Source organism: Dermacentor silvarum, chromosome 5, assembly GCF_013339745.2.
Source record: "Dermacentor silvarum isolate Dsil-2018 chromosome 5, BIME_Dsil_1.4, whole genome shotgun sequence".
NCBI classification, from domain to species: Eukaryota; Metazoa; Arthropoda; class Arachnida; order Ixodida; family Ixodidae; genus Dermacentor; species Dermacentor silvarum.
In genome coordinates, this window is record NC_051158.1 from 73,757,693 (window position 1) to 73,901,871 (window position 144,179).

At 48.0% G+C, this 144,179-nt stretch overlaps 1 protein-coding gene across 1 annotated transcript; it reads left to right on the plus strand.

Moving 5' to 3' along the window:
* Window positions 1-4,103: 4,103 nt before the first annotated feature.
* Window positions 4,104-55,827, plus strand: LOC119454178 (uncharacterized). Its single transcript, XM_049667965.1, has 7 exons — window positions 4,104-4,220; window positions 11,719-11,744; window positions 16,016-16,159; window positions 18,846-18,910; window positions 21,779-21,912; window positions 48,276-48,374; window positions 55,660-55,827. Exons 1-7 carry the CDS (start codon window positions 4,163-4,165, stop codon window positions 55,809-55,811), a joined length of 678 nt encoding a protein of 225 aa, XP_049523922.1. The 5' UTR covers window positions 4,104-4,162; the 3' UTR covers window positions 55,812-55,827.
* The last annotated feature ends 88,352 nt before the right edge of the window (window positions 55,828-144,179 follow it).

Here is a 144,179-nt window from a genome sequence, read left to right on the forward strand (position 1 = left end):
GCGTAGCACAGCCACTACCTACTCCCCGCGACACCAAACGAAAGTGAAAGTCACAGACCTCGTGCGCTGTGTGGTGAGGGAAGAACTCCAAACGTTGCGAGCTAGCGGGACCCCAACCAAGTGTCACGAAAAAAAAATGTGGTTCATGAAGATTCGGCAGGTAATGCAAACTTCCACGCACCCCTAGACCACTTATATGGAAGAAGTGCATGCACCACCGCCATCTACATCCCGTTTCTCGTTTCTATTAGAACAAACTAGACGGTGGCTTTCGAAAGGTGCTATACTGCGTATGGCTACATCAAGCGACAACACGCCCGTTCAGCCCCCCTTGGAAATTACATAAAGCGAACCTCAACAAAATAGTGGAAGACACATGTGAGGCGGACGGCTGAAAGCCGTACCTTTCGTTATTACTGCGGTGCAGCCGGTCACGTTTAGCGTGACTAGGTACCGCCAAATGGGTCACAGGGGCTGTCACTGGGAAGAGCGCTGCCCGCGCTGCAGCGAGTGCTCTCAGGAAATTCCTCTATCACAAAATTTCATACATCGACAAAACGTATGACAGATAAGCAGGCAACCAGGAACCCAGTCATTCCCGACTTCTCATGCTGTGCGACTGTTTCCGCGGACATCACCTTTCCTGTCGATGGTCGTCGTGTACCGGCTGTCGTCGATACAGGTCTGGATTACCGTGTTTTAAGCGGCACACTCGCAGCTGCATTGCGGAAGCTGCCTCGTAATGTCCCCAGCTGTGCACAGCCAGCAATCATCGTGTCACATTCAAAGAATGGTGTACGGGGTGATTTAAAATCTGAAATTCTACTTTTATTGGCTCTTTCAACGAACAGCATCATTGTTCAATATTCTTGTTGATAGCTGAGATGAAGTACCACCATGTAGGTTGGTAGCTTGGTCTGGTGGGTATAACATTGGGTATAAAGAGCGAAACCGCAAAAAGACAGGATGAAATGAAGCATGGCGACTGTGAGACGCATGCCACATCATGCTTACAGCGTTTCCTAAAAATAACAAGATGACATTAGTAACCAAGTCAAAGAATTGCTCGAAGACAACGATATATATACTACATTCCACTAGTCCATCGGCATCTGGTTGTATTGTAGAATAAGAAAGACGGCAACCTACGGTTCTGTGCAAATAACAACAAACATGCCCATGTCATAAAACAATGTTTAACTATTGCCCCGATACAATGATTCCTTAGACCGTATCCGGTACAACCTGCTCTTATTCGTCCATGGGCTAGCACAGAGGCTACATATGAGGCTAAGTTATAGATTGTAGTTATAGTTAAGTTCGAGGCTTTCTCAATTTCTTTCCAACTACCGCAACTTCGCAGATAATTTTTCCCACCTTACTGAACCACTAACACTGATTACGAAGGACGATAACTCCTTTGTTTTGGGGGCAAGACTAGAAAGACGCCTTCCGCTAGCTCTAGACTCGTTAGCAGTTTCTACTTCTGCGCCGCTTTACCGCTAATGGCTATGCAGAAATACGCACAGATGCGAGCAATGTTGGCATTGGTGCTCTTCTTGTGGAGGTACAAGGTGAAGTGTTTTTTAGGTATAGTTGGTGAGGCATCTTCGAGGGTGTACAGCGAAACGGTAACAGGGGACGAGAAAATACGACACAGACGAGCTCTGACTTCTACCTGAACTTTATTATCGAAAACAATGACATATGTACAAAGCAAAAACGAGGCTTTTTCTTACTATGAACAAACAAGGCGAAGGAACAAAAAGCAAGCATTACAAATGGAAAATCACCAAAAGAATCACATCGTCGGCCCATTATCGGACTGGCAGCACATAGAAGACGGCGACAGCGACGTTGGTTTTCTTGCCGATAAGAAGTTCACAACAGATAAGAATTTCAGAAGAAAGGTCAAATAAAGAGCTTAGCGGCATCAACCGCTTCTCGTCGATTCATAATGTCATCGAGTGCGTGGAGAGGCGGAACGTCGATGTGCTTGTGAACGTCAATGCACTCCATCTTAGCTAGAGGACAACGGTTCGTGCGTCAGCGTTTTACACGAATCCAAATCCGCCGGTGTGGATGGTCGAAAATTTTCCTATATATGCAGATATTTGTCACTGTGTTCCCGTTTGCACCATCGCACTGGTACTACTTTCTGTTGTAAGTACCACTGCGCATTCCGCAGCCGTGCACTTGGATTTAGATTCAGTCATGTCGCGATGTCGAAATAGTTTTTCTGCTTCACAACTTTCTACACACTCACTATAACAAAGTTATTAACAATCGCGGATACTTTTAGACATTGCTGTAAAAATTCACCATGTGAGCGTGAAACATGATAAAGTTCTAACTGAGGCAATTTACTTCTGCACTTATAACGTTTTAGGTCATATGACAAAAGTGCTCTGCAGACATATCGTGTGAATTTATGCATTTTTTAAGGTGCCATTATGAACAACGACAACGTCACAGCTAAGGAAGAGAAGAAATAACACGCCAGAGCGCATGGGCTTGCAGAAATGGCGTGCCCATACGAGTATTGATTTTCTGCTACAGAATAGTTTTTCGCGAAGTCAAGTTTACTGTGCAGTGGGCTTATTGAGGGTCCGCTAACAAAGGTGAGACCAATTTCTAGGCTGTAAGATCCTCAACATTTTCTCTAGTTATTCTCTGCCGGTGATGAAAACGGCGTCAGTGACCTGCAAGAAGCGGTTCACATCAGCATTCGTGACACTGAAGAACAAAGTGCGAACAGGATGCCTCCTTGTCTGAGCTGTGTTGCCTCCTGTAAATTTAATAGTGACCACGTGACGAAGGAATGTGTCAGAGAACGCCGTAATTATAAGAAAATCTCAGCATGCGTCTTGCGGAACCTTGTTCCTGTTTTCGCATACTTTACGCCCTTAGGCGCCCGTGCATGGCTTGAAAAAAAAATGGCACGGCTTATTCTTTGGCGGAAAGATGTGTCAGCTTAGAAGCAGTAGGCCACTTTCTTTTGTTGACGCAGTGTCCCATGAATGTTGCGTATTACCTTGAGCGCTTTTCTTTCCAACATCTCTTAGTTCTGCACCACATCCGCTTCTGGTTTAGAGTCTTTGGCACGCCTCATCCTGGCTAGAGTTATCATGGCGTCCGGATAACTACTCTCATGGCGTTTCTGAACCAGAGCATGAAAACATACTTTCATGATGCGCTGCCATGATTGAGTCACAAAATCGGACGCCGGAAAAGGCGACAGCATTCTTCATGGGTAGGCAATTTTCGTTACTCCTAAAGCGTATGAAGTATGTCGTCCGTTTCCTTACGCTAAAATGAGCCGATATCGTCGCTGTTCACGCCGCACAGTTTATCACAACAAAAGTGGCACACTTCCATGCAAAAATGCCGATATTCTTCATTGCACAATCCATCGCAGACCACCACCAAGAGGTTCTAGTTCGCAAGTAAAAAAGGCCAGTGTCGCCACATTTTCATCGCGCAGTTAACCACACGCCGATGTTTCCTGACACATATTAATGCTAATCTGGCTGGCAAGAGAATTGTCGAGGTTCACGTAAAAATAAAAAAAAGAAATAAAAGCAATAAAAACACGCGTCCACGTGGCGCCCACCCACACCAACTAAAGCTCGACTGCACTACGCAGAAAGCCGGCGGCGGCTGTTTTTTGCCAACCAGAGTCAACGCACGTGCGCCAGTGACGTCACGCTGTGACGTCGCCAGTGCGGTGTGACGTACCCCAGGAGAGGTCTATTAGTTGCAGCTTTGTCATGATACTTTTTTAACCGTGCCTTATATACTCAATGACTTGGTGAACTTTATTTGCCTGCCAAATGTTAATTGATATATTTTTTCGGAACGATGCATATCATAGGACACTTAGATGTGGTAGAGAGGTGAATATATCTTCCGATACCCACTCATACGCGGCCTTTACCTTCTGCGTCTAATTCCCCTAAACCTTACTTTCGAAATATGCTGCTGACCTCTAAACATAAAAAAAAAAACGACAATGACGAAGTGACGATGTAGTTTCCGGCTAAAAAAAAGACGTTTTCTTACAATTTGCAGCTGCAGCAGAATTCGTATAAATGGACGCGATACAAGCCCTTCATTATTAACTTTCAGTCATAGAGAGAAACAGCGCCAGTTTCGGAAACAAATGAGGTCCCCTAACCCCTGTCTTCTCGCTTTATATGCATCCGTGGTCATCATCAACTGTAAGTTTTTCACACCCAGTTTAAGATGCGACTTATATGACAATTGATTTTTAATAATAACATTGTTGCTGAAGTATCAGACGAATTCTGCATTCCATTTGCACCTTCAAAGGCAACTTGATGTTATAAAGCCATGCATCCTAGGTTCGCGCGCATTGATAGAAAAACTGAATGCTTTGTTTAAGGAAACATACATGCTGGATGCTGCGATAATTGATGACCTTGTGTGCGCTCCGACTATGTCCTTGATAAAGGGATGATGACGAAAAAGGCGGTTTGCCCATTTGGTGCTGTTCGGGATGTTTGGTTTTCGAACACACAACCTGGAAGAATCCATAGAAGGCACTCTGGCATGAAATAGCGCGGTTGGGTTGTGGAGTCGACGTACGCTACTGGTAAAGTGCAAACACGTCGCCGAAAATGCACATTAGGACCACATAAAGGTTGACGCGGAGGACCTGCTTCCACTTGGGATTTCAGATCGCTACAGAAGCTTTAACTTGGGGGCAGCGTTCTTAGGAAAACATTTTAATTGTACAAGACGTGAGCACGTTATGTAATCTTTTCCGTGACGTCGCTGCCGCTCTTTTAACGTTCTCAACGTCAGGCACTTTCGTGCGGCAAAACGCGTAGAAGCGACAAGACTAGAAGTTTAGACGGGACAATTCAGTGAATATCAGGGCGAAAATACACGAACAAGAGACATGTCATGTTTTCAAACTGATTTTGATACGTGTGCGCCAATTTGTAGAGACATTTGTGAAAAAGACGGAAAAGAAAAAAAAAGCGTCCGAGGACACTTAACGTATTCTTATGAGTTTTGAATGCGAAACAATTATCATCCGCTGAGCAATTCTTAACCCGCCGGGGTGGCTCAGTAAGCTAAGGCGTTGCGCTGCTGAGCACGAGGTCGCGGGATCGAATCCCGGCCCCGGGGGCCGCATTTCGATGGAGGCGAAATGCAAAACCCCCCGTGTGCTTGCGTTGTAGTGCACGTTAAAGAACCCCAGGTGGTCAAAATTAATCCGGAGCCCTCCTCTATGGCGCGCCTCATAATCACAACTGGTTTTGGCAGGTAAAAGCCCAGAAAGAAGAAGAAGAAGCTGAGCAATCTCTCCAGACATGAACTCGTCGTGGGCAAGCGAGTGCATTTAGAAGCTTGGCGAACGCCTCCTAGGTAGCACAAGGCCGGTGTACTTCGACCCGTAATTCATGCTACCTTGACCGACTGCAATAGAATCTAATGGGGACGCTCCCGACTAAGCCGCTGTGATTTTGACGTCATCGCGTTTGTCACGCCGGGCTTTAAAACGGAAGTTTCGATCCACGTAACAGGTTGTCATTTAGCAGTGTGCATAGGCTAGCTATCTAGGAGGCGCTGGTATAGCCCAGTGGGCAAGACACACGGCTTTTGACGGCGGGATCGTAGGTTCAAAACTCACTACCGTTAATGTTTTTTCTTTCGAATTTACTCTTTTCTTTTATAGATGGATTTCTTCATAGGGATTACCGGGGCGGAGGTATACCGCTTGCGCGAGCTTGCGCGGGCAAGGAATGCACAGATAACACAGGCTTCATGGCGGTGACGTGGCGTCATGGCGATACCCTCACTCCTCACGCAACCCTTTTCCTTGAGATTCTCTGTGGAGGTGCACGCATTACGTGGTATCGCAGCGAATGGGAATTCAGGTGCTGTTTCACGCTCAATGGGCCATTGATGCTTTCGCATCAAGAGAGAAGGAGTCATAATACTACACTAAGATTTCACATGAAATAAAAAGCAAAAGCTAGCAAGCAGAGAAGTATTTCGGATAGCCAGACATCACTTGGTGCCATAGGTGTATGGGAACAAGTAAACCAGGATACTTGGATGTGTGACCAAAAGAAAAAAATGTGGTTGATCCCTCTTATATAGGAATCGGTATAGAACACGAAAGTGAAACGTGTCTTCACAGAAGTAGTGTAATGTTTATTGCACATTGATATATAATGTCTATTGGTGTTTTGTGGCTAAAGCGCCCTTAGGCGTTGATGCACCCACGCTGACGCCTGGTGGCACGTCTCCTCCATCACGACTACCAACGTCGATGACCATGAGCAACCGTCGTGCATATGGAAGCTGCACTACGCTGCACACGCTAGCACAACGCGAAAGACGAAGCACGTAACTGACACACTAATACAACGCGCAAGACAAAGCACGTAACTGAATCGTCACCGAGTCAAATCAGCGCGTACAGCGCGTCGTAATTGCAGCCTCCGCGATCAACTTCAGAAACATTTTCAGAGCTAATTGCGGAGGCCACGCTCCGCTGTGCTGAGTACGGTGAACGCCACCTAGGTGGCGTTGGTAGTGCTTCTTGATGCCAGCGTCCCTTCGAATGCTGGCATCGAGGCGTCGTAGTGCTGAGACCACCGAAGCGTTCACTGTCGGTGCGCGTTAGTGTCATAATGCAGTACTTCTCTTTTCTGCTCGTAGGCGGCGGCATCGCCCCGAGCAAGAGCGCGGGTACACGGAGGAGTGTTATATAAGGCGCGTCTGTGTAGCTCTCTGCAAATGCGTTTGTGACGCAATAGGTTAAACGCTCGGCGATCTATCGTCGTGGACCGAGAGGTCGTGGGTTCGATTTCCAAATTTTGCATGTTTGTGGAACTTTTTCGTCTGGTTTCTTTCTTTGTATTATGTTCTATGACGTATTTGCGTGACGGAAATACGTCAGTGAAGTCTTGGTGGACCCCGGCATAAAACACTTTCGTGTTAAAAAAAACGCTTAACCTTGCACTCAGCCACGCAACGCTTGAAACAGTGAAGCTGCGCGATCGTAGCCCAGCATTTTCCGGAAGTGCTCGCGAACTTTTTATTTTATTACTCATGATGATGATACCTTTCGCGCGTCTCGGAATTACGGCCGTCACTGCGCGTTGCATAGCGCAGCTTGGAAGGACCAGAAATGCTCCCTTGAGGAACACCCGAAGTGAGCGGTTTTACTGAAAATTATTCCTATCGCAAAAATCAGCGTCTTCCAGCGCCTTCCAGTGTAAAACCAGCGCGTTTATGACACTGGGTCGCACTGGGGACGCTGGCGCACGCTGAGGGTCACTGGGAGTCACCGGGACACTGTTCAGATCACTGAATACGAGCAGGGTCACACTGGACGAGACGCTGGTATCACTGCTATGACGCTGGGGCACGCTGGTGTGCTCTGTACACGCGCTGCTTGTCTCTTGAGTTCGCTGGCTCGTACTGGAAGGTGCGCTGGTTTCGTCTGCACCGCACTGCTTGAGTATAGGATTTGTTGAATATTAAATGCTTCATGCAATTTTATGGGCAGGTATAGTCTCCTGTCGAAGTAGCGTTGTAATTTGGGTTCATAAATGTCTTTTTCGCGTCGGCGGCGTTACAGCTTGGAATAAAGGTGCGTGAGGGTCCCATGCATATGTAACACAGATGATCACTTTCGTTTTATTGCGATAGCGATTATATGGACACTTCAAAGCAGATTTCTGCCGTTGGCGGCGCCGTCGCCGTGAGGTTCCGCATGACGTCAATGGAGGTGAAATCGTCGCTGCGCGCCGAACGCTGTATGTGCGACTGAAAGGGCGCGAGGGACCCGTGCTTTCACGGGGAGCGAAGGCACGGTAGAGAACAAACGCGCGTTCTGCGCCGCGCTCCCTTAAGGGCTGCAGAAGTAGACGTCTCTTTCCTCCTTTACAATCACCATATATGTAAAGAAAACGCGCCTTCTCCCGACGCGCGAAAGGCCTTGGGGGGGGGGGGGGGGGGGGCAGGGGGATGGGAGGGAGGCGACGTTATAACAGAGGCTCCGGCAACAGTCACCAACGCCGCACGCATTTTCTGCGAATGCGGGCAAAACGCCGACGGCGTCGACAAGAGTTCTACGTGTTGCCGGTGCTGCTGCATGTTGAAGTTTATACACCTGATAAAGCTACTATCATTACTCCGTATAGCTCTCTACAAATTTGCTATCGCAATTGATGCTTCGCCTTTCAGGTGAAACTGCGACGACTTTTTTTACATATTCCGTTTGAGTGTGCGGATAGCTGTATTCGTGAACGAAATTACGCAAAAGCAGATAGCGCCTCATTTTCTAGTAGTTTGTTGGCAACCGATGACTGCGAGTTGTCGCACTATTGTGCAGTCGACACGAAACCCAGCAGCAGTTCAGACACGTTCGAATGGACCTCAGGAAACCTGCCGCTGATTGATATTATCGCACCGATATTAAATATGAGGCGATTTGCGCGCTTCCACCTTCCCTAGTGCACTGAAAACAATAGTTAAAAGGGTCTGATGCTCAAATACAAACATTTTAGCATTCATCAGGTACCCGCGCCGACATCGTTCGCTTCCACAGATGGTTAGGCATACCGTAACCGCTGACTCCGTCTACACTCTATCGGTCCTTCAGGGCTCAGGAATGAACAATTGTAACGAGGATAAATCACTCTGTATCTTAGCTTTGCCATCCGTGTTTTAAAGAGACCATTCTTTCGTGTCTACAGTGTCAGCACAACAAGCGATGAGCGCCGATATGACGCGTTATAAAGATACGTTTATGTACTGTCGCCGAAGGCTGCCAGCGGCACAAATCGACAGCTTCTCTGACAGAGATATGTCACTACACAGACGTGTCGATTGAAATGCATTGTCGAACTAAGGAAATGTTGCATTTCCCTTGTGCGAAGAACAAGAAACGGCTGTCAGAATAGGCAGTAACAGTCCGTACAGAGGCCCGGGTCGGAGGTTCATTTGTTATTTTTGTCCAAGTTAAAATACCAATCGCAAAAGCAAATCAGTGTTGGAGCACTTCGAGGCATACGATTCAATACGGACAACTTTTTCTTTGTGATAGTGGCGTAAGTTTTATTTGTGGGGCGATAGAGGATCTATCATGTCTGGGCGAGAGAAAACTGAAACTGCGTCTGCGTGCGCCTGATTGCTAATGTCAATAATGTTGACACTGACTTTTAGATCGGCTCTGCCCGAACTTATCTATGCCATTAGCAATCCAGCGTACGTACTTCTTAGACTTCGATGGGCTGCTGCTCTCTGCTATCTAGCACCGGAAACTTCGTTCGGCATACCAAAGCATAGTCGTCGTTGTTTTTGGTGGCCAGCGTGACTTAACTCGCTGCAGCTGGAAGGTTGTGTTCTGTAAACGTTTTTTGTGGCGTGAAAATGCGTCGAGCTCGAAGAACAGACCCTTATATGTACAATTCGTGTACAATTTATGAGCCTCGGAATTACCACTACGGATTGTACGTGAAGTTATTTTCTACAATAGGGCATGTCTCTACTTTGCTTAAATGCCTATACCATAATTTGTAACAGTCATCGCGCTATACATTATGACGTAATTTTTCGTTGACTGTATATTTTGAGTTGCATGTCAAATTTCCGCTGACGCACAGAAGCCCTGCGCACCTGCCTACGAAAGGATAAGTGGCTTTTTTCAAGAGACGAGCATGCAGCCGACCCGTAGTTGAATCTTCTACGTACGCTGCTTGGTAAACTGCAGTTTGGTTGCATTGCGTGATCCGCAGTACTTATTCCAATAATATTAGCACACGGTCCAATGTACCACTCAAATCATACGGTCGGCTGCAGTTGCGCAAATATAACATGGTTGTTTATGCTTATAAGTTCCCATAAGGAATATTAAACATGGGCTGTACGTACACTTCATTACTAATGAGATGCTGCTGAGAGAACACAAGAAAACAAGACATCATTGCGCGGTTTAGCTCCATGTGAAGGGCGTGGTATACAATGTCAATGCACACAGATGTGTCCTGTAAGAGAACACATCTGTGAACAAGAATAAAACGGTGACTTGGTGACTTCTAATGAATTTTTAGGGTGTTATTGTCTGCTGTATTTATATAGATATTTATTTAGGTACGAGTTATGCTCTTCTGTTTTGTTACGTTGACGCATTTTCTCAGTTGTAATTTGACGCGTTCTAAATATTAGAGCTCTGTATTCAAGTCATACATTTGTGCCCCCAGAAAAAAACATCAATTCTACGCTTCGCATATGATCCGGCCGTCCCCCGTGGTTTCTTGTCGGTTGGTTAGGTGACCAGTCATTTTTTAGGTAACCTATAAAATGAAGTAATAAACGGGCCGGATATGCAGATGCAGCATATATAACTGCGTGAATTCCAATGACAGGATGATGAGGAAAATGGGCCGGTGGCCGAAAAGCTCTACAGAAAACTAGTTTATTACCTCCGTCAGTCTAAGTGGGCCGATCCCACAGAAGCTCTAATGAGAACGTAATTGAACACGGGGACTCAATTTTAAACATAATGAAATGGCTGGGCGATCTATATACCAATGTGTGATGTGTCCCATTGAACATATCTTGCGTTGTAACGCGAGCCGATCTGCCAGGTACTGAAACCGTAATATTACTTACAACGCTACAATTTATACAGCTAAAATGCCCGTATGTTGTTTATTACGCTGCAACTGTTAAACTATGTTAAGGTGACGCATTTTATGTACCACTGCTTCGAAATGCATGACTATATTTGCGTAGAACATTTGCAACATTTTTCGAAAATTTTGTTGCAATATATGTAGGCGATAGACTTATTTAACAAATCTCTATCTGTCTCGTCCAGATGTTCCACGAGATGCAGTTAACAAAAATGCGATATCTATTTTTATTTCAATTATGGATAGTCAGCTTTATGCTTGAGTTCTTGTGAAGATTGCCAATTTGAAGCATTTCTTAAACACTATAAGGCCTACATGGACGCCATTAGAATGTATTAGAATGTCTGTTGCTTGACTGAATACAAAAAATCTCATTGACATTGGTTCAGTGTTTGTCTAAAACAGCATTATTGCGTGTTATATGCATTCATTTGCCCATGCATATTTGAGATGTGTCTAAACTACGTGCTGCTCTTTAGGTAAAATACCACGACTACAAAAACAGGTGATGCATGTTAGAGTAAAATAAACTATCTGTGTAGGGTAGGGGATAGGGAAGCCCGTGAGTGCAACCTAAACCTTTATTTAAGGGCAAGTTTTCGTAAATACTGTGTTAAATTTTGATGTAGTGTGTCGACGTGTGTACTTGAAAAAAATTTAACAAATTGTAATTTTTCCTACCTAAATTGCCGATGATAATTCCCTGATTGTTGCTTATTGTCAGGAGTCAAATGTAGTCTGGTGGTGAAACATGAAAATAACTAAACCTTACGCTTCTTGACTAGAACCTGCTAACAGCATTGTAATAAACTACATTTTGACATTTATGTGAAAGTGCCATTTATAATATGTGACCAATTTCACCATTCTTACGTTTCGGGCACTAAATTTTGATTGAGTTTTCTTGAACTAAACAGTTGATAACATACTATGACCATTTAAGTGCATGCAGAGCTTCGTGGTATTTAATTTTCGTTAAATAACAGACTGTTTTTTCTGCCGTCTTTTTTTCGACTCGGCGATGGAATCACAGCCGTGACGACCGGAATTATCGTAATGGTAAGCATTCTTCGAAGTGTCTTAAAAACAAAAGTAAGAATTTATTGCGTCCGTGAAGGAAAAACATAACGGACAAAATACAGCGTGGAAGGCAAGCCCATATAGAGGGTGTTGAATGCCACGAAGTAAATATACACATACATACATCCATTCTAGAAATCAAGAATAAATTTCGACCCTTCTTCAGGCAGGTGTCAGGGAAACAATATTTTTGGAATGTAACCACAAAAATAAAGCTACATATGACCATGCCGGGAGGAACACTAATGAATTTATGCAAATAATAGGACATGCGTGCTACTATGGAACAATAGGATCAAAGTAGCATCAAAACAAGAATATACACAAAAACTAATCAATTCACAGAGGCTGCCATTTAAAAGCAGTCCTTGTATAAAAATACAACAAACACTATGCCTAAATTTTTCAGACCATGCAGATTACGCCCAATAGTTTGAACCTATAAATTATTCAACACGCAGAAAGACGGAACCTACCAAATGTAAAATGTTCCACACTGAAGTTGTACCAACTAAAAAATGATGAACAAAATTAGGAGTGAGAATATCGGCTGTCGTAGGAAAATTTATAAGGGAAATAGAAGACAACTAAGCCTTGTATGCATTCATGGGCGAATCACTCCGAGCACGACAGCGACAGCATGGCAGCCAATCACTACGAGGATGCTCCGTGCGCGGAGCGTGGCATGGTAATGTAGCATCATGGCGGGCGATCACAAAGAGCTGGTAATGTGGCAGTGGAACTGCGCTAGTTTACAAAAGCGCAAGGCTCCGCTACGGTAGTTTTTGGCGCATATCAGGTGGAAAAGCCACAGATTTTATTATTACAGGAGACACTATGCGAAGTCCCTACGTTTCGTTTAAGAAAGCCTCCAAGGACGAAGAGTGATGTCTTGCTGGGACCGTGCCGTTATGTTTCGCTGAATGAGTGGGGAGTTGTTGCATCCAGTTGGGATGTGCGTTGTAGAGGTTACCTTGGGTTGTCTAATGTTTAACGTAGAGTTCGCTGTTCTACTTCATCCTACGTATGACACAATCCTGGGCTTTGATTTTTTGAAACTGTGTCGTGTCGACTTCAGAACGGGAGAAATTATTGTAGGTACGAGCATTTCTTCTGCGTGTATGGAAGGCCCGCCATTTCATGAAAGTGTGCTGTGTGTATCCAGAAATACAGCTCTGCCTCGTCATCTACAACGTGTTTTTGTCGCCTGTTTCCCTACCACTGACGGAGCGTTTGACGCTACCGTGTAGCCCGTTCATCTGAGCTGCGTCAAGGCAAATGTGCTGATATCGCATTGCACGTTATCAATTGTTCACGGACGCACTAGCTCATGGACCGTAAACTTTTGCAGTGAACCTGCAATACTACTACAGTGTCTGAACCTTGTCGCCTACCATGAACATCAAGTGCTGTCACTTGCCATTCTTAGAGAAGCCCCTCATACATCGGATGAAGCCCATTTCTAAATGCATGTCCTGCTGAGGACGCCTCCATTATAACTATGACGAACAAGTCCCTCAGCAGTAACAAACGTCATGAAGTAACGAATCGTCTGATAAAGCATGCTGGGCTGTTTGACTTGTCGCAGCAAAAGGGGCCCCATCTGTGAAGGAATACTTCGGCACGTATGTCTGTGTGCAGTCAGGCGGCAATGAACGTCAGAGACGCACGAGGATGTAAACGAACATTTATCTAACATGATAGAACTGAAACAAGACAAGCACTAAACACGGAATACAGAGCAAAGGTCCCTAAAACAAACACGTCTACATGAAGTCCTACGCGCAGCGTTCAAGGAAAAAGCAAGTGTCTCACAGCTTAAGTCCTGATGGTCTAGTCGATCGGTGGTAGATCGTTTGAGCTGTCGTGACGATTCCCGTTGGAGACGAACCAAGGCACAATGACCCTCGTGGGAGGCGAGTTAAGGCAGGATAATGGCACTGGTCATCAGATGAGGCAGGCGACGGCCCACGACTGCATTCCGTGGCCAGAGCACTCGAACGGGTGTCAGGCGGGTGGCTTCCACCGCCACAACTCCACGGGCCACCTCGAGCAAGAGGCGGCCTCCTAGTAAAGGCCTCAGTTAGGCCTCGAGCAAAGGCCCCAGTTAGGCCTCGAGCAAAGGCCTCGGTTAGGCCTTGCCCTGGACACAGCCTGAAGCTGCTCCAACAGGCGGTTACGAGCAGAAAACAGCCAGGCCTGCTCCAAACGGCGTCACACCAGGCGCCACTCACGGCTGCACCGGCAGGCAGGCGCGTTGTCCTCAGGACCGCCTCAGGTACCGTGGCAGAAGCTTCTCGAATAGCGCACTGGTCCTGCGTATTCCAAATCATGTGCCCCCTCTGCCCGTTCTAGTGGAGAGGGCTTCGATGGGACCGATCCAGCGCAGTGAAAATAGACAAGCACGTGAAGAGGGTGGTGCCGGCTTCTCCGATTGGTCCGCTTTGTCTTACTTAGCTTGCGGTGGCTGGTCGAAAATTGCGGCGGCGTGCAACGGAAGGGATAAGAATGCCGCTAAAACTGATCCTCAGCAAGGAAGAGTTGGCAGAGCAATGTCGTATGCATGCCGAAAGGGCTCGATTATGTTTTAATGCCACTCAACAAGGTTTATCACGCGCAAATGAATACACGCTGACAGACAAGAAGAAAACTGACCAGACAGACTTTTTGAATTTAACTTGATCGCGTTTGGGGTCTGTAATGCGCCTGAAACCTTCGAGTGTTTCATGGACAATATCCTGCGTGGGTTGAAGTGAGAAGTGTGTATTTGCTATGCAGACGATGAGCGATTTTCCGGCTCACGTTTAGCTAGCACAACGCACGTCTCGATCTTGTGTTAAACGGCTTGGACAAAGGGGAGTTTGGTGCTCAACTCGAAAAAATTCCGTTTTGGACAGCGCCATACACTGGTTCTGGGTGATCTAATGGATAAGGACGATATCCAACCCAATCCAGCGAAGACTGCCTGCTGTGGAAGCCTTCAAACAACCTTGCTCTGTAAAAGAGCTATGAAGTTTCCTGTGACATTGCTCATTGTCACGGCTGTCACCCGTTCGTCGTCGGCACGAAGTCGATCGACGGGGTATACAAGCCGGTTGGTCGTCCCGTACTCGAGCGAACACAGGGAAAGAGTCAGAGTCGGGAGTAAACAAAAAAGAAGATATTTATCGGCTGATAAGTATGCACGAACTATTAAAATAAAATAATAAAAAAGACACAAGACAAGCACACCTGACCATATTACAACACAATGATGAAGACAAATATGACGAGCAATTAACAGTGGATATAAGCATGAAACCGGGCGTGGATCAAATATACCAAAATACACTTAACAGTAGTTCACTAAAATAAAATTCAAAAGAAAACAAATTCAAAAGAAAACCAACGATGTGATACGCGTCACCGGGCAGCAGGAGCAATTCCATAAACCGCGAAGTCGGCGCGCAGAGCTTTACCGAAGAAAGCTGGTGAGCCAATCTTGTTGAGGTGGATGCGATTGCTGAGCTCGGTTTCTAGGGAGTCTAGATCTGACGACTTCCCTCAAGCAGGTTGAGCTAACTTGAGGCGAACTACCGTGAGTTTCGTTGCAGACGTTGATTTGTCGTCTCGTACGTCAACTAGTTCCTCGGATTTCCGACGCGGCTAGGCGGCCCAGGAAATATTGGCCGGCATAAGCCTCCTGACGGCTTCGCAGTTCCGACGTGGCTAGGCGGCCCAGGCGATACTGGGGGGCGAACTGCGAAAACACCCGTGTACTTAGATTTAGGTGCACGTTAAAGAACCCCAGGTGGTCCAAATTTCCGGAGTCCCCCACTACGGCGTGCTTCATAATCAAATCGTGGTTTTGGCACATAAAACCCCATTACTTTCCGGGGCTACTGGACCGCAGTGCCCTCCCCCCTACCCCCGACGGCTTCTCAGCAACTCATCAGGTTCAGCTTCTAGACTCCTTAGCAAGGCCTAAAACCTGCGCTTAAATAGCCTCTCATTTCCCTAGTTCCCTATGTCGGGGAACTGCAGGTATGCAGAGTTCAACTAATTATTTCATGACTCCTCCCAATAGTCTTGGACGCGCCCCTTTTAATCACGGGCGAGGGGACGGTTTATTCTCCGCTCGCTGTCCGACATCGCGCCCCCGCACTGCACCACATATTTTCTGTCTGCACACACAAAATCTTTTCTGTCTCGAATTTGTATTGTTTAAATGTTTGAGTCCATATAAAAAAACCTATCACATCTTTTTCCAGCCTGTCAACACCACGGCTGATGTTTACCTTGTTGGATACTCATCTAACCTTACGAGCAGGACTATAAACTGCGTAAGCTCAGGCTACGTTGGCTGGGAAGGCGAATGGCTGAGACGAACGTTGAACGTGACGACGTATAACGATGTGAGCAATCTCTTTTATATTTATTGCTATGTAACTTCTTTCATCGTTGCATTGCACCTTTCCTGGTTCTGTTACCAGTTCTTCCAGCGCCTAATGCCACAGAACTGAGCTTGTGTACCTCTTTCAAAATGTCGAATAACAGTACTTTTCTATTGTTATATACTGTGAATTCCAAGGCAAATATTGGCTGTCACACAATGCACTTTGTCACAAATTATATTTTGGATCAAAGTGTTCATTTTACAGGGAATCTGTTAGCCTCTCGGTGGTCGGCATTTTTTGTGTACGCGTCCGTTAATAGAAATGTGGGCCGGTGCCGCTGGCAGCGCAGCGAAGTAGCAGTGGCTCGTATCCTCCTAAGGCAGAGGTTGCAACCACTCAGCAAAGTGAATCGAAAAATTCATAGATTCTTTGTAATCGCTCATACACCATGCAGAACACCATTCGGTTCGATAAAGAACAAGCACAAAACTGCCGCGGCTACGGCAGCTTAGCAACCAGCCTAGCAACTGATTTCACTGTTGTAGCACCGTTATGGGTACGCAGCGCATAGGTAGGACTCCCAAGGGGCAGCGTGAATACGAGGAGCGCCTAAGGGAAAAAGGAACGGCCGTACGACCAGCGACGGCGTGCTGCCAAAATTACCACTGCTCTCATTACTACCATTACTCTAAATTACCATTCCTACCACTACTCTAAAGCAATAAAGCATTGAATACCCCGTCAGCAGTTTCTAGTGCTTGTTTTCAACAGTTTCGCTGGACATACAGTTTCGCAAGGTCGGGGTTTTTTCATTGCAATATTGAAGATAGGTATAAAATAGCACGATACATGTATAGCATATTGTAGCATTTCACGTACTGATTGGGCAAAAAGGCTGTAATGTCACCCGCCTCGTCGCATGGCATTTCACTTTCAGACATATGACCATACAAATTATTACAGCAGCGATGCGCAGCATTGAACTTTGCTTGAATGTCACTTTTGAACCCCAGGTGGTCCAAATTTCCGGAGTCCCCCACTACGGCGTGCCTCATAATCAGAACTGGTTTTGGCACGTAAAATCCCATAATTTTTTTTTTGATTGCTCACAAACTTCGGCCATTCATGACTCTGTAAGCATGCAAATTTAGTTATGAAATACGCGATCGGGTCATTGCTGACAAGGTGAAAATTTGAGCGCTCCAGAAAGATGTCCAATAAAGACATACTGATTGACCCGACGATCCACTTATTCCCGGTTGTTAACGTCAGAAGTGGACCCGCCGGGGCTGTTGGGCCCCCAGTGGTCCAACAGTCTCGGTATGTCTTCACATACCGGGCAATGTCGGCGGTCAGGCGAGGCCAGTTGTACTTCTCATGTATCCTTGAGAGCGTGCGGGAAAACGTGAGTTTCCTGGCTTTCTGATCATCATGCAGGGCGTGCAAGAATTCTGGCGGGACTGCTCTGAGCACAACGGGAAAATAAATTGTGCGGGCTGGGGAGAAGTTGTGCTTTACAGGGACGTTGTTATGTGGTGAAAATGAAGACAATCCACGCTTAAACACCCTCGGGACAAAGTCGGCCTTGCCTTCCAAGTAAGCAGCAAGGCGTCTTAGTTCCGGGTGTGCTCGCTACTGTTTGGCGAAGTTGTCGGTGCGTATTCTCGCTACCCAGGTGTCCTTGTGTTGGTCGTCTTGCGGTGGCGAGTCGATGGGGGTTGGAGACAGTCAATCAGCATCAGTGTTTCCGTCCATACTTGCAGAAAATGGTGACGTCAAATTCTTGCATTCTAAGGCTCCACCGTGCTAGGCGCCTTGAACGGTTCTTTAAATTTGGCAGAAAGCATAATGCGTGATGGTCACTCATGAGTTTGAAGGGCCTACCATATAGGTAAGGCCGAAACATTGCGGTTACCCCATTGATGGCAAGGCATTCTTTTTCAGTCATAGAATAATTGGCTTTCGCTTTCGATAGTGAACACCTAGCGTAAGCTATTATACTCTCAAACCTACCTTTTCTTTGGACTAGCACGACACCGAGGCCTACGCTGATTGCGTCAGTATGAATTTCCATATCGGCGCTTTTGTCGAAGTGGGTGTCTACAGGTGTCGTTTAATCTCTGGGGATGCTTCGGTTTGCGGCGCTTGCCACTTGAACTCGACGTCTGATTTCGTCATATTTGTCAGTGACTCGGCGATGCGAGAAACGTCCTTAACAAAGCACCTATAGTAGCCACAGAGGCCAAGGAATGTGCGCAATGCTTTCTTGTAAACGGGCAGCGCGAAATTGGCTATCGCAATTGTTTTCTGTGGAGGAGGATGAACTCCAAACTTGCTAATGACGTGGCCCAGGATAAAGAGCTCTTCGTGCGCGAAGCGCTATTTTTCCGGCTTCAAGGTGAGCCCGCATCACTTGATTGCGTCGAGAATGGTTCCGATCCGCCTCAGCTGATCGTTGAAGTTCCTTGTGAAGACGACAGCATCGTCCAAGTAGACGAGAAACGTATGCCGTTTTAGACCTGCCCGGGCCTATGAACCACGCGCTGGAATGTTGCAGATGCCGAGCAAAGGCCAAAAGACATGAGCTTGAATTGAAGAGGCCGTCCGGTGTAATAAGGGCTGTCTTTTCTCTGTCCTTCTCGTTGGCTTTGATTTGCCAGCAGCCACTCTCAATAACCATCGACAAAAATATTTTGCATTGCAGAGTCAATCTAGTACGTTGTCAATCCGTGGGACGGGGTATAGGTCCTTCGTGGAGACCTTCTTCAGGCGAGACGATAATCGATGCAAGAAAATCACCGATGATTACGACACTCCCTGACTGCGAAATTTGAGCGCAGCTCTATACCGGTTTTATTGCGATAGAAATTATATGGACACTTCAAGCGGATTTGTATCGTCGCCGTGAGGTTCCGTATGAAGTACAAGGCCGATAAAATCGTCGCCGCGCGTCGTATGTGCGAATGACACGGAGAGCGAACGCAGTGTGGAGAGCAAACGGGACTTCCTCCGTCGCGCGAAAGGCGGTGAAGGTATTGGAGGGGGGGGAGGAAGGCAGGGAAGGAGCGACACTGTGCTGCGGCACCAAATGCGCATCTTGCAACCGGGAGCAAGGGGAACTGGCGACGCAATCTCCCACGCGAACGGTCGAAAACGGGAAGGCAGCGCGGGAGGGAGGGGGGGGGGGGGCAGGTTTCTACTCTGCCAACAAATGCGTTCTTGTAGTTTGCGCCGGTATGGGTTGCCGGTGTTTACGCGCACACCGTATCTTGCAAGCGATCTCCACGCTGCTCTAACCTTTGTGCAGCTCATTCGCCGCTCAGTTTCCGTTGAAACGATAGACCGGAGGAACCTTCGCTCGCTGCCATCGTTTTGACAGTGGTTGTCTGCGGTCATCGAGTGTGATCTATTCCTATTTGCTTGTGCGCGCTGACAATACGCTTGTTAATTCAGTTAGTAAACGAATGTGTCCAAGTTTATGCACCTTCTACTATCCCTACTCCGAATGGCTCTCTGCTAATTTGCTATCGCAATTGATACTTTGCCTTTAGGGCGAAACTGCGACATTCTTCATTTCGATTTATTAGGCATCGCACCGATCACAGAACGGACTGGCAGAACCACAACGCGCGGCGCTAAATAAAGACCGGTTACACATTTGCCGCTTTCCGGTAACTGCAAATTATGCAACCGTAATCTATACCGGGAAACGCTGGTGGCGCACTCTATGCGTGAAGGCGAGCTTTCGGGTTCTTTTGTTTCTTTGACGGCAGCTGTTTAAAATTTTGTATTCGCATTATGTTTAGGCAAATAAATTGAATCTGAACGATAGGGTGCTCTCGGCGAAGGCGCTGAGCACTGCTCGTGCAGCTTGTTTAGCAGCAGCGGCAGACGAACCACTTCCACCGGGTGCTAACCGAAGGCTTTCTTTCTAATTTTCAATAAAGTTTTTATCATAACAACAGGTTGCATCACTCATTGGTGAGTAAAACAGAACGAGGGTGCGCGCGGCTCGCGCGGACCGCATTCTCTAGCGGAGGCGGCGCTCGTTGCCTCGGTTGTGAGAGACGCCAGGGGACGCCGACGCTCAACGCAGGAACGGGCGCTTAACAGCTGCGCTCTAAAGCCCGGCCCACATTCAGCGCTCTATTGCGATAGCAATTATATCGACACATCAAGCGGATTTCTACCATCGACGTCGTCATCGTCACCGCGAGGTTCCGTATAAAGTCCAAGGGCGATAAAATCGTCGCCGCGCGCCGTATGTACGAGTTACACGTTGAGAGAACGCACGGCGAAGAGCAAACGCCACTTCCTCCGTCGCGCGAAAGGCCATGGGGGTAGGGGAAGGAGGGGGGGGGGGGGCGACGCTGTGCTGCGGCACCAAATGTCTATCTTGCAACTGGAACTGGCGTATCTTGGAACAGGCGCCGCAATCTCCCACGCGAAAGGAGGAAAGCGGAAAGGCAGCGCAGGAGAGGGCTGGGGGCGACTTCTACTCTTCTAATAACTGCGTAGTTTGCGCCGGTGCAGGCTGTCGCGCGCTCCGTATCTTCAAAGCGATCTCCAGACGGCTCTGACCTTTGTATGCTCTGTGCTTTCGCCGCTCAGAGGGAGAGAGAATAAACTTTTATTCACAAAGGCAAGGTAATTCTTCCTCGTTGGGTGGGGCCCTCAGTCCAGGGCTCTATTGCCTTGCACGACCCTGCGAGCCCGCTGGACCAGTTGTTGCTGTTCCTGCCGGCCTAAGCTGAGCAGTGCAGACTCCCAATAGGAAGGGGTGGGGTTGGGGATAGGAGGAACGCCCCGTGCACTAGAGTATTGCCACGTGGAATGATAGACTGTTGGTTTGGATCCACAGTAGGGGCAGTAGGAAGGGTACAGAGTGGGATGATAGAGATGAAGCATATAAAGGCAAGGGAATGAATTATTCTGCAGTTGCCGCCAAGCCACGGCATCTGCTCTGTTGAGTGAAGGATGAGGTGGAGGATACGTATAATGGCTCTGTCGGTAGTACTCCAGCATTGCGTTGTAGTTTAGTGGTTCTGTCGGTGCGTCATCTGAATTGGACAGCTCTTCCGATAGATCCCGGCCGGTCAGATCTCGGGCAACCGCATGAACGCATTCATTTCAATGGAGAGAGGCGTGTCCAAGAGTCCAGACGATGCGCACCGTACGTAAAGTGGACGGCGAGACAGAAGACAGAATATTGTGAGTATGCGCAGCTACAAGTCCCTGGGCGAAGGCACAGCAAGCAGCCTGTGAGTCTGTCACTATGGTGACAGGGGCGTCCTGTGACGGTAATGTCGAGGCGTGGACAATGGCCAGAGCAATAGCTCCCTCCTCTGCCGAACCACTGTCCGTAGTGCGAAGTGTGGCAGACGCCACGAGCGCGTCTGTGTTGTCGATCACCGTTAGACACAAGGCGGGCTTCTCTGCGTAGCGTGCCGCATCAGTGTAAAGAACTTGTAAGTCTGTAGTGCCATCGCCAAAGACGCGTGTCATGGCCTGATCTCGGGCACGTCGACGGCCGGCATGGCAGTGGGGATTCATGTTGCGTGGAATCGGAGCCACATTAATGAGAGCGCGAATATTAGGAGCGAGTTTATGTTGCGGTACCTGTGTGGGTTTTTTCAGGAATAAGGTATCCAAGACGAGAGAGGATGGCGCAACCCTGACGGGTTTGCCTAAGACGCTGGAGCTGACTGTTGTGCTGGGCCTCGAGCAGTACGGTTATGGTGTTGTGGACACCAAGCTGAAGAAGGCGTCGTGTAGAAGCGTGAGGAGGCAAGCCGAGAGCCGCCTTCACCGCCGTCGCTAGAAGGACGTCCATCTTTTCGGTTTGAGTAAGCGTGAGATTATGATAGGGAAGGTGATAGGTGAGCCGACTAACTATGAGAGCTTGTACTATGCGGAGGGCATCCTTCTCGCGAAGGCCTCTCCTGCGATTGGTGATGCGGTGGATCATGTGTGTAATTTGTGTTATCTGCTCAGTCAGAAGGCGCGTAGTGTGTGAGGCCTTGTCATCAGCCTGAATGTGGGGGCCTAAAATGTGCAGTCGAGGTACCTGAGGGATAGGACGGCCATCAAGGAACAGTGAAATATCAGAAGAATCGTCGGTTCTGCGGCGCCGCTTGTGTACCACTATCAACTCTGACTTTTCGACTGAGCATGTAAGGCTCCCGGTGGCAGCTTAGTCTTGTACAACACATGCAGCTTTCTGGAGAGCATCCTCAATGGTTCCGTCTGATCCTTTGGTTGCCCAGATTGTAATGTCATCAGCGTAAAAGGCATGCTGGATGTTGGGAATCTTGTGTAATAATGGGGAGAGTTTCGGAGTTTAGCCATAGCCAGATAAAACAGGGTGGGAGAGAGGACCGAGCCCGGTGGCGTTACTCTGCCTGCGAGACTTATAACTTCCGACCGGAGGTCTCCAATCACAACAGTGGCCGTGCGGTCAGAAAGAAAGGCCCTGGCGTAATTGTATAAACGTGCGCCGCACTGCGAGGAAGCGAGATTGTCGAGAATTAAGTCGTGGGAGACGTTGTCAAATACTCCCTTGAGATCCAGGGCCAGGATTGCCCTTACCTGATTTGAAGTGGGGCTATCCAACAAGTCCTCCTTAAGTTGTATCAGAACGTCTTGTGTAGAAATACCGGGACGGTACCCGAAGAGTGTATCCGGAAAAAAGTGAGTGTCTTCGAGAAATGGCTGGAGTCGGGAGAGTACAATGTGTTCGAAGAGTTTAGCTACACATGCAGTCAAAGATATAGGTCGGAGATTCTGGAGGGATAGCGGCTTGCCAGGCTTAGGAATAAGGATGATATCCGCGTGTCGCCAGTCCTGCGGTGGCCTGCCGTCGTTATTCCAGTGTTCCTTGTAAAAAGCAGTTAAATGCTGGATGGCCTGGTCATCTAAATTACGTAGAAGTGTGTATGTAATCCCATCAGCCCCGGGTGCTGTGTTATGCTTAATGTTCTGCAAGGCCGCCCTAACCTCTGATTCTGTAATTTTGACTTGGGTTTGGATTAATTTTGAATTTTGGGTTAAGTCGGGGTTCATGTCTCCGGTTACACTTGTGCCAAGCCTCGTGCTACTCCTCGTATCGTTGACGAGTGTGAGGTCCATGTCCTCAATAACTTTGTGAAGCAGGTTTCCCCTGGGGTTGGTGTGCTTATAACCCCAGAGGGGGTGGGCTGCATTGAGGTCGCCCTCTATTAGAAGCGGATGATTGCCTGCTGCGTGCGTGGCTTGTTCCAAAACCTGTTTGAGGACCGATGGCGTGCTTTTCGGCCGACAGTAGGCGTTTAGAACGAACACGGAACCCTCCTTCTTTGTTGCCTGCGGGATAATTTCGAGCAGAATGGCAAGCGGTTCGGATTGTTGGAGATGGTGTTGAACGGCCACTAGCTTCTTACTAACCAGGGTGTGAAGGCTGTCACGGTGAAGGGTGTGAAGGCAGTGTGTCTTCGTCTCTTGCAGTGCGATGATTTCAGGTGGTCTTGTTAATGTGGCGATGTATTGTATCAGCGATCCATGCATGTTCTTGTAGCCCCGGCAATTGCACTGCCACACCCTGGTTTCGCCTGGGGAGCCCCCGCGTTTACTGCATATATGTTGAGGAGGAGCCATCTTGGTTATTAAGGGGTGGTGATGCGTGCACCAGGTGGGGTTCTGCATTGCTTTTGCGGGGGGTTACGAATAATTACAGCCGTCAAGACCGTATTGTGGAGATGTCCAGGGAGCCCCAGATGGCATTGTGCACATTTGACACGGTGCGAAGGTGTAAACGCGTTTCTCGCGTTCCTTTACCTCTGTGCCATGCACTTGCAATGTATATGCATGCTCTGAATCACCTCCCGACGAGGCGTGCAAGGCAGTAGCGGCGGCGGCGGCGTTGGCGGCAGCAGCAGCCAAGAATTCGAAGGAAGAAACAGAGAAACCTTCACTTTAAAACTGTCCTAATGGTTCTGCATCTCCCCTATGGCTATTGAGTTCTGCGGAATTGGACAGGTGAGGTTTTCATTACAACGCAAAAAAATTGCGTCCCCTCGACTATAGCACTATCCTACAAAGGAAGCCGATTATCAATTAGAAAGCTAAATTGACGAATGATTTGGCATCGCAGTGTTAGTCCATTTGCATGCCATTTATAAAACTTCTTTACCTTGTATATTCCCGCTAAACTTAATTTCAAGGAACTGATTAATGGACGCATCTTTCTTATTTGTCGTTGTGCGCACATTATCACATTGTCGTTTGAGGCTTTACACAATTTATCAAGGTCTACACATCCTGTCTGGCCACTGTAAGTTTTTGGCAGATAATGATTCTCGACTACAGAAAAGCTACTGCAGAAAAACGTTAACCGTTTATTAATGAATGTTGTCTACAGGCAAAATACAAGAGCAAAATTTCTTGCAGAGTTTCTGTATTGAGTATAAAGTTCTTGGCTAAATCTCAGCGGCCAGCACTAAGTGACAGGTAGCAAGCGTTATTAGTTGGTAATTAGTATTAGTCAGCGTTATTAGTAAGGGTGAGGGAGCAGAGGTTGAGCATGTGACAGGCTTTTTTTAAACCACGTGCATAGAAGACAGACTGATGCAAGATCTTCCGGCTACAGTGGTGTCACACAAGTGACACAAATGCATGACACCACATGTCATGGAAATTAAACGTGCACCTATGGATTACTTATGATGAAACGTGTGACTGAAATTTTCAGAAAAACCATAGGTGCCTTCACCCTGCTACATGTATTGCTAATACAAAAGCACATTCTCTTTCGGTGACGGTCCTGCTGTTGAGTGGTTTAAGATCTACCTCACTCAAAAGATCACAGTTTGTTCAAATTAATAATGGAACTTCTAGATTAGCCCTTGTGACTCATGGCGTATTTCCGGGTAGTGTCACGTAACCTCTTTCATTTCTCATTTAAATAAATTACTTGCCTGCTACGTGTCATGTAAATATCCCTATTTTTGTGGATTATTCCATCTTGTACAGTGTAATTCATTTTTATGATGGTCATGAAATTCAAAATAATGCTCTAGGGTCTCTTTTTATTTGGTGCCAGGAGTGGGGGCAGACCACTCTACATGCAGAAAAATAGTCGGCATTAACAATATATAGAAAGAAAGAAATATCTGTGATCACTATTAATCTTAATGACACACCTCTGACTTGGGTTTAGAGCACAAATACTTGGGGTAACATTATCTCATTATATCCGAAGGAATACGCTTGTTGAAAACGTTACATCGAATGCACTATAGTGACTCATCCTGAGAATGCGCCTTCGCCTGGAACCACGCGACACAAAGCTCTTGGCTTATCGCACGTTTGTTCGAAAAATATTTGAGTATGCTCACAATGTTTCGTGTCCTTTTATTTACCAACTTATTGACAGATAAGAGGGATGACAGAGAAAAGCGTAAAGGTTTATTGTTAATTATTACAATGTATAACCCTCACCAGCTACTTCACTAAAGCAAGTTGGTATGATAGCCTTACAATATCGAGCTAAACTAGCCCGACCGAAGTTTTTGTGTCAATTATTCTATGGTGAAATAAACAATGACACAGCTAAAGTTATCTCTTTATCACGTATGAGCTATATACGTCAACACCCTCCTACCATTGTTGAACACCGGCGCAACTCGAACTGTTTTAAATACTCCTATGTTATACGTGCAATAAGAGAGTGGAACCAACTGTTGTCGAGGAAATGATCCGTGCACAACTGCACAAATATGGCGCGGGCGTCGTACCTTGATAGCGATCTGCGACCTGGGCAAAGTTCACGCCCGCGCGGGCTTCATCTGCAAAACGATCTGCGATGTGGACAAAGTACGCGCAGAGCCGGTAGCTTCGTATGCACTGTGCTTACGAAGTTTAGTTCGCGTTGAAGCGAGACACGCCGCCAAGGCCAATTCGCTCGCGGCTGCTGCCGCGCTTCATGACTGCGCCATTTTCACAGCGAGCTTCCACCTTCATCGAGCGAGATGTGTTTATGTTTACCTGCGCGCGCCTGACATCATGCATGTTAATTTAATTATTACGCGAATGTTTGCAAGTTTACATGGCTGATAAAGCTACTATCCTTATTTCGTATAGCTGTCAACTCAATTGCTATCGGAATTGATGCTTTGCCTTTGGGGCGAAATGGCGACCTTTTTTGAGCTCTATTGATTTCTCTGTATTGTGACTTCGCAATTCTGTCTCAAAAATGGTGCTACCTTTCTTTCTGTTGACTTTGTTTTGTTTTGCTTACTTTTGATGCTGTTCTCGATGTACTTACGTTCTTTATATTTCTCTCAGTTGAGTTGAGATGATAATTATTGTAACACTTTTTTGCATTGTGTTTCACGTGCCCGTATTATATCTTCATCACATTGTACTCATATATGTGCCATCCCTGCTATGATCTCGTATGAGACTAGTAGTATTGTTAAGTAAATAAAATAAGTTACGCTTATTGGTCTTCTTTATGTTGCGTTTTGCATATTTCACGAAAAAAAAAACACTTTTCCATGTATTTATATGTGCTGTCTTTTATCTATTACCATGCGTGCCTTCCCAATATGATAATACTCACTCTTTTTTGTAGACTTGGGACGCTAGGACACGAACGTATGTATTTTATGCTTTCCTTTTAAACTGTATTAATAGGTGCTGAATTTAAAGAGAGAAAGTTTACGACTTTGTTGTATTGCCACGAAAAGGTTGTACATTTGTTAGCTTGTACGAGTGCCACATGTTCCTTTTGGATTTTAGGAATCAACGTTAACGTGAAAACAGAACCTATAGGACACTGTGAGATTCTGACAGTGACAATGTCATCAGCAACCTTCTGTTTTCAGATGAAATTGTCCATTAACCAACTATGCGGACGAATTGCAGCAAATAATTCAGGACCTTAACCGAGAAAGAGTAACAGCAGGGTTGAAGATTAATATGCAAAAGACAAACGTAGTAGTAGTAGTAGTAGTAGTAGTAGTAGTAGTAGTAGTACACATTTATTCAGCCAAAAATTGCAAGCCGAGCATATCAACCGCCTGCGCGGCAAGTCTACGCTGTTCTTCCCCTTCAGCGCCAAGTCAGTCGAGCCAGGCGGTGATGAAAAAGGAAGGGGGATGACATGAATGCGATTGCTGAGCAGCGGGGAAGTAGAAAAGGCAATGAGATATGTCTGCATATGTAGAGGGGCAGTTGGCAGTTGGGACAGCTGGGGTCGAATCGATAGCGAAGAGAAACAGACGGGAGGGGTTAACCAGTGAATTCATTTGGACATGCCGCAGAAGGCGAGCCTCCGGCACAGTGAGTGATGGATGAGGGGGAGGGTAGAGGCGCTTGTCGAGACGGAGCTGGAGGTAGACTTCCTTGATGGTGCGGCGCAGGGTGAGTCTCCCACCGTCCTCCGAGGGCTTGGGCCAGGGGATCAACGGTGCCCGGTTAGAAAAGTCACGGGCGAGCTTATGGGCCAGCTCATTGCCGTCAATCCCTGAACGCCCAGGGACCCAGCGAAGGAAAACGGTGGAATGCTGCAGTGCAGAGACCACTCGTTCGACCTCCTTCTGGAGTGAATGGGGTAGTGTGCGGTTCTGTATGTGGTAGATGGCGGCTTGGGAATCGGAGTATATTGTATACTCTGGGAGAGAGAGAGGAGAGATGGAAATGATTGTACGGCATGGGCAATGGCAAGGACCTCGAGAGAGAGTGCATCCGGAGGGTGTAGGAACAACCCGCTGGTGTGGGTTTCAGGTGCTGATAGGAGGAGATGGTATATAGCGTAGCCGCATTAACCTCGGGGAGCCACGAAAGAGGCATCCGTGTAGGCTACTGCTTGGGTAGTAAAAGGGGGGAGGATATGGTACTGCGCTGCAGCGTGATGACGGCTGGCATGCAAGACGGGGAACATATTGGGCAGGAGCGGGAGGATACGAAGGTTGGGAGCCAGGCTGGATACAGGAGAGTTAAATGTGAAAACGAGAATGGGGGATATACCCGCCTGGGCCAGTAAGCACTGACCCTGACGACAGAGCCATTGCACTGACCCAGATGAGGACAGAGCCATTCGCGCAAGGGTCTTGCCAATGCACGACGTCAGGGAGATAGGGCGAAGCTACGTCTTCTTGTTCTTTCTAAGATTTTACGTGCCAAAACCTGTTCTGATTATGAGACATGCCGTAGCTGAGGGCTCCGGACTAATTTTGACCACCTCGGGTTTTTTAACATGCTCTACAACGCAAGCACACGGCCGTTTTCGCCTTTCATCTCCACCGAAATCCCGCGACCTCGTGCTCTGCAGAAGCAACGCGTTAGCTGACTGAGCCATCCCGGCGGGTTTACAAGGAAGCTAAAAAAGGCGTAAAAAGTGCATTGAAATGATGTATAGCTTTTATTCTCGTTATGTATCTGTGTTTAATTTGCGATAAAGTTCGCAATAGATAGTTTTCATATCACGTCACGGAGAAACCGCTCACTGTGGTGGTACCCAAACACGGCGAGTACGCTGACACCAGTGCACCGTATTATCACGCGCACAGTTTTCCTTTTTGACGGCGACTGTTTTTCACCGGTTTACCACTGTTATTGCTGTGAAGTTCGATGCAAGAAGCGTCTGGCAGGCTATTATGTTTCTTGATGACGCCGCTTCTCGACCTTCTAGTACCGAAATATGGCGTCCATGATGACGTCGGTGCAAACTATCTATATTTAAACATTTACGTAGATCCATTGTGGCACGGGAGTTGCTATGAATGTAGTGATAGTGAGCCGGCAAGATGACATGACTGAACGGAATAAGAGACACGCAATGCTCTTATTGAGCAGTTAGATATAACCGCTGATTTCAGCGCATTTCAGCGACGAGGGTTAATCCCTCCAACGAGGATTTAGACAACAGTATTGAGACACTCAAATATGAACTTGGCAACGTTCCACACGTGCACCCTATCAAATGAGGCTAGCTTAGCAGGCCTATTTGTGTAATTATCAAGCATTACCTGGGATATTATTGGCCTTAGTGAGCCTAGAAGAACTGGTGAGGCTTATACAGTGCTGACTAACGGCCACGTACTCTGCTACAGAAGTCTTGCAGATAAGGGAGAATTCGGGATAGGAATTATAGTCCATAAGGACATAGCGGATTGATGAATTCTATGGTATTAAGAGAGGGTAGCAGTCGTCGTAATAAAGCTGAATAGGTGGTATAGAATGAGGGTAGTACAAGCCTACGCCCCAACCTCCAGTCACCATGATGAAGAAAGAACAGTTTTCTGAATATGTTGAATTGCCGTTTAGAATGGCGCCACCTCAGTATACTGTTGTCGCGGGTGACTTCATTGCACAAGTTGGGAAAAAGGAGGCTGGTGAGCAAGTAATTGGCAACTATGGCAAATGATTCTACGAACACTAGAGGAGAGATGTTGGTAGAATTCGCGGAAAGGAATAGGCTCCGAGTAATGAATACCTTCTTGAGGAAGCGCAGCAACAGGAAGTGGACCTGGAAAAGCCCGAATGGAGAAACAAGGAATGAAATAGATTTCATACTCTCTGCCAATCCCAACATAGTGCAGGATGTAGAATTGTTAGGTAGGGTAAAGTGCAGTGATCATAGGTTAGTGAGGTCTTGGATTTCTCTCAATTTCAAGACAGAAGGAATAAAACTAGTCAAGAACGAACACGTCAACCTGGACGCAGTAAGGGTAAAAGCAGGCAAATTCAGGCTGGTGCTCGAAAACAAATATGCAGCTTTAGAACAGGAGGATGACGACAACATGAAGGTTATGAATGAAACAGTACTAAGATGATCTTAGAAACAGCAATTGAAGTGGGAGGTAAGGCACCAGTTCAACCAGTAATTAAGCTCTCCCAAGTAACAAAGGACCTAATAAAGAAAGGACAAAACGTGAAAGTGTCAAACTCGACACCAGATAGAAGTCGCTGAACTGTCAAAACTGATCAACAAGAAGAAATTAAGGAATATTCGAATATATAACGTGGAAATTATTGAGGAAGCAATAAAATGTGGACGCAGCATGAAATTAGTGAGACGAAAACTTCACATAGGACAAGGCAAGCTGTATGCACTGGAATATATGCAGGGTAATATCATCAACAATTTCGATGACATAGTAAGGGTAGCGGAAGAATTCTATACGGACCTATACAGTGCCCAGAGCAGCGAAACTACCTTCATTCGAAGTAGTGATGAACAGGAGACAGAGGCTCCTTCTATAACATGCGATCAAGTTAGAAGGGCCTTGCAGGGCGTGACCAGAGGAAAAGCTGCTGGAGAAGATGGAATAACAGTCGATTTAATTAAAGATGGAGGAGATATCATGCTTGTAAAGCTTGCGGCCGTTTATGCACAATGTCTCATGATTTCAAGTCTACCAGAGAGCTGGAAGAGTGCCAACATTATACTAATACATAAGAAGTTGGACGTTAAAGGATTGAAAAATTATAGACCCATTAGCTTGCGTTCAGTATTGAATAAAATATTCACCAAGATAATTTCCAACAGAATCAGGGCAACACTTGATTTCAGTCAACCAAGAGAACAGGCTGGGTTCAGGAAGGAAATCTGCAGAGTACAATGAACCTGTCTATATGGATTTCGTAGATTGCGAAAAGGCATTTCGAAGCAATTTCTAAAGGTATGTACAAGCTGAAGGAGTTCGGAGTGTTCGGCAAGGGTTACTGTCGTGGCGATGGAAATAGAGAACATGTCACTCGATGACTGTTCAAGCATTGAAAGGGCGAGGAGTTCATTGAAGCCAAGATGGAAAGACCCGTCTGGCACGGTAACAAAGAGCGAAGAGTCAAGCTATTCCATGCGGCCGAGACATTCGCCGACAAGCAACGTTACGGCGCAGAAAGTGAATTGTACACAAAAATATTGCTGATGCCGGCGGCAATTTCAAGCATTACAAAAGGCAATGGAACGGCTTTGCGACTCAGAAAGATGTCGGATGGTGTAAAGAAGGACTGTAGCATCGGTGACGGCACCACAGACTGGGACAAGGGCAAAAGAGCCAGGCGGAATGTCGGTGTCCTCACGCACGACTTGTTAAGGCTGCTGATCAAGAGCGTCGTGGTATGGTGCGTCACACAGCGGCGAAAATTCAAATTCAGCTCGTGCGCAGTCGACGACAACATTATGAAGGGACAAGAATTTCCACCCAAGAATGACGTCATGTGAGCAGGCAGGAAGAAGGATAAACTCGACAATGTACCAAACGCAGTGTAAAAGCACACAGACAGTACAGGCTCCGAGAGGTGTAACGTGCTGCGCGCTTGCCGTATGAAGCGAAAGTCCACACAGCGGCTTGGCCCCCTTGAGCAACGAACGGCAGAGTTTGGCGGCTATAGCAGAAACGGCGGCGCCAGAGTCCTACAAGCGCAGAAGTCTAAATACCTTCGACAGATTTTTCGACCATGTTAGCGTGCGAAGAGCGAGGACTTCGGCAGATCGAAGATGGCGCAGTTCTTGCCTCGTGAACTGCGGCACTTAGTTTTCCTGGTCGGAGGGTCGGAAACGCATTGGGGATAGCGATCGTCGACGAGGAGTAGGGAGTGGTGCGACGGAAATTTGGGGAGGTCAGAAGAAACATACCGCTGGGAGGAACTCAGGGCTGATTGGCGCTTGGGCTGACTGCCATATTCGAACGGCCGGGCAGCGTCGGCGGAAGTTTGAAGGCGACGGTGGGAATAGTGAGCGACGTTTCCTGGCGTGTGACAGGCGTAAGAAATTGGAAGATTGTCAGGCGGCCGCCATGGATTGCTGACTGTCGGCTAGGCCCAAGAAGCATTAGGAGCGCGGGGTGGTGCAGACTGTTGAAGGATTGAGAAAGGCGGCTGGAGAGGACTAGACACTATCTCTGCATAGGTAGGAGGCACGGCAACAGGCTGCGCTGCCCGCACATACGTAAGAGGCGCGGCTACAGGCTGCATTGTCTGCGCATAGAGAAGAGGTGCGGCCACAGGTGGCTGGTGGTGAGCGACGGGAACAGCTTGAGTGACCTCTTCGGCAATGACAGTGCGGATCGTTGTAGGAAGACGATAGAATGGCTCCTGAGTGAAGAAGACCAAGGAAAATTGACGGGCAGCCTCCTCGCGCACGAAGTCTTTAATCTGCTGAAGCAGTGGAGAGTGGTCGGAAACGGCAACGAGACTCCACAGCGAGTCGTTGGTCGACCGAGGCTGCTGAGTCACAGTACGTTGCTTCTCGAACTCTTCGTACCTCTGGCATAACGTGACCACTTCAGAAACGGTGCGCGGGTTCTTGGACAAAATCATCTGGAATGCGCCGTCATCGATGCCTTTGAGAATTTGCGGAACATTATAAGCTTCGGGCATGGCGGCGTTGAAGCGTTTACAAAGGTCGACGACTTCTTCAATGTAGCTAGTGAAAGTTTCACCAGTCTTCGGTGCACGGGAACGCAAGCGCTGTACAGCGCGTAGTTTGCCGACACCAGGTCGACCAAACACTTGAGTGAAAGCCGTCTTAAAAGTCGGGATGTCGATTTCGTTGTTATAGAACCAGAGTTGGGCAACGCCAGTAAGATAAAATATGACGTTGGTGAACTTCACGGCGTCGTCCCGTTTGTAATGCGCGCTCCCTGTTCATACGACGTAAACCAGTCCTCAACTTCGGTGTCATCTGTACCGATGAAGACCTTCGGATCACGTGGCCGAGAAACCCCGGTGCAGATGACGGACTGGGGCGCAGGCGCTGGTGGGTTTGTGTTGTCGGTCATAATGGGCGGAAGCTTTCGGGTTCGAAGCACCATGCGACGCGTGAATTCCAGCAACCTCCACAAACTGAGAAGCAGCGTGGGGCACCGTCTCCAAAGACACCAGCGACCAGCAGCGCGAGCAGAGCGGGCCGAGCTTTGGCGATGCCGCTGGATGGAGGCGCGTCTTCTTCTTCACAAAATCGACTGTTATTCCATCTTCTCCTGCAGCTTTTCCCCTGGTCATGTCTTGCAACGCACTTCTAACTTCATCGCTCGTTATAGAAGGAGCCTCTGTATCCTGTTCATCACTACTTCGATAAATGTAGCTTGGCAGGTCTCGGTACTGTATAGGTCGCTACAGAATTCTTGCGCTGCTTTTACTAATTCTCAGGCGGGTACCTGCCAAGAAAGTAATTTAGTGGCTTTGAAAAGAAAATTTGGTACATTTCGGTCTCGGTGGGAATTGAAACCAGGCCTCTGGTGTGCGAGAAAATCACGCTTCCCTTAAGTCACCCTACTCCATTGTTCTGGCTTACGGTTAAAGGTTTGCCTAGTGTGTGCTTGATTGCACACGTTACGTCGCAGCCATCTCGCTGACTAAAGGTATAGCCTAGTGCGTGCACTAACACGCTGCACTTTAGGTACCAAGTCAATTTTTCACATGTGACATTCAGGAGGTCGCTTTAGTTCCACACGTGCACTTCCCATTGCGGCTCGTTATGTCTTTCAAGAAGTATAGCCCCGATTGTATAACTTCATGTATTTCCAAATGTGCAGCAGGCTTTCGCCTTCTTGTGTTACAAGAGTGTAACACCTGCCGAAATCTTTTCTTGACTTTCCCCGCTACTTGGCAACATTAGCGATCGTGCAGTATAGTTTGTCCGACATCATTTTCTGAGTAATAAAGAGTGCCTGTTCCCAGATTGTCACTTTATTTTGTTGTGCTATTTAGAATTACCAAGTCCTGCTGCTCATAAGCATCAAGCAATTATTTGTCGTCGTGGTCCATATAATCATTCAATTCTTTAGTGAGGGTATGCATATCACGTAGTGGCAATACTAATTTTGTTTCTTTTCAGAACTTTTTACGCAGAAATAAGGATGAAACCATATAGTGTGTTCCTAGAAGTGAGGAATACAAGTAAGATTTTTTACTTTGTTAGACTTGACCGCAAATGCTTCAAGGTCATGCCAGTATATGTCTTAGAATAATGTTTCCTTTTATATTTTTCATTCACGATAATTTTTGAAGGGATTTCTTCCAGAAAATATGTTATACATATTTCGAGGGTACATTTTCAATTTGAGACGAAGGAAACAACACAAATGTAGACAACCGATCTTGTGTTAAATCAATTTGCCGTTAAGACATCCTGGTGGGCTAGTTTGTTAGTCATGATGGAATATGGCTGCACACTTCTAAACAAGGACGTAACTCAGGATGAACAATCATGTGTTCTGTAAAGCGCTTATTTTTGTACATTCTATGTGACAGCCTTGTTTCGAAGTGAGCTTCCGTGTTTCTTTCTATTTCTGGTGTTTTTTCCACTCAGTTTCGGCCGTAATGCATTCCAGTAGCAAAGCTTCAAATAATTAAAACGATTGCTTTTGGGATTTCATATTATCTTATCTTTAGTGCAATTGTACTGAAAGTTGGGTTTTTTGCTCTTTGGAAAACTGTCATCAATTACACCACAGAAATATAACGAAGATAGAAAAAAATGATGGCAGAACCCATATCACGATGTCTGTCGATGATAATGCGTTAGCATTCAATCAATATAGCGACGCAACCTATTGCCAGCGTCGATACTAGACTTGTTTGAAGCGTGAAATGCAGCGCGACTCCCCCTTCTCGCTTGCCTACCAAAGTCTAGAGTGACGGTCGCGAAGTCTGCGCATGACTTCCCAAATGCGTGGTGTGCCGGTGAGGGCGAGCACTTTGAAACGTGTCTATATGTATACTGACACGTGTACCTGCTTATTTTCTCACGCGACCGCATTTCGCTGCCTAACAAATGTTATCGCGCAGCGCAGGACGCGCCTGCATGTATCGAAAGTTTCTCGAATGTTACCGATAAAGCCCCTATATTTATAAAAGTAGCGCCATCCACTTCCCTCCTCCTCCGTTCCACTATCGCGCTCGGCGCGACCAGCGCGATCGAGGCGCGATATCGACAGTGGCGCCGGCCTGCGTCGGGCCTGCCGTGGCAGACGACAGCTAACGCGCTACCAGAGGAAATCCGAGGAAAACTTCGATCGCGCCCTGCGGAGACGTTTTTGAGGCGCGATTTTGCTTCGTCAGTCAGTAACTGGTCTTAATAATGGCGTTTTGGAAGTAGCAACGCGACGATGCGAGACGGCGCAAATATCAAGTGTGCAGCAAGCGTTTGCGCACGCCGGATGGTAAACAAAAAAAGCCTTTTGCCCTCGCCTTGTCAGTTGCGGCAACTTAAGGCGCAGCAGCATGCCATCACAACGAAGTTCTTGTCCCTAACACGTTTGATCCGTTTGTGCGTACAGCACTTTCGTCGCACAGGCCCGAGAATGGCAGTCGGAGCGCGCTGGAAAGAAAAAAAATATACAAAAGCGCGACGCGAACTTCCACGTGACACGGATTGGCCAATGGGGGAGCGGAGGAGGCTGGGGCGACAGGAGGTGGTTAAGAGAGGGCGAGGAGGAAGCGCCGGGGTGAGCGCGGTGGCGGCAAGATCTAAGAATGGCGCTACTTTTATAAATATAGGGGCTTTAGTTACCGATGGCTCGATCTGCCATCTGTTGTCACCGAACCTTGTGAAATCTGATTGCATGTATGCGGGACGCGAATTGTGCAGCACTTCCTGGAAAACACGCCGGCACCAGTGATTACTCTGGAACCTTCGATACTCATGTATAAAAGCCGACGCGCTTGAACCATAGATTTCCGACGATCGCCGACTATGTTCGCCGCTATCGTTGTTCTTTTAGCGTTGCTGATTTTTGAGGGCACAAGTTCCCCCAGTAAAAAGCTAGTTTCGTCATTCACAGCAGCTACACTTACAGCCCCTTTGCCGCAAACACCAATCGTGCTGGAGCAGGGAGCCACCAACATTCCACGGATAAACATTTGAAGACCCAGAAACTATCTGGAAACATACTAAGAGTCGTTGCTTTCAACAACTGTAACTCCGACGACATGCTGCAGCATGTGTAGTTCGCCTTTGAAGACGCTGCCAAGACGCGGTTTGAGAACCGGCAGTCGGCGCTAACGACATGGGACTTGTTCCGCAATGGTTTTGTGCAGGCCTTTGCAAGCGTCGTGCATAAGGAAAGGGCAGAAACTCTGCTAGAAACCGGAATGCGGCTGCCAAACGAAAACTTTGCAATCTACACGGAAGAAATGGGACATTTTTTCTGCCTGTTCGCTGGATTAATTCGGAACTCACTACTAGAGCACTGCACGGGCCGATTTTTTCAACCCGGCCCGGGCCCGTTCTTACGTTGAGCAGCGTTGGGCAGTTTGATGGCGAGACCCGGGCCCGGCCCACGCCCGGAAATTATCTACGTTACCTGCCCGTCCCGCCACCCCTTTACCCTAGGTCCGAGCCCGGCCCGAGACCGAAAAAGATCACCGAGCGGAATTAAAAAAATAAAATGAGGAGATTGAAAGAAATTTATTCTTAAGGCATAAATAAATGGCATATACAATTATGAACACCATTTGGGCGGTCTGAACGCAAATACCAGCGCGCGAAGTAGTACGAATGACCCTGCCGAGCAGTATCGCCAGCAGTTTCCAACGGCGCAACCTTGATGCGGCCCAATCCACTTCTATCGCATCGCCGCCATAGTATTTTTCAACGTCGGGCGCCTCACGGCAATCATGCGCCGCCCCAGCCGCTCGTCCCACTCAACCGTATTCTAGTACAATATAGCCGAAGCACAGCCACGACCGGTCGCGAGCGCAGCGCATGGATGGAGTAAAGGGAGAAAGTGAGCTTCTCGTTGCTCCATGGTGCAGCGTAATGCGCTGCTGCTAGGTGGCCGTTTGAGAACATGCGTGCAATCATGGATGGACGCAGTGCCATATTTCAGTCGCATGACGAATCTTACCAGTCATCGTTTTACCAATTCGCCGTTGAAGAATCAGCAAGTCGTGAACGCGCTTGCACCGCGCTGAAAGCATTAATTCCATTGATTTAGGTAAGGAACACAAAGGCATCCTTTGGTTTGAGACAACTTCGGTCTTTCTGGACTTTTACATTCTGTTCAAATAGTGAAAAATGCGACGGAAGAAGAAAATGAAGTACACAGGAGTAGCACTGCTATAGCTTCCTGCTGCCCCGGGGCGACAGGTTTTTCAGAGTCGAGACGCGCGAGGATAACTCGCTGCACGTTACATGCACACCACCAGAAAGTCCGAGCCCGGCCCGGGCCCGCGTCAATGTACCCGAGCCCGGCCTGGGCCCGGGTCAAAAAGCACATGCAGTGCCCGAGCCCGGCCCGAGCCCGTGAAAAAAGTGCTCTACCCGGCCCAGCCCGGCCGGGCCGGGCGGGCCCGGGCTTTCGGGTAAGCACGTGCCCGTGCAGTGCTCGAACCTGCGTGCACCTGGGGTTCAACCATGACCAGCCCACCTGCGAAGGCGAAGTGGTCACATGATATAGGAAGACTCAGAATGGACGCCGGGGTGCACTACGGGGCAACAGGTGCCGAAAGAAGTTCTCGCAGGTACCGCTTCACTGCACGGGCGGAGAGTCAAAGGAAGTTGCTTCACCAACATGGACCGCCTCGGCGTGGCAATGAATGGGCACGGAATAATAATATGCTCTTCAATGTACGTACTTCAAAGTTCTTGCATGTCACCCACATCAGTTCGTTCCGCCATGGCCGGGCATCACCGTCGTAGGTGGCCCATCACGATATGGCATAGAACAAAAGTTTTACAACTAAGCTTGAGTTTAACAAAATATTCCTTTATTGGCACAACTATAAATATATCATGGTAATATTGTTACAGCAGCACCAAGAGTAGCGCCAGTCCGAAGTGGACGATTTGACGAGTAGAGATAGAATGGGTCTCGTCAGCCATGTTTTATCGTTGCCTCTCTTGAACACACTGTGAATACCCCTATATATGTGACTTCCGCAACGTAAAAAAATTCTGAAAGGTGCTGGGTACCCTGGAGAAACAACGAAGGAGCTCCGCAGCGGTCGTCTCTTCGGAAACGACAACATGACGGATGAAACAGGGCCCCAAATATCGCGGCCCGCAACAACGCCTACAATCCCGACGGTTGTCCTGGCTCAGCCGCGGGATCCAAGAACGTTCCGCAGCACCGACTGCCTTGACGTAGAAGACTTGATCGCCACGTATTAGCTTGTAAGCGCCCACAAGAAATGGTATTCCCCGATTATGTTGGCTAACTTGGTCTTCTACCTACAAGGCACGGCGAAGGAATTGTATCACCACCACGCGGAAGAGCTTAACCACTGGGACACGTGCACACAGAAGCTGAGCAACTTGTTCGGCCGTCCCGCCAGTCGGGAGAGTGCTGCTAATAAAGAACTAGCGACCCGCTTCGAAACGTCCGCAGAATCGTACGTCTCTTACATCCAGGATCTTACCTTCAGGCTTTCTGCCGTAACGCCGACAGTGAAATGCCTGAGTCACGCAAGGTTGGCCATGTACTGAAGGGGATCGCTGACGATGCGTTCAACCTGCTCATGTGCAAAAATTGTGAAACGGCACAGGACATCATAAAAGTGTGTCAATGTTTTGAGGAGGCTAAGAGCCGCCGCATTGTAAAGCCTTTCGCACGTCTGCCGAATACAACTGCGACATCCTCTTTCGACGACAGGCAGAAATGTAGCGACCATCATCGGACGACTTGACGCGAATAGTGCGCCGAGAACTTGAAGCCATGGCTCTTGCAGCCTTTTAAGCGCGGAACACATTAGGAGCACCGGCTGTGTGCGCCTAATGTGTTATGCAGTCACGTTTAGAAAACACAAGCGCAAAACAGGGCCAAAACATTGCAATACCAGCGCAAAAGCGGGTACAATTTTACTAGATTCAGAATAATATAAAATGCAGGAATACTAAAGAATTAATTGAATTATTTACCAGAAAGTCGTTATTATCGCTTCTAACACGCCCGGCTGATACCGGCGCAGCTCAAAAGAGGGCGCCACCACGCTTCTAACCAGAGCTTGAAGTCTTCCTGCTCTCGTAGTGTGGCGACCACTGTAGCATGCACTCACTCACGCACACTCATATGTTTATATATATAAGCGAAGCGTTGAATAACAGGATCAGGCAGTGAAACAGGTCAAGGAATAGAAGCCTGCACAAGTTCACGAGCAGGAAGCTTCACGTTCAGGTGCTGTGCTGTGCCAAGAATCTTAGTCGAACAAGAGTGATGACCGTCATGTGCAGTGCTTCGGGGAAATGCATGGAGGCGTACACCAATATCATGTGTATATGTTTCCTGTTTTGTTGATGCCACATCAACCGATTATTTGCGAATAAATCATTAATAAAAAAGTGGAGAGTTTGAATTGTCCCGCACAAGGCAATACTAGTAAAAAAATGGATGCCGCAGTGCTACCGTTGGCGCGCTGAGGGTGGTCGAGCCCCTCTTTAGGAAATTGAGGAGGGGCCGCTGTTGATAGATGTTGACAACGCCGACAGCGTCGACACAAGACAAGCACAGGATAAAACAAGATAAACAGAAGGAAAACCCAAGTGAAACACCGGCGAACCACTGCTGCGCACTTCCGCAGCATTCACGCTGAGTGGAATTGTATTACCGCTGAGTTTACCATTGCATTGACGCCGAGTTTGTTTAGATACAGAGGTTTATTTGAAAAAAGGCAGAGATGAGAGTTGCTTCAATAACTGTCAGCGCTATGAGACGCCTGACAGCTGCTGGGACGCTGTTTTTCACGGCCCAGTGATCCGAACAACTTGCCTACAGCACCATTTGTGCAGGCAATAGTGTGCCAAGAACTCGCCAATCTGGGATTTCAGTATGCATGTGCTACTGCCGCTCCGCAGCTGTCTCGTGCTCCTTGCCCGTAGACTGGTCAGCGGTGTCCTGCGCGCTACCGAAATCCAGCCGAGTGGTCAACCGCAGACGATCGGCCAATCGGTTTTGCCTGCCGACGTATCGGTCACGCTGCTCGCCATTGTAACAACCGTCCTGTCTCCTCCCCTCCGCAACCGCCATTCACCAGTTATTATCGCCCCCAACAGAGCCAGCGTCGTTACCAGCCTCCATTTGAACCGCAACAGCCAAACAATGACACTCGTGTCCCTAGTCGTCATTTCGACGTCACCAGTCCCGTTCACCTCCGGCTCGTCGACCATGGTCCCTATCACCGCAGCCTCGTCGCGTACCGTCGCCGATGCAGCCCCGAAGCCTGTCTCCGGAAAACTAAGCAACACAGCTCCCGGAGGTGACGCTGCATTGACGACTCGACCACAACACCCTCTGATCACTTTGCCGACCAAACAGAACTTCATGGACGTTGTAGTCGATGGCGTGAGTACCCCAGCACTAATTCACACTGGCGCGCACATATCCGAGATGAGTGCCCACTTGCGCCGACGCCTGAAGAAAATTCTCAGTCCCGCTGCATCACGCACCCTCCGTGTCGCCGACGGCGGAACGACTACCGTGATTTGTATGTGCACTGCTCGCATTGGCATCGCGGGGCACCTAACGACTGTTTTGTTGGCCATTTTGGAACAATGCCCTTACGACGTTATACTCGGCTTAGACTTTTTATCGTCCCATTCAGCCCTCCTCAACTGCTCTTCTACTGTCATTCAGCTTGAACTACCCATCGGCTGCTTTAGTCCACTAGTCATACAACCACGGTTATGCTCTCCCAAAGACATCCGCCTGTCGTCTCAAGCCACTACATACATCACTGTGATGTCGTTTCTATCTGTTCCTGGCGGTGTCTATGTGCTATGTCCCACCGCTGGCATATTGCTTGAAAAGGATTTGGCCATTCCCCATACCGTGCTCACTATTACAGGAAATCAGACCTAGCTCCATCTGCTTAATTTTAACTCCTCGAATGAAATTGTTCCCAGGAGCATGTTGTTGGGTGACATTTTGCCTGTCAACGATTGCGAGATATTGTCTTTTAACGCAGCAATGCCGTCGCCCTCTACAGGAACCTGATTCACCGTTTCTCAAAGACGAACTTAGCAAGGTGATCGTACCTGACCTTCTTCCTGCAGAAGCCGCTGACTTCCGCGTCTGCTGACAGCTCTGAAGATGATGGGCATGACAACGACTCGCGTCCTGACCATTTCTGATTTGCGCGACATCCGCACTGAACAGCGGCGTGATGACTGCTTACGTGTTCTTATCGATTGTCTCAATTCTGTACATTAGGAGCCCACGCTGCGCATCTTCGTGCTCCGCGGCGACGTTCTCTAGCGTCGCAGCTTACACCCTGAAGGACAAGATTTTCTACTCGTTGCACCACGCCATCTCCGGAGCTCAGTTCTTGAGCAGTTGCATGACGCCCTACTGCAGGCCACCTCGGCGTTTCGCGTACGTACGACTGCGTACGGTGCAGCTTCTAATGGCCAGGTTTTTACGGCTCTGTTCACCACTACAATGCCGCCTGTGCGCTCTGTCAGCCCCGCAAAAAGCCTGCTGTGCTGCCCGCTCGACGCCTTCACCCCATCGTTGTGCCCTCCGCACCTTTATCTCGAGTGGGTCTCGATCTTCTCAGCCCTTTTCCGACGTCAAAATCTAGCAATAAGTGGGTGGTTGTCGTGACTGATTACGCGGCCCGGTACGCGAGCACGCGAGCTTTGCGCACAAGCTGTGCAATTGAGGTTCCGCATTTCCTTTTACATGACGTCATCCTCATTCACGGCGCATCCCGGCAGCTCCTCACTGATCGTGACAAGACCTTCTTGTCCCGTGTTGTTGAAGACCTATTTCGCTCTTATTTTTCCGAGAACAAGCTTTCTCCCGCCTACCACCCGCAAACAAACGCAGGTTGACAATCGCAGGTTGACCGCAGGTTGACAGAAATGCTGTCTATGTACGTTTCTGACCACCACAGTGATTAGGACAGCACGTTGCCTTTCGTTAGCTTCCCCCATAATTCGTCGCGTCAAGAGACCGCTAGCTTTAACCGTTTTACCTTCTGTTCGGCCGTGACCCTACTTTGCCCTTTGAAACACTACCTCCTTCCTCGACGAACACTCCCACTCAATATGCTCAAGACGTCTTAGCCTGGGCTCACACGGCGCACCAAATTGCCGGCTACCGGATCACTGAATCTGAAGCCGCACAGAAGATCTGATACGAACTGAGCTACGAAGATTCGATGTGAGCTACGAGATCGTTCCACTGGACTCGCGTGTCCCCACTGACGTTGTACATGTGTCCCGGCTGAAACTTTACTTTGCCCACAGTTCACCTCCATTATAATTAGCGCCGAGACAGCGGGGGTAATGTTACGGCGCAACCAAAAGTAACGCCCGTCCGAAGAAGACGATTTCACGTGTAGATGTAGAATTCGTCTCGCCAGGGGCGCTATGCAGGATGCGCCGAGTTTGGCGAAACTCGGGATCTTCACGAGCTCTAGCGACGCCCCAAGATGAAAGAACTAATGTTAGCAAGACAAAGTTTGTCCGTTGGCACGTCTCCAGTTTCATTGGTTTATCTAGATTCAGTCTGGGTGGCTATCATCTCTTAGGCGTTTCCATATGGGCGGTCGACAAACTGGGGCTCACGTGATCATACGGTCGGTGCCTTCTTTCACTTGTTTGTCGTTCACCGAGTGCATTACAGGCACAAGCAAGTTATAAAATAAATGCATTTAGTACAATAGTATTAGTCACATTAACGTGGGTTATAAGCATTTTAAAATTTAGAAGATGTGCACTGAATGTGTATTAGACTAATTTGCCGTTTAACACGTTTCGCGTTATACCACGAGGGGACGCTCGCCCTCCTCTTTCTTCCTATTGATTGGATTCGCGCAGCTCGCTACGTGCTTGCGCTACTTTTTCCGAGCCCAGATCGGTGTGCACTTGGTTTTCGCCACTAAAATCGCTTGTTGCTCCTTTTATTTCCTCTGGATTGAATTGGTGTGGCTCGCTACGTGCTTGCACTCCCATTTCCGAGCACATATTGGTGTGCGCCTGGTTTTCACAATGGGCTTTCAACAGATCTCTCGTTGCTCGCGCTAAATAAAGGTGCGAGGCGAATGAGCGTCGGCTAGCGTAGAAGTGGTTTGCCACGCGCTTACCGTGTAAGCACCCACGTATGCCGGAAAGCACTCATACAAAGGTCAGAAAACAACGCTTTATTTTCGTTTACTTTGTGATGCACCTTCATACTGGCTAGCGCCGAGCGATGGCTTCTAACAACCGCAGGAAAGAGCCTTTGTACTGGGTAGCCCGAGCGATCAGTGGCTTGTAACAAACGCAAGAAAGGGTCTTTGCAGCGTACCTGGCCGTTAATTGACTACCACAAAACCTATACCAGGAACGACTCCAGCAGCAGTGCAGTTACCCTGTAAACACCGCTGACGAAGTGGCGATTCACTTTTTGACAATAAATTTCTTTTTTTTGCGTTTGAACGCCTGTGATGGGGCCCACAAACTTCACGCGGTGGTTGACTGTCTCTCAGTGCAGATTGAGGCTCGCCTCGTTAACATCCACTAAATTTGGAATACAGTTCTATGCGGCCCATTCGGTACTGCGATTAATAGCCCCCGGTTGAACATTGGCTGCAATAATGGCTGCGTCTCGTCGGTCGACTATGAAAAGTCGCAGCACTCCTGTGGTAGCGCAGGCCATGCCGAAGACCCATGGTGCACGATCTTTTAACATTGCAGTAATTTTGGCGGCTCGGTGGAACGTTGTCGCCCTTCATCAGGCGGTCTCGATTGTACTTTCGCTTGCCGCGAAAAGCACTCGCCAATTTGCACTATCTTCTCGGGGCTCACGAGTGGAGGTTGCGCCAGCCGCTCGTCCATCACGACCTCATGGGCGTAGTTCTTCCAGTGGGCGATGGCGTCCTTCGATAAAGGAAGCAAGTCACTGGCCATCTCCTTCAACAGCCACACGTCTACGCTATTGCTCACGCAGTACGTGAGCCAAAACACTTGCCGCATAAAGAGGTGGACGTCCGTTGGCGAAGTAACTTCTTTCGCCTGTTTGCCCGTACAGTGCAGCGGTACCGTGTAACTGCAAAAACTGCTTTCGGCACATTGTTGCACCGGAAGGCAGCTTAGCGTACATTCTGAGTCTTCCTGTACAATGTGACCACTACAATGGGACCAACCAACCTGTGTTGGTTGGTCCAATTGTAGTTTTCCTCGGCAGCCAAGTCACACCAGTCTGTGCTCGGAAAGCATAATTTGCCCGCCACGCTGTCTCCGCAGACGAGAGCCTTCGCCTAACGCTACACAGCCAGCACACTGAAGTATTGGAAAGGCGAAAATGACGCTGAAGCCCTACGTCTGTCATATAGATGAACGGGTCCAGATGGACATATTGATGCTCGCTGTCGCTGGACGGGATGACACTGGCTGCTGCTTGAGGGGGGCTTCGCGATGTACGAGTTTGGCAGGAGTTCGTCTGTCAATAAAAACCATAGGTGACGCCCCGCGCGAGGTATGCAACTCTTATGCGAGCGCCCACCACGGTTGGGCCACGCCCAACTTATTGTTCTGCAACAGCGACGCGGTGCTGAGCAGAGAGGTATCAACAATCTTGACCGCCGAGATAAAACACGCAAAACGCACTGTCATCGGCGATGCACTGACCGCCGACTATCGCTGGCTTATATATATATCTTCTAAGGCTGTGATGGCCCCACAACATGGTTTCATTGCCTGCATTGTGGCGACGTAGCACACAGCAAATAATTATCGGCACATCACTGTAGCTACTTGCAAGGTGTCGATGCGCCGTGGTGGACGACGATGCTGAGGAGTGCGTAGCGTTTTCCGATGGCAACGTATCTCAGCTGTCATTTGAGATGACTGCTCTGTCATCGGCAATGAAATTTCGGAGCGGCAGTGTCGCTAACACGGTCGGCGTCGGGCATCGTTTGCTTTTCTTGACCCATTACGATGGCATATTTCTTCATCACAAGCACTGCACACTAGACAGCTGCAACTCCTTCCTGCATGCGAAGTCCTGCATGCGAAGTCCAACACCTTCCTGCATAACTGCAAACTGCCAAAATGCGATTGTTGCGGTGTCGTTACGGTATCCATCTTCGATCGCTGTTAGCTCCAGCAGAAACAATCCGCAAGCACCTTGGAGTGCACAACACACTCAAAATACTGCGTATATGCGCACAGAGGCACCTTCAGTAAGCAAGCGATGAAAATTAATTAATAGTGACTGCTGGGCAGCACGCTCTTCTTCACAATGGATCACGGAGACTTTGTGCACAGAACTAAACTGGCACCGTACAGCGATTTTGCAGTGACAGACGTTGCTCCCCTCTGTATGGCTAGAGTCTCGTTTTTCGTTGGTGAAGCGGCGGCCTTATTAGCCTCAGTGAAGCACCTGCGGTGAACAGCCATGCCGCGGCGATGCGTTGCCCTTCCCCTAATCGACAGGGAATGGTCAGATCACTGTCATGACTGACTTAATAAAGAAGTAAAGCCCCTATATATAAAAAGTAGCGCCAACCACTTCCCTCCTCCTCCGTTCCACTGTCGCGCTCGGCGCGGCCAGCGGCATCGAGGCGCGATATCGACAGTGGCGCCGCCTACGTCTGGCGTGCCGTGGCAGACGACAGCTAACGCGCTACCAGAGGAAATCCGCGGAAAACTTCGATCGCGCCCTGCGGAGAAGTTTTTGAGGCGCGATTTTGCTTCGTCAATCAGTAACTGGCCTTAATAAGGCCGTTTTGGAAGTGGCAACGCGACGATGCGAGACGGCGCAAATACCAAGTGTGCAGCAAGCGTTTGCGCTCGCCGGGTGGTAAACAAAAAAAAAGCCTTTCGCCCTCGCCTTGTCGGTTGCGGCAACTTAAGGCACAGCAGCATGCCATCACAACGAAGTTCTTGTCCCTAACACGTTTGATCCGTTTGTGCGTACAGCACTTTCGTCGCACAGGCCCGATAATGGCGGTGGAAAGAAAAAAATATACAAAAGCGCAACGCGTGCTTCCACGTGACATGGATTGGCCAATGGGGCGGCGGAGGAGGCGGCGAGGAGGAAACGCCGGGGTGAGCGCGGTGGCGGAAGATTTAAGAGTGGCGCTACTTTTTATATATAGGGGCTTTATCAAGAATAGCACTGCAGCGCTCCTGGCGACTGCTCACCGTATATAGAACTCCCTAGTGCGTGCGACCCTCTAGAATGTATCCGCTTGTAAGCTGTCGCCTCACTGTCGCTACTCGCGGCAAAAAAGTGCAAAATCTAATAATTCGCTTGATCTCCGGTATAGCATTCAAAACGAAAAACCGATATTTTAGGAAATAAATTGTTCGTTATTTTATTTGTTGTATTTTAAAGTATTCGATTGAAGGAAAGTGCAGGTGTAAGAATGCTCCGCATGTGCCTTGTTCGCATTCGACGGAGGATAGAAAGATAATGCGCGAAAGAGCAGGCACGCCCTTGAGGTTCCCGAGAAAGGCGTGGCAAGCGGCTCACGGCAAGTGTGCAGATAGACAGCGGGACAGTCAAGGTATTGCTAAATTGCGATAATACGTTGATGACAATACGCGGCGCTGGCGCGTTTTGTTGCGCAGTCTTCTGTGCTTGAAGAGCGGAAGCACTCTGTCGCGCAGGGTGCGCTCATGTTGGCATACACGGCTTTATCTCGACATTTCTTTTGACACGTTGTTTTTGCGCTTTCCTTGCTATCTACATTCCCTGACTGCCATCGAGCAAACTCGGGTAAAACTTGTGCGAACGAGAAACTCGACGGATCCTGCATAGCACCCCAGCCATGTAGTTTATGTATCGTTGCCTTTCTTGTATATATTGTAAATTCACCTGTGAAATACACCTGTAAATAAACAAGTATATGTGACTTCCGCAACGTAACAATATTCTTTATAAATTCATTTGAACGTACACTAAGTAGTAATAAGCTCTTATGTATGGAAGACTATAGTACGTTTAATCAAGTACTAGAGCGTCGAAGAAGTTTCGCCTTTAGTAGACGCTTCCTTCTTTAGGGCAATTAGAGTGGCCATCCATGAGTAGAAACAGCGCTGACCAGACCAGTCGACTTATAAATAGAAGTAATAGTGTTTTACCTGAATGTGATCTAGATTCAAACGAGCTCACTAGCTTCCCACAGACTAACACAAGCGAAAATCTATTGAGACATAGCAAAGATGGCTGGTCGGTGCACTCATCAGGCTGTACTTACCACAAGAAAAGTGACACTATTAGGGCTACACTGATGACTGAATTATTAAAGGAAGTAAAACAACAATATAAGCACATGTACACATCTGCCATCAATTAGTTGTGTAAATATAGGATTCTTTTAATGAAAAAAAATGATTTCAGGAGAAATCATCAAGATCAACGCGCTATTCATAAAAAAACACAATGTTTCAAGTTTTCATATAGTTCGAGCAGCTCACGTGTTCTTCTTTCTACGTCACAGTGTTATCTTACGCAATCGTCGTTAACAGGTACAACTGTACTGCACACATGACTACTAGCATTCACTACTAACACATGGGTACTAGCATTCAGTAGCATGAGTACTAGTATTGTATCTACGATATTATTGGTGTTTCCTTTCACGCTCATTTATACAGCTGTATAAACTGGGCATATATGAGAGAAAATGGAAGTTGCCATTTCGATATGTTTCAATTTGAGCTGGTCTGGTAGGTACTGATTTTGGCAAGTATGAGCCCCGCTGAGCGTGAGCTTGTCTGACATTGTTTTCATAAGCATGAGCGACGTTGGATGAACATGATTTTGGTAAGTGCCAGCTTTGAACGATGAGCGTACAATATATTGGGAGCTGGTCTAACTGAGTTCTACAGACAGTATTCACATATGATCCCGAAAAATAATATTTTTTGCATAAATAACTTCATTATTAGACAAGATTACTTCTACAATACGCATGAACACAAAAATATGACGCATAAGTGATGTCCCTTTAGTACTTTTATCCGTCATTTACCAAAATATCCCTAAAACTGCAGTAACAAATTTAAATTACTATGTGGAATTCGTTTATTAGTATGCTCATTTTAAAACTATTTCCTATTGTGCTTATAAATCAGCAAACTTTATTTACCAAGTGATAAATTTTTATTAACATAGAGAAGTGTCTTGTTTAAGATTAATCATTCTCGGTTTGATGTCACACAAATTATCATACCTTTAAAAACATAATTGAAATGTTCAATTATTAATTTCAGGTTTGCATGTAAAGTATACCCATGCGAAGCCGAAGTACCTAATACGGTATTACGATAACAATTCCTTGGTCCTCTCCGACCTAATACGGAACGTATCGCGTGAGTGAATTTTATATCAGAAAATAACTATTATTATCAGGACACTCTGAATCCTGAGGTTTGCCACGCAATTTATGCAGTGGTCTCTGCCGATACTGCCCTGAAGTATTATGACTTTCTGTGTTAAAAAATCGGAAACACTTTGTCGACACTAAAGTGTGAAACAGCGGAAGCCTGACGCTGTTGCCTGTTAAAGTGTCTGTTAAAGTAGTTTGTGGCTGCCTGGAAGTGTTGCAGCGCCGTTTGTGGATCAGGAGGAGACGCATATTCCATGGCGGTGCTATGCCAGCTATGCGCGCTACAGGCGTCAGGCCATGAGTGCAGCAGAAACAAAACCGATAGGCAAGCAGGCGCCGTTGCTATAGCAACTGTAGCAACGACGAAGAAATGACAGACCCGCGCGGCGCCGAACCACCCCGACACCCGTACTTGACGACAGTCACGTCACGCACGCGAGCCTATCAGGAGGCGCACACCTGCGCCTAGCGACAGTGACGTCACGACACAGAGGAGACCAATCAGGTGGCCGGAAAGCTGTGACAATTTCTGCTAACGGCAGATGACCTTGACAATGAGCTATTAAAGGATTCCGCCTTAATAACGTTGTTTGGGCAGGAGCTGGCGATGAATCATCCACTGCTCACAATCCCCTTCCGAATATCGACCATATGTCATTGGTGTGCTTCAGTCACCAGGTCTTTTAGGTATACTTTATAAAAGAAAGACTGTTGGGGCGTCTATGTCTAGTATGACCATGGAGTATTCTTCCCAGTGTAATGAAGAAGAGAGGAGAGCCGAAGCGCAAGCAGGATCGCAAACACAATACCTGCGACAGGGCTCGACCTGAAACAGTGCTCTTCGCTGCGGACTCTTCTTGGTTCACGGCCCACGTTCAATAAACCTCTTTTCAAGTGGTGGAGGCGCAGGTGTCTCCAGAACGCCTGCACCCTACAATTCCAATTCCGCACGCTATAGTCGACCAGGCCAGCCGATGCGGACCCAGCAGCTGTCACCGTCAGTGTTCAGTGGCCGTTAGCAGCCGTCAGTATTCAGTGGCAGGGACGACCGACGAGGTCGATGACTGGCTCACATTGTACGACAGGGTGAGCACGCACAGTCGATCGGGATACCACGAAGTTAAACAACGTCATATTTTACCTCTCGGACGTGGTAAGCTTGTGTTATAAGAAACACGAAACGGACTTTCAGACCTGGCGCGCTTTCAAAGCGTCGTTCTTGGATGTTTTCGGCCGCCCTGCCATCCGGAAGCTGCGCGCCGAACAACTGCGGGCGGCCCGGGCAGCCGCGCAGCCATTGTATCGCGAAAACCATCTGCGTCGGGGACACATCCCACCGTGCGCTGTGTTTTCGTGGCTTAGTTCGCGTTGATGCCAGACGCAACTCGAAGATCAATTCGCTCGTTGATGCTACCGCGCTTCCTCACTCCAGCGTTTGACAGCGAGTTTCCGCGGTCATCGAGTGAGATGTGTTCTTGTTTGCTAGTCCGCGCGCGCGACACCACGCATATTCATTTAGTTACTATGCCTATGTTTACAAGTTTATACGGCTGTTAAAGCTACTATCCTTACTTCATATAGATGTCCACTAATTTGCTGTCACAATCGATCCTTCGCCTTTATGGCAATTTTTTTATCAACCACTGTCTTTTCAACAGAAGCCTTTTCCTCACTCTTTGGGGGCTGCTATATTTTTTAAACATCAGATTTCCTTACATGGCTTCTATTGGCCAATAGCTGACATTAATGACGAAGGGTATTTGAATCAGTGCTCTTCATCCTGCAGTTACTGGGCTAAATATCCGATTTTTGTACATGGCTTCTATTGGCCAATAGCTGACATCAATCAAGAAGGGTATTTGAATCAGTGCTCTTCATCCTGCTGTTACTGGGCATATTTAGTGGCGCAGTTTACTAAACTCGCTGAAGCGAGAATGTTTGTTTCGAATTTCGATAAGAATTACGTACTTCCCGAAGAAGCCGACTATTTTGTGTTGACCCTCGGCCGCCTCCGCCCGCGTAGGAACTAAACATTACCCGCACTGCTTATCGGTGGCATTGCCCTTCGGGTCTCGCAAATTTTTATTAGTTTTCAACGCTCAACAATCTTGAAACCAAGTGGAACATAAGGTCAGACCACACGTATGTTTCCCAGTGAGGGCTGACTCCTGGCAGCTCCTCGCTAGACGCCTTGACAGACATCGCTTCGTATTAAACGCATCTAGAAAGCGCTTTTAAATGCCTAAATTTTGTGCAGCCGCTATCCGTCGGTCAACCTGGTGCTGGACAAAGCTGGTCCGCACAACTCATGGGCTCCAGGCCGGAGCAAATGAGCACGAGCGCGCACTCCAGCCCTGTCGTGCACACAGTTAGCCACTATACTGTTGCATGTAGCTCAGCTGCAGCGTAGCGTAGGCAGCGCTCACTGTAGGGCACCTCGATACCAGTCCCTGATTTATGAGCGGGGACGCAGTCTGTGTTGGCGCCATATTGATTCACTGCGCTTCCTTGGAGCGTGTCGAAAGCCATCGTGGTTTGGCGAAAATTCCCGCATAATTGCCCTGGAAAAGTGAGTCAAAAGTTGAAATTCACTTAAATAAAGTTTTCAGTTTCGTAGTGTATTCGCAAGGACATTTTAAGCACAAATTTAGACATATGACAGGAAGCTTTATTGTGGAGTTCCATATAAATGCACGTGAACGGAGAAATTGTTTATCTCGATAACCACTAGGCTAATTTTTAATAAGTTAACTGTATGTAAAATAAGGATGTACTGACTGTGTGAAAATCACATGCCTCACGCACAAACACACGCATGCAAAGACGCACGCGCACACGCACAATTACGCTAACAAACACGCACGCACATGCAAGCAAACCTCGACACACACTGAAAATGCACACACACAGACATAGACGCAGAAACACGCACACACGTACACCACATGCACGCACGCATACACATGCACGCACGAAAAATCACACAAGAAGACCTGCACTCGCAAACGCGCACTCACACACAAACGCGCCCACAGAGACGCGCGTGCACAGCGTATTTGTGCACGCACACACACGTCAAAGAGAAACACGCCCCAAAAAACGGCACGTTAACGCACCCACACCCACGAAAAAATACGCGCAAGCAAACAAATGCACGCAAACAGACACATACATGCACATACATGCACCAGCGCGAAATCACCAGTTTGTAAGAGATACGGGGTATATAAATGGGGCTTTTATTAATGAGAGTTTGCAAGGCCACCGGTGACGCACGTACGTGCAGCTGTCGAGATTTCACAATTATCACATTTTACATACTCTCGCATAGTTAGACAGCGGTGCTAAATTCTTCCAAATTTATCGAACACTCATGTCTGCGGCTCTAGGCATATTTGAACGGAGCACACAATTTATTTAAATATAACGTTTTTACGCGCTCTTACGGTTTCGTATGTAAAGGTGTGTGCCCATGATATAAGTGGTCAGGTAAGGTATGGTATGAAAAATATTATTGAGGTCCTGCAGAGCGTGTCACAACAGGCAGCGGGCCGCTCCCACTTAAGGACCGGAAGGCCAAGCCTCTCGGCCGCATCGTGGGCCTGTTGGACAGCCCAGAGTTATTCGGCCAGAACAGGGCTGCGGAGGACCGCATCCCACCTGGCCGAGTTGTTATCGATTGTAGAGATGCGACCGAGCACATCGTAAGAGCATGTGATCTAACGTGGCTATTTCTCCGCATCAGGGACAAGAATTGTCAGTATAAGTATCTGGATAAATGCTGTGTAAGAGACATCGATTAGGATATGTTATGAAAGAAATTTAGGACTATTTGATTTCGGAACAAAAGAAATCTGCCGACGAAACTGCGGCTACTGAATTCCACTGGAACAATGGTAAACCATGAATCTTCCGTGTAATTCGCCCAGTCTCGCCGCACTAAATCGAACGATTGACTTCCACCAATGACACGCGCCATATGTGACGTCATTCCTATTTTATAACAGCGCCCTTCATTATAATTGCACCATCTCCCGCTTAAGGGGACGCTAGCACAAACGCGTTAGAAACGTGCAGTACTCTCTAGTAAGGGGGAGAGGCCACAGCGTCTTATGCAGCCGTTTACACATGCCGGAACGTGCACCGCGTTTGCCGACGCCATCACATGACTGCTGAGAGAGTATAACGCCCGTATTCATAAACGCTCCTCGACTTGGACTTGCCACCGCCTTCAACGCGTTTCCAACGCGCTGCCCAAGGCGGTGGCAAGTCAAGTTCAAGTCGAGGAGCGTTTATAAATACGGGGGTAAGGCGGAGAGGCCACAGCGTCTTACACCAGCTTCTTACACGGGACGTAACGCGCTAGCACAAACGCGTTAGAAACGCGCCGTCTTTGGAAAGTCACAGGCCTGCGTGGCACACGCAGCACAGTTGCAGCGTAAGCTGGTGGAGCGGCTCAAGAGTCGCAATTTCGGCACCACGCACAACAGCGTCTTCGCAGCAAAGTCCCCTCGCCTCGTTTTGACGACGAGAGCGATCTCAACTGTCCGCCCGGCGTTGACGGCGAGCTGCGGCTTGTAATGCTCTCTGCACAGCAGTATGTTGAGCCCGATGATGCTTGGTTGCAGCCGCGCACGTAGCTCTACGATTCGCTTCTTCAGCAGCCGTTCATACCTTGCGAGGAGACGCCACAATGTGTACCGAAGAGGTACCGAAAATACCCGGTATACATCTCACATCGGGATCGCGTTGATTGCGCGTCTAGTCTGAATCGCATCTCGTCGTCCGCAGGCGCCTTAACTAGATGGCGCCACTTTACTGGCGGAGGCTCGGGTCGTCTGCACCTGCGCGCCTGAGTAGGGCGCGTTTATAGGGCTTTATTCTAATGCCTGATAGGGAGCACTTGCGGGGCTGAGTGGTAAAGTATCCGACTTCCGCGCAGCGGGCCTGGATTCGATCCCGGCGAAGACCGGGTTTTTTTTCGCATCTCGGGCGATAGCAGTTACGCGGCGGCGGCGGCGGACAACAACTCCAACCGAAGCGGCAATTATAATGAGCCCATAACAACTTACGCTGTAAATGGTTTAAAGTGCAACGCATTATAATGCGCTTACTAATGAAGGAAGAGTTATATTTGCTGTTCCTCGACATGAGACACGATGTATATTTTGTCGAAGCGTTATCTGAGCCGGCGGAGAAGGGTGACAGTGCGAGATGTAACCAGAGAATCTAAACCTCCAGACTTGATAAAGCCCTCGGGTAAGAGCGCCGCCTCTCTAGGGTAATAGTTGGCCGTCTAACGACGAACATTCACCGAAAATTGGTTGTGCTTGGGTACGTGCCCTCAGCGGTGAAAGTCCGTGGAGGAAAACAACACTAAATAGTCAAGTAAAACTGCAGGGTAGATTGATGGCTATTTTGGTATGGAATTTGGCACACTGTGGCGCAACAGGCTCACACGTGCCGACAGAAACGACGGAGAGCGTCGTGTTCCCTCCCTTTCTGTCGTCACGTATCTGCCTCTTGCGCTACACTGTACAAGACAGAAAAATAGTCGGCTTAAAATGGGTGAGCAAGTCAGTGAAATAAACTGGTTCTGATAACGGAATCATGTGCTTGAAGCCTATATTTGTAGCAGGGATATTTAGGCAGTTTTCATGTTTGGTTGCGTAATTCCGTAGAATAAAAAATCACCGCCCAAGCACTCCGTACAGATGGTTAGCCAGCGAAGCTGAATCGTGCGGCCCCGGTATTTATCACTGGGTTAATCTTGACGGTTCATTAAAGATTTCTCAATTATTTGTTGCGTCTTTGTATTCCTTAATGAGGTTACACACACTGACGGTATGCCCGCAGTCCGCCGTTGTCGCTTGCGTTCGATGTCTCGAGTTTGCTCGGCGGCGTGGTTAGCCGCATTCACCCGCCAATGCGGCTTGCGATTCTTCCAAATTAAGTTGCTTCTAAATTTATTATTTCTATTACGTAAGACAATCAATGGCACATACCCCCTTATGGAATGGCTCATACCCCCGTAAATGCGGCATCCCCATTACGACGACAGAAGTGAAATTCTGTGATGTAATGATGAGCGGCAACGCAGCCAGCTGCGGAAGAAGACGACGACGCTCGAACCAGTGTTGATGATGATACTTTTCTGTGGACAGTTGACTAACAGGCGCTTTTCCTTTCGCCTAGCCATATAAAGCTTCGCTTTAAAAGCCGGTGACCGGCGCATCTGTAGTTTTGGTAGAAAGGTGTATACGTATACTCCGATACGGTATATGTGGGCTGTCCTGAGTTGACATATGTGAGAGTAACGGTACTTATGTAAAACGGAAGTCTGCGCAATAGCTCGAGAAAAACTGCTTCCACGGTAAAAAAAAAATATATATATATATATATATATATATATATATATATATATATATATTATGTGCGGCGTCAAGGCAAGCAAATGCCAGACAGCGGCATGGCGAGAAAGTTTTTCAGTACTCTAAACTAGGCCTTGATGCCTTCATGTTCATAAGCCGTCTCATGAAGGCCGCGGAGAGCTGGCCTCTGCATTGCTTCCCGGCTGAGATGATGATTAGAAAAACTACACAGCACCGTAACGTTGGAGGCAGATACACAACTACCTGTCTGGTCAGAAGCAGGCAGGCTTTGCACCGCCATGTCGAACCGTCACCTTCATCTGTGGGAAAGCTACCCATGAGGAACTAAGTCAGAAAAATAATGTGACGTACACTTGTTAAAGTGGTATTAATGCGACACAAGTTTCTAAAAATTCTTTAGCATGTTTACCTGAACACGTTGCTGTCAAAATACATGTATTTTGCATGCGGTGAATGATTTACTCTTCAGGCAATCACCGTGAATGACAGTTGTTTGTCGAAATTGTATAGTTTTCTGCCAAAGCAAGTACAACCTTTAACTTCCTGTAGGATGTTCCTGTCATATATTTAGTTACTAGTAAGTTTCATTTCGCTGAACACTGTACTGGCAAGTACCCGAGCGACCACAATTACCCGAATATTCCTAATTTCCAACTTCGTGCGTAGTTACCTCATTACTACCCAAGCTTTGCTTGCCCATCACATTGTCGTGACGATGTCGATTTCATTCAGCTAGATGTCGTTATTCTGTGAATATGTACTCTTTGACATTTGGACGGGTCATGCAGAACACTTGCTGTAAAATTTGTCAACCATTTTTGGTAATGTTTGTGAGATTATGTGTTTACCTTAATCTTCATTGCTTATGTCCTGCAGAATTAGAACCATGCTCACTCTGGGTGACAAAACAGTACATAAAGAATATCCCATATATGGCAAATGAGACGTTTCAAAGGCTCTGCGATAATCCAGTTTACTTTGAAGGTGCACCTGGCTGTCCTTGGTTCCCAGAAATTTCAACAAGATAAATAAAATGTTCAGCACTCGAAACAAGAGCGCCGTTATCGTGTCATTTTTCACCACGGAATCTGGTCTGCAAATATCTCTAACTCTTCGTGCCGATGTGGGGCGTGTCAACTAAAATGCTTTCGGATTTTTAGAGCTACTAACACCGCAAAAAGCAATGTGGCCAGGACACTGAATCTATATAGTCACCTAAAATGCATTTGAAGTATGCTATAATCTTGCGCCTCGTACTGACGAAATGAAAGTACCTGTTGGAAGAAAATATTGTTTAATAATAAAACTATAACGCACTAACATGCCGGACGCTTTTTTGGCTACGAGTGCGGTCTCTTCGCGAATTCCCTATGCTGGTTACCCCTGCTTCAAGAATCAACGATGCCATATGCATCTACAGGTTGCAGAAGACGGATTGGCTTGGCAAACACACCAGTGCGGCGTTTGGCCACCTTGAAACCTGGCCTATCTTTTCTCAATTATGGGACCATACTTAGCGAGCGCGAACTTGCTCCTCAACTTTACAGTTTCCTAGGATCCAGCGCATTAGCGACAGGCTCCAATTTCTCTCTGTCTGTCATCATATCATGATTGGAACCAAAAAGGGTTTACTTGCGATCGTGCTTTCTTGCCGAAAAATCTAAACTTGTATGACAATAAGTTTCTGTTCGTGTATATATTCTATGAATATAGATAGACAAACAATATGTTTATTTTTGGACATTATTTTCACTCTTATTGTATTACAGTGGCGTAATTGAAAGCCTCAGCCATAATTTCTGGACCCGCAGCATGGAAGACAAGAAAAATTTTGGTTCTTGAAACCGAACAGTACCTACTGACGATTGCTCGGATGGCAAATTATGTCTCTCCGGTTGTTATTGAAGAAAGACATGAAATCATTCATGTCATTCATAATGCATTTCATTCATATTTCATATGAATCACCATGTAAATCGCCGACATTGGCCGTAGCAAGTGTCGCAGTGTTGTGATTTATAACGCAAGGAACCTTAGTGCAAACACACAAAAAATACCCAAGAATTATCGATGGTGATTTTAAATGCAAATGCGATGTTTCGAGAAAGCTATTCGCCTTATGAAAGGGATGCCGCGCTTGATGACGTCTGTGCGTTGCAATGGGGATGTTTATGCAATATTTTTGTTTCATTGTGTAGTTCCGCACTGAACAGAGGTGTCAACCAGCCCATCCATAGCTGTAGTTTATAGGTGGTTACATGTTTAGGCCTGTTCGTAATATGTGTGTTATCTCTAGCGGTACGAGCGCCGGTGTGGAAGGGGAAAGGTACATTCCTTATCGCTGCCTAAACGCTCTCCGACTACAATCACTGGAGTATTTTTCTTCGGCACTGGAAGGAAAAGGTGGCGGGAGAAGAGCAAGCTGTTCTTCCAAAGACCACAGCTTGCAAATGTTAAAATGCCCGACAGCAAATCCACCTCAACGACGGTAAGAGTTGTCGCTCATCGTCGAAGGCATTGGGCGAGAGCGAATGTCGTCTGCATCGGTTCCTTCTTTTTTGGCGGTAAACGTCCGACCACCACTACTCAGCAACCACCACGTAAATGGGCTAAACAGTGAAATAAACTTTATCGCATTAAAAAATTGCAGTGAACTATGATACCGTATTTCGCAGTAAACTAAGATACCGTTGAAGATGCGGTCACTGTGTTACCACAGAGACAGAGTAACTAGCCACAAATACGATTGCACGTGAAGATATTGAAATGTGGATTGCTATCGAAAATTTGGTCCCTCAATTCGCCTTCTTCTCGTTCAACGAGAGCAGAGTACATTTGGAAAGCATAGACGAGAAGATATGAAATTAGCGACGGGAAAACTCGACAAAGCAGCATAGATCCTAAGCGTTTGGGCACCACAGCTCTCATGTTGCAGCACGAGAGTCTCAAAGGGTTGGTTGGCCTTAGGCGACGAAAGTGCCCGTTATAGTGCGAAAACTATTGAAATAAACGAAGAAATCTATTCCGTTCGGAAATATCAGAAAGGAAAAAAATACCTTGATTTTGTGAATTATAGGAATTATGTCGCCGAAGAAGCATGTTTCTTGCAGTCAGAATGTTTATCCAGTGTTCTTTGTTCCATTGGGGGATTTCTTAGACAACAAAGACGGCCACCAGCACATCTGCAGGGGTTGTACAAATGGTTTTACGTATACGTAAACTCGATGTGTGTTTTGTGATCTGTATTAAGTCATGCGTGGTGATGGCAATGTTCAGGTGAAACGTAAGCCTGCGGAGACCTACAAAATAAATACATTGACGACAAAAAATGTTTAAATATAAAGAAAGACGTTTAACCTTCCACACGGCCGCGCAACGCTTCAAACAGCGAAGCTGGGTGATCGTAGCCCAGCATTTTCCGGAAGTGCGCGCAAAATTGTCTTCTTATTACTCATGATGATTTCTTTTCGCGCGTCTCGGACTTATGGCCGCCACTGCGCGTTGCATAGCGCAACTTGCAACACCGACACCGCGTTCCAGCAGGCGCGCTCGGTGAATGCGTATCTCTCTCTCGCTCTCATAGCGCGCGAAGCTGTGGGCGAAAACGATGACGCTGGAACGCAATCATATGGTCCGCATAAATGCTTGTTCTGCAAGCGTGGCTGTATAGCCTTTCAATAAACAAAAAAAGAGGTTGTTGTATAGCCTAGTGTGTTACGACGCTCGCCTTGGGACCGTGGGTACGCCGGTTCGAATCCCCGCCTCGACAAGAAAGTTTACTTTTTTATTTCTTGATAGTTTCTTGATACGAACCACAAATCACAAATTACGGCTGGCTTAAACAGCTTGGCTATTAAAAATATTTCTGGTGAGCAGCATCGACCCCGCGCCACACGGGTTTCCGATAACGGCACACACGCGCTTTCGCGAGCTGCGCCACGAAGGCTTTTTAAATTTCTTTCCCGACTTTTGGTAAATACATCAAAGTTAACAGCTGCCACTTGATGGCACAATATTTATTTTCCAACGCTGGGATTTCAGCATGCTGTTGAGTTTTAAAAACTTTCATTTTGACAAGAGCATCCATTAACAACAACAGGTCACTGTCGTAACCTAGTTTCTAAACAAATCACGTGTAGAAAACGCCACACCAATTAAATAAATAGAAAGTCCTGCAAAAAATGAAGGATAATTGAACCAGCAACCTACGGCCAATAATGAAAAGAAATATCGTGCAATTATTCAAAATTGCTTCATATTTAAAGTCCCCATTGCATTACACGTAAATTAATATACTATCTACGTCAACCTTGCTTTCTTTCATGTCAAGTTTGGTTGACATGTTTTATTTTTCGTTTGTGTGTGCTGAAATAAATATTTTAAAGTGAACGTACGCAACGCTCTCGTAGACATCCTGTTCCATGCATTAACCACGCGAGGAATTTCATGACTGGTCTCAAAACGAAACGGAACAATGCTTTCTAACTTTTCTTGCGTGTTTTGTGCATTGCTCTGCAACATTATAGAGGCATGTCTTCAAGTAACAGGCGAAGTCGGTGGTCAGGCGCGGCCAGAGACTTGCATCCTTGTGAGTGTACGGGAAATGCGACATGCCCTTGTCAGATTGTCATGTAGGACGTGCAGAACGTCTGGCTGCAGTGCTGATAGTAACTCGAGAAGATAGCTTGCACGGACTGGTGCGAAATTTATTACGACAACATAATTTGGCTACAACAAGTAATACAATCTACGCGTAGTGGTTGTTTGGACGTGGAAGTGGTCCAAATGTTGGTAAGATGTTTTTTTTTCGGCGTAGATTAGGTCGCATTCACATTAGACAGCGACCGGCTAGCAAAATTTATGACTCTTGCAAATCCAACTTAGTCTGGACAACCACGGTGCTTAGGCCTACGCTACTTCCGTCGGGGTGAATCTCAGTATTAGCGTCTTCGTCGAAATTTGCAATTACCGGTGTCTACTGCAGGCTTCTTTCAAACTATTGGTATGCACTCACCTACGGTGCTTCCCATTTAAATTTAAATAAAAAAGAGATATATGCGTTGATCGGAGGGAAGTGGTTCACGTACCTCTACTAGGTCAAGTAAGTAGGTCAAGTAAGCTGCGTACTGCCCCATTGCCTACATGGTGTGAAAACGTTGCGATGACAGCTGGCTTCTGCTGATAAGGAGGCACCAAAGACTTTCTGAAGACTTGGCCCAGGAGCTGGAACTCTTTAAACACAAAGCGACTCTTTTGCTGCTTCAGTGTGAGCCTGGATGACTTTATTTTTCCTATTGCTTTACCGAGCCACCTCTTCTGATCGTCGAAATTTGTGGAACAGGCAACCGCGTCATCCTTGTACACAAGACAGGTTTGTCAGTTTAACCCTACCATCAGCGTGTCCATCACGTGCTAGAATGTTGCTTTTGGCGAGCAAAGACCTAAATGCATGACCTTGAACTCATAGAGGCCGTCCGGTGCTATAAACGCGGTGTTCACTCGGCTCCTATCATCGACGTTGCTTTGCCAATAGCAAGTCTTGAGATCTATCTACGCAAAGTAATTTTCATTCCAGAATTGGCCTAGTGGGTCGTTTGTCTTTGTAGGGGTAGAGGTCCGCTCTGATTACTTTGGTTGGGTGGCGATATTCCAATCAAAAAGGAAGGGTTCCATCTTGACTAATACTACCAGATACGCCATTGGAGTCTTGGAAGGGTGTATAATTCCACTGAGCCACAATGCGTCTACTTGTTGCTTTATTGCCTCTATTGCTCCTGTTCGAGGGCGGTAGGGGCTTTGACGGAGTAAACAAGCGCATTCATCGGATATTATATGCTGCTTAGCGATTACTGTTTTACAAATGTTTTATAAAGCCGTACCGCAGACTTGGTGCGGTTGTAACAGACTTGTGGGGGGGGGGGGGGGGGGGTAGGTTAGCTTACGCATTAGGAATCCTTGTATTTAGGTTAAAAGTTGGTTCGTAAACTAAGGCCCTGGAAGAATATGCGGTAGAATCCGGAAAAAGCAAACGTATTGCTGGCTTCAAGAGAGTCTTCTGTGTATGCGACCGTCGTGCCCTTGTTAATGTGCTTGTATTCCAGGCGGAACTTTGTCAACAATTCCTTCAACTTCCCTCCATGCAATCGAGCTTTTCGCCTTGCAAAGCAAACTTCACGGTTGAGCAGCAGATGTCGGCCACCATACACTACGCCTTCCATCTGCGGGTGTTTCCGTACCGACGAAAATGACGCTTAAGCGAGGCAGATTCTGATTTGAGCTTCGAGGGCTTGTACGTCATGCGGAGAGTCGTATCCGGTGGTATGGCTTGAACCGTGGATGGCGTTATTGACTTGGATTTTAAGTCACTGACTGCACGGCGCTGGCTTAGGAAATCTACGTAAAAGATAATGTCCTGCAATATATACCTGTAAACTTGCAAGCATCGACATTCTTTAAACTACCGTGGACGCTACATCGGAGGGAGCGGCGGATTCTTAAATTCAGGTATTTGAGAATTATTTCTCGTTCCGCACAATTTTTTCTGGAATATAATCGCACTTTATTTTGATGCGAAAGCTTCAAATGGCCATCTGAGCGAATGAGCCGACGTATGCCTTCTGTCGCAGGGAAACGGCATCTAAACTAGAATTAACTTTGGCTGCGACGCCACGTGATGAGCTTTGCCTCGACGGAGCAGAGGGGGCGGAAGGGAACACCTGCTTACCCGCCATCACCAGGTGTTGCGTGAGGGGAGAGGGCATCGCCGCAACCCTTGCTCTCGGGCCGAACGCTCCTCTACGGAGCAGAGCCAACGCCTCCGAGATAGCAAGAGTCTGCACTTTGATTTATGGAGTCATGCTACTTGGGCCGAATTTTTAAATTAGGCAGTACGCTGGAATGTCCGCTTGGCTAAAAGCCGTAAACCGGCTTGACAAGGCCCAGGTGACATATGGAATTTCCACTGTCAAGCCCGGTGTAGCGAAAGCATTGACGTCAAAATCACGGCGGCTTACACGGGAGCACCTCTATTAGATTCTATGGCAGTTGGGCAAAGTTGCATGCCATGATGGATTGAAGTGCACAGGCCTAGCGGGAGAAAGGCAACACCTGCTGCTTCCTTAGCGCGCCAGGTGTTGCTTGAGGGGAGAAGGCATCGCCACGACGCGTCGCCCGATGGGCATCGCTGCGTCGGTGGAATGCGGCGTTGGCACCGCAAGCTGCTGCTGTTTGCTGGCTCGGGCAGCGCGTACCACTTCGGTACATTACTTGCAGCCCAAAACTCGAAGGACTGCTGAGGGCCGTTCAATTGGAATATTGGACAATAATACTTGCGCATTCACCGCTCATAAGAGCAGAGGTGTCGTCAGATCTTTTCGAAATATACTACCCTTAGAAGCTAAACTACAGCCAAACAAAATTTTGAACAGCAAAGACTGACATAAAACATATCGTTTTTATATCAAGGTGACATTATTCATTTTGGTTCTAGCAATTATGCCGGCCACAAAAACTTATTTGAACAAAGCAGCTCGAAGCATGTTCCCCTCTGGTGTTCCTTCATCATTAGAACACCTCCAGTGGTAGTTTCGAAGCCTGGCGAGCAAATACTTTTCGTGGAACACAATTTTTATAAGACTTCATGCTACACTTGTAAAATTGTACAGGAAGCCCAAGTCTGCAAGCATTACGAAAAATTATGGAGAGTTGGCAGCTATGCCTGGGAGCATTGTTGCAGGATGACAAACTTAGGAGGTGATGTAAGGTCATGAATTGTAACTCTTGCCATAAACATTCCAATAAGCGTTATTAGGTAACTGCTAGCGGTCGGGTATTGAGGCCCGTTCCGTGCAGTCCTAACATTCCTCAATTTGTCGGCGAAAGGTTAGGTTAGCTTATGACGGAATAGTCAGCTGCTGTGTTTAAATTGCGGAGGCATTGTGGCCGTAGAGAGCATGTTGTGGTCAATAGCTCTTGGTTTTCCGTTGCAGTTGAATCGCGGCGTTGGACCACGGCTACGTGACATTGTCTAGCTGATACGTCGCGCTGTCCTGTCTTCTTTAGCCAATGTATTCTTTGCTTCGACGCTTTGTCCGGATGGCAGTTCGTCATTGCTACGTCATCGAGATCTTTTTTCCAGCATCGTCGCTGGGGACGGAAGTTGCTGGGCATTTCGGAGAATAGGAACCTCACCTACATGGATTGCTGCTTCCAGTTATTCGGACAATGGACCGTTCACATGTGAGACCGGTCTACATTCGACGCTGTGGCGAGAGGTAGGAGCCTGGTGACGATGAACGCGAAGGTCATCGATATCCCACTGAGTTACTGCGAGGCAGTAGGTGATTTTTGCGGAGTCATGCTGATGACTACGATTTCTACCATCATTCTTTTGTGTTTCCGCCCCTTAGTACCCACGTCCGGAACCATTTCAGTGGTCTTTGAGTGTTAATATACTTTTCGCTGGGTCATTGTCATTTTAGGCGGCTGTTTCATGACACACATGACACGCATGTCATGAATTTCATGTCATGACCTATAATTTATGTTCGTCATAGACTGTTGTCAAACTGTGACAATTTTGGTGCCTACCAAGTTAAAGAAACGACCATGAGAGCACCAAGACGTAGGCATCTGTTTCATGACCTACATGCCACACATGTCATGACATTCATGTCATGACCAATCATTTACGTTGTCATAAACTCTTGTCATAGTATCCAAATTTAGGTGAATACCAAGTGGGTATTCACTAAAATATGGATACTATGACAAGAGTGTATGACGAACGTAAATGATTGGTCATGAATGAATGTCATGACATGTGTGTCATGTAGGTCATGAAACGGTACCCGCTTGGACGACTCTGTGCCACAGCTGCATAAACGCCAATCCGCATATCTCACCTTGGTAATGATGTCCACTGCTGTTCCAAATTTGAGATGCTTTGCAAGCCTTTGAATATAATCGAAGGTGGTTTTGCCAGGCGTCTGGACCTTTTTAAAGCGTAAGCCGTTATGGTCTCATTCCAGTAGCCATTTCGGTTCGCGATGGTGTCCGCCGCCACCGCTTCCGCGCCGCCGTTGGGGACCGTAACCACTAACCCCGGAAATGTGAAAAAAGTACCCGGTTCCCTCCGGGTCCCCCCCCCCCCCCGGGATTTCAGTGGTGGAGTATCTGACTGAGTATCTGACCACTGAGCCACGCAAGCGCTTGCTGTCGGGCAGCGGAAAGATGTCCTATAAACGCTCCCTAGGCAGGCGCGCAGGCGCAGACGACCCGAGCATTGGCCAGCATGGTGGTGCCATCTAGGTAAGGCGCCTGCAAAAGTAGCGTGGGCAGGCGCATACGACGAGATGCGATTCAGGCGAGGCGCGCAATTAACGCGATCCCGAGCTGCCCGAGCCTCCGCCATTATGGTGGCGCCATCTAGTTAAGGTGCCTGCAAACGCAGCGTGCCCGAAATGTAAGTTGCAGTTGTAAGGCTTGATCGGGCTCAGCAGGCTGCCGTGGAGAGAGCATTACAAGCCGCAACTCGCCGTCGACGCCGGACGGCCAGTTCAGACAGTTCTCGTCAAAACAAGGCGAAGATACTTTGCCGCGAAGACCCTGTTTTGCGTGGTGCCGAAAATAGAGCTACTCTTGAGCCACTCCACCAGCTTACGCTGTGACTATGCTGCGTGTGCCGCGCAGGCCTGTGACTTTTTTATTTCATCCTTCCGAAGACTTAGTCATCTCCTGAGGAAAGGTATGCGTCCCGCAGAGCAAGTGCCTCCTCATAAACATTAAATTGCCGCGCCGACTCCAGTTCCTCTGTCAGTGTTTAGCTGCGTCCGGTCCCCATATAAAGCCCAGAAATAAATGCTCACACCCCCTACTCTGAGAGCGTTGAGGAGCAGTGCCGTTTAGAGCGCAGCTGTTATGCGCCCGTTCCTGCGGCGAGCGTCAGCGTAACAAAGCGAACGAGCACAGCGAAAGATGAAAGTGCGAACGCCGAGCTCAGCCAGTGATGAAAAGTGCGAGGAGAAAACCAGAGGAGGAGGGTACAGCGAAATCATGAGGCAGAATGCACAGGAGGAAGGGTATGGCAAAAACGTGAGAAGAAAAGCGTGGTGCGGCAACGATGGCTACCAGATGGCGCCAGAGTGGCAGCTGTTGTGAATCGCGCCCACACGTCACTCACGCGCTGGCTCTCGCAATCTCCAGATTTGCGAGGCCGTCGCACCGCACTTCGCTCCGTGCAACGTGCCAATTTCCACCAGATACATCATATCAACTCAGGGCTCCGCAAGGAGATCCTACGTGCCTATCACGACGAACGTTGCTCTGGCCACTTGGGATTTTCACGTACATTGGCAAGGATACTGTAGAAGTAGCTACTTCACTAAATTATCGAACGTTCTGTATCACTATGTAAAGATGTAGTTTCAACTTCCGCCGGCTTTGTGAATCCGCCGGCCTGTGAATCCTTTAAAGGTTCCCTTTGAGCAGGTGCGTAAGTATTTACGCTGGGTGTTTACGACGCCGTCTGCTGTCAAACGAAGGAATGTGGTCGCGACCGGCTACCTTACCCGGTACCGTGAAACAAAGGCATTGAAGCGAGCAAACACTTCTGACGCTGCTCCTCTGCGTTCATAAGGTCGTTATCCGCCATGGTGTGCCAGCCGTAGTCGTTGCGTATCAGCCTGACAGCACTTACAGCACTGTTTGTTGGTGCGCGACGTCTAGCAACCCAGTGGCAAATAAATAGCCTAACTGAGCGCTTAAACAAAACAAATTCTGACATGTTGTCCATGCGCTTCCAAGACCAAAATAACTGGAATGATGCACTTCATTACACATATTTCGCTAATATTAGGGGGCTGCAGGAAACCACGGGATTCAGCTGTTATCGCTAACTGTACGAACGCGAAGTTAGCACATTGTTCGAGGCAATGCTATTATCTAACACATGCACAGTTCTGGTGCGGGCTCCTTCGCCGAACTGGCAGGGGAATCTCGTCCACTTCCGAGACTCGTATATTCACTATCAGAAAGACTACGATGCCAGCGTTACCATTTTCACAACGGAAAAATTCGACTGTGGATCTCAATAAGTCAACGAGACCGCTCCGAAACACTCGAAAAACCGCTACTTTTGCCCAAACGTCGTTGTGTGACGGACTATACATTGATTCCAGCAGACTCTTCACGTCCCTCCCATCGAAAGCCTGTCCCCAAGTATTGCACGTAGTTTGGATGTAAGCGTTATTATTTACGAAGACTAAGCTGTTTTGTAGAAGACGACAACGACTTTGAATTTGTTGCCGCTTTAGCAAACGTGCCGTGCCCTGGCAGTAGACGTTTCTCGTCTTTCCTCTCCCAGCAATCTGTATTCAAATCTATATATTCTCGGTTTCATGTGGCCCCATTTGCGACACCCTGTGTGTTTTCTGGGAGTTCAACGCACTTGCATTAAATATATATAAAAGTGCGACTGAACGACAAAAAAAAACGTACATTTAGTAAATGTTTGTCATAGCGCTGGGCTCGTATACCATTCAGCAAACATAAAAACATGCCCTATGTGTAGGGTTTATTCTACGGTTTGCAGCAATGTTCTGTTCCAAACATATAATAAGTTCAGAAGAAAGGTCAAAAATGATCTTAGCGGCATCAACCGCTTCTCGTGGATTTATAATGTCATCGACTTGTTAGAGAATTTGAACGTCGAGGTGCTTGTGAACGTCACTACACTTCATTTCAGCTAGAGGACAAAGGTTCGTGCGTCAGCGTTTCACACGAAACCAATTTCGCGGGCGGCCACATTCTCGCTGTGGATGTTTGCAGATGTTGCTGCCTTTGCAGCGTTTTGTCAATGCGTTCCCGTTTACAACGACCACTGCACTGGCAGTCCTTTGTTTTGCAAATACCGCTGCGCCTTCCACAGCCGTGTACTTGGATTTACGTTCATTCATCTCGTATTGTCTAAAGATTTGCTCTGCCTGACATTCTCAGAAAATTATCACTTTTCGTGGATACTTTTAAACATTGCTGTAACATTCACCATGTGAGCGTGAAACAGCATAAAATTGTAACTCAGGCAATTTACTTCGGCACTTATAACATCCTAGGTCATTTGAAAAAAGTGCTCAGTTGATGTAGTTTTGCAGAACGCATTTTTTCAGGTGTCATTATGAACAACGACTTCGCAAAGAGCCGCGGGGTTTGTTGATTACTTACCGGTTGAGAGAAGTATGTCACCTATTGGACTTCCTTGCTGGAAATCACTGGTTAATGTCCATACGAAATAAACTGCCATAATAGGTGGCACTCTCTCGCGGCGTACATCACCATAGCTAACTCGCCCTGGCCAATATACAGTTAACAAGTAAGCGTATGAAGCAAGGTATTAGGAAATATTGTATTTGTGTTTGCATAGTTCTTCCTCGAAATGCGTCACCGCTGGCAACTTTCATGATCTATCGAAACTACTTCAAAACCTCTATTACAAGTGAATTCCCAAGGGGGTGAAAAGAACACTTTCGAAAGGATCTCTTGAAATCTAGACTATATACGTGATGACAGACAACACGTATTGTTCGCCAAAAAAAAACATAATTTGGCCGTGCTCACACGTAAGCATGGTTGCGTTAATAGTGCAATGAAGGAGGTAACAGAAGAGAAAACGATAGACACGCGCTAAGTTGGAATTAAAGTTCATGGCCAAGGAAAAATATAATTAGCAGCCAAAAAGAAATACGCCAGACAAGTCGCGGTGCATGCACCCTGAAAATATCAAACATCTAAGCCATATCTATCACACCACTCCGCCCACTAAATATCAAACGAATACCCATTGAGTCACAGCAAGGAATGATAAGAATGAACACGCCAGATACCATGTGTTTGCTGCAATGCCATGACCAACCGTATTGAGTTGATACCACAAATGAATTTTTTCACATATTCGAGTTTACTGTGCAGTAGGCGCATTCACGGATGGCTAACACCCCTGAGACCAAACATATAACAAATTCAGAAGAAAGGTCAAATAATGAGCTTAGCGGCATCAACCGCTTCTCGTGGATTTATAGTGTCATCGACTTGGTAGACAATTCGAACGTCGAGGTGCTAGTTAACGTTATTGCACTCCATCTTAGCTATAGAGGACAAAGGTTCGTGCGTCAGCGTTTCACACGAAACCAACTTCGTGGGCGGCCACGTTGTCGCTGTTGATGTTTGGAGAGGTTGCTGCACTTGCTGCGTTTTGTCAATGCGTTCCCGTTTACAACGACAATTGCACTGGCAGTCCTTTGTTTTGCAAATACCGCTGCGCCTTCCACAGCCGCGTACTTGGATTTAGGTTCATTCATCTCGTATTGTCTAAAGAGTTGCTCTGCCTGACACTCTGAGAAAATTATCACCTTTCGTGGATACTTTTAGACATTGCTGTAAAATTCTCCATGTGAGCGTGAAACAGCATAAAGTTGTAACTGAGGCAATTTACTTCGGCGCTTATAATATCCTAGGTCATATGAAAAAAGTGCCCATCTGACATAGTTTCGCATAACGCATTTTTTCAGATGTCATTATGAACAACGACTTCGCAAAGAGCCGCGGGGTTTGTGGATTACTTACCTGTTGAGACAAGTATGTCACCTATTGGACTTCCTTGCTGGAAATCACTGGTGATCCAGTTTATTCCGTCCATACGGAATAAACTGCCATAATAGGTGGTACTCTCTCTGGGCGTACATCATCATAGCTAGCTCGCCCTGGCCAATATACATTTAACAAGTTAGCGTATGAAGCAAAGTATTAGGAAATATTGTATTTGTGTTTGCATAGTTCTTCCTCGAAATGCGTCAACGCTGGCAACTTTCGTGATCTCTCGAAACTCCTTCAAAACCTCTATTACAAGTGAATTCCCAAGGCGGTGAAAAGAAGGCTCTCGAAAAGATCTCTTGAACATCTACACTCTTAGCCAAGTCCTGGCTAGAATCCACGCGTGCAGGCAGGAAATCAGATCAAATTACGGCCGCTGATATACCGTTCGCAAAGCGGCTCCATAGGCGTCCTCCCAGAGACAGCGGCCCATTTTCAAGCGGCTCAAGTTTAGGCGGCCCAATTCCAAGCGCCCTTCAGAATAGGCGTGAGCAAAGTTATGCAGGATTTTCAGTCAAATTTTGCGATGCCGGTAGTCGACACAAAAGCGCCAACTGCCATCCTTCTTCTTGACAAGGGCAACAGGGGACGCCCGCGGACGTTTAGATGGCTCGATAACGCCTTTAGTCAACATCTTATCGACTTCTCGTTGGATCACCTGTCATTCAGCATGTGAAACATGGTACGGGCGAGGGCGTATTGGACGGCGTCTCCGGTGTAAATACGTTGAGTGACCGCCGATGTCTGGGCCAAAGGGCGGCCGTCAAGATAAAAAATGTAGCCGTAAGTTTCAAGAGATGGAAAAAGCTTGTCAAATGAAAATGATGTCAAAAGCTTGTTCAGGAAGGAGGTCCGGTGCAATCGAAGGCCATTGCTAAGTTCTTCTCTGACTACAGTCGATAAATGAGAGGTTACTGCAAAACGCTGCAGAATTTCGGCGTCAAACGCCGCTATCTCGCAATCGTTGAGAGGCAAGATGCCGCTCCAAAGACATGCCTCTGGAAACAATTTGAGTCGAGCAGTTAAAATTGACTAGAGGGAGCAAAGTCTGATTACCTATAACAGTAAACATTGGGCAACGGCCAAATTCCTTTCATGCAGTGTGTCAGTAGGGGGGGGGGGGGGGGACATAGCACACACACGCCTTCAGTAATGGATGGAAACGACATGAGTATGACGTATGTAGGGGTATGTATAACTGGCGATGAAGTTAGAAGGGCCTTACAACACATGGCCCGGGGAAAAGCTCCTGAATAAGATGGAATAAGAGTCGATTTAATCAACGATGGAGGAGATATGCTTGAAATACCTTGCCGCCCTTTATGCGCATGTGCCTCATGTCTTCAAGAGCACCAGAGAGCTGGAATAACACCAACAATATACTAATCCAGAAGAAGGGAGAAGTTAAAGAATTTAAAAATTATAGACCCATTAGCTTGCTTTCACTATTTTATAAAATATTCACCAAGATAACTTCCAATAGAATCAGGGCAACACTTTACTTCACCCAACCAGTAGAACAGGCTGGCTTCAGGAAGGGATATTCTACGATGGATCACATCCATATCATCAATCAGGTAATCGAGAAATCTGCGGAGTGCAATAAACCTCTCTATGTCGCTTTCACAGATTATTAAAAGGCATTTTATTCAGTAGAGATACCAGCAGTCATACAAGCATTGCTTAATCAAGGCGTCCAGGAGGCACACTTGAAAATCTTGGGAAGTATCTACAAAGATTCCACAGCTACTCTGGTTTTCCACAAGAAAAGTTGAAAGTTACCTATCAAGAAAGGGGTCAGACAAGGAGACAAAATCTCTCCAATGCTATTGACTGCATCCTTAGAAGACATATTCAAGCTCTTAGACTGCGATGGCTTAGGAGTGAGGATAAACGGTGAATATCTGCCGTTTATCTGCAACCTTCGGTTTGCAGATGACATTGTCATATTGGGAAACAATGGGGACGAAAAAGAAGAAATGATTGAGAACCTTAACCGAGAAAGTGTAAGGGTGGGGTTAAAGATTGTTATGCAGAAGATAAAGATAATGTTCAGTAGCCTGGCAAGGAAACTAGAGTTCAGGATCGCCAGTCAGCCTCTATAGTCTCTAAAGGAGTACGTTTATTTAGGTCAGTTACTCACAGGGGACTCTGATCATGAGAATGAAACTTACAGAAGAATAAAATTGGGTTGGAGTGCATACGGCAGGCATTGCCAAATCCTGACTGGGAGCTTACCACTGTCGCTGAAGAGGAAAGTGTACAATCATTTCATTCTACCGGTGCTTACGCATGGGGCAGGTTAACAAAGAAGCTCGAGAACAAGTTAAGGACCGCACAAAGAGCAATGGAACAAAAAATGCTAGGCCTAATGGTAAGAGACAGGAAGAGAGTGGTGTGTATCAGAGAGTAAACAGGGATAACCGATATTCTAGTTGACATTAAGAGGAACAAATGGAGCTGGGCTGGCCATGTAATGCGTAGGATGGATAACCGGCCTACCATTAGAGTTACAGAATGGATACCAAGAGAAGGGAAGCGCAGTCGCGGACGGCAGAAAACCAGGTGGGGTTGTGAAAGGCGCAAGTTGGAACCAGCTAGCGCAAGACAGGGGTAATTGGAGATCGCAGGGTCCGTCGTCCAGCAGGGTCCGTCGTCCAGCAGTGGACATTATATAGGCTGATGATGATGATGGTGATGATGTAGTGGCTTGGAGCGACAGGCAGATATGGGTTCGGCAGAGCATAACCGTGGCTACAGCAGCCGTGGGGTAGCTCAAGCTGAATGACGCTAGACGCGCAGGCAAAGAGGGCTGAATGGGACGATACAAAATCTAAGCCGAGTATAACGACTAAGGGGCATTGTTTCGAAACGGCAAACAAAACGGTCGTTAAGTACGCCGCGATGCCAATGCGAGCAGAATGCATACCAAGCAGGGTAGGCGTTTTTCCATCGCCGACGCGAAGGGTGTGTGACGCAGCGGGTGAGAGGACTTTGTTCAGGTGTCGCGCGATTGGGCACTCATTACAGATATGTGCGCGCCCCTGTCAGTGAGTGCTGGGACACTGACGCCATCGACTACAACATCCATCAAGTTCTGTTAAGTCAGCAAAGTGATCAAAGGGTTTTGCGGTTGAGTCGGCAAAGCAGCGTCACCTCCGAGAGCTGCATCGCTCAGTTTTCCGGTGGTGGTGGGGGTGGAAGGCACGTCGGGGCTGCATGGCAGACGGTGGACGATGACCCTGCGGCGATAGGAACGGTGGTTGAAGAGATGGTGGCGAACGGGACTGGTGACGTCGGAATATGAACGAGGGACTGTTGCAAGGGCCACGAGCGTGATTGTTTCGCTTTTGCGGTTGAAATAGAGGCTGGTAACGGGGGTGGCTCTGTTCGGGGCAATAACTGGTGAATGGCGATCGCAGAGGGGAGCAGACAGCACGGATGCTACAATGGCGAGCAACGTGACCGATACACTGGCAAGCAAGACAGATTGGTCGATCGTCTGCGGTTCGCCACTCGGCTGGATTTCGGTAGCGTGACCAGTGGATGGACAAGGAACACTGGATAGCTGTGAAGCCGCCAACGGCACATAAAAAATAAACTCCAAGATTAGCGACTTCTTCGCGGACTATTGCCTGTACAAATCGCACTATAGGCGAGTTGTTCGGCTCACTGGGGTCGGGAAAACAAGGCCGTAGAAGCCATGGCTTCAAGTTCTCGCCACACTATCCGCGTCAGGTCATCTGATGATGATGGTCACTGCATTTCTAGCCTGTCGTGATAAAATAATGTCGCAGCTGTGTTCGGCAGACGTTCGAACGGCGTCGCAATACGGCGGTTTTTGGCCTGCTCAAAGCGTTGACACTATTTTATGATATCCTGTACCATTTCACAATTTTTGCACATGCGCAGGTTGAACGCAACGTCAGCGATGCCCTTCGGTACATGGCCAACCTTGTCTGACTCAGGCAAATCGCTCTCGGCTTTACGCCTCAAATTCAGCTATTCCTGGATGTAAGAGACGTATGATTCTGTAGACGTTGGGACGCCGGCCGCTAGTTATTTCTTAGCGGGGCTCTTCCGACTTACGGAACGGCCGAACAAGTCCCTCAGCTTCTGTTTCAAGTATCCCAGTCTTCAAGCGATAACTTCGTGGTTATCATACCCCACCTTCGCCGTGCCTTGTAGGTAGAAGACCACGTTAGCTAACATAATCGTCGGATCCCATTTGTTGTGGTCACTTACACGCTCATTGGTGGTGGTCCAGTCTTCCACGTCGTGGTGGTCGATGCCACCGGGCGTTCCTGGAGCCCACGGCTGAGTCACGACAACCGTCGGGGTTGTAGGCTATTACGTCGGCCGCGCCATTTCGTGTCCTGTTTCGTCCGTCATGTTGTCAAATCCAAGATGACGAGCACTGCGGAGCTCCCTTGTCTCTCGTGGGTACCACGCACCTCTCACCAATTTGTTACGATGCGGAAGTCAACTATAAAGAAGTATTTACGATATTTACAAAAGAGACATCGATAGCGACACCAAGATGGCTGTCAAGAGCAATTCCACCTCGGCAGGTCAAATCGTCATCTTTTGACTGAATGAATTAATGAATGAAAAACTTTATTTCATGAAATTTTCAGCGCATGCGCCGGATGGAAGTGGTCCCCACTTCACGGGAATCCATATGCTGTTCTCGCCGCCTGGCCCCTGGTTACGAGCCAAAGCTGGTCTTCCAGGGCGGGGCTGGACAGCAAGATCTTCCGTCGCTCTCTAAGGGGTTGGTTGGGCAGGGGGATCATGTTCTTTTGACTGATCCTACTCTTGTTGCACCGTAACAATATTTCCGCCTTATAAATCGGGATTCTCGATCAAGCGAACAATACCACAGTAACACAAAAAAAAGATTGTGCCATCGTAGGTCTCGGTGCCCTAGTATGAAGGAGTACTTTGGGGGAGCAGGGCAACATGTAGGTCTTGCGTAAGGTTAATTTTTATATATTTCTAGTACCCATAATTCGACGCACAGTAATGGATGAGTGCCTGTCTAAAGTAATAGAATCAACCCTCTCTTCCGTTGATCAAATCCATCGTATGACTACATATTATCTATTTTCGCCCTGCCACCTTCTCATATGCCATCGTGGGGCGATTTCTTAAGTTTACCGCATTTATTTTATTCTTCGACTCCAGCTGTTCTCCTTTACGCGTTATGTCATCAGCCAAAATTGAACTTTTTCTCGTAACCTAGACTGAGAAATCACGTTTAACCTTAGCCTTGTTTTAAGACTCTAGATGCAGCCACCTTACTTCCTGATGCCTTTAAAATTCAGTTTTCGTCCATGGATTGTAGATCAGCTCCTAGTTTTTCCTTATTGTTGCTTGTTTTTCAGCAATTTACATAATTTCTGTTAGAATGTAACAATGCAGCCTTTTAAAAGATGACGGGGTGCAGTTTAGAGCACGTAAGTGTAAGTGTAATGATTATCCAAGAGGAACAAATTCTAAATATTAAAGCTTGAAGACAATGGCACCAAGCTTCCCACAGCTGCATACCGCACCGCCGTCAAATAGCAAGCACTGGCGTGCTGGTAACCCCAATGTTCAATTCGCCGAGGCAGGAGTGTCGTGACGGGAGTTGAGATCTCGAGCGATCTCGAGTCGCGTGCGTGCATGCAAAATAGTGCGTGCTTTTGCTGTCCGCGCGCTTTTCTCAGCGTCGGCTCTTCGCAAGGTGCTACCATGGCTGGTGCCGCCATGTCTTCTCCGCGAAACGCATCGGTGGGATAGGGCAACATCCAGGCACCCTGACTTTCCGTCTCTCCACGAGTACGTTGCATTGACGTAGCCAGCGCTAGGCGCGGAGTGGTGGTTTGCTCGGGTGGCAGGTGCTATAATATGGCTCGAACATATTCTCTCGGCAGCAGTGAGAAGTTGCTGATTTGCGAGAAAACTGCCAAGGAGCAGGAACCCGCGAGCGACAGGCCGCAAGGCACTGCGCCGCTAGAATTTTCATATACTTACACCAGTTTCGAGATACACATTCCAAAATGGTGAGACAAATGATTTGTTTGGGGTGTTTTTCTACGAGTTGATACAGAAACCTAGATATTTCATTTTACATCAACTTCGAAATCATTGATGTCCAAACAGCAGCTGAATTCGTTATTGTTATTATGCGCCTTATGTTACCTTGAGCAACGTGGCTGCAGTTAACGAAGAGTTTGGAATTGCTGTCGCCAGTACTCCTTACTGACAGACAATAATAATTAGCGATGAAGCGGAAGTTACAGGGGTGAAGCTTTTGCACAAGTGTTGAAGTGCCATGTAGTATGGCAGAATTTGACAGTACTTTCAGTCTCATGGAACGGATATTGAGCCATCGTAGCTTACACATATGAAGGTTTCGCATTTGTAAATATGGAAGCGATAAAGCTGAAAACTAAGTCAAATTTAACATTCAGTGGTAAAGTATGTATTCTCATATTACCATTGCAAATAAGATGCCTTTATTTTATTTTCCCCAGCTTAAGTGACCTGGGGCGCTATAACGTAAAGCTATTCCAAACTGTTTTGATTCCAATCTCCTGACGTCGAATTTACGTAACCACCCGCGCAAGCATCGGGCGGTGACCCGCAGCGCTATCTGAACAACCCAATCAAACACTCTCCTAGTTTATAGGAGGTCACCTTTGTTCGCTTTCAAAAACATTAACATTGCCTACACTCAGCAGTTTTTCTTATCTAATTTGCTGGCAAGAGGTGAGGAGTACGCTCTAGTGGAGAGGGTTTCGATGGGGCCGAGCCAGCACAGTGAAAATAGATAACAGGATGAAGAGGGTAGCGCCGGCTTCTCCGATTGGTCCGCTTAACCTTACTTTGCTTGCGGTGGCTGGTCGAAAAGGAAGGATAAGAATGCCGCTAAAACAGATCCTCAGCAAGGAAGAGTTGGCAGTGTGATGTAGTATGCATGCCGAAAGGGCTCGATAACGTTTTACTGCCGCGCAAAAAGTTTTATCATGCGCAAATGAATACACGCTCACCGGCAGGTGCGAGTAGGGAGGGCTTGAGCGATCGGCGGGCAGTCATCTTCTATTCCATTCGGAACGGGGCAGTCTCTGGCTTTTCAGAAAATTTTCAGTTTTGTTCCTCATATTAGTGCATTCTTTTTTTCGTGTAAACGTCACTTTGACGCTTTGAGTTTTCGCGGTTTTGTGAGGTCGCGTGACAGACAGGCGAAATGGGCGCAGCCCGAAAACATTGGACCACTAGCAGAGGGCTATTGGTGAAAAGGCGTCGTATCGGGAATAAATATTTTTCTTTTGTGCGGTTTAATCCTGCACAATCAGTGTGTACACGTTATATCAGATGGAGAGCTATGACGGTTTTCGTGATGTCGCGTGACAGACAGGTGAAGTTGGGAGTGGCCCGAAAATGTTTTGACCAATCGTGGTCGGCTGATTGTACAATTGGAATAGAATAGTTTGGAATAGCTTTACGTTATAGCGCCCCTGGATGAGAACGCGGAAAATTTTTACGAGCGCTTTAACTGGTCCAGGCTATAGCTCCACAGTGTTTCCTCTTTCTACCACGGGTGACTGCCTTTGAGTATAGTCATATAGGCGTGTCTCAGCAGATTCCACTTGATTTTAGCCTAGTGATGCAGTACATTGTGGAGTGTACGTGAGTACCAGTGATTATTATAAATATGCAGTGAGGCATGTTTAAATGGACGTCAAGTATTTCAGTGTAAATTTATATAACAAAGCATGGATGGTCCGCAATCGCAATCGTTGTGGTTTCCACAATGAAACTACTTGGACCAAAACGAGTATGGCTCAGAGCACATACGTATTTTACGCAATATTGCAAACATGCGTTTGTAAATAACAAATAAACAGGTACATCTGCATATCTCCTTAAACCATTATTGATTGCATAGGATGAGAAAGTTGCTTGGTGCATTTCTATGCGAATAGAATATTAGTCAGCGAGAAGAGTAGAATGTACTCTATAAACAGATCAGGTTTCGTGAGACGGACGCGTGTCACTGGCTACGCAGTAAAGTAAATTGTAATCTTCACAAAATCCTAAATATCTTTCAAATATTTGAGATCTGGAACATAAGTTTGATAGAGGCTCTTTCGATTCATAATGATTGATATATTTAAATTGGCTCTATGTTCATCCACATAATTTCACATTTCCATGCTGCGGGTGCTCATTTATTTAACACAATATTTGTATTCTCTTGTATTGCACAGGTGGTGATGACGCCGCAGCCAAGCCATCGTTCCATGTTTTCGTAAGCATTCTTATCAGTTTTTTACAAACGGCAATAGGGAAGGAGACTTTGTTGCTTTAAGTGACAAACAACATAGTAGGGGACTGGGCAGGGGACTGAAGGCCTCTGGAGTGTTAAAACAGTACTGCTCACGTAAAACAACGCCTTGTATGTGTTATAGTTGAGGTTATTGAGAGTAAAGGTAAGTCTTGATTATTCAAATCAATCTAAACATTCAACCATAATATACAAAAAAATTCGCAAAATAACGTGTGCAAAATTGCCACCTAAAAGGATCAGATGACGGCACACAGAATAAAGAAAACAGATTGATGCTTGACGATTAGCGATTGACGGGTAAAGCATGTCACCTTTACAATAACCACATAAAATCAATTGGACAATTTGCGATGCCTTCCTACTGTCTAAAATCAAAATGGGCGGTCACTTACCTAAACATTATTCTAGGGAGCGCTACATTGAGAAGTCAGATTGTTCGAGGTTGTCGAATCATAGAGCCAGATTTCGGGCGAAGTCGTTTGTTTCGAGCCGCTGCATTAGGAATTTCGGTTGTTTCGAAATAAACCGCCAGGGCCCCCTGCATATGACCTACTCAATGACCCAACCATTTAAAAAAAAAAGCCCCCCCCCCCGCCGCATACAACGTTTACGAGCACTTACACAAAATTTTTCTGCGGACCCTGCTTTACTCACCCATCGTATGCGCATAAGGCGTAATGTTTCTCCATTATCACAAACTGTGATCTTGATTGCTGGTATAGTTCTCCTGGAAAGTTAGCTAAATTCTACGCTTTCAGTGAAAGCAAACAGCATTATATTGAGTGAGTGCTCCGTTAAGTTTTTAAAAGTAAGATCATAAGTAACCAACACACTTGTAATGTGTCCTATACATTACACGCAACCAGCCCCATAGTTCCCCAACATTGATATATGGTGATATGGAAATAGTTGTAAGCTCATAGTTAACCAACAAGTATTGGCACGGAAAAGCCGAAGCCACTGTGTGGCTACACTGAGGAGAAGGAAGACGACGGGTTCCCGCTTGCTATAGCGTCGCCATTTTGGCTTCCATTATCGCCCCTGTAAACAGGGGCGTAGCCAGGGGGGGGGGGGTTCAAACCCGCCCCGAAATTTTTTGCGCCCCCCTCCCCCCCCCCCCACTTACCCACCCTTCGTTCTCATTGCTTCGCGCTGACATAATGCAAAAAACCAGTGCTACTATCACTATTTCATTCCTGGGCGCTTCCGTTTGGGTTGGTAATTTACAGCGAATCATGTCTGCATATGGACAAAACTGTCACGGTGTTTGTCAAGGCTTTGACACTCTGTGAGGTTTTGGTCGAGAATGTGACGGCCGCTTTGCGGCGGCCGCATTCTGAAGCAACAAATGAATCAGCAAATGCGCGCAGCCGCATTTTAGATGAGGGCGAAAATGCTCGAGGCCCGTTTACTTAGATTTAGGTGCACGTTAAACACCCCAGATGGTCGAAATTTCCGGTATACATTTGCGCCGCTTCCCTTCAGGTGCCGGTTAGGCCGCGCTCTCGCGCGCGCGAAACGTCTCTTGTTTGCGATTGCGCCCCTGCGGAAGGCTGGTAGTTACTGTTGTGTTGTTGAATCCCAAACCAGCAATTACGGAAGGCTGGTAGTTGCTGTTGTGTTGTGGAATCCCAAACCAGCAATGTACACACGAAGGGGTTGATGCCAGCATGAAATTCTACCGACTCGCAACAGAATGCACGAAACAGACAACCGACAAGCATAGATTACTGCTGAGCGCAGTACAGCGTAAGTAAACTCTTGTTGCAGGCGCTTACAGTTCTCGTCGGAGTTCACGCGTCCTGAGAAATTGATTATGTGCACTATGCACTGAACAAGACCGCAGTTCATTCCTGCATCACTAGTACACCAATCAGTCGAAATTCTGTGAGGTACAAGGCCGCTTCCTGTTTGCACCGGCGGAAGTGAAGCAGAAATGAGTTGCACGCACTACTTAAAATGCGTACACATGCCATATCTATGCTGTGCGGTGAAATATTCTGTGCAATTCTCAATCTGTTGACGTAAAGGCAAATGACGGCTGCACGCTCGCACACAGCGGAAGACACAGCGGCCCATGCACTTGCCACAGAAAATGCAACCCTCTCGTATGAGGGAGCAGGGCGACGAAAGCTTCGAAAAAAAAAGCCGTACGCGTTTTTGCGCGTATCTAAGTTTTGTAGCACAAAGACGCAGCGAACAAGCTATTGCTATGGGAGTATAGGTATAGCCGTCCTTGACTTGTGAAACGCACTTCGCCCCGACGAGGACGACACTGTATATGCTTAACGGAGCAATTAATGATGTCTTCTCCGATCGGGCGGGTCGTCTCAATGACGCGTTTTCGAAGACTGGTACATTTAGTGGCGTGATGAGAGACCGTTGCTCAAACGCCCACTGTACCTGTCATACTTACTGTATTTTACTGAGCTTTCCCGCAGGGGCGTCTGCGAAAGCAGGCGTTTGGTGTGTTGCGACACCACGGACCCGAGCACATGGGGGTTGTACCCTCCCGCGTGTAGCCGTGCGCGGCTTAGCCGTGTCTGGGGAAAGGGGGATCCTGGGGGTTGAGCCGATGCCGGGTGTTTGGACCTTTAAGGCCCCCCGGCGGAGGCAACACACCTCTTCGGCCTCTGCTTCACATAGACGGCACCCCTGGGCTGACCCACCCAGGGGAAATCGGCTGGTCGCCTTTTCCTATCCCCCTCTCTGACCTTTTTCTTTCCTATCTCCTTTCTTTACTGTCCTGTCTTCTCTTCTCTTCTCTTACTTCCACGTTTTTCATAGGCGGCTTGGGTTAACCTTGTGTACCTGTCCTCCCATGGGCATAATACATTCGGTTATAGTAGCGATGTACGGCTGGCGTATGCTGTCTTAAACATTAAGAACTGCAGCGTCCCCAAGTTGGGCTCCATGGTGGGTGGCCGCCATTGCTGCCGAACACAAAACAAATTACATGGGAATCCCTACATTTCCCCGTCTTGATCGCCAGCCTCAGAAGAGGGGGCGCACCGATGAATCCTTGTATACGTTTACAAAGCCAACTGAAACTTTCCCGCGATTCCACGTGATCCACAGTGAGAAAACCGAAAAATCAGCCCGAATAATTTCACCATTTGTTGTCGCAAAATCTCTGACCGAAAACCTTGGACCTGGCTACAAGATCACCAGAATGACCAGCGGTGACCTTCTGTTGGAGGTTAAGGATAACCAACAATACCAAAAGCTCACCAGTCTTCAATCATTCGGACAGCACCCGATAACTGTTACGCCACATCGAACCATGAATACCTCACGCGGAGTAGTATCTGACGTAGACCTCCTAGAATTGACTGAAACCGAGCTTCTAGAAGGCTGGAGCGACCAAAATGTCATCAATGTGCAACGCATAAAAATCAGGCGGGACAATAAAGAAATACCAACACACCATCTAATTCTGACATTTTCATCAAGCATTCTGTCCCAGACGATCCTAACAGGCTACATCAAACTGAACGTGCGACCTTACATCCCAAATCCGAGACGATGCTACCAGTGCCAAAGGTTCGGGCACGGTTCGCAGAGTTGCCGTGGTCGACTCACCTGCGCCAAGTGCGGAGTGCAAGGCCATGCCTCAGATAGCTGTGAGGCCACGCCTCACTGTGTAAATTGTGACGGCGAACATCCGGCGTATTCTCGCTCTTGTCCAGGCTGGAAAAGAGAAAAAGAAATAATAACTATAAAGGTCCGTGAGAACATCTCGTTCAGGGAAGCACGCAAAAGGTGCTCGCCTTTTCATAACACTACATACGCTGATGCGGCACGTCAGGGGGCACGGTCGCATCGGCTTCCGCCACCAGCCCGGCCTGCACGTAGCGAGCCGTCGGCTGGGGCAACCGCCCCTACGGTGGGAGCAGCCAAGGCTGCCCTGCCCTCCCTCGACTCGGCCACACCAGTGGCCTCTGCAAACCTTGGCAGCAGCCAGGGCCGCACAGAGGCAAAGGAGGGTCCATCAACCTCCGCACTGGTGGGGGCAAAGGCTTTGTCCTCAAAGACGAAGCCTGTACGTACACATCGCTCGTTGGAGCGAGTGTCCAAAGCCCCGGATGAGGCAATGGACACTACCACATGCGAGATGGCGCATGGAGCGCCTAGGGTGCGACGAGGCTCTCTCGAGCACCCCAAAAAGGGGAAAACTCCAATTACAGGGCCTGAAAAGGCTCTGTAGGATAAGTCCAAGTACTCGACCAAGACACACAGCACATTTCCTTCCAACATGAACACAATAATTCAGTGGAATATAAGGGGACTACTGCACAACCTAGACGACATTCAAGAACTTTTACACAAATTTAATCCAAAAGTGCTGTGTGTCCAGGAAACTAACCTTAACTCTAGAAACAGCAGCTTTCTCCGTCAGTATAATATTTTCCGAAGAGATCGCGAGGATGCTGCCGCATCATCTGGAGGTGTGGCCATAATACTCGATAGAACTGTAGCCTGTCAGCATTTTCCACTGCAAACCGCACTGGAGGCCGTGGCTGTTCGTGCTGTCCTTTCAAATAAACTGGTAACCATTTGCTCGCTCTATATACCTCCAAACTACCAGCTGCACAAACAAGAATTTCAGTCTTTCATTGATGAGCTCCCCGAACCCTACCTTGTTCTTGGGGATCTCAATGCACACAGCGGCCTGTGGGGCGACTCTCGCATCGATACGCGAAGCCGTTTAATTGAAGACTTTCTTTTCTCATCCGGTGCGTGTCTGCTAAACAAAAAAGAACCTACATATTATTGTCTCGCAAACAGAACCTTTTCCTCCATAGATCTCAGCATAGCTTCTCCATCCATATTACCTGAACTCGAATGGGAAGTTATAAAAAACCCTTATGGGAGCGACCATTTCCTTATACTGCTGCGAGCACAAAGACAATACGAATCTCCACCGCATGCCCCCCAGTGGAAGGTCGATGCAGGGAACTGGGAGAAATTCCAGACACTTACCAGTACGATCTCGTGGGCTGACATGTCTGTGCTCGGAGTTGACGGTGCCGTCGAGTATTTTACCAACTTCATAATTGATGCAGCATCTAAGTGTATTCCCCAAACAAGTGGACTTTCTCGTAAACCTCGTGTTCCGTGGTGGAATGAACAATGTCGGAACGCGCGTAGGCAGCAGAACAAAGCATGGAGGCAGCTTCGCGATTCTCCTACTGCTGAAAACCTTGTCAATTTCAAGCAAATTAAGTCCCAAGGTAGGAGAACGCGCAGACAAGCCAGGAGAGACAGCTGGCAAGAATTCTTATCAAGCATCAATTCGTACACGGATGAGGCCAAGGTTTGGAACAGGGTCAATAGAGTAAGAGGACGACAAACACATCCGCCTCCCTTGATACACACGCAGGGAGACAGCCTGGAGGACCAAGCAAATCATCTGGGTGCTCATTTTGAACATGTGTCCAGTTCATCACATTATTCTCCAGCATTTACAAAATACAAAGCAGCAATAGAAAAGAAAAACCTAGACCGAAAGAGCACCGGGAACGAGCCATATAACTTACCTTTCTCTCTAGCAGAGCTGTATGCATCACTCACCTGTTGCAACCGATCTGCCCCAGGCTCTGACCGCATACTATACGAAATGTTAAAAAACCTGCCCTCTGAAACGAAGAAAACGCTTCTCTGTCTGTATAACTTTATTTGGACCTCCGGCGAGATCCCCTCTGCCTGGAAAGAGGCCATAGTGATCCCTATCCTAAAGCAGGGCAAGGATCCATCGTCCGTATCCAGCTATCGGCCCATAGCTCTAACAAGCTGCATCTGCAAAGTCTTCGAGAAGATGATAAACCGGCGTCTAATACATTTCCTAGAATCAAGCAAGCTGCTTGACCCATACCAGTGTGGGTTTCGCGATGGCCGATCCACCACTGACCATCTGATACGCATAGAGGCTCAGATTCGTGAAGCCTTTGTCCACAAGCAATTCTTCCTGTCTGTTTTCCTCGATATGGAAAAGGCATACGACACCACGTGGCGGTTCGGAATACTGCGAGACCTCGCACACTTTGGAATACGTGGAACTATGCTGAATATCATTGAAAGTTACCTGTCCAACCGCAGATTCCGTGTCCGTGTGGGTAATGCCTTATCAGTACCATATGTTCAGGAAACTGGAGTACCACAGGGTGGTGTGCTCAGTTGCACCCTTTTTATCATAAAAATGAACTCTCTGCGTCTGTACATCCCACGCAACATATTTTATTCAGTATATGTCGACGATGTGCAGATAGGGTTCACCTCATGTAACCTTGCAATCTGTGAGCGGCAGGTTCAGCTTGGTTTGAACAAACTATGTAAGTGGGCAGACGAGAATGGATTTAGGCTTAACCCACAAAAGTCCACATGCGTCCTCTTCTCCAGAAAGAGAGGTCTGCACCCTGATCCCAACATCGAGATGCAAGGTGAGGGTCTACCTGTAAAAACTGAACACAAATTTCTAGGCATAATTCTGGACGCAAAGTTAACATTTATCCCACATCTAAAGTATCTAAGAAACAAGTGCATGAAGACAATGAGCATCTTGAAAGTGTTGTCTCGCACTACGTGGGGTAGTGACACAAAATGTCTACTGAATCTCTATAAGAGCCTGATTCGATCACGTATAGACTACGGTTCCATTATATACCACTCCGCGACTCCGAGCTTCTTGAAGATGCTGGACCCTGTCCACCATCTGGGCATCCGCCTCTCTACGGGTGCATTCAGAACAAGCCCCGTAGAAAGCCTATATGCAGAATCAAATGAATGGTCACTCCATCTGCAGAGAACGTACTTGTCCTTTATGTATTTCCTGAAAGTAAACTCAAGCAAAACTCACCCTACCTACACAACTATAAATGACCTGTCCAGTGCCCAAACCTTTCAGAACCGCCCTAGCGTAAGAAAGCCCTACGCACTGCGAGTAAGAAGTCTTGCCGAAGAGATGGATGTGTCGCTCCACGAACACGATGTCATGTACTCTCCCGTACAGCTGCCGCCATGGCAGTGGCAGCTGATTGACTGTGATCTGTCCTTCGTTGATGTTACAAAGAATGCGCCGGTCGCACATATCCGTATGCACTTCCTCGAATTGCAGCACAAATACTCTTGTCCGGAATATTTTACTGACGCCTCAAAGTCACACACTGGCGTGTCTTACGCGGCGGTCGGTCCATCCTTTTGGGCTGCCGGAGTTCTACACCCAAACACAACCATCTTTACAGCGGAGGCCTACGCCATCCTGGCGGCGGTTAAACAGATCAAACAGCTAGACATACGCAAGGCAGTCATTTACACTGACTCCTTGAGCGTGTTGAAATGTTTAAAAACTCTCAGTAGGCACAGAAACCCCGTCATTATAGCTCTTTATTCCATACTTTGCACCGCGTATGCATCTAAGCAACAAATTGTGCTGTGCTGGGTGCCAGGGCACGGCGAGATCGAAGGGAATGAGTTGGCCGACAAGCTAGCCACATCTGCTCATACAGACGCTGCCACTTCGCCCACAGCCGTCCCTGTAATGGACCTAAAGCCACTTATCAAGAAAAAGGTCAGAGCCTACTGGCAACGTCTGTGGGACAGAGAAACGAACAACAAACTACATACTATCAAGCCTCATCTCGCTCATTGGCCGTCAGAATCGAAAACACGCTACACACAGGTTACACTTTGCAGACTCAGGATAGGACACACATACAGTACACACGCATACTTATTGTCCGGTGGCGATTCGCCTGTCTGTGACGAATGTGGCGAGCCACTCAGTGTACTTCACGTCCTCCTGCAATGCCCTGAACTGGAGCCTCAGAGGAAAATACATTTTTCATTATCATTACGGCAGAACCTACCATTACATCCATGTATGTTTTTGGGCAATGAACCTCTTTTTAAATACCAATCCATTATCGCGTTTTTAAAGGATATACCTAACTTTCGTGTTATATATGCAGGTGACTTGTAGCACGGCCTCTCTGGAGAGGCCGCTGCTGCGGTATTTTTTTTTAAAAGAAAGCACGTGCCTCCTGGTCTTTGTCTACAAAGGCTTCCGGTAGGCGTCGTGCTGCTTTTATATTCTTAATACTCTAAGCACCATGACCATTTCTCATCCGTTCACTACCCATAGATCATTCCACACGTCACTGCCATAATTCTATTCGATATATGTTTTACGCTTCTATACCGCGATTTGTTCTTAGGCCCCTTTACAGCCACATTGCATCCTGTCATCGGAACTCACTGATCATGGCAAACATACCATTCATTGTCTTGGCGCTCTTTGGCCACACTTGGCCCTTGCGCCACAAAACACCAAATATCATCATCATATTTTACTGAGCTTACTTTACTTTTTCCTTTATTTCTTCAAGCACCCGCACACGCGAAGGGGGGGGGGGGTGTCCGGGGGGGGGGGGGGTTCCATGTCGTGGATATACATGTATAGAGTCTGTGTAAACTACCGCTATTTATTATCAATCACGTCACGTAGAGAAACGCAGGCTCTTGCCCCCTCCCCCCCCCCCCCCAGTCTGGCCGGTGAACCCCCCCGAAAAAAATTTCTGGCTACGCCCCTGCCTGTAAATAAAGTGTAAATAGCCTTGGGCATCAGTTACACTTTAGTAGGACGTTCTGGCGGGCTAGTTGGTGCATAGCTTTTAGACGTTTATAAACTGCGCGAAAAAAACGAGGACATAAGAAAGAAAACACCTACGACACCACGAGCAGTCAGTTGGCAGTCTGCGCTCGTGGTGTCGTGTGTGTTTTCTTTCTTGTGTACTCGTTTTTTTCGCGCAGTTTATAAATCAGTTACACCTAACATTATTTGGTGGAAGTGCGGACGTTCCCCCTACCCGTCATGGAGCTTCACAGCGGTCGCCACGGCGCCACTGAAACATCGACTCCAGCAGCCGGCACTTCATCTACGCAAGCATCTCCGCTTGTAGCTCCGACCTATGTCACCGTTTCCCCCCCCCCCCCCCCTCGAGTTCTCGTGTTTTCACAGGAGTCAGCAGTCCTGATGTCGACGACTGGCTCCGCTTATACGAACGTGTAAGCACCAGACACAGGTGGGATCCGACTGTTATGCTTGCCAACATTTTTTTTTTTGTTTTTTTTTTTGTACCTCGACGGCGCTCCACGGGCGTGGTCTCAGACTTACGAAGAGGAGATGTCGTGCTGGGATCTCTTCAAAGAGAAGCTCCGTGACCATTTTGACAATCCGTTTGGTCACCAACTGAATGCCAAGTTGGCAATTGCCACACGTGTTCAGACACCGACCAAGCCCTACGTGTCGATCATTCTCGACGTCTTGGCTCTTTCTGCCAAGACTGACGCGAACGTGTCGGAGGACGATAAGGTTAATCACGTCCTCAAAGGCATTGCTCACAACGCCTTCAATTTACTGGTGTTTGCAAATGTCACCAGCATCGATACGATCTTCAAGGAGTACCGCCGTCTCGATCATGCTAAAATCCGCCGGGTAACCCAGCACATCACGCTACTTCCCAACACAGCTGCTACGTCATCCGGTGACGACCTCTTCCACCAGTCTTCACGGTGTGACAACTTAACGAGGTCTTCTCTGCATCATTCGTCGTGAGGTGGAAGCAGCACAACCGGCGGACCCTTCATTCCCACCAGCTGATCATTCTCTGGCGACGATCTCCTTGATGCAGGCCGTCGTCCGTCAAGAGTTCCGTGCTATCGGAACCTCCAGGTAGGGAGACAGGGCAGTGAGATCTTTGTCTAAGGCATCCAGTTCACTTTCATTGCGCATGTTTACGCCTCGCACGAGGTCTTCTCTGCCTCTTCGTTTTGCAGTGGCCATGTCTAGCTCATCATTGGAGCAAAACTGAATGCTCACAATTTTGCAGTTCCCCCAGCACCCCCTCACCCTCCACCCATGCCTATAGACACGTGTGCGTAGTGCCATGTCATTGTAGTCCCGTACTCGGCACTCCCTTGAGTACAAACATACAATAAAAATGCAACATTTTATGTAAGTTTACGACTGTAAGTGCATTCTCCTTTGTTAGTCTTCTCAGGTACTGTAGAAAACTGGAATGCTCGGCTTCAAAAGAATTAGCATGCGAATTAGGGCCTATATAGGCAATTTCATAAAGCGGTTTGTTTACAATACCGATGGATTAATATAAGGCTATATAATGGGCACCTTATCACAGTGTCCTTTAGGGATAGAGATGCGTGCATGGTATTGTAGCTATGGGAACTACAAGTAGGAGTAAGATTAATCTATTTATATTTAGTGATCTGTGTAATCCATCTTAGTCATTGCTCCTTGAATTCCACATTTATTGACAATTATTTCTAATGGGACTAATTGTTACCTATTTTATGGCCCATTCCATTTTCCAATAAGACTTTGTTCCCATGTATTTCAGCCCTTGTGTATTGCCTTAAACAAAGGATTAAAAATAATAATTTCTAGCAGCAATACGACACGAGCAAACTCCCCATATACTATAATACTAACTTCTGACAATGCAACTGCATACATTCTGCTGTCATCTCCCAATAGGAGCCAGCATTCGAGACTGGCCAGTAACGTAATAACTGCTCTCCAAGGGGATGTTAAATATGCGGCTAAATGCTTCATCTGCAAAACACACACACACACACACACACACACACACACACACACACACACACACACACACACACATATATATATATATATATATATATATTATTACTAAATTGGCAGATGACCTTGGCAGCAGTTTATCACGTAGTAGTGACGGTAAAGAAAACAGTCGCAAAACTTTGTATGACGAAACTGGTTGTTTATTGGGCGAACCTGTGCCGACAAAAGCAAGCTACACTGAAAGCACAACGATAGCGGCGAACACAGTCGGCGATCGTCGAAAATCTGATCAGCGGCGAAACGCCTCGGCTTTTATACCTGAGTCATCGAAGGTTCCAGATTAATCCCTGATACCCGCGGGTCTTCCAGAAAGTTCTAGACAATTCGCGTCGGTCATACAATCAGATATAATAAGCGTCGGTGAGAACATGCAACGGAAAGAAGCATCGATAACGTTCTAGAAACTTCCGAAACAGGCGCGTCCTGCGCCGAGCGATAACGTTTAACATTTGTTAGCCGGTGGAAAGCGGCCACCGGTGAAAGATAAACATGTATACGTGTCAGTACCCTCCCCTTAAAAAGCATCGTCCCGATGCTACAAACATGAAAGCGAATACAAAACCACGCGTACAGAAAGGGATGTCGGGAACCGAGGGGTCGCAGCGGAGCGCCAGAATAAGAGGACCAGCTCAGCAGGCTTTCAGAACGGACTAGCGCGTGCCGTGCTTGCGCCGCTCGCACGCGCCGCCCAACTTTATTTTCCTCGTCAGTCGCAGCCGGCCCCAAGGCGCCGGCCGAGAGCGCTGACCTTAGCGTTCGCGCTTAGCAGCGTCGGTGGGCGCTACAGGGCCCCCCGCCTAGACGGAACGGCGAAATGTACTCGTCGACGAGGCAGAGATGGGGCTGTCTTGGTGTCGAGCATATCGACGGGTGCGCCAGCGACGTCCGCGGGGAGCTCCTTGGGAGGCGTTTCGACGTAGGCTGGTTTGAGGCGGTCCAGCGAAACGACTTCTTCGCGGCCATTCAATAGGATGGTGGCGGACTTCTGCGTCTTGTGGAGCACACGGTATGGTCCGTCGTAGGAGGGTGTAAGAGGCGCCTTGATAGCGTCTCGTTGGAGGAAGACGTGGGACGAGGACTCAAGGTCCGGGTGCACAAAGATGCTGTGGTCCGATGACCGAGGTGGTACGGGGCGCAGGTGCTGAATGCAGTCCTGTAGGCGTTGGAGGTACTGTAGCGGCTGGGGCGAGGGGGCCGAAGAAACGAACAAGTCTCCAGGAACCGCAGGGGCACACCGTAGACGAGTTCGGCCGCTGAACAGCCAAGGTCGCGACGAAGGACGGCACGTAGGCCGAGAAGCACCATAGGAAGGTGGTCGACCCAGTGCTCTCGATCCAGGCGCGCAGTGAGTGCAGCCTTGAGCTGGCGATCGAGCCGCTCAACCATGCCGTTGGCACAGGGATGATATGCAGTGGTACGACAGTGCTTAGTGCCAAGCAGGCGGTTGAGTGAAGTGAAAAGTGTGCAGTCAAATTGCCGGCCACGATCAGTTGTCACGATGCTGGGGCAGCCGAAGCGGGAAACCCATGCTGAAACGAAGGCTTTGGCGACCGTTTCCGCAGTGATGTCCGGAATGGGCACGGCTTCGGGCCAACGGGTGAAGCGGTCGATCATTGTGAGAATGCAGCGACAGTCGTGAGAGTGAGGAAGTGGTTCCACCAAATCAAGATGGACGTGGTCAAAACGGCAGCCAGGGGGCAAGAACGACTGTGTGGGAGTCTTCGTGGGGCGGGTCACTTTGGCGGTCTGGCATGCGAGGCACGAGCTGGCCCCACTGGCGAACATCGGTGTTGATGCTTGGCCAGACATACCGCTGTGTAACGAGGCGCTGCGTAGCTCGGACGCTGGGATGGCAGATGTCATGAAGTGATTGGAACACCGCACGACGGAAGGCAGTCGGAATGAAGGGGCGAGGTGTAGCCGCTGACATGTCGCACCAGAGTGAGCCAGGCACAAACGGGTGAGGAACGTGTTGTAGACGGAGGGAACGGGGATGGTCACGCAGCGCTTGCAGCTCGGGGTCTTCCATCTGCGCACGAGCTACACCCTCCCAATCCACAGTCGATGTAGAAGTGCCGAGGGAGGTGATGCGTGAAAGTGCGTCAGCTGCCTCGTTGTCGGTTCGTTTGATGTGCCGGATATCCGTGGTGAGCTCCGATATATAGGCCAGTTGACGAACTTCACGTGCGACGTACTTGGAAGAGTTTGTACGGAAGACATACACCTGAGGCTTATGATCGGTTAGAATATAAAATGGCTGGCCCTCCAAGAAGTGCCGAAAGTGCTGGATGGTGGAGTAGATGGCGAGCAGCTCGCGGCCAATAACACTGTAGCGAGTCTCGGCAGGTTGGAGCTCCAGAAAGAAGAAACCCAGTGGGCGCCACTCGGAGTTGATTTTCTGCTGGAGAACCGCGCCGATGGCCACACTGGAAGCATCCACCATGATGCGGGTTGGCACGTTATTTCTCGGGTGTACGAGAAGTACCACATCGGCAACGGCTTGTTTAGCAGCCCTGAAAGCAGCGTCAGCTTCGGGAGACCAGGAAATCGCAGATGAGGAGCCCTTGGTCGTGCGAAGAAGGTTAGTCAGTGGGTGTAGAAGCTCAGCGCAGTGCGGAATAAAACCGTCGGGAGAAATTCACTAGGCTGAGGAACTCACGCAGCTGGCGTAGGGTAGTGGGTGCTGGGAAGCCTTTCACGGCCTGGACGTGAGGGGGCAACGGACGAATTCCCAGCTCCGAGATGTGGTGGCCCAAAAACTCGAGCTCGGAAGATCCAAATACGCATTTCTGGGGGTTGACAACCAGGCCAAATTATTGAAGGCATTGAAAGAGTTCCCGGACGTGACGCTCATGATCTTGTGGATTGGGACTCGCGACGAGGATGTCGTCGATGTAGGTAAATACAGCCGGGAGGCCGCGCGTTACCTCGGCAATGAATCGTTGGAACGTTTGAGCTGCGTTGCGTAACCCAAAGGGCATGCGCACATACTCAAACAGGCCGAAGGGTGTAGTATGGCTGTCTTCGGGATATCGGCCGGCTCAACGGGGATTTGGTGATAGGCCTTGACAAGGTCCACCTTACTAAAGATTTTGCATCGCTCCAAATGGCCTGTAAAATCTTGGATGTGTGGAAGGGGGTAGCTATCGTGAACCGTGTGAGCGTTCAGCGCCCGGTAGTCACCGCACGGACGCCAGTCACCCGGTTCTTTCTTGGGCACCAGATGAAGCGGGGAGGCCCAACTGCAGGACGACAGGCGAATAATACCTAGCTGGAGCATGTGCTCGAATTCGCGTTTAGCAATGTCTAGACGCTCACCGAAGAGGTGGCACGGACGGGCTGCGACAGGTGGACCACGCGTGACAATGTGGTGGGTGACGCTGTGCTTGGGAGGCTGATTTAAATTGCAGGGCCTTGTCACCTCAGGGAAGTCTTCGAGGATACGAGCATACGGGCATGTTGGGATCAGCGTGCGGATGCCGGTGGGAGCGACAGCCGACAGAACGCCAGGGATCGAGAGGCGCGTCTTGCTGTCAATCAGGCGATGGCGGCGCATGCTGACGTCAAGGTCGAAATGAGTCAGGAAGTCGGAACCGAGGATAGGCTGATGGACGTCGGCTACGATGAAGACCCACGGAATGTGCGCCGCAGGCCTAGGTCGAGAGTGAGGGACCGCAGACCATACGTGGCGATGGAAGTAGAGTTTGCCGCGCGGAGTGTTGGTCCAGGTGACTTAGAAGCGCGGTCACGCTTGGAGGACGGCAGTACACTGACCTCGGCACCCGTGTCTACAAGGAACCGCAGGCCGGCAAATGCGATCCATGACTATGAAAAGGCGGCCGTGTTGTAAGGCGAGGTCACATGCCGCCGTCAGTGATCTCGCGGTGCGTTTCCCTACCATTCGCATGGGGACTTGCACTGACGGGCGCGGTGCTGGAAAATGCGATGGTACCAGCAGATAGGCGAGTGTCGAGGACGGCGCGAGCGGGCAACTGGTCGGGGAAGAAGGACGGCGGCTGGGACATGAGGTGGAGCCGCGCTGGTCACGGGAGGACGTCCGAAGGGCGTCGATGGAAACGGCGAGCTGGTCGATCCGGGACTCTAGCGGGCCATGGTTGAGGACTGTGGCGTTGAAGAGAGGGCGGCGACTGAAGGAGAAGTCGCGTCGTGGATTTGATCCGCGAGCTGGGCGAGGAGGTCGAGGATCAAGTCCTCTGTAGCGGCCAAGATAAGGCGGTTGGACTGTGGTAAGCGCTGCAGGAAGAGCTCCCTCAACAGCGCACTGTTCGAGTCAACGTTGCTTGTGCCCAGGAGCTGTCGCATGCTGTTGAGCAGCTGGGAAGGGCGGCGATCTCCAAGGTCCTCGGAGGTAAGCAGCTGCTGGATGCGCGCTCTCTCAGATGCCGTGGTACGTTCTAAAATGCTCTGCTTCAGTTGCTGGTATGGGGCATCACTCAAAGGTGCAGCGATAACGTTCGCCACTTCCTGAGCCACCTCAGGAGACAGGTTGCAAAGTAAGTGGCGAAACCGCGAAGTCTCCGAGGTGATGTGTGCAGATCGAAGGTGGCTTCGACCTGGGCGAACCAAACCTGCGGGTTGTGGCGCCAGAACGTTGGCAGGCGGAGCTGTAGAGCTGCGACGTCCCGTGGGCGCGCGGTAGCATCAGGCGGAAGGTTACCTGAGGGCGGGAGGTTGCTGGGGTCGGTAATATCTTAGGCCGGAGTCACCACTGTCGGGAACCGAAGGGTCGCAGCGGAGCGCCAGAACAAAGGACTAGCGCGTGCCGTGCTTGCGCCGCTCGCACACGCCCCCCAACTTAATTTTTCTCGTCAGTCGCAGCCGGCCCCAAGGCGCCGGCCGAGAGCGCTGACCTTAGCGTTCGCGCTTAGCAGCGTCGGTGGGCGCTACAGGGACAAATATAACAAAGCAACAAGGACCTAAGTTCGTCAGCGGGCGTAGAAAGGCTTAAGACGCACCACGTGGATGACTTCAGGTCGTGCGCGGCGCCGCTGTGATTGCGAAATACCGTCTGGCACGACCTCATAGTCCAGTGCGCCAATAGGTCGGATGACCGTAAAAGTTTCTCGCTAAGTCCTCGTCGGTGTATCGGAGTTCAGACCCAAACACGGTCTCCGGGCTGGTACTCGACGTAGCGACATCGAAGATTGTAGTGTCGGCTGTCGGTTCTCTGATAGTTCTTGATGCGCAGGCGGGCGAGCTGTCGACCTTCTTCGGCACGCTGCAAATAGGTGGCAACGTCGACATTTTCTTCGTCGTAGATATCCGGTAGCATGGCGTCAAGCGTCGTTGCCGGTTTCCTTCCGTAGACCAGGTTGAATGGCGCCATGTGCGTCGTTTCTTGCATGGCCGTGTTGTATGCGAAGGTCACGTACGGAAGGATGGCATCCCACATCTTGCGTTCGACGTCGACGTACATTGCCAGCATGTCGGCGATGGTCTTATTTAGGCGCTCAGTGAGGCCATTCGTATGCGGATGGTAGGCGCTGGTCCGGCGATGGCTTGTCTGGCTGTAGCGCAAGGATGGCTTGAGTTAGTTCAGCCGTGAAGGCCGTGTCGGTGGTGAGGACTTCTGGGGCACCGTGACGCAGGAGGATATTCTCAACGAAGAATCGGGCTACCTCGGCAGCATTGCCTTTGGGCAAGGCTTTTGTTTTGGCGTAGCGAATGAGGTAGTCCGTAGCTACGACGATCCATTTATTCCCAGACGTCGACGTCGGAAAAGGCCCCAGTAAGTCCATCCCGATCTGCTGGAACGGTCGACGAGGTGGCTCGTTCAGGCTGTAGAAGTCCGGCTGGCCTTGTCGGCGGTGTTTTGCGTCGCTGACAGTCTCGGCATGTCCTTACGTAATGGGCGACGTCGGCAGAGAGGCGAGGCCAGTAGTATTTTTCTTGTATCTTCGCGAGCGTGCGGGAAAAACTGAGGTGTCCAGCCGTTGGGACGTCATGGAGAGCTTGCAGAACCTCTGGGACGCAATGCTGAGGGTACCACGAGGAGGTAGTTGGCTCGGAGAGGCGAGAAGTTCTTCTTTAGGAGAATGTCGTTTTGCAAGAAAAACGACGCCAATCCTCGCCTGAACACCTTCGGCACAATGACGGTCTTGCCTTCCAGATAGTCTACAAGGCTCCTTAGTTCCGGGTCGGCTCGCTGTTGTTCGGCGAATTCGTCGGCACTGATGGGTCCCAAGAAAGTGTAGTCATCCTGGTCGTCCTGTGGCAGCGGTTCGACGGGGGCACGAGACAAGCAGTCGGCGTCAGAATGCTTGAAGTCTCAGACTCCATCGTGGGAGGCGACCTGAAGGATCCTTCAAGTTAGCTAGCCAACACAAGGCCTGGTGGTCGCTCACAACTTTAAAGGGCCTGCCCTAGAGGTAGGGGTGAAACTTTGATGTAGCCCAGATGATGGCGAGGCACTCCTTTTCTATTGTGGAATAATTTGATTCCGCTTTCGATAGCGACCGCCTAGCGTAACTTACAACCCTTTCTAGTCCGTCAGTCCTCTGCACAAGCACGGCGCCGAGTCCTACACTGCTTGCGTCGGTGTGGACTTCGGTATCAGCGTTTTCGTCGAAATGCGGATGTATTGGCGGCGATTGCAGGCGTCGCTTCAGTTCTTCAAATCCTTCGACTTGCGGCGTCTCCCACTTGAACTCGACGTCGGCCTTCTTGAGATATGTCAGTAGCTCATAGATCCGTGAAAAATTCTTGACGAAGCGCCTGTAATAGGTGCACAGTCCAAGAAATCTCCGCACTGCCTTCTTGTCAGCGGGCGGAGGAAAGTTGGAGATGGCCGCAGTTTTCTGAGGGTCGGGGCGCACTCCAGACTTGTTGATGACGTGGTCCAAAAACAAGAGCTCCTCATATGCGAAGTGGCACTTTTCTGGCTTTAACGTGAGTCCGGAGGTTTGGATTGCTCAAAGAACTGTTTCAAGGCGCCGCAGGTGTTCTTCGAAGCTTGAGGCGAACACAACGACGTCGTCCAAATAGACGAGGCAAGTCTGCCACTTCAAGCCTGCCAGTACTGTATCCATGACGCGTTGGAAAGTCGCAGGTGCCGAGCAAAGACCAAACGGCATGACCTTGAACTCGAACAGTAAGTCTGGTGTTATAAAGGTAGTCTTCTCCCGGTCCCTCTCGTCGACTTCGATTTGCCAGTAGCCGGTTTTGACGGTCCATCGACGAAAAATACTTTGCGTTGTGGAGTCGATCCAAGGCGTCGTCAATCCGTGGGAGGGGGTATACGTCCTTCTTCGTGATCTTGTTGAGGCGACGATAATCGACGCAGAAACGTAGGGTTCCATCCTTCTTCTTCACTAACACCACGGAGGACGCCCACGGACTCTTGGACGGTGGATGATGTCGTCGCGTAGCATTTCGTCGACTTGTTGCCTTATGGCGTCGCGTTCGCGCGCCGAAACTCGGTACGGGTTCTGACGGATTGGGCGGACATATTCGTCGGATATAATGCGGTGCTTGGCGACAGGAGTTTGTCGAACGTTTGATGACGACGAGAAGCAGTCCTTGTATTGCAGGAGCAGAGCTTTTAGCTGTTCTTTCTTATGCCTGGGAAGGTTCTGGTTGACGTCGAATGTTGGTTCAGATACTATAGTCGTCGTTGCAGGTGCACTGGAATCCCTGAAGGCGAAAGCACTGCGGGCTTGTACTATTTCGTCGATGTAGGCGACCGTGGTGCCTTTGTTAATGTGCTTCTATTCGGGGCTGAAGTTCGTGAGCATCACCCTTGCTTTCCCTGCACGTAGCTCAGCTATGCCTCTAGCGACGCAAATTTCACGGTCGAGCAGTAAGTGATGATCACCCTCGATGACGCCCTCCAAGTCTGCAAGCACTTCGGTACCGACGGAAATCATTACGCTGGAGCGAGGCGGAATGGTGACTTGTTCTTCAAGCACATTCAAGGCATGGTAACTTATGCTTGTATCCGGTGGTATCGCGTTGGGCGTTAAAAGCGTTATCAACTTGGACCGTAAGTCGATGACTGCACCGTGTTGATTTAGAAAGTCCATGCCTAGGATGACATCCCTGGAGCAGTGCTGCAGGATTACAAAGCTCCCCGGGTAAGTGCAGTTGTTTAAAGGGACTCGCGCATTGCAGATTCCAGTCGGCGGTATTAGGTGGCCTCCCGATGTCCGGATATCGGGTCCTTGCCAGGCTGTTTTCACTTTGTTCAAGTTGGCGGCGAACGGGCCACTGAAGACGGAATAGTCGGCTCCAGTGTCAACGAGTGCGGTGACGTTATGACCATCGATTAGCACGTCTAAGTCGGTAGATCGTCGTCTGGCGTTGCGGTTAAGTCGTGGCGTCGGATCACGGCTGCGTCGGCTTGCTCCGCTGCTGCTACGTCGCGTCGACAAGTCTTCTTTCGGCGACGAATTGTTGTCGTCAAGGCTCTTGCCAGGCGGTGTGCTGATAATTCGTCGTGATGATTCGCGAATCTTCTTCGTCGGCGGCGGAGGGTCTTCGGAATTGCGTCCTACAGCAACCGCACCTCCATCGGTTGCTGCCTTTAGTTTCCCGGATAGGGGCTCACGGACCGGCCCCAGGCTGGGCCAGTGTATGGTCGGCGCTGCGGCGACAGGTAGCGTCCTGGTGACGGCGAGCGTGAAGGTCGTCGTGGTTGCCACTGGGATCCGGCGAGGTAGTCAGCGATGTCGCGTGCTCGCTCGCAAAGCTGTGGACATGGCGCGTTGACGGCGAACCCTCGCAGGCCCATCTCGCGGTATGGGCATCAGCGGTAGACACGGCCGGCTTGCCCGCAGTGATAGCAGAGCGGGCGGTGGTCGGGGGCGCGCCAAACGTCCGTCTTTCTCTGGTAGCTGTGCTGGGCGACGGGCGGGCGTGCTTGCGGCGGCGGCGGAGGACGACGGAACTGCGGCGTTACAGGGCCCTGGCGCGAGCGCGAAGGGGGGCCTTCGCGCTCGGGCCGACGGCGGCGTATGTCACCGCTTGCGGCTGTGGTTGAGGCGATGCCGGAACTTCTGGCACTTCCAGGGACCACTGAATCTCTTCTTTAACTATGTCAGCGATCGAAGTCACCTGAGGCTGCGACCTTGGGAATAATGTCTGCAGCTCTTCCCGTACAACCGCTCTGATCGTCTCGCGCAGGTCGTCGGCGCCTAGCGCTTGAGCTTCGGCGTAGTTTGTCAGTGCACGGCGGTTGTATTGCCTGGCTCGCATTTCAATCGTCTTCTCGATCGTTGTGGCCTGCCACCGTCTTGGGCGGGTTGCGCATCAATCCGGTGAATAGATGCTCTTTGACGCCCCGCATCAACAACTGAACTTTCTTTTCCTCAGACATATCGGGGTCGGCGTGGCGGAAGAGGCGAGTCATCTCCTCCGTGAAGATCGCGATATTCTCGTTCGGCAATTGCACTCTGATTTCTAATAAAACTTCGGCCCTTTCTTTTCGCACGACATTCGTGAAGGTCCTCACGAAGTTCTCACGAAATAGGTCCCACGTCACCAGGGTGGTCTCTCTGTTCTCAAATCAGGTCCGAGCAGCATCATCCAATGAAAAATAAACATGCGCAGCCTGTCGTCGTCGCTCCATTTGTTGAACGTCGCGGTCCTCTCATATGTCTCCAGCCAGGTTTCAGGGTCTTCATCCGATGATCCACGAAAGGCCGGTGGCTCCCGAGCTTGCTGCAGCAGGATGGGGGACGCTGGTGCTGCCATTCTGGTCGTTGACTTGGCCTTGATTGAAGTGGTCTTTTCGGGAAGAAGTCCGTACTCCGGCAGAAGTCCTTGCTGCCTACGGCTACCTCGCTGGTCCTTGGCGACGTTGGTCTCGTCCTCCGGTTTCGGGCTTGGGTCGCGACTTTGCGGGGGCGTTCGGTGCATGAACGAACTAGCACCTCCACCAGATGTCACGTAGTAGTGACGGTAAAGAAAACAGTCGCAAAACTTTGTATGACGAAACTAGTTGTTTATTGGGCGAACCTGTGCCCACAAAAGCAAGCTACACTCAAAGCACAACGATAGCGGCGAACACAGTCGGCGATCGTCGAAAATCTGATCAGCGGCGAAACGCGTCGGCTTTTATACCTGAGTCATCGAAGGTATATCCCCTGATGCCCGCGGTATTCAGGTATATCCTGAATCCCTGATGCCCGCGGGTCTTCCAGAAAGTTCTAGACAATTCGCATCTGTCATACAATCAGATAACATAGGCGTCGGTGAGAAGATGCAACGGAATGAAGCATCGATAACGCCCTGCGCCGAGCGATAACGTTTAACATTTGTTAGCCGGTGGAAAGCGGCCACCGGTGGAAGATAAACATGTATACGTGTCAATATGTATACGTTGTTCCCTAGTGTGTACCCTTGCACTTTGTTTGTTGTCAGTTAGCAGTGTTTTTGTTCCCAATAAATCTGCGCTAGGTAACAAATTCTATATAGTAGTCACCAGGTAACAAGCTTTTTTGTGTGTTAGAGAAGAAAGCAAAGGCAAAAGCTATTAGATCTCTTGTAGAATTAAAAAAAACGTTTCTCTAAAGTGGTCTTGTACAAGAGTTTTTTTGGTGTTGCAAAACAAGGAGAACTACTCCTACTAGTCATGGCTGACAAAATGCTTTTTGAAAGAATTCAGTGATGTGTAGGGCTTTCATAAGAAAGGGCAGCAACTGTGTCTTTGCTTTCAGTTAGATCACACCAAAACAACATGAAAAGAGTAGGGTGAACTCAAACAATGGAGGCTGCTTTAGGAAGCAACTTCAGTCAGCCCACCTTACCTCAGATGAGCTTATACTTGACACTAGCAGTATATGATTAGGTTTAGTAAACAATGACCTCATGTTTCCAATTACAACGTTTTTGATTGTTTCTTGATGCCTAAAAAGACGTGTGCTGGCAAGCTTTGTGAGAATGTGCTTTCTCATTGTTCGGTAAGACTAAGGAAAAACTATAGATTAAAATTTTTAATTAAAGGGAAACTGAGACTTCCACCCAAATGTAGCAATTTCCTACATTTGGGTGGAAGTCTCAGTTTCCCTTTAATTACTTATCTCAACGTAGCGGACTTCCGCTGAACTATTACATCAAAATTTTGAATGTTTTGGTTTTAGCCAAGCGAAATAAAAATTATATCACAAGGTACTTTTTGACAAAAAAATTAGGAAGATGGCTGTCATCACCATCACCCCCGATGTTGATGATAGAATCATGATGATTCATATGGTCTTTATTGCATTTGTGGTCTAAAGTTACAACACAAAAACATTTAAAATGAAGTGACTTTCGCCTCCTGTTGACTACAATGAAGCAGACTTGCCTGGTGTTTTCGGTTTTACCTCGAAGACGACGACGACCCGTTCTGTGTTTATCAGAGAGCTCAGGCTGTTCGCTTTGCTGCTAGCTGCTACTATAGACTGTACTGTAAAATATTTAATTAAATCTCATTACATTTGGTGAAGTTTGCTGGGATCCCTCAAGTCACCCTGGAGCTCCGCACTCGTACGTTGCCCACTGACACCTTGGCTGACGCGACCAACGCTCCGACTGAACCCATGGATGCCCCTGTCACTTGCGCCGGCATTCTCCGTCAGCGCGATCCGACCATCTTTAGTGGGACCGGAGAACATGGCGTCGAAGACTGTTTGTCCTCCTATGAACGTCTAAGCACTCACAATAAGTGGGACGACCAGTCCAAACTGACAAACGTCATCTTCCACCTTGTTGACATCGCCTACCTACGGTTTAAGAATCACGAACATGATATCTTGAGCTGGTCAGCATTCAAGACATTTCACCGAGGTGTTTGACCACCCCGCTGCCTGCAAGCTACACCCCTAAAATCGGCTACGCCAACGTGCACAGCAACCGGGCGAGACAGCAGCTAGCAGCAGAGGCAACAGCCCGAGCTCTCTGATAAACACAGACCGGGTAGTAGTCGTCTTCGAGCTAAAACCGAAAACACCAGACGCGTCTGCGCGTCTGGTGTTTTCGCGTAGATACACAGCATTGGGATGCGTATGGCGGGAGAAACAATGCGCTGGAATGATGATTTGGTTACCCGTGGGCAGAGAATGAAAGAACCTAAAAAATAAGAAAAGACGAGAACTTTTGCGGCGGGAGGTGAGCGAGAGAAGACACAACCGGGATTTTAAGGCTGAGACACCTTTATTATAGGAGTAGTCAGAGAGAATGAGCCTGGCAGCACGGTTATGAACCGATTCAACGGAATTAATCATATTAACCTGGTGGATGTCATAGATAGCACTGGCATATTCTAGTTTAGAACGGATTAGGGTTTTATATGCAAGTTCATTTATTCATGATACCTCAAAGCAGTGGCGCACCGACGGGGGGGGGGGGATTCGGGGGTTGGAACCCCCCCCCCCCCCCCTGAGGCCGACTTAACCCCTCCTTTTGTTTAACCCCTTTTCTTTCCTTACGCATTTGAGTACTGCAACTAAGATGTAAGACGCGCAATCGTCTGCACACTCGCAAAAAGCGCATTTTTTTAACAATTTCCCGTGAGGAAATCGAAATTAGTGCTGTTTAGATGGTATTGGCAAACTGTCACCCCCCCCCCCCCCCCTGGCAGAGATCCTGGGTGCGCTACTGCCTCAAAGGTCCCAGAACGGGACATTACATGAGGGTCTGCGAGGTGGCATGTTCGTGAAAGTGACCTCGGTCGAACGTGCAGAGCCATTTCAGTGCCAATAGAACACTTAACTGAATTTTTTCTAAAGGCCTGTGTCACTTCTATTTTCATCGATTTCATTTCCATGCCGTTTCTGAATAAGGGCTACCCTGCTACTTGTTTCCCGGCAGGAGCAAGAACAGCAGATATTTTATATTATTGTGACGTGTTTCGAAAATTTGAACTGCGGTGGTTGCTTACGTACTCAAAAAACCGCTACTGAATACGCGCTTTCCCCCAGTTTTTATGCTTTATACACGGCATTTATACACGGTATACTCAGTAAACTATGCGGGACACGGTGTTAATATTTATTCGAAATGCGAAACAATATCCTGAGTGAGGAGCGATAAATGTATTTTCTGTGTTGGTTCATTGCAAGCCTTTGTAGGAAGTTACATATTGAAGTGTTCCAGGGTGCCATACCGCCACTTTCCCTGACTCCTAAAATAATTGCATGAGATATGGATTTTGAAGTTCCATAAAACTGGGAGAATTTTAAGCGCAGTGCGTTGCGAGAATCTCACTTTCCTGGTTTAAATGCAAGTATTGCAGATAATTACTAAACCTTTGATTTCCCATTTGTTCCCGTGCACCATACGGGATGCGTATGGGTTGCTTCTCCGGTGTCCTTGGTGAGCTAAACAAGGCATCTTGTTTATATCTGGGGGATAAAGAAATTTTCTGACGAAGTAAGATGTGTATTGATGAATTACTGTTTTTTTAAGTTTCCAGTAAGAAGTGTTTCAAAGCATTACACGGGGACAAGGTTTAAAATGGAACACCGATATACGGGTAACTTTTCAAAGTATGCGATGTAATTACATGAAACATAAACATTTAGTGCAACTGTTCGAAATAAAAAAACAGCTTCACTAAAAATCAGGTTGTAATTCACCAAGTTCGCACACATCTGCCGTCTTTTTTTTAGTATTGAGAGTAATTTATGTTGATTGTACTTCGTTCTGTATAACCTCGACAGTACTATTACCTTAACTAGCGATACATTTATGCTGTAGACCTAAACACCAATTAGTAACATTTACTGCAGCAAATGTGCATTTGTTTTTGTGAGCTGCACTGCTGCTACGGGGTTGGATCAGGGACCTCTGGGCACTCAATGCCTTGTGTCCCTGCATCACATATAGATTTTATAGCGACAAAAAATAAATGCACATTCAAATAATTTTGCGGGCCTCGATGGTTTACCATGTGTTATTGAGAACTAGGTCTATTGTTACAAACGTAAATACCTGAGGCATTTCTAGGCCTTTTCAATTAGTACAATAGTAATTCTATATATATATATATATATATATATATATATATTGAATTACTATTATACTAATTCTGTGTATATATATGTAGGAGGGACGTGACGGCGGCTGTACGAGCCGTGCCGTCGTCCCTACTCAGAAGGGCGAAGGCGGCAAGCCGAGCGACGGGGCTGCAACGACCAGCGTGGCTTGCTTTTGGAACGACACTGCGCGTGCCGAGCTTGCGCCTCGAGCACGCGCTGCGCTTCTTTATTTTTTTTCTTCGACAGCCGGCGCTGAGGCACCGGCTGAGAGCGCCGACCAGAGCGCCCCGCGTTGCGGCGTCGGTGGGCGCTACAGGGCCCCCCGCCCAGACGGAACGGCGAATAAACAAGTTTTTCCAAGTGCAAGAAAGGTCCGTGGGCAGTCCAAGTAGCGAGTCCGTTGGAGGCGAATGGAACTGGCAAGTCCTTCCGGTGGACGAGGCTGCGAGTGGCGTTGCGGACGCACGGTACACAGCACGCCGGCACGGACAGGGTGAACGCAGATGCCTCTGCAGCAGTTGACGCAAGCCGTGTGAAACGAACGGTGACCGGGCGCTGCCCGTGGCGGACACGACAAGACACAAATTCGATCGTCATACCCGCGCACACGCGTGAGCTCTGGTGGATTCAAATTGGTCACGCGCTGGTCTGGTCTTGCCCGACGCGCTGTCGACGTCGCAAGCTGCAGATCACTGTGCGCGACGCCGACCGTGCCTCGGGAAGTGGATCCGGAACGCGCTGGCCGGTGTCTCGGTTTTGCCACGGCCAACGGCCTTGGGCGTGAGTGGCGCTTGAGACAGCCAGGAAGGCGTCGTCGGACGACGCTCGATGACGACACCGGTGTGGGTTTTGGAAAATCTGGGACAACCGGCGCAGCAGCAGTCGAGTCGTGTTTCTTGGCGAGCTGTAATGCGGGCACGACGCGAAGGACAGGATGAGGTGATGGGCGCGAGACAGCATCACGACTCGCGTCGCGAGATGGTGGTGTCAGTCTTTCTGCTCTATCAGCGTCGCGCGACGATTGTTTCCAGCCTCCAACGTCCGGCATTTCAGAGTAGTCGCTAGAAGGGCCCAACGGCAACTTGGCCGAAGAAGAGGACGGGGAACGCAGGGCAGGGAAGAAGGTCGCTGCTGCTGCTGCGTCGCTCTCGCTGGCTGGTAGGTGCCGCGGTGTAGCGACAGCTGACATGGTCGGAGGCAGCGGAGTCGTCATGGGGCAAGGCTCGTGCGCTGACTCGGAGGCTCGCTCAGCCGGCAGCGTGTACAAATCCGGGGAATGGTTGGTAGAAGGCCGAATGACAGGAGCGACGTCGTTGGCACCAGACCCGAGGGCGTGCGGCACAGGAGCCGGCGTAGGGTCAGTGATGGCACCACTGTCGCGTATCATCGTTGGAGGCGAGCAAGGCGATGACGTGGCCGGTATCGCGGTCGTGTCGATACCCTTGGTGACGCCATGATGCGCGTACGCACACGAAAGAGACCCCTGGAGAGAGCCGGAGGCCGGGGACTGTGCGGTGGCGCATCGGGCGGTCGACGAGACTGTGTCGGGGCAAGTCGAGAGAGGAAGGCTTGCCTGGTGGTGGCTTCCGGGCACAGGTTGAGATGCGGGTAGCGCTGGCGGTGGGAACGCAGGCAGCGATTCGCGCACCGTGCGGTCAGCCACTGGAAGTGGGTGGTAGGCAGCGCCGAAGAAGTCGAGCACGCGCTGCCGCAGTTCGTCGTACGGTCGCGGGCCAGGCGATGGAACGCCGAGGTGGAGCTGGAGAGCAAGCGGCAGGACTTCGAGGAGTACCGCGTGCTTGAACTCCTGAATCCAGATGTGGTTAAGCTCCAGAGCCGCCTCAAACTGAGCGAACCATGCGCCGACGTAGCTGGACGAGAACGGCGGCAGTGGTGGGTCGAACTGCGGCTCCGGCCAGTGAGCCATGGCAGCGTGTCGCTCGGTGGAACGCGCGTTCTACCGGGTCACCAATGTAGGAGGGACGTGACGGCGGCTGTACGAGCCGTGCCGTCGTCCCTACTCAGAAGGGCGAAGGCGGCGAGCCGAGCGACGGGGCTGCAACGACCAGCGTGGCTTGCTTTTGGAACGACACTGCGCGTGCCGAGCTTGCGCCTCGAGCACGCGCTGCGCTTCTTTATTTTTTTTCTTCGACAGCCGGCGCTGAGGCACCGGCTGAGAGCGCCGACCAGAGCGCCCCGCGTTGCGGCGTCGGTGGGCGCTACATATATATATATATATGGAGAGAGAGAGAGTCAGATCTGCGGTTTGCCCCCCCCCCCCCCCCCCACTCGAGAAAGAGTGGGTACGCCTCTGCCTCTGGGCGTTTCACCAGGTACGGCGGCTTCTGGCGTGCCCTGCACGCCTTGTCGGCCGTGTGATGGTTTCCGCCGCAGAGCTGGCACTTGGGCTTGCATTGGTGACCTTGCGGAGGGTTGGCCGTGGCACAGGCGGTCGTTCGGGTTTGGGCATACGTCGGCGCGGTGCCCCAGGCGACCGCACTGATAGCACGTGTCTATCTGCTTGCGGTAGAGGGAGCACCGCAGCATGGCTCTGTCGTAGCGGACGTACGTTGGTACTCGGAGGCCGGTGAACAGAACGACCACTGTCATTGTGTTACTGAGGCGTTTTGCAGCGATGACTGTTGGATTCCTTGGCGTAATGACGTTAGCTGTGATATCCCGGGCAGTGTCGTCCAGCGGGACACCGCGGATTACTCCTTTACTCGGGCGCTGCTTCGTAGGTGCTGGTCTCGAACGTTTGGTTGCCGTTCGTGATGCGGGAGATCTTCTGGTATTTGTCAGCACGCGCATAGATGGGTATGCTCAGTACAATGTTGTTCTGTTGAAAATTGGTGGAGATCGTGTCCTCAGATTTCGGCGGCTTGATAAATACGGGTCGCCAGTCGGGCGGCCCCATGGTCGGCGACTCGGAGGCCGCCTCTTGGTCGAATGATGATCTTATAATCGCCTCGGAGTAGTTGAGGCATGCGGCTTGATGTTGCTATTTTTCGCAGGCGTTGCTCACGTTGTTTCTTGCTGCTACTGCCTCGCTGGGGCTCCGTGCCGGGGACCAGCGGTTGCTCGCGGGCTAACTTCCTTGATCCTACGGTTCTTCACCCTGCGCTTTCTTCAAATGCTTCGCGGGAAACAAGTTCTCCGTCCACAGAGACCTCCATTTTTGTCAGAAAGTCGGGCGCATCGAACGCGATGACTGCCGTTCCTTGGTTGCCGCCAGCGGCGGCGGCAGCCGGCCGGAAGGTGTTAAGCCTAGCTCTCCCGCCGGTATGTCTGACTTGAAAACGGCCGTAAAGTTGTAACAATCGAGCCCCCCACCTTGAACTTGATGTCGGGTGATTCCTGGTGATGAGCTGAACCTGCGGATACCAAATTCGTGTGGGTATCGAGTGATTTCCGCTCCAAAGCGTTCGCTGAAACTGGAGCCGATGAGACGCGCGTGCGCTCACTCCGACGCAAGCAGCGTTTTTTTTTTACGATACGAAATTTACCGACCAACGAGAGGTATAGGGCTTCGCTGTAAAGAAATGGAGCACGCTTAAACTTCGCCTTTAAGAGTGGAAGGCGGTAGCATTCAAAGATCCCTGAGTGCTTCTCATGCTTCCCGGCAACTGCAGCTTATGTAACCGTAGCGTGTATCAGGAAATGCTGTCAGTGAACGCTGTGCACGAAGGCGAGCTTTCTGGTAGAAACGCGGCCTCTTGCATGGGCTGAGTTTCTGTTATTCTTTCGCAAATCTAATATTTCAGTCTGAGAAGATTTAACATAAAAGGCATGCGCTGTCGGCGTTTTGTCTTAAGACATTTTTGTTGTGGCTGCCTTTGTTAAAAGTCAGAGGAATAAGTTCCTAAAGAATATAAGACAAGATATGAGCAACTTTAGTGATAGAACTTTAGTGCCGTATAGAATTGTAGTGACAAACACGGACGCAAGCAAAAGATGAGGACGAAGAGTGTTGTTGGTGCTCGGGCTCTCTCTGCTTTGCCGTCAACCGGACCGTTTTCGTGTCGCCTGATTATTCAGCTAAATCACGCCCTGACCTGAACCGGAGTCTGACCGGGACAGAATATTTTGAGCCCAGGTATGCTACGGCCCATGTTTGAAATGAAAGGGACGGACTCGTGTTGCCTAACACAATGGCACTTTCGGACAGGGCGAGGCCCGAACCTAAAGTACAACAGCACGTACAGAGTTCTAGTCTACAGTTAGCACGTGTATGTGCCATTGGGTATGCCGTCATGCTGCTGGGTAGGCGCCATCGATATCACGCTGGCTTTTTGCCAGGAAATCAAGCTGGAATAGTATCTCATGTGAAATCAAATCATGTTCCTCATTGCATTGGTTTTATTGCTGAAGATTCTTGAAAACTATACCTGGTTAGTTGCTAACGCGCATCTCACTATTCTTCTAGAGCAAGGTTATAATTGCTTCCTTTTTCTTCTTTCTCTTTTTCATAACAGCCTTATTTTTTATTGTTCTTGTATAGCATAGGTGGTTCTTTAAATAGAATGTTCTGTTTAAAAATTATGTATAATGTCAGTAAGCAAATGAAAGGAGTATGTTAAAACTTAACACTACTTGTAGCTTTTTATTAGGGTGTCCCCCTGAAGTGTTTTAGCCTTGGGACACCGTATCCTGCTGCTCGTTTTGCTCTTGCTCCACTATACACCGTCACTGTAGTAAAATCTGAAGTAATTTGTAGTTATTCTACCAGTCAGCTTCTTTCAACGATCCTACCGGTCCCCTTTGCAGCTGAGTCATTAGGCCTTAACAAATACTCATACACAGCCGTCTACACGTCCAGCCACTTGTATCAGGATGCTATAGACCAGTCGGTCCTGATGGTCATGGTCATACTGACAGTCCTGGTCACTTGCTTGCGATTGCGGTACACATGTATTCGACTGTTCTGGCCCAGCTTCACGATGCACCAACGGCGAGACACCTCAAGATTTCGCGCACACATGATCACACACGCCTTCGGTTCTACTAGCCAGGCATGTCCGCCTCAGGTGCGTCGTTACGGGGCCAGCAGTACAAAAAGCCGACACTCCACCTGCTGGCCATCTTCAGCCTCACGACGTTTGATATATGAGACATTTCATCGCTTCGACCGTGACTTACTTCGCCTGTTTCCTCTAATTTCACCTAGAAACAGATGGGCCGCCGTTGATAGATACTATGTGGCGTCGTTTACGATAAGCCGCGCACTTTCCACAGGCTGCATTATTGAGGTTACGGACTTCTTACTGCATGACGTTAACCTATAGCACGGGACAATTTGGCGACTCCTAACCGACGGATGTAAATTATTTTCCGAGGTGATGGACGACACTGTACAGTGTTGCTCAACGCAACACAAATTGACCCCAGCCTGCCAGCCACACACACTTGACGGAACGACAGAACCGAACGCCTTCCAACATGCTGGCAATGTTTGTGTCCCCCAACCACCAAGATTGGGAAACTACATTGCATTTTGTGACATTCGAGGATAACATGTCCCGGCAGGAGAGCATTTATTATTCCTTTGTTTTAATGTCTTCCTCTTTCTATTATTTGGTCAAAACAGACATCGCTTACGGGCGCGCTGGCGCTTTCTTGCACTGGTCTTTCTACCGAGTATGCTCGATACCCTACTGCGCGCGCTGCATGCGCATCAAACTACCTTGCTCAATTTAGGACGAACAGATTCTCAAGCAATCAGAGCGTCCCGAGACTAGGAGCTTGACCCCAGGATTCCTCGTGCTTCTCTGGTACCGAGAATACTAAGTATACCATTACACCGACCACTATCGTGGGCCCCATCAAGTGATAACTTCTATGAATCCATTGCCTTCGTCCCATCCACTCAACCATAAAGGAGATCCTGCAAGTGACCCAGATGAAGCCCTATCACGTCCCGGACACCGCTAAACCCTTGTGCGCTGAAATGTTTCCTTGCCGTCACTGTCCGACTGCAAAGAGTCGTTGGTTTCGGTGCCGGAAGGTGATGTATGGACCACTTATTCCGCGCACAAAGAGTAAGTGCTTGCCGTGCAACAGACGATGTACAGCGCGAGGAGTGTCGGAATCCGCCATTTTGCTGTGGCCCCAATAGCTGTCACAGTGCAAATAGTTTGTACAAAACTTTCTTGACATCTCATATACATACAACAGGCACATGCAATGAATGTCCGGCGGAACAAGTTTGTTTTCGTTTCTTGAAGCGGTCGTTCCTCCGCCACGAGCTAGAGTCGTGGATACGCAGTGTGCGCCATGTGAAGTGCAGGTTTGTTGATGTAGTAGAGTTTACATGCGCGTAGCGCCTACGTGATCACAGTTTGTCTTTGCATCGCTGATGTTTTTTCTGCAATTATGTTTAAATTTGCATCGCCTGAGTTCAATTGCTTAACTGTGCGTGCGCCTCTAGCTCTTGTTATAGTCAAATGCTCGTTTCAACTTCGCTGTGTTTACAACGCCCTTTGCGTTGTTTTGACCGCTATGTCTGCCTCGTTTCTAATAACTGAAAGTCTTAGTACGATATACTTCCCCGATTAAGTAAATTCAGTGTAGCTCATGTATGTGCAAATTATCCTTCCCATATCCGTGTCTTCCTGCGTAATCAGGTCGTGTGATTCGTATACCAATGCGAAATGGTATTTCTGGTGCACGGTCACAAGCTTATGCGCTTAGTATAATCATTCATAGGAGTCACTTAACTGCATATTTGGAGCTTCAGTGGTGCGCTAGTTCATTCACACATTTATTTATCGAAATAGCCAGTTTATGACATCGTGGTCCCGAAGGCGCCGAGAATCCAGGACGTGTTCCGAGTGCGTCTTTTTTTGCAGCGCGAAAAAGTGCTTAGAAACTGCATCCTGACGCCGTCGGCATTCCCATGTCGCAGAAACCTTCCATTTGAAATGCTGTATTCTGCGCGGCTGGCTTTCAGGTCTCTATTTCACAGCGGAAATGTTTACGCTTCGCAGCAGTTTTGTGTTTTTGTAGACATTTGAACCCCTGGAGAACTGTTCGATGCCCATGTTTTTTTACGATTGTTGAGGGAACAACCAAACATAAAATGGCGGAACCAAACATAAAATGGCGCGGAACCAAACATAAAAATAAATAAACATAAAATAAAATAAACATAAATGGCGGAACCAAACATAAAATGGCGCGGGCGAACACATGGGTCAAACGCGAACGTATGGAGAGCGCTGAAAAAGGGTACACCAATGGTAACGCCGGCGTGTTCATTGATGGAATTGACGTCACGGTTCGCCATGCCCATTTTAGATTCCCCATGTGTTATATACGTGGTCTATTTGCTACATATTGATGCGTGCAGTTCCACTTGGTGTCCACTATAAAACTAACGCATTTACATCGTTCTTTTCAGGGGCATGAGTGCCAGCAACACAGAAAAATCTCGCCAAGCGTCGGAGCCATGAATAGATTCACATGTTGACTTTATCGTTACCGCTGAACTGTTAGCCTCGCAGGAATATTCCTTCAACGGTCCAGACGTCAAACAACGGACAATTGGGAGATGTCAGGACTCCGCGGCGGATGTAGCTGTACCTCGCAACTTTGATCCATCAAAGTGCACACTGTACGTTCCGCTCTACGCGGGTGCGCATTGTCATGGATAACGAGAATGCCCGAGGTAATCGAGCCCAGCCACTTCATTGTTAATGCATTGTGAATAAGTTCGGAAATCTAAGAGTAGTACTCGCTGCTAACGATCTCATCATTGGAGAGGACAACGGTTTATATGCTGCAACCTTCATTCTCAAAAATAATTGCCTTTAGTTTTCCTGCGCAGTCGCTCGAAGCCTCTTCGGTGTTCAGGAATTCGCATATTTTAATTGTTTCAGAGCTTTTTTTCACTCTGGAGCGAAACGATGCACCCATGTTTATTTGCAGGCGATGATCCGCTGAATAAATACTTGCCTTCCCTGTGATACCGCTTTGTGAGCTTGATTGAAGTTGGCAGTTGCCAGTCCCGGTCAAAGGGGGATGGTTGCTCCGGCACCTAGCGTGCACTGACTTTTCGGAACATCAGCTTTTTGCACATGATGCTGCCAAGTGCCTCTCAGCAGGATACCTCTGTTCCGTAAGCTGATTAGGCATTAAGCTACGTTTTTAAAAGATTACACGCTCCGCATCCCTGATCTTGCTGGTATGATATATGGAGTGATAATTTGAAACTTTTCTAGAATTTTTAAAAATCGCTTCTGGCAGATAGCATAATTCTAGTCACTGAGCTGGATTATTCCAATATGCGGGCATTATTAACAACAGAAATCGAAAGAAATATTCGGGTAATTACCAAAAATATAACTAATAAACTTCTTAGTTATTTGCAATTTGAGAATTGTATTCGGTGTGCTTCCAATACGTATTCCCTTGAAATGAATCTCCAGAATGACAACAGCTTTGACCGATAATTTCCAAAATTTTTTGACAAAATACATAGCTGGTCCAGTACTTTGGCGTTTCAATGAATAATAGAGCATTTTGTTAAAATAGTAATTAAACAAGAGTCCAGTTTTACGGCGAGTTTGATGGCTCTTATCTCCAAACTGGTGTCATTCCAGAAAACAATTCCAAGTGGATAGGATATGCGAACTGACAAGCTACGGTTCCTAAAATACAATACGTGCCGTAAAGAAATTTACTACGGAGTAAAATCGTGATATTATTTAATTTATTGAATATGTGTTTTGATTTCTTGTGTACGAAATGTCTTCCTCTCGGAATTATCCAGCTCAAGAACTGGACACATGTGCAACTGTCAATTTTTTTAATTCTGGAAAAGTTAGAAATGATCACACCGTACACCTGTACGTGATTTTCGGTTAAATGTGACATCAGCAAGCCAAGGTGTGCTAGTAGACAAGCGCCAGGTGGAAGTGGAGCCGGGTTTCTTGCAAGTATATGTGTATTGACTTTTCTTGTTTTTCTGGTCCGCCTTGCTAGTTTTCTTGCGCACACTACGAAAAATGCGGGTTTTATGTGAGTGACCCTCGCTCATTATAATAACTCACCGCAATGGCTATTTTCAGCCAACAGTGGCGGAAACATAAAATGTGGAGGACACTTAAGCTTCGCTTTAAAGAGTGGAACGTGATAGCGTTCAAATATCCCTGAGTGTCAGGCTTCCCGGCAACTGCAGCTTTCTTTTAACGCGATAGCGTATAGTGCCCCCTATCGCAGAATATCCGGCGTCGGCAACGAGCGTGTGATCGTGGGTGGCTGAGAGAATCATCCAACCACATCGACCGCGCATGCCCTCCACGTGGTGCAAGGTTTTGGTGAACAAAAATTGAATTTCTCACAGTGAAATCCGTCAGAAAAATGGTAAAGTATATCTTTACTATTCGGCGTCGGATTCGCCGTCGGATTATTTACCAATCGGCGTCAGATTATAATTTGAATGTACGAGAAAACCTCATTCTGCTAAGAGGAAACTAAAACATTTCTACCAGACCTGCGCGCATCGGGGTAATAGCAAACAATTAATAAAATAATAAAAAAGGTGCTAGGGCCTTCACATTTTCAGATAAGACCACTTATATTGCCCCTGGAAAAACGTCTTTCCAGCAATGCATTTGAGTTTAAAAGTGAAGCCGACGTTAAGGAGATCGGTGTAGGCTTGGTCTTTGTCAGCTGGCTTTCCCACGTTCAGATTGCAGTGAATGAAGCCTACTTGCCGTATGCGAAGGATGCGATTCGAACGGGTCCCGATAACGCTTATCGCGTTCTACTCTTAAAGGCGAAGCTTTAGCGGCCTCCATTTTTTTCTCCAACTTCGCCACCGCATGCGGCTGCCGAGGAGGCGAGCGCCATCTGGATATTTTTGCAAGGTACACCAGGCCGGGGGGCGCCGCCGTATGAGTGGTGGAAATGCTGGAAAAGGGCTTTGTATTTTAGTTTCCGGGTAACAGAATTATGTTTTCTCGTCTATTAAAATTACATCCGGCGCTATCGTACCGGTAGGTCGTGGATAAGTCCTACTTTACGATTTTTATGAGGCATTTTACTCTGAGAAATTCAATGATTTCACCAGCGGCCTCTGCGTCACGTGGAGGGCCTGTGTGGTCGGGGTGGTTCGGTTTGATTTTCTTGGCCGTGGACGCGGACGCCGGATTTTATGCGACATAGCGACCTTAACGCTATCGTTTTAATAAACTGGAGAGGGCTGCGAAGAACGTTTTCTGTCGATCAACCGTCGCCAACCTAGTTAAGGCCAGGAACAATTGATGCCGGCCACGCATTGTGCGTGTTGCTTCCTGGGCTGCACAGCTGCACGAATCACTGCTATGTTTCGCAGAATCCATTCTGCAGTAAATAATTGCACAATAACACATCTAAAGATTTCCGTCAAAAACTTTTATTCCGTTTCCACCAGTATTTTAGGACTCGCTGCAGAAATTGGGGTATCCAAAGAATAATGGAGTTTGGCAGTTTGTATGAAAAGACAAGTTTGCCATGAAAGGAATTTGTGTTTCTAGCGTGAAGTTCTCTTTCACCCAGACTGAACATAGCGCTCGTTCTGCAGATATAGAAAGTAAAAAGAAAGCATATATAAAAAGGGCTTCGAGCGGCCAGTCGCGTGGCAATTTTGCGTTTATTCCCGGGCTTCCTTCGCGCTCCGAAAACACTTTCATGTAGCACGTAATGGGCAACAGAAAGCTGTATCGGCAATTTATCATGTTGCTTTACAATTTTCTCATTGGCACTTTTGATGTAATTATAATAATTGAGAAGTTGAATAATCACTTAGGACGAATTCATAATTAGGCGGAATGCAAAAAAATAATCTGAGTATCTCCAAGCGGCGGCAAACAAAATTACCTTGGTTTGGTCCAGCTACGTGGCATTTGCATATTATTAATGTTTGGCTCAACCTACGTAAAACATCCTGTATTTACGTGCTTTATGCACCTTTACGTACAAGATACGCACCAATTGCTGTAAACGTTTGACGTGATTATTATTATTAGGGAACTTCACACACTCTCTGGGCGCTGTCTGTCAGTCTGTCTATCGGTGGCTCTGTCTTCGCGCCAACTTGTGTTACCTGTTCAAAACATGGTCTTTTGTCTAGTGGTTAGAGCATCGCGCTGCTCTGATGACAGAACAGGGTTTGCAACACAGAGTACGACAAACTTCGGTCATGGGCATGTAACATTGCCTATGCGACGCTCATCGTTTAACTAGTTTCACGCCAACCGATGTTACGGGCTATTTGCCACACTTATGTGTCGCTGCTCAATTTTACCCCGACTGGGAGCTTTGGGCCGCATTTCAACGAAACTCTTTACTACGAACTTGGGTCATTCAGCATGTGCTACTAGCTATGTGCCTCAAGGTATGGGCATTCTTCAATAAATCTGTTTATCGCAAACTTAAGTCTGGTGTCGTCACGTCTCCCAAACTTTGGCTCATACCCACTACGGGGGATTGGCCAAGAAGCAGATGGTCGCAACGTTGTTTATTAAAAATTAAATAACAACTAAATCTGCATAGCATTCATTCGAAAAATACTATTAAGAATTTATAAATAAAATAATTTTGTCATAAAGAAGTGAAATAACAGGAATAATTCATAATTCTAGAAATTCAGCAAGGTATACTTTTTGTATCTAATGAAATTGTAAACTGCAAGATAAGCATCCCAGAGGCTGTGTCCTAGTAATGTCGCCCCGAAGAAGAGAATGGTTGGCGAGGTTAGTAATAGACCAAGTTCTCGAAAATAAACTTCTAAGAGTTTTCTTTCTCTTCAAAGTCGGCAGCACGAGAGGAAAAAAAAAAGGCTCAATGGTTCGGATTCATTGCAAAAAGAACATAGAGGGGGCACAGCGAGACCAGACCTGTGTAAGCAAAAATTTAGAGGCGGTATACGGCATCTCAATTTTGTAATGGAAACTTCCAATCGCCTTGAAGGACACCAATTATTATTCCACGGGAAACAAAGATGGAGGGATTAAGAAGACGATGTTAAAATAGATTTTGCGGAATTTTGCGATATAGAGAAATTTATGCGCCTAGCCCCGGTGGCATAAGCTGATGTCGGCAAAACAGATGTGATAGGGTCATTAAGGTATGCTCGTGCGAGTGAATCAGCCATTTGATTCAAGTGCAAGCCACGATGTCCCGGTACCCAAAGCAAGTATACTTGCCGTAAGTACGAAGAAGCCATTGAACAAAATTTTCGCAGAATTCTTTAATTTCACGAGGCTGTAAGTGCTGTGCATACTGATAACGAGTCAGTCTCAATAACAGCTAATGACTCGTTCTCGGGAAGCTTTTGTCGTGCTAATATAATCGCTATTAGTTCTGCCTGAAAATGGGCGCGAAATCGGGAAGGCGAAGAGAGTAAGACCATTTAAGAGATTCAGAAAACGTCCTCACTGCTGCCTTCTCATTGCACAGGGAAGCATCGGTAGCTATTATGTTGTCAGTAGCTAGAAGGTTTAGGTGGCCTTTGAGTATATCATTTATATGTCTGTAAGCAATAGTTTACCATGATTTGAAAGTATGTCCTCGAATTCAATTTTGAGATCTGTTAAGGCATTTTACGAATGGCAAACTTAACGTATTGACAAGTTCGATTGCTGTAACTGTGCATACACAAATATTAACTGAGGACTGTAATCGCGACTACGATACGGTAAAAAAGTCAGACGGTTCCGTGAGAAATATGTATTGTGCAGGTCTCCTTGAAAACTCGTAGATTAAAAAAACTGAACTGTAAGCATGCCGAATCTACAATCTAGAGTGGGTATGTTAGCTTCCTGGTATAACACAGTGTTTGGAAAATAATCTAGGTAGGCCAAGGCATAATCGTAGGGATTTTCTTTCTAATAGTGGTAGGGACCATTGGAAAATTACACGTAACCGAATTCTAATATGGGCGGAATATACAACTTATAGATCATCTGTAAAGGATCCCTGCGTAGTTCAGAGCAACTGTGACTGACCGGTGGAGCATAGCTACGGTACGTTCTGCCTTTGTTGTGATATGTTCAATGTGAGTGGGCCAGAGGAGCTTGCCATTGTATATGACACCAAGATATTTCACCGAGTCAACTTTAGGAATGGTTTCCTGGTGATATTGGAGGGATATATGCACTGTTGCAGTTAACGGTATAACCAGTACAGCACTTCTATTAACATATATAGACAGGCATAACTCATCTAGCCATGTCTCAAGCCTTCCTAGGTAATGCTGCAACGACTGGTGCAGTGAATGTACAATAGTTGCAGCTGTAAAAATTGCAATATCGTCCGCATAAACGTAAACATTCACTTCCCTGGACAAAGGAATTGTATTTAGCAAAATGTTAAACAAAACGGGAGAAAGAACGGCCCCCTGTGGTAAACCCCTGTCGTTTGCTTGTATTTAGACGTCGAAATGCCGCGTTGATAACAATAAAATTCTCTATCTCATAAATTCTTATATCCATGGGGTAATATAATTCGGTAAATTCGTAGACTGAAGTTTATTTAATAGAATAAGGTATTTTACAGTGTCGTATGCTTTTGCTACATCCAGCGTTACCAAAGCTGCATACTCCCGTTCGCGACGAGCGAGTTTAATGCGGCTTTCTAGATCTACATGGGTGCACCGTATGGAGAGCCCGGGACGAAATTCAATCTGACAAGGACTGAGAAGTGTATCGTCCTCCATAGAATTTGTTATGCGCCCATGTACAGCCCATTCTAATAATTGTACCACATTGGAAGTAAGAGAAATTGGCCTTATGTTGTCTAGGTTAAGTCCAGCTGCTTTTTTCTTTAACAGTGGAATAATTTTAGCCACCCTCCACTCTCTTGGAATCGAGGAATTTTTAGAGAAAATTTACTATATTTAGTAGGTCCTGAGGCGCATAACCAAACAAAACTTTTAGCATTCCTGTTGTAATTCCATCTGGACCTGGGGCTGACGTTGGTAATAATCTAGTAATGTTCTCAAGCTCTGTCAATGTGACTTCCACAAAGTTGTCTCCCGAGGGAGGTTTCGATAGTGCTATCGGCAATTTATGTGTAAATAGTTGCGCTAGACTATTAACAATTTTTCTAAGTGACTCTGAAAACTATTTTGTTGACAGAACGACTGAGTTTATATTCACTGGCGCCGGTATAAGTTTACGGGACCGAAGAAACCTAAAGAGAGCTTTTTCATTTCTAGACTTCGAAAGCTTTGTGTAGTGTTTAGAATCATAATCGTCCTTAGCTTTTGAGATTGTTCGTCTAAATGTAGCAGCTTCATACGTATAGTCAACCCAATTAATAGGGAATTGATTATATAAAAGTTTTTTCCATGCAGCTTTTCGACGTCTAAACTCTCGCTCACAGTCAGAATTCCACATGGGACAATATGAACCACCCTTAGTAGATGTTACGACAAATTGAGACGTTATTATGTCTGTTTTAGTATTGAACAAATGCTGCCTGAGCGCAGCCTTTGCATTTCTTATGAAGCAGAAGAAGATGGCGAAAACATTATGTCAAATTTATTACTGATTGGCGTATTTTACACATTTTACCAACCCGCCGTGGTTGCTCAGTGGTTATGGTGTTCGGCAGCTGATCGCGAGGTCGCGGGATCGAATCCCGGCCACGGCGGCCGCATTTTGATGTGGGCGAAGTGCAGAAAACACCCGTGTACTTAAATTTAGGTTCACGTTAAAGAACCCCAGCTGGCATAAATTAATCCGGCGTCCTCCGCTACGGCGTGCCTCATTATCAGATGGTGGTTTTGGCACGTAAAACCCCACAATTAAATTATATATTTTAACAAACGCACGCCAGCAAATGAGATTTTTTTACAGTGCCGCAGCATGAAATAGCAATAATGAGATTTTGAACTACATTCAGGAGCGAAATTATCTGTGGCCAGTTTGCCTCCCTAGCAATATTCATTTCATTGACTGATACCTCGGTTCTTGTGTACAGTTGCCACGAGGGAAAAATATAGGAAACTGGTATGTTCTACCTTTTGCAAACAATGTCTTACAGTATGCCATGAGGCACGACTGGTAGCGTTCACAGTTATTTTCCCCATTTGATTCCTGCGCCTACGCCCTAATTAGAATTTAGAACTTGTAAAATAGTGCGCGCGCTCATGGATGCTGCGGCTGCTCTACAAATCCTGGTTGGAAAAGAGGGCACATCCCCGCTATTCCTGTAGCTGATATTTCACCCGCTTCTCATTCCGCTGAGTTGAAATCCGCACACCAATCAAGTGTGTTTTCCCTTCAACGTACATTATAGGCTAAACAAAAAGAGAAGCTTTTGGTCCTGACGAAAGCGCTACCTTCTGCTAAAAGTGGCTGACGTGATCCTTAAGAAAAGCTACTAAGTCGTTCAGGTTTAATGCTAAAAGCAGTAGCAGAAATACACATCTCGACCATGTATTCGTACGGCAATATTTCCTGACCTAAGCACCATGATTTTCAAAATATCGTTATTTCTCTTGTGCAGAACATATCTCCAAACTGTCAATTGGGGTTTACGTACGCGCCGTCACTTGTTCTACGCGACATTGCGCATGCGCTTATTGTCTGTGCACGAGAAAGAGTGCGTGCTTCTGAGGCGTAATGGTTATACCATGCGACGGTTGGGCTGGGCGGCCGAGGTTTGATCTCACTATGCGCTCAACGCATTTAATTCAAGATTTCATTGGAAAACCTCTCGTACGAAATTTGTGATCATGGTGGCTTGGTGCTGCTGCTGCTGCAGCATTCATACTGAACAGAAGTCGTATAACGCAAAACTGTTCGAATATGTTTTTACTCCAAATTCTCACGTCATGTTTACGTGACCGCCGAGGCAAGCATCAGCCACTGACTCGGCGGTCTCTTTGAACAGCCCATTCAAACGCTGTACTAATTTATAGGAGGTCACTTTTGTTTACTTTCAAAGTGAATAGCATTACCTATCATCACAGGTTCTTATCTAATTCGCTGACAAAAGCCGAGCAACACGCTGAAGTGGAGGAGATTAAGGTGGGGTCAAGCTAGCACAGTGAAAGCAGATAACCGGATGAGGAGGGTGGTGCTGGTGCCTGCGATTGGAGCGCTTCTCCTTGCTTATCTTTGGGTGACTTTGTGTTAAAGAGACCAAGATACGCATGTTCTTGCAGAACTTTTGTCTGGGCTATGTCATATACATAGCGAAAAGGCTCGAGTGCGTTATTATCAGCATCATCAGCCTATGTTTAAGTCCACTGCAGGACGAAGGCCTCTCCTTGCGTTCTCGACTTACCCCTGTCTTGCGGCAGCTGATTCCAACTTGGGACTGCATGTTTCCTAACTTCAGCGGCCCACCTTGTTTTCTGCCGTTCTGGACTACGCTACCCTTCCTTTGGCACGCATTCAGTAACACTAATGATCCACCGGTTATCTACCCCACGCATTACATGGCCTGTCCAGCTCTATTTCTTTATCTTAATGTCAACTGCTATGTCCGTTGGCTCTCTCATCCACACCACTCTCCCTCTGTCTCTTAACGTTACGCCTACCATTGTTCTTTCCATCTCTCTTTGTGCGGTCCTTAACTTGTTGTCGACCTTCTTTGTTAATCTCCAAATTTCTGCCCCATATGTTAGAACCAGTAGAATGCGATGATTGTACATTTTTCATTTCAACGAAAGTGGTAAGCTCCCTGTCAGGATTTGGCAATGCCTGCAATATGCACTCCAATTCAATTTTATTCTTCTGTAAATTTCGCTATCACGATTACGGTCTCATGTGAGTAACTGACCTAAATAAACGTACTCATTTACAGACGCTAACACCTGACTGGCTATTATGAATTCTTGTTCCCTTGCCAGGCTATTGAGCATTACCTTTCTTTTTTACATATTAATCTCGAACTTCACTCTTACACTTTCTCGGTTGAGAATTTGTCCCCATTGTTGCTGAATAGGACAACGTCATCTACAAACCGAAGGCTGATGAAGTATTCACCGTTGATCCTCACTCCTAAGCCTTCCCAGTCTAAGAGCCTCAATACTTCTTAGCATGCAGTGCCTAGCATTGGAGAGATTGTGTCTCCTGGCCTGACCCCATTCTTAATAGGTAACTTTCTACTCTTCTTGTGGCGAACCATACTGTGGAGACCGTTTCTCGTGGAGAGCCTTATACAGCCACATAAACGTTTCTATTATACATAAATTAAAATGATTTTCCTCTGCACCACTTGTAAGCAGTGCCAGAGCGATCGGCGGGCAGCGATCTTTTATTGCTTTTGGAATCGGGGAGTCTTCGGCGATTCAGAAAAAAAGGTCAGTATTGTTCGGCATAATAAGACATCTTTATTGCGTACACCTTACTTGGACGTGGTGAGCTTTCGCGGTTTTATGACGCCGCGGGGCAGACAGGTGAAATGGACGCATCCGGAAATCTTTTCAACACTAGCGGAGGGCTAATGACAAAAAAGCCTAGAATCGGAAATAATAACTTTACTTTTATTCGACCTATTCATGCATAATTAGTGTGTACACATTCGTGGGGACGTGTTGTGGATATCGCGATGTCGCGTGAGAGACGAACCGTGTGGTGGTTGCCCAAAAACTAATCGTGGAGGACTAATCGCATAAACAAAATATGAACAGTTTTGGAATAGCTTTACTTTAGAACGCCACAGTACGCACACTTATCACGAAATGATTACGTGTCATTAAGTAGGATCACACCTCCGTCTGCCAGCAGAACAGCCTTCATGCTCTAGCCATTAGGCCACAATTACACGCATACTTATAATGTGTCCACGCCGTGTAGCTATTTGACACGATTGACGCGTTTTTCACATCGCGTATCATGCACGAAGGTGCATATGAAGAAGAGACAATACGATAACGCCAATCGTATGACTAGCATTAAGTGTTACAGCGCTTAAGAACAACTTCACTAAAACATTGCTTCACAAATATTCCAACATGTGCGAGAATGTTTTACTGAGGAGGCTTGAAACCGGTTGACCCGGCTGCTGTGCGTCAACAAAGCACACTAATCCGCTAAAGTTCGCCACGCAGGTGTCACTTCACATGATCGTCCACGTTCTGTTCTCTGCCCTGGCTATGGTTTTTTCCGATGTTTCCTAACCATACCCGACCTGGCACGTCAACTACTATGAAAGTGCTTTCTACCACCCGAGAGATACCAGCATCCACCCGAGAGATATCTCCCTGTCACTTCAGTCGTCCCTCAAGGCTCAGTCTTGGGACCACTTCTTTTCCTAATACACCTTAACGATATTCTGCTGCATAAATCCTGTCCTATCCGCATGTTAGCTGACAACTGTGTCATTTATCGTAATGTGACTAACATCTCTCACCAAGTATGTCTCCAGAATAATCTTAACAACATGCAAAACTTGTGCAGCCGTTGGCAAATGGCCTTTTACCCTTACAAGTGCAAATTTATTTCCATTTCCCGCCGTTGTAATCCCTATCTCTCTACTTACACAATGGCAAACGTACCAGTCGAAACAGTTCTAGCGTAAAAGTACTTAAGCATAACCCTGTCCCACGACGTTTCCTGGAACAGGCATGCAACTAACGTAATTTCGTCAGCGAACAAGACCCTAGCATTCATGAAACGTCACCTTCCGCATGTTCCAGCAGCACATCAAACAACTAGCGTACTAATCATCTGTCAGACCACAACTGGAATATGGCACCGCCATCTGGCACCCACACCAAGTGTAAGTCATTATTGCACACAAATCAGTTCAGAATCGTGCGACTCGATTCATCCATTCATATTCATGTAACATCAGCATTTCACTGTTGAAGGCAGAATCTAGCTTCATATCACCCACCGTGGTTGCTTAATGGCTATGGTGTTGGGCTGCTAAGCACGAGGTCGCGGGATCAACTCTCGGCCACGGCTGTCACATTTCCATGGGGGCGAAATACAAAAACTTCCGTTTGCTTAGATTCAGGTACACGGTAAAGAAATAAAAGTGGTCCAAATTGTTCCGAAGTCGTCCATTATGGCGGGACTCATAATCAGATGGTGATTTTGGAACGTAAAACTCTATAATTTGGTTTTCAGCTGCACATCGCGTGCTTTTCGTCGTCACGTCAGGCTCTCTCTATCACAAAGTCTGTTACAGCTCCCTATACCGTCCACCTTACATCGAGTCATCATCTTCCCGCATGTGACCGCACATCAACCATCAACTACAAGTTGCTCGTCCTCGCACATGAAGTGTCACATTGTAAGCCTAATTTTTAAAGTGAAGCTTTATGTGTCTAGGCGAAATAATATATAGCTAGGCAAAATCGCCTGTGTAGAGAAAACTATCATCATCAGCATGGGCTCGAGCGTCGTAATCTTCTTCCGCAGCTGGCTCGTTAGCTCGTGCTCGTGTTCGGCACGCGTTCGTGCCACTGCTGTCGTGTTCGTCGTCGTCGTCTGCTTCCACAGCTTGCTGCGTTGCCGCTCATCATTCCAGCGTAGAATTTCACTTCTTACGTCCTAATAAGAAGGCCGCGTCTACGGGCGTGTGAGCTGTTGCTTAAGGGGGTATGAACCATTCATTGTCTTACATAGCGGAAAGATTTAATTTTGGCGCAATGTAATTTCGAAGAAACGCAAATGGTAACGGCGGGCGAATGCTGCTAACCACACCGCCGGGCACATTAGAGACATTAAACGCAAGCGACAACGGTGGAGCGCGGGCATACCGTCAGTGACGTCGTTCTCTCCATCACAGCCGAACATGTGTTTAACCTCATAATTGATAAATACTTCAATAAACCCTCGGTATTAACCCGGTATTAACGGTATTAACTTCACTTGCTAACCATGTTCACGGAGTGGAAGGGCCGACATTTTTTTTTTTTTGGGGGGGGGGGGGGCTGCCAGAGACCGGTACGACTTAGCCTGCAATGCTGCTGCCATCAGGTGTCATACAGAATTTTTTAAAACTCCTTACACTTATATTTCACTGTAACACCTGCCTTTTCATTGTTTATACATGTTAACCACCCCTTATGTAATACCTCTGACGGGGTCATCAAGGTAATACAATTAAAATAAAATGGCATGAAACGATGCCAGACATGACCTTACCATCCAACATACCTGCCTGCCTCTAAGTGTCATGTATGAGGAGAAAAAAAATTGCAGAAAGTACACACGCTTACTCTTTGATTATTATAGAGTAGACATTTGACATAAAACGAGCAATATTTGGAATAATTCGCCTGGGACCGTGGGTTCTTTCATTGAGCAAAGCAATTTGGGGTGTAGAGACATTCTGGCGTACAAGATATCTAGATTTTTGTCCTATGTACATATGTACTATGTACATATGTAGTTTTTTTCATCCTGTTCAGCATTGTGTGAGCATTATAGACATGTAATGCCCACTAGTATATTAGACATTGAACACCCCTCCCCATCAATACGCAACACAAAGTGTCCTTCGTAGAATACGTGACTTAAGGCCATAAACTAACCCTACGAGGGTGTTCGTTCTGAGAAAATGTTTTTGTGCCCATGAAGGTACAGCGTTTTTGCCTCGACTATACATGGGTGAAAGTTGTAATTGTTGGCTGCGAAGTACATTTTACACCTCTGCTCCTCAATGGAAATTTCTAGTTCAGTATTAGTGTTTCAGTATTAGTATTGAGCAAATGTGATTTGTTGGAGCATTATTAATTTATTCGAGGATCTCGCACGCAATCTCGGATTTAGCATGCATAAAAAAATTACTAAACTGCGATTTTGCGGGCCAGGGCCACGATCAGATTATGAGTCGCGCAGTAGTGGGCATGCTCGGGTTAATTTGAACCCTGTATCATTCTTTACCGTTAAGTCAACGCTAGTTATGCAAGCATTCATGAACTGTGCCATCATCGATAGACGTTCACCGTGGCCGGCATCGAACCTAAAACCTCGAGCTCAGCAGCGTAGCGTCATAGCCTCTATGCGGCCTCGACTGGCATTCCAACGTATTTTAATGCATTGTTGCGCTGTTACACCAACCAGCTGTCAGAATTTTACGTTTAAAAGCCAAAATTTTCTAACTGCTACATTAGTACCTGGTGAAGTTTGGCCTATCTCAAAACCCAACTGGCACTCGGTAACACACGCCAGCCTTCGCATGACCAGAAGCATTGGAAACTCCAGATAATGAATTAACAGCGGAGCTGTTTGAGCCAGCCGTATTTTGTGCCGCGAGCCTGAAAACCATGGGCCGATCCTGGCGGCATTGCAAAAAGGGCCCAAGCGCAATGGCACATACCCTTGTAACTACGGAAGCTGAGCCTGGCTAAGTCTAGCTAAGCATGCTTGGGACCACTTACGCTTGGTGAGTTATCTATAGCCAATCGATAGCCAATCAATAGCTAATCGGTAATCGATCAATATTCAATAAATCCCGCAAAATACTGGGGGTGACTTGGTAGTGCTTCGCCTAGACCAAATACGTGGCCAACACCTTACGACAACTAATCGATAGCCAATGATTAGCTCATCGATAATCGGTCAATAATCAATAAATTCGGCGAAATGCTGGGTATGACTTGCTAGTGCTTAGCCTAGCCCGAAAGCCAGAGCTAGCTAGATGCCCATCAGCTACGCTGTCTCTTTAGCATTGCGCCTCCAGTGCAAGCTATGCTTTCATAGTGATTAGCCAACCAAAAGGATTTACTTACTGGATTTGCGGTTGCTCCATTAGAGGAGGTGAAACAGAGCACGCTGTACTAAATTAGTTCTCGTTAAGGTAATAAAAAATGGCTGAAATATCAGCATGCGTGTGTTTTCGCATGCCGCTCATCAATGTTTAGGCGGATTAAGCGACGATGCCAACGCCTGTCATCGTGCTTTGGGTGATAGGGCTGTCCAAAATAAAGATGAGCTCTAGGAATTAACAATTTTAGACGTCTGGCAATGCCAACAGTAAAACTCACGGCAACACTGCCACTTATCTTACAATAAAAACTACCGACATGCATGTGTCTCAAAAATATGCATTTTTTGGGACCGCTGCCTAATATTTCACGTATAAGGAGACACCAGAACCAAGCAACAGTTCAAGCTCAAGCGAGTAATTAGATTCATATGAGTGCTAGGCCTTACAGAGAACAGGGCTGCCGTAAGAGCTATTGAGAAGTCCTCATGGCAGCTGTGGCGGAGACATTGCAGAAAGGGTGCGGGGAATATTCGGAGGGATCCCCTACTTGATATAATGGTTTCAAAAGAACACAGAGTACTCACTCGATACGGTTGGGATCGTGTTCGCCAGAACCATAGAGTCATTGTTGTAATAGATTATGCGGTACATCGACTGTGCTCCAGTGTACTTTACCAGGTCGTCTGTACATACCACGATGTAGGGTGTTAGTGCCCATCTTTGTTGGTGAGTAAATTATTCGAAACCAGTTGCTTTTCGATTGATGTGTGGCGTTTAATGGCGCAAAGGCCAAGTATGGCCAAAGAGCGCCATGACAAATGGTAATGAATTATTTATGTATTATAAATGAAGTGATTGAATTGAGGTACAAATGTAAATGTAGCATGGCTGTAAAGAGGCCTAAGAACGGGTCGCTGTAAACTGCGGAAAATATAACGACAATGATTTATAACAAAATAAAAAGTGCATAAAGGTTTCACTACGATAAACTGATATAATAAAGACATACAAGAACTACTGTCTCCAGAGGGCTCTTGAAGTAGAGAGCTCAGAGGCTTGTTCTATAAAGAGTAATGGTACTGCAGCTACAGCCTCGAAGGCGAGGCTGTGCTACACATGTCCCGGCCAAATTATTTCTAAGACGTTCACTTCATCTAAAAAGCTAAAAACTGTTTCCAGGTTAAAAAGCGGTTCGTTAGTGAGAAAAAAATGCTGGGTGAAGTGGAATTTGCTGGCGATAGGCAGAACGGAAGTACTTTTTACGCTCAGTTTCTAATTCTCTGCACTGAACGAGGACATCGAGCACTGTAAGGGTGTCGCCACACCTTCGACATGATGGAGGATCACTTCCAGTCAATAGGTAAAAGTGGGTGCCGAAGGTGTGACCTATTCTTAATCGACAAAGGAGCACTTCTTTGTATCGTGCTGTTTTTTCGGATATCCAGTGGCCTAATTTAGGTTTGATCAAGTGCAGTTTATTGGATACCTGGGTATCCCACTCTTTCTGCCAGTGCTTCTTCAGCTTATGCCGTAAGTATGGTTTAATGTCTGTGGCCGGAATGGGTATGTTTATGTCAGTGTCGCTAAAAGCTACCGAGGTAGCGTTCTTGTCAGCATCTCCGTTGCCTTTTATACCACTGTGTCCAGGTACCCAGCATAGGATGATTACTTGTTTGCCCATATAAGCTGAGCATAGCAATGCATAGAGTTCGTTAAAGACAGTGTTTTTATGTTTTCGTAAACTCATTAGGGCTCGGACTACACTCAAGGAGTCCGTGAACACAACAGCCCTAGTGAGAGTCGTTTCAGTTATGTGTTTTATTGCAGAGAGGATCGCGTATGCTTCAGCCGTAAAACTACTGGTATGTGGGTTAAGCGTACCGGATAGTAAAAGCGATGGTCCTAGAGCTGCGTAGGCAACACCGGCAGGAGACTTTGAAGCGTCTGTGTAAAACTCAGCACAGGAATATTTCTCCTGAGGCTCACGGAAATGTGAATGTATATGTGCCTCAGGTGCTTGTTTTGATATTTCTACGAAAGAGATGTCACATTCGATAGTCTGCCACTCCCAAGGCGGTGGAAGCCGAGTAGGAGCCATTAGGAAATTCTCTAGAAGAGGGAAGTCTGTTTCTGCGGACAGTGCTTCCAACCGGAGGGACAGAGGAGGTCTAGTGGCTGGGCGGTTATGGAACAGCCTGGTCGTGGACAAATCGCGAGCAATTGAATGGCACGGATGATCTACATCTGATTTCACCTTCAAGGCGTAGGAGAAGCTTAAATATGTCCTTTGGAAGTGTAGAGACCATTCATTACATTCAAAGTACAGGCTTTGTACAGGACTTGTCCTGAAGGCGCCTGTAGGAAGGCGGATACCCAAGTGGTGGATAGTATATAACATTTTCAAAGCACTAGATGTAGCAGGATTGTAGACTATGGCTCCGTAGTCAAGGCGTGATCGTATTAGACTTTTATACAAGCTTAGGAGGCATCTCCTGTCGGCTCCCCATGATGTGCGTGACAAGAGCTTCAACATGTTCATAGTCTTGAGGCACTTCGCTTTAAGGTACTTCAGATGGGAAATAAAGGTTAGTTTATTGTCTAAGATGATACCTCAGAATTTATGTTCGGAGCTTACAGATAGACGTTCTCCATGAAGGTCTATAGCGGGGTCTGGTAGTACACTTCTCTTGTTGGAGAAGAGTACGCATGTACTTTTTTGCGGGTTTAGCTTGAAACCATTCTCGTCCACCCACTTAGACAATTTATTTAAGGCAAGCTGTGCTTGTCGCTCGCAGGTACTAAGATTACATGATTTGAAACCCATTTGGATGTCATCCACATATACAGAATAAAACATTGTACGTGGTATGACCGTTTGGAGCGAGTTCATTTTGACAATAAATAAAGTACAGCTCAGCACACCACCTTGTGGTACACCAGCCTCCTGCGTGAATTGTCGAGATAGGACGTTACCAACTCTAACACGGAACGTGCGATCAGAGAGGTAGCTCTGAATCACATTTAACAAATTGCCTCGGACTCCCATTCCAGCCAGGTCACGGAGAATTCCAAAACGCCAAGTTGTGTCGTATGCCTTTTCCGTGTCTAAACATACTGATAAGAAAAACTGTTTGTGTACAAAGGCATCACGAATATTGGTCTCGATGCGAACGAGGTGATCTATTGTGGATCTACCTTCCCTGAAACCGCATTGTAAGGAATCGAGTATTTTGTTGCTTTCAAGAAAATAGACGAGGCGCCGGTTAATCATTTTTTCAACCAGTTTGCATATACAACTTGTCAGAGCTATTGGCCTATAGTTACTGGCCGAGGAAGGGTCCTTGCCTTCTTTGAGAATAGGAATTACGATTGCTTCTTTCCAGGCGGACGGAATCTAGCCGGCAGATAAGATGGAGTTAAAGAGTGACAGTAGTGTTCTGTGGGTTTCAGGGTGTAAGTGTTTTATCATTTCGTAAAGTATTCTGTCACTTCCTGGAGCAGACTTGTTACAACAGTTGAGTGAAGCCTGAAACTCCGCCATGCCAAATGGACGATTATATGCTTCAATGGCTGTGCCTTTCCGACCCAGAGGTTGTCGCTCTGCTTGTCGCTGGTATCTTAGAAATGTATCTGTGTTACGGCATGTACTGGAAATGTGTTCGAAATGTGCTCCTAAAGAATCAGCCTGGTCCTCAAGTGTGTCTCCTTGTGTGTTTACTAAAGGTAGAGGATGGGTTTCGCGGCCTTTTATTTTCTGAACCCTGTTCCAGACTTTCCTTTCGTCTGTATAAGAATTAATGCTGGAGATGTATTTCTGCCAGCTTTCCCTTTTGGCACGGCGGCGCGTTCTTCTACCTTCCGACTTTATTTTCTTGAAGATGATGAGGTGTTCTGTAGTCGGCGAGTCACGGAGGTTATTCCAAGCCTTATTTAGTTTCTTTCGCGCTTCCCTACATTCATCGTTCCACCAGGGAACACGTCGTTTAGAAGGCGATCCATTTGTTTGCGGGATAGATATTGACGCTGCATCCAGAATAAATGCTGTTAAATATGCCACTGCACCGTCAATACTTAGCATACGAATGTTATCCCAGGTCAAATGTGCAAGGTCTCGGTATCGCTGCCAGTCCGCTGAGTCGACTTTCCACTGGGGCACATGTGGTGAGCATTTGTCCTGTTTTGTTAATCTTAAGATAATCGGAAAATGGTCACTCCCGTATGGATTGTTAACCACCTTCCATTCCAAGTAGGGCACGACTGTGCTTGACGCAATGCCTAAATCTATGCATGAAAATGTTTTGTTTGCGACGCTGTAAAAGGTTGGTTGTTTCTTATTTAGCAAACATGCACCTGTAGATAACAGGAAATTTTCTATCAGGCGCCCTCTGGCATCACATCGAGAGTCGCCCCACAACGTATTATGTGCATTTAGGTCTCCAACGACAATGTAGGGTTCCGGAAGTTGTGCAATAAAGCTTTCAAATTCTGTTCTGGAGAGTTGATAGCTTGGCGGAATGTATAAGGAAGTAATAGTCAGCAGCTTACCAAAAAGCACTGCTCTGACTGCAACTGCCTCAAGAGGCGTTTTCAGCTGTAAATGCTGGCAGGGTACACCCTCATCGACTATTATGGCGACACCGCCAGATGAGGCGAGAGCGTCGTTTCGGTCTTTGCGGTAAATGGCATATTGCCGCAGAAAGTTTGTGTGTGTAGAATTGAGGTTTGTCTCTTGCGCACAGAGAACCCGTGGATTGAACTTGTGTAGTTCCTTTATGTCGTCCAGATTATGGAGTAGACCTCTAACGTTCCAATGTATTATTTGTGTAGCCATACTGGAAGTGTATAGTGCTGTGTGTCAAGAGCTAGACCAAATAGGCTCACGAGGCCTTTCCAGGCCCCGTGATGCGTGATTTTTCTTTTTTCCCGGCGGTCTCTGTGGAGCTACGCCGTTCCTTCGGCGTTTGAGACACCGGAGGAGTGTTGGTTGCTTCCACCGCCTCTGAAGAGGCGATGGATGCCGTCCGCTCGGCGAGCACACTCGGGGGTTTTTCAGGCCTGTCTGCACTAGCAGTGGCCCTGGGACCTGCAGGCCCGGAAGTCTGCGGGCCCTTCTTGGCTGGGGGCGGAGCAGCGCTTGCTGCTCTTGCCAGGGGTGCTGATGGCGTGACCGCTGTCACACTCCGGGTGACTCGGGCGGCCGCCGAAAGATGTGGCGCAGCCCCCCGGCGCGCCGCATCAGAGTAGGACGGATTCGACTGATTGAAAGCAGAAAAACGCTTGCGCGCTTCTGGAAAGGAGATGTTTAGTTTCACTTTGAGTTCTATTATGTCTTTTTCTTTCTTCCTTGTCGGGCATGTTCGTGAGTAGGCGGGGTGGTCTCCGTCACAGTTGGCACAGTGGTTTGTGGAAGTGCACACTTCTTAGGAATGGTCTTTGGATGCACATTTTGCACAGGTAGATCGCCCTCGGCAACTTTGCGACCCATGCCCAAAACGCTGACACTTGAAGCATCGGCGCGGATTTGGTATGTACGGTCCTACACGCAGTTTACAGTAACCGGTTTCAATCGTCTCAGGGAGGTTGCTTGTACCAAAGGTAATGATAACATGTTTGGTTGGGATTTCCCTATTGTCGCGCCTTATCTTGATTCTTTGGACCTTTACCACGTTTTGTTCTTGCCATCTTTCCAACAACTCACTCTCACTAAGTTCAAGCAGGTCGTCATCAGAGATGACGCCGCGCACAGTGTTCATTGATCTGTGTGGACCCACGGAGACAGGAATGTCCCCAAATTCCACGAGTTTTGACGGCTTGTTGTACTGGAGATTGTCACGGACTTCTAGAAGGAGGTCTCCACTTCCCATCTTAGTTACTTTGTAACCTGAGCCAATTGCTTCTGTAAGAGATTTTGCGACCACGAATGGGGATATCGTACGGACAGTCTTTGTTTCAATTTGGCTATGTATCACATGGTACTTGGGAAATGTTTCTATTGGTTTCATACGGAAGTTGAACGTTTCGTCGGTGCGCCTTCTTTTCAGGGAGCGATGAGGCAGCGGGGGAAAAGGGTTTGCCATATAAAACTGAAAAATACGGCGGCGATAGTAGCCACCCACCACCGTGCCCAACAAGGGGATGCTACAAGGTTGGAATACCTGTAGACGCCAGTCATGCATCGCCGCTATAACCTAATATAAAACACCCAAAGTTGGATAGCTACACCAGGTTAACCCTTGCCGCCCAGAAATTCGGAAGTGAGAAGAAGTGATTGGAAGACAGGAAAGATGGAAAAGTGAGAGAGAAAGATAAAAGCTTGAAGAGGGGGACAGGAAAAGGCGACTGCCGATTTCCTCCAGGTGGATCAGTCTGGAGATGCCGTCTATGTGAAGCAGAGGCCGAAGAGGTGTGTTGCCTCCGCCGGGGGGCCTTAAAGGTCCGAACACCCAGCATCGGCTCAACCTCGAGGATCCCCCTTTCCCCAGACACGGCTAAGCCACGCACGCTACGCGTGGGAGGGTCCAACCCCCGTGTGCTCCGGTCCGTGGTGTCGCAGCCCACCAAACGCCTGCTTGCGCAGACGCCCCTGCGGGCACCGGTTGCTTTTCGATATTCTTTAAGTGAACACTAGTACTTCGAAATAATAGTGTTCATTTGTTTGAGACAGGACAACACCCTACTTAACAGAATATAGAGCTCATCATGAGACAAATGTGAACCTAACATATCAGTTCTCACTTGTGTACAATATCCTTGTAGTGAACTTTCCTTGATTGCACCTTGTCTTATCCAGGGCCAATATTTATGTCCCATATATTTTAAATCATGCGGTAGCGTAAAAAGTATTTTTATATTATAAAGAAATTTTGACGATCTCTAAAGTTGTAGAACTATTTTACCAGTGGTAAGCTAGTAATTTAGGTACGACTCTCTCGGACAGACTGGCACAATTTAGGCTGAACGTTTGCGCAGCCACTGCCCCACATCAAACTCACCAGAACGTTGCAAGGTTTCAAACACCACCATCATATCAATGCAGGCTCAACAGAGCATGCTTAACGCCGACCTCACTGGATTTGCTCAATGTGACCCTCACAAATATCGCGCTGAAGCAGCGTTGGCCCGGACTATGCTCCCGGATCCCCGGGAGCCTAGTCAGCGTCACGGTGACGACTGTCATAAATGCTTTTCTGTTTGATCTGGGAAGCACAAAGGCGATGGTGAGCAACTTGGCGTGCTTCTTCGGCTCGGGCAATGACGTCGCGGGCATGCTCACACACGGGTTCTTGGGGGGTTGGGCAGTATTGTGTCAAAAGGCAATACGGGATCGCGGCTTCACAACAAATAAAATAGCGAGTAACCGGCAGTGTCCTGGCGTGAGGAATTGTACGCGAATGTGACAAAAGGGAGAGCAGTATCCCAGTCACGATGGTCATCAGACACATACATGGAGAGCATGTTCGTTATTGTTAGATTAGGCCGCTCAGTAAGACCGTTCGTCTGCGGATGGTATGCAGTAGTAAATTTTTGTTTGGTAGAACAGGAGCGGAGCAAGTCATCGACAACTGTAGAGAGGAAGTAGCGACCGCGGTCGGTAAGAAGTTGACGAGGAGCGCCGTGGTGGAGAATGATGTTGTGCAACAGGAAGTCGGCTACGTCTGTTGCACAGGAGGTTGGAAGGGCTCTGGTGATCGCAAACCGAGTTGTATAATCGGTTGCGACGGCAATTCACTTGTTGCCGGAGGTAGATGTGAGGAAATGTCCCAGGAGGCCTACACCAAGGCGAGAGAAAGGTTCGGAAAGAACGTCAGGAGGTTGGAGTCGACCAGCAGGGAGCGCAGACGGCTTCTTCCGGTGCTGCCATAACTCACACGAAGCGACATAGTGGCGGACAGATCGGTACAGACCAGGCCAAAAGAATCGTCGCCGGACACGGTCGTACGTACGAGATTCCTCAAGGTGACCAGAAGTTGGTACATCATGCAGCTGGGACAGAAAAGTGGTACAAAGATGCCGGGGAATGACAAGCAGCATCTCAGGTCTGCTAGGGTGCATGCTGCGCCGATTTACAATGCCGTCCTGGAGTACGAATAAGTGAAGGGAGGGATCGCCTGACCCAGATGTGAGCTTTTCCATGATACCACGTTTGGTTGGATCTCGGCGCTGTTCGGTAGCAAGGTTTGCAAAAGCAGCTAGCGAAAATACAGAAGCATCGGTCGCAGGAACATCAGGAAGGTAGACTGGATCGCGGGACAAGCAGTTAGCATCTTGGCGTAAACGGCTGGACTTGTACGCAACTGTGTACGAGTATTCCTGTAAGTGTAGCGCCCAGCGCCTTAGGCGACCGGTAGGGTCTTTCGGTGACGAAAGCCAGCGGAGTGCATGGTGGTCTGTGGTCACCTTAAATGGGCGACCATATAAATAAGGGCGAAATTTCGCCACTTCCCCGACAAGCACAAGACACTCACGTTCAGTGATGGAATAATTAATTACGCTCTGCGGGAGAAAGCAGACTGCTGGCGTATGCAATCACGCGATCGTGACCTCGCTGATGTTGGCATTAAATGGCACCGATTCCTTGACAACTGGCATCAGTGCGAACTTCTGTAGGAGCAGACGGGTCGAAGTGCGCCAGGATGGGTCGAGACGTCAGGAGGGAAATAAGCTTCGAGAAGGCGGTGGCCTGCGCAGGACCCCACGAAAATGAAACGTCTGCCTTCAGAAGAGCAGTAAGAGGACGGGCGACTTCCGCAAAGTTGTGCACGAAGCGGCCGAAGTATGAGCACAGACCCACGAAGCTCCGGACATCTTTAGTACAGGAAACTTCTGTACGGCACGAACTTTGTCCGGGTCTGGGCGCACACAAGGTGAGTCAAGATGACCGAGGATAGCAATTTGGCGGTGGGCGAAGTAGTATTTAGATGAAATAAGCTGAAGGCCAGCAGTGCGAAAAGCAAAAAGAACGAGCGAGAGGCGCTCCAGGTGCGAGGCACATGTAGGAGCAAAAACGATGACGTCGTCTAAGTAACAAAGACAGATGGACCACTTCAGGCCATGCAGGAGTGTGTGCATTGTGCTTTCAAATGTAGCTGGAGCATTACATAAGCCGAACGGCATGACTTTGAACTGGTATAAGCCGTCGGACGTTATAAAGGCAGTCTTCTGCGGTCCAAGTCGTTAACGGCAATCTGCCAGTAGCCGGAACGAAGGTCGACGAAAGAAAAGTACTTCGCACCGTGGAGGTAGTCGAGGGCGTCATCAATGCGTGGTAGAAGATAAACGTCTTTCTCTGTGATCTTGTTGAGGTGCCGGTAATCCACACAGAAGCGGCAGGTGTCGTCCAAGGGGACGCCCAAGGGACTGGATGACGGTTCGACGATACATCGAGAGAGCTTCTTTTCGACCTCCGTGTGAATGACTTGTCGTTCATGCAAAGACACGCGGTATGGTCGCCTGTGAGTAGGGTGTGCGTCACCGGTGTCAATGCGGTGTGTCTTGAGAGAGGTCTGGCCTAAAGGGCAACCATGCAGGTCAGAAATGTCTCTGCACGAGGCAAGCAGGTGGCGTAGCTGGTCGGCGTGGTGTGGCGGAAGATTGGGAGCAATCATGTTTGTTAACTCCGGAAAGACAGCCGCAAAAAAGGTGCAGAGTCAACGGGAAACGACGTAATATCAGCAGTCAAGGCTAGTAACTGGCAGTCTTGGGAGGACAGCGTACCCAAGGCTATGCGTTGCAGGAGGACTTGGTCCCCAATTCCGAAGTTTACGAGAGGATGGCTGGTGGAGTTGTTGGTTATAGTGACGATGGTGTACGGAAGAGCAACGTGATGGGCAAGGAGGACGTCCACGAGAGGAGAAACAATATAGTCACCGTCAGGCACAGGTGGAGCGGGGGAGAGGAGGACGCAGGTCATGGCTATTGGGGGGAGTCGAATGTGCTCGGCTGAGCACAGTCTGCTGGAAACTACCTCGGGTGGGTCAGGGTAAGGCAAATCGAGTTGAACAAGTCCAGCGGAGCAGTCGATAAGTGCGGAGCGAGCGGATAGAAAATCAAGGCCTAGAATAACGCCATGGCGACACTCTTGAATAACAGTAAATAATACAGATGTTTGGAGGCCAGCGACACCCCCACGAGCGGCGCACATTCCTATTGTGGCCAGTGTTCTTCCATCGGGGACTCGCACAACATAGGACGCCGCAGGTGTCAGGACTTTAGTGAGCCGTCCACGAAGCTGGTCGCTCATCACAGAGATGTGCGCACCGGTATCAAGCAGAGCAATAACAGGGACACCATCCACACACACATCAAATAAATTCCTATCTGTCGGTAAGGTCAGTAGAGGTATTGCAGTCCGGGTTGATCTAGCAGCGTCACCCCTCGGTCAGCCCCGTACCCGTCAGTTTCCCGTAGAGCACCGGTACATGGGGGACGGAGAACGGCGAATAGTGGGTGAGCGAGACAGGGGACGTCGTGGTGAGGGTGAACGACTCTGCCGTGTAGATGCGGACGCCTGAGTAGAGTAGTATGGCTCTGTGGAATTTTCCGGTGGTGGTCGAGTACCTGGTGAGCGGCGGTAAAGTGACGTCGCAGACTGATATTGCGATGACGTCCAGGTATTGCGGCAGTGACGGGAAATAGGGCCAACGCCTCGTCAGTTGAAGCAAATCGGCCTGTCAACGGATGTTCGCCATTCAGCTGGGTTGCGAAAAGGCCGAGAAGGGTACTGGCCGTCGCGAAGCAGGGATCGTAGGAAAGGCGTAGGTATCCGATCGGTTGACAGAACAGACAGACTGAATGCCGAGGTTCACCAACTCTTCGCGTACGACAGACTGCACGAGGGAAATTGTCGGTCGAGAATCGGTAGCATAGGTCTGGAAGCCAACCGGTGCCGTGGCTTCGATCTCTCGCCGAACGACACGAATGAGGCTCTCGAACGTTGGCGGCTGATGCGGAGAGTGAAGATCCTCGCACGACGACGTAGCAGCTGTGTTTGGAAGACGCGTGAATTGGAGTGCGATGCGACGACTTTTTGCTTCTTCGAAGCGTCGACATTCATTAATGACGTCGTCGATGGTGTAAAAATTATTATATACCAGCAGATGAAAAGCGTCGTCCGCAATGCCCTTCCGTACGTGGTTCACTTTGTCTTCTTCTGACATCCGCTCGTCAACCTTGCGGCAAAGGGCGAGAACATCCTGGATGTATGTCAGGTATGATTCGGTCGACGTCTGGACGCGAGACCCAAGTTTCGTTTGCGCAGCTCGCTGATGGCCAACAGGCTTGCTGAATAACTCGCGGAGCTTTTGCTTGCATTGCTCCCAGCTAGTCAATTCTTCATCGTGGTTTCGAAACCAGACCCGTGCCGTGCCTTGCAGGTAGAAAATTAGGTTGGCCAGCATAACAGCTGGATCCCACCTGTTATGGGCGCTGACAAGCTCGTACATGTGGAGCCACTCATCGACGTCAAGATTGTCGATCCCGGAAAACGTGCCTGGGTCGCGGGGCTGGGACAAGATGACTGTCGGCGTTGGGGTAGTGGTTGCTCCTGTCAGTATGGCGGCTGTCCCAGCACCGGCTCCAGCGGTCGTCATGTTGTTAGTTGCCAGGCTACGTCCGCTGCGGAGCTCCGTCGCGCACAGTAGTACCCCGCACCTCCACCAAATATGTGACGGAGGGAAGAAGCAAGACGGGAAAATATATTACAATATTTACACGATTGATAAGGATGGACACAACCAGTCAGTCACTGAAGCGTCGTCTTCTTCACCCCTCAAGCTCGTGCTCCTCTTCCTCGATATTGTGCAGAGCAGTGTAACAATATATATAAATTGCCGCTGTATAAGTTTCATTAAATAAATCACTTCATTTTGTCGATGCTCGACGGAATCGAACTCGTGCCGGACAGACTCCATGGCGGCAGATAGACAGCACAGCGTGTGTAGTGGAAAGCCGCGTGAAGTAGCAGCAGTGCAGCGGAAATGAGGCCAGCATGCAATTCTACTAGCCGATGTGCCGACGCGCACTTTCGACCAGTCGGAAGTAGCATTAGAGAATTTTTCAAAAGTTCTCTCATTCTGGATAGGATCGAAAACACTTCCGATAGGTCCCTGAAGGATAGCAGCTTTCGTTAGTAAGCTATATGCAACTTTTCAATGGAAGTCTATGACGCCAACGTTTTAGCAAGCTGCTCCATGAATCACTGTGTGTGGCCTGCCTTCAATGAACCACTCGCCAGCTTAGGTCACTGAATATTTGCCCCTGGATGTATGGATAGAGAGTGAACAAATGTTAGCGTTTGAGCGCACCGACGCGCCATGCTACTCATCTCGGAGGCAATGCGCGAACTTATCGGCAGCGCCACTAGAAGGCGCAGCGTGTCTATAAAAACGTACGAGAGAGATTTCGGCTGCCACATGATGTGTTACTGGCCCATGCACCTGCACGCCGTCTCATAGTGGACGCACGAGCTTCGTGGTGGCGCCGCGAAATGACGCAGGGGTTTATTCGGGAAGCCCGATAGGCGAGTCTCGCTCTAGTACACGCATCATACATAAGCGTTTCGACGGTGACAATACGTTGTGTCGCCACATTTTTTTGCCATCATGTTTCTTTTTTCGTCTCGCCCTGTGTATAAGAATGGGCTTGTACAATGTGAGACTACTGGCGTTGGCATGAGTGTGTTTCGCGTCTCATTGACGAGTGCGATCGTTTGTAGCACAAAATACTGGAAAACACAAGAAAACTCGTGGGAGCCGACATACATCCTTTGTGTGACGCAGTGGACGCTTCGTGTTTTATTTGCATGGAGGGCTATGTTGCACTGATACAAATAGTCAAGACACGAGGTGAGGGTGACGTAGTCCTTGATTTGAGCGATCCCTGATGTCGCGACGCCTTTTCATATATGGGATTGATTGACATTTATTGTGGTACTTGTGGTTCTGCATAAAAGATGTAATAATAAATACTGCGATTATCTTCTTTGATAGTTTGCAGTATGTCTGCCTCTCTGTCTGCTTGGCTGTCTATGCCAAACCTTTTTCACGCCTATAATTGGGTCAATGGTGGTCTAGGTCTAATTTATATTACATTGGACTGTTGTGCTGAGGGACCGAAGTTGAACAGCAAGTGTAAGAACCACTTGGGTCACTGGGTCTCTGCAATTCGGCATGCACCTCTCAACAATTAGCTATATATATTTGTATTGTATATTACTGTATGTATATCAATGCTTTCGATGATAAAGTTCCCTTAGAAGTCAGCGCTCATCCTTGTCTTCTTTTTTGTCCCTGTTAACGTTGCGCTGTTGTTGATAAATCGGTGTTTCCAAAGGGCTGAAGGCGTGATGTAAAACTGCATTACGAAACCGTTGACACACATCGAGACCACTATAAAGGGTCTTATTCAGCATATCTTGTTAGGAGCACTGGATATGTGCACTCGGTCTGTGCAGGACTTCTATGACCCTCTTTGAACTCAACTTGAGGCAGATAACCAGTGAATCTAGTTGGCGTCAAATAGGTTCGTGAAAGGGCAGTACCTACCCTTTGACAGAAGTTGACGTGAAAGAGGGTAATTGAGCAGCAGCACACATTAGGTGTGCCAAGTTGGTCGAGTGGTTGGTTTAGAACACCCCGCTCCTCCACCAAAATGTTACGCGAACGAAGGATTAAGCACTGGAGACTATTTACAATGTATATTTACAAAAGACAACTGCAGCGCTGGCAAGTTCAGCCGACAGCTCCACAGCAAGGAGCAGTTCGTCTTCGTCGTCGAGGCACTCGCGTGCATCGGCCACAAGTAACACGCAATATGCATGTATCACTATTAAGAGCATCCCGATGCTCTACCATAAGACCATGGACTACCTAGTGACCTAAGTTGACGGCAAACCAATTTAACACAAACCTCCCAGAAAATAAGCAAATTATTATAAACATTCTAATCGAAGGAAACGAACGAAGCCTCGAATCGAACGAAATTAGCTTTTACTGCTATGTGTATGTTCCATATAGATTGAGCTCTTAAGCGAAAATGCCCTTGCAAACAGAAACTCCACACAATGTTTAGTGCCGCGTTTCGTTCAATTTTCTTCGCCTCCTTATAAAGCTCGCCTCCTTATAAAGCTCAGCGAACATAGCAAATATTTTCTGGCACAAACTTTTTCGCTTGATTATGATCACTATTAGAAATATATAAAAGTGAATATTATATTCAGCCACGATTTACCATATACGCAATTGTAGACGTAACCAGACAAAGCTAATGAATTAGTGTAGCGTTACCTGAAGGTTTCACTTCAAGGTTAAACATTATCGGAGTGTCTGGTACTTTCACTTGAAGTGGTAAGCTCCTGAAATTAAAGAATACGCAATTGATGTTTCAAAACAAACCCAAATCACGACTTGCCGATATTCGTGAAATCTCCAGAACAACTACATTAGTGGGCAACATTGGCAAATTCATTATATTTTAAAGAAAAAAAATTACTTCATACGGAATTTGGCATGTGGCACCTGATCCTAAACGCGCATACCTGAAACATAGATAGTCGTATGTATTCATTTACAAGTTATCTAGAATAACTCGATTTACGGCAGGGGTCCCTGAAGGCAACATCCCCCTGTTCAGCATCTTTAGCAATGATTAAGCTGACGTCGGGTCAGACGATAAGTTAGTAATAGATACGCAAATGACCTAAGAATAAACACCTCATGTTCTAAAAATAAAGGGGCCTGAGGAAAATGACCTACGAATAAATACCGCAAAAAACGAAAGCACTTCTGCGTCTTTGAAAAAGCAAACAAGGTGTCCCCACCTTGTGACATTGCGCAATTCACACGGATTCATTGTTGGCAGGCTGCCACAGCGTAGTGATTCGCGTATACAATCTCAAGGAACGTTCTCAAGACTCACATTTCTGACACATTGTATGGGACACTACATGTACCACTTACCGTCTGTTTGTTTTGCATAAAATAATTATTCGCCTTATTTGATGCCTGCGCTTTGACTGCGCCCTCACAACCACTCCTCTAAAAACGTGGCAGTCCAAAATTCTCAATAATTCAAAATATTTTAGTTTTTTTGAACAATACAGAACGTTTGCATGTACTTTACCAAACCTTGAGAGACGCCCGGTAACATATTACACACGTCACCAGATGAAATTGTATGTGCTCCATGCGCGTACAAATTATATATGGAAGAAAAATGATAGCAACACACTTCCTAGCTTGCTGAACATGAAGAAAGCTTCAGAAATGATGAGTGTGCATTCACATTACAAAGCCTTCCCTTGTTACCTGATTTTATTCAAGTAACCAGAAATTCGCCCAATTTATTATTGTGTTTGAACTATAGAATGCGCATTATGTTTGGCTGCATTTTCATGGCAGCATCTCCTAGTTGCTTCCGTTGGTGGATACGCTTCACCGATGGAGGATCTTCGTCCCCACCAAATATAACACGGTGCTTGTTTGTGCAATGCCTTAGAACATTATTTACAACAACCGACTGGAAAAGATAAGTGGAGTATAACCAGATGCTATAAAGGTGTCCAACTTGTTTTGGAAGATTTCGTCCTGGCGCATGCTTAAGTTTCACTGCTCGATAATCTACAGGCGAGACGTTCTTGTTTGCCTACCTCCCTCTCCACCAAGCCGATGCTCAACATTTGAAACGAGTTGAAGCAACCCTGTAGGAGACGCCATCAGAGATGACCAGCATTCCAGAACAAGTTTCAGAGAAGGCGCCGTGACATAAGGGAACAATACTGCAGCCGCTCGAATAGAGCAAGGCTGGCAGGAACGGCGTCCAAGAGTGCGTTCCCCATAAAGCGGTAGGTGGGGGGCAAGTGACGTTCGGAGTCGTGAGGATGAAAGCAGCCTCCCCCTTTTTTGGAGGGCCTAAACCGAGTGGGTATGCAGTGTTCCATACAACGACAAACTTTTTTTTTGTTTTTAAAGCCTTTGTTTGCGTGTTCCTTCAACGTCCCACTGCTGCTGCTGCTGCTGCTGTAGCCATCAAGGACGCCGCGTGGGAAGGTGGTTCAGAACTTAAATAAATATATATATATATATATATATATATATATATATATATATATATATTGTAGCGAAGCGTTGGAACCCTGAAGTGGGTCGTCTGCTCCAGCGCCTTGAAGTGGGTCTCCTTCTCCAGTACCTTCTAGTGGGTCGTTTACTTCGGCTCTCGAGCGCCGCTCGTGCAGAGAGTCCGTGCTGCGCTTTTTGGACTGTCGCCCTTGCGCTGCTTCAAGTGCCGTCCAATAAACATCCTGATAATATATATATATATATATATATATATATATATATTGTCACGAGCCTCGAGAAGTAGCCCTGAAGGTTTAATAAACGTAGAGCAGCTGGCTCTTGGAAGACGCGACCGTCGGGGCTGGCTCGAGCAGAGAAGGAGCGCGCGGTCTTCTTCTCTTGGGCTCGACCCACTCTTGCCCTCGACCCACTACCTACAGGTGGCAATATCCCCCCTTCCGAACAAAAGCATCGCCTCGATGCTAAAAAAAATAGGCGTAGAAGACAAAGAAGAGGAAGGCAGGCAAAGCGAAAGTACACAAAAAAAATGTAGCCGTCACGCCGGCACAGTCAATGAACGAAGAAGCAAGCTCCCAAAGATAAATGAAAAGTAGAAACAAAGAAGGGAATGAGAGAAAAAAAATGAAAACAAAAATAATTACGGACGCGCAATGTACGGCTTCATGCGCACAACATGAACTATGTCTGAGGTCGGTTGTCTTTGTGTCCTACTCCGTGTCTGCGATGTTGTGTCCGGAACAACTTCGTAGTTTACGTCACTGACGCGGCGGAGCACTTTATACGGACCGAAATACCGGCTCAGAAGCTTTTCACAGAGGCCACGACGGCGAACGGGGGTCCACACCCAAACTTGGTCTCCGGGGTTGTAGGACACGTCCCTGTGGCGGATGTTGTAGCGTCGTGCGTCTGCCTGCTGCTGCTGGCCGATATGCAGCCGCGCGAGCTGCCGAGCTTCCTCAGCACGCTCTGCAAGTTCCTCGGCGTCAGTTGTCAATTGGTCAGCGTCTTGACACGGCAGCATAGCGTCCAGCATCGTCTGGACTTCGCGACCGTAGAGAAGGCGAAAGGGCGTGAAGCGCGTCGTCTCTTGCACGGCGGTGTTATACGCGAAGGTCACGTAAGGCAAGATCCGATCCCATGTTTTGTGTTGAACGTCGATGTACATTGCGAGCATGTCTGTGACAGTCTTATTCAGTCGTTCGGTAAGTCCGTTGGTCTGCGTATGGTACGCGGTCGTCTAGCGATGCCTGGTGTTGCTCAATTCAAAAACTTCGTCCATAAGCTGCGCTGTGAAAGCTGTCCCTCTGTCGGTTATTACAGTGGAGGGAGCACCGTGACGCAAGACGATGTGGCGCATGAAGAACTGCGCTACCTCTGAGGCCGTGGCTCGTGGGATCGCCTGCGTCTCAGCATAGCGTGTTAAATAATCAGTCGCGACGATCACCCATTTGTTACCGTCGGCCGAGGGAGGAAACGGTCCGAGAATGTCCATGCCGACTTGGTCGAAAGGCGTGTGAGGTGCTTCAATTGGCTGAAGTAAGCCAGCCGGTTTAACGGATGGTGTCTTGCGGCGCTGGCATTCACGGCAGCCTTTAACGTACTGTTTGACGCTTGCTGAAAGCCCGGGCCAATAGTACATTTCGCTTACTCTAGCGAGTGTTCGTGAAAAGCCTAAATGACCAGATGTCGGTTCGTCATGGCAAGCGAAGAGGATGTCGTCGCGCATGTCCCTTGGAACCACCAGGAGGTAAGCACGGCTGGTCGAACGAGCATTCTTCTTATAAAGCACGTTGTCTCGCAGACAGAAGGACGTCAGCGAGCGGGACAGATGGCGTGGTATGGTTGTGTCGCGGCCCTCTAAATGATCGATGATCGGTCTAATCTCAGCGTCGTCACGCTGCCGTCTGCTCAAGTCCGACGAACTAATGGCGCCCAGAAAGCCGTCATCATCCTCTGTTTCCTGACTGACAGGATCAATGGGTGCGCGGGACAGTGTGTCAGCGTCTTCATGCTTACGGCCAGACTTATAAACGATGGTGATGTCAAATTCCTGTAGCCGCAAGCTCCACCGTGCCAGTCGTCCTGAAGGGTCGCGCATGCTTGCCAACCAACAGAGGGCATGGTGGTCCGTCACTACTTTGAAGGGACGACCATAGAGATAGGGGCGAAACTTTATGATCGCCCACACGACCGCGAGGCACTCTTTCTCCGTAGTCGAATAATTCGCCTCGGCACGGGACAGGGAGCGGCTGGCATACGCTATAACTCTTTCCACTCCATCTTGAAGCTGGACGAGCACTGCGCCAAGGCCAATGCTGCTGGCGTCGGTATGCACCTCAGTATCAGCATCATCGTCAAAATGTGCAAGAACGGGTGCTGACTGCAGGCGCTGTCGTAATTCAGCAAAAGCCGCCTGTTGCTCATTATGCCACACAAATGGCGTGTCGTCCCTCGTAAGGCGTGTCAGGGGTTCCGCTATCTTCGAAAAGCCTTTAATAAACCGGCGATAGTAGGCGCACAAACCCAGGAAGCGCCGGACGGCCTTCTTATCGGCAGGAGCTGGAAACGCGGCCACAGCGGCAAGCTTGTCGGGATCGGGTCGGACCCCTTTGGCGCTTACTACATGCCCGAGGAACTTGAGCTCTTCGTAACCAAAGTGACACTTTTCGGGCTTAAGTGTGAGGCCTGCCGATCGGATGGCTTCTAGCACACTCCGTAGGCGGTGAAGATGCTGCTCGAACGTTTCAGAGAAGATGACCACATCATCCAGGTACACAAGACAGGCCTGCCACTTCAGTCCAGTAAGGACAGTGTCCATCATTCGCTGGAAAGTAGCCGGGGCTGAACACAAGCCAAAAGGAAGCACTCGAAATTCATAGAGCCCATCTGGAGTCACAAAGGCTGTTTTCTCGCGGTCGCGTTCGTCTACCTCGATTTGCCAGTACCCGCTTTTTAAATCGAGAGAAGAAAAATAGTGGGCACGCCGTAGTCTATCTAACGAGTCGTCGATACGCGGCAGCGGGTACACGTCCTTTTAGTCACGTTGTTGAGCTTGCGGTAGTCGACACAGAAGCGTAGCGTTCCGTCTTTCTTTTTGACAAGAACGACCGGAGACGACCACGGGCTGTTAGAAGGTTCGATGACGCCATCGTCAAGCATCTCGCGGACTTGCGTACGTATGGCTTCGCGTTCTTTTGCCGACACGCGGTAAGGCTGCTGGTGTATCGGGCGTGCGTCTTCGTACGTGATGATCCTGTGTTTAGTGATCGAAGTCTGGCGTACCTTGGAAGAATGTGCGAAGCAGGTCCTGAATTCAAGCAAGAGCTTGCGCAGTGCTGTCTGGCTATCGGTGGACAGTTCAGAATTGATGTCGAGATGGCCCAGAGACGTGTCTGCTGTCTCCACTACTTCTGACGTGAAGCAGTTGTTAACGTTTGCTACTGCGTGAGCAAACGCTAACGAAGTGCCGCGGAACAGGTGTCGGTGCTCGTAGCTAAAGGTGGTAACAAGCAATTGGGAATGACCAGCACGAATCTGTATAACACTTCGAGGCACACAAACACCTTGCTTCAGTAGGTGTTCCAAGTTACTTTCGGCCACCGCTTCGCCATCGCGTAAGCCACAGCATGTAACGTTGACGAGGACACTGGCTCGTGGAGGAAGCGTTACACTGTCTGCCGAAACACGAAGTACGTCGTCGCGCCGTTGGCCGTCTTGCACGTCGATTGCTCGTGCGGCAGAGAAAGTGATACGACGCTCTTGCAGATCGATAATCGCGCCGTACTCCTGCAGGAAGTCAACCCCAAGAATAACGTCGCGGGAGAATTCGCGTAAGACAAGGCAGCTCGCAACGAATGTAGATCCTTGAATCTCAACTCTAGTCGTGCAGGCGCCCAGCGGAGTAACGACGTGGCGGCCAGCCGTCCGAATCTGCGAGTTATGCCAGGGAGTGATCACTTTCTTCAGCTGCATTGCTATTTTCTTCGGGATCCGTGGACTCTCAAGTGTGTAACGGTTCGACATCAGTGCTTCCCGTACCGGTTGGGGCGGTTTGAAGAGAAGCGCTGGTCATACCGGTTGATGTGGTGGGAACTGTAGCGTTGACGACTTCTGGAGACAGTCCCCTGATCCTGCGGCTGGCCCGATGCACGGGAGTGTCGACAGGCACTGGATTCGTAGCGCGGATCCTTGGAGGGGTCTGCAACATCCGTGAAGACGCTTACCCCGCACCTCCACCAGTTTGTCGCGAGCCTCGAGAAGTAGCCCTGAAGGTTTAATAAACGTAGAGCAGCTGGCTCTTGGAAGACGTGACCGTCGGGGCTGGCTCGAGCAGAGAAGGAGCGCGCGGTCTTCTTCTTCTCTTGGGCTTGACCCACTCTTGCCCTCGACCCACTACCTACAGGTGGCAATATATATATATATATATATATATATATATATATTGCTACGCCGTGTCACGGCCAGTGAAAAGTGAGCGAAGCGGGAGAAGAGAAAGAGGAAGACGACGTTGCTCCTACGATTGATTGACACCCGCCGGCATATCCCAAGGAGCTACATCTTTGTGCCTTAATCATTAAACGCTCCCTTAGCCCTCTCCCGAGGCCGTAACAGATTGGTGGACGGTGCTGGGTAATACGAACCCAATGACGGAAGATCTACTCCCTGGTCGTCGCCGCAGCCGCTGCCTTGCCGGACTTCCGCCTTCGCCGATCGAGATGATGTCCCAACTCCAGACCTCTGATGCATCGGGGGCAACTCCTACGGGTCCCTAGCCGTACTACCGAGTGCCGCCAAACTTTGGCGTAACCTCAGGAGAAGACGCTGACGAATGGCTCAAGAACTATAAGCGGGTGAGCAGAAGCAACGGCTGGGACTCGGCAGCGCAGCTCAGTCATGTTTCATTTTCATTGACGAAAACCGCTCTCATGTGGTATGAAAACCACGAGGACATGTTCACCACTTGCAATTGTTTTGTTGAGGAAGTACACAAGTGATTCGGCGATTCTAACGCGAAGAAGAAG

Bases quoted from the DNA above. Each gene is read 5' to 3' on its own strand.
- LOC119454178 (XM_049667965.1), top strand. From the start codon at position 4,163: ATGAGGTCCCCTAACCCCTGTCTTCTCGCTTTATATGCATCCGTGGTC. The intron at 16,160-18,845 runs GTGAGCAATCTC...TTTGCATTGCAG, and splicing joins ACGTGACGACGTATAACGAT to AGTCAATCTAGTACGTTGTC. The intron at 21,913-48,275 runs GTAGAAGCGTGA...TATTAATTTCAG, and splicing joins CAAGCTGAAGAAGGCGTCGT to GTTTGCATGTAAAGTATACC.